The following is a 144179-nucleotide window of genomic DNA, read 5'->3' on the forward strand; positions in this document are numbered from 1 at the left end:
ACAGATTGGGGGGGGAGAAAAAATGGATTACATTTAACTGATTACATTTATATTTATTTATTATTGTAATCAGATGACAGATTGGGGGGGGGAGAAAAAATGGATTACATTTAACTGATTACATTTATATTTATTTATTATTGTAATCAGATGACAGATTGGGGGGGGAGAAAAAATGGATTACATTTAACTGATTACATTTATATTTATTTATTATTGTAATCAGATGACAGATTGGGGGGGGAGAAAAAATGGATTACATTTAACTGATTACATTTATATTTATTTATTATTGTAATCAGATGACAGATTGGGGGGGGAGAAAAAATGGATTACATTTAACTGATTACATTTATATTTATTTATTATTGTAATCAGATGACAGATTGGGGGGGGAGAAAAAATGGATTACATTTAACTGATTACATTTATATTTATTTATTATTGTAATCAGATGACAGATTGGGGGGGGAGAAAAAATGGATTACATTTAACTGATTACATTTATATTTATTTATTATTGTAATCAGATGACAGATTGGGGGGGGAGAAAAAATGGATTACATTTAACTGATTACATTTATATTTATTTATTATTGTAATCAGATGACAGATTGGGGGGGGAGAAAAAATGGATTACATTTAACTGATTACATTTATATTTATTTATTATTGTAATCAGATGACAGATTGGGGGGGGAGAAAAAATGGATTACATTTAACTGATTACATTTATATTTATTTATTATTGTAATCAGATGACAGATTGGGGGGGGAGAAAAAATGGATTACATTTAACTGATTACATTTATATTTATTTATTATTGTAATCAGATGACAGAAAAAAGTGGATTATTACTTCTAGATGACATTTTTTAATTCAGATATTTGGATATTTGTAAAATACATTAAAACATTTGACACCCTGTTTTCTTAATGACATTCAAATCAGCATTGAAAAAATGATTTGAAAAACTTGTTCCGGCTAAGAGTGGGCCAAGTTAGAGACCACTATGATCAGTGGTGTAAAGTACTTAAGTAAAAATACTTTAAAGTACTACTTGTCGTATTTTGGGGGGTATCTGTACATCAACTTACTATTCATATTTTTGAATAGTAAGTGAACTTTTACTTCACTACATTCCTAAATAAATAATGTACTTTTTATGCCATACATTTTCCCTGACACCCAAAAGAACATGGTCCATGTCACGCATTTCTCAAGAGAACATCCCTGGTCATCCCTACTGCCTCTGATCTGGAGGACTCACTAAACAGAGAACATCCCTGGTCATCCCTACTGCCTCTGATCTGGAGGACTCACTAAACAGAGAACATCCCTGGTCATCCCTACTGCCTCTGATCTGGAGGACTCACTAAACAGAGAACATCCCTGGTCATCCCTACTGCCTCTGATCTGGAGGACTCACTAAACAGAGAACATCCCTGGTCATCCCTACTGCCTCTGATCTGGAGGACTCACTAAACAGAGAACATCCCTGGTCATCCCTACTGCCTCTGATCTGGAGGACTCACTAAACAGAGAACATCCCTGGTCATCCCTACTGCCTCTGATCTGGAGGACTCACTAAACAGAGAACATCCCTGGTCATCCCTACTGCCTCTGATCTGGAGGACTCACTAAACAGAGAACATCCCTGGTCATCCCTACTGCCTCTGATCTGGAGGACTCACTAAACAGAGAACATCCCTGGTCATCCCTACTGCCTCTGATCTGGAGGACTCACTAAACAGAGAACATCCCTGGTCATTCCTACTGCCTCTGATCTGGAGGACTCACTAAACAGAGAACATCCCTGGTCCTCCCTACTGCCTCTGATCTGGAGGACTCACTAAACAGAGAACATCCCTGGTCCTCCCTACTGCCTCTGATCTGGAGGACTCACTAAACAGAGAACATCCCTGGTCATCCCCTGCCTCTGATCTGGAGGACTCACTAAACAGAGAACCTCCCTGGTCATCCCTACTGCCTCTGATCTGGAGGACTCACTAAACAGAGAACATCCCTGGTCATCCCCTGCCTCTGATCTGGAGGACTCACTAAACAGAGAACATCCCTGGTCATCCCCTGCCTCTGATCTGGAGGACTCACTAAACAGAGAACATCCCTGGTCATCTCTACTGCCTCTGATCTGGAGGACTCACTAAACAGAGAACATCCCTGGTCATCACTACCGCCTCTGATCTGGAGGACACACTAAACAGAGAACATCCCTGGTCATCCCTACTGCCTCTGATCTGGAGGACTCACTAAACAGAGAACATCCCTGGTCATCCCTACCGCCTCTGATCTGGAGGACTCACTAAACAGAGAACATCCCTGGTCATCCCTACTGCCTCTGATCTGGAGGACTCACTAAACAGAGAACATCCCTGGTCATCCCTACTGCCTCTGATCTGGAGGACTCACTAAACACACATGCTTTGTTTGTAAATGATGTCTGAGTGTTGGAGTGTTCCCCTGGCTATCTGTAAATGATGTCTGAGTGATGGAGTGTGCCCCTGGCTATCTGTAAATGATGTCTGAGTGTTGGAGTGTTGGAGTGTGCCCCTGGCTATCTGTAATGATTTCTGAGTGTTGGCGTGTCTGAGTGTTGGAGTGTCTGAGTGTTGGAGTGTTCCCCTGGCTATCTGTAAATGATGTCTGAGTGTTGGAGTGTTCCCCTGGCTATCTGTAAATGATGTCTGAGTGTTGGAGTGTTCCCCTGGCTATCTGTAATGATGTCTGAGTGTTGGCGTGTCTGAGTGTTGGCGTGTCTGAGTGTTGGAGTGTCTGAGTGTTGGAGTGTTCCCCTGGCTATCTGTAAATGATGTCTGAGTGTTGGAGTGTTCCCCTGGCTATCTGTAAATGATGTCTGAGTGTTGGAGTGTTCCCCTGGCTATCTGTAATGATGTCTGAGTGTTGGCGTGTCTGAGTGTTGGAGTGTCTGAGTGTTGGAGTGTTCCCCTGGCTATCTGTAATGATGTCTGAGTGTTGGCGTGTCTGAGTGTTGGAGTGTCTGAGTGTTGGAGTGTTCCCCTGGCTATCTGTCAATTTAAAAAACAAGAACATGGTGCTGTCTGGTTTGGTTAATAAGGAATTTGAAATTATGTATACTTTTACAGTTGATTTTTAATTATAATTTAATCCAAATACTTTTACTCAAGTAGTATTTTACTGGGTGACTTTCACTTTCACTTGAGTCATTTTCTATGAAGATATCTTTACTTTTACTCCAGTAGGATGGTTGGGAACTTTTTACACCACTGACTATGATGACCCCCAGTCATCAAATGTGTTTGATGGATGGCGGGAAAATAGCAGGAATACGCTTTTGTAGGCTACAGTCCAAACTATGTCTTCCAATGGTGCGACTGCTGTCGGCATCCAAAGATTATCCAACTCGAATAAACACCTGGAGGCAAGGAGGACAGCAGTGGTGTAGTCAACAGGAGGACAGCAGTGGTGTAGTCAACAGGAGGACAGCAGTGGTGTAGTCTACAGGAGGACAGCAGTGGTGTAGTCTACAGGAGGACAGCAGTGGAGTAGTCAACAGGAGGACAGCAGTGGTGTAGTCAACAGGAGGACAGCAGTGGTGTAGTCTACAGGAGGACAGCAGTGGTGTAGTCTACAGGAGGACAGCAGTGGTGTAGTCTACAGGAGGACAGCAGTGGTGTCGTTTATGGAGAACATCAGTGGAGTAGTCTAAAGAGGACAGCAGTGGTCCAGGGCTCGAGCTAGGAGACGACCTGAATTACAACCCTGGTGGTCCAGGGTTCTGGCTAGGAGTCAACCTGAATTACAACCCTGGTGGTCCAGGGCTCTAGCTAGGAGACGACCTGAATTACTACCCTGGTGGTCCAGGACTCTAGCTAGGAGTCACCCTGAATTACTACCCTGGTGGTCCAGGACTCTAGCTAGGAGACGCCCTGAATTACTACCCTGGTGGTCCAGGGCTCTAGCCTCTCTGGGCTAGGCGGGACGAATTCGTCCCACCTACGTAACAGCCACTTGAAGCCTGTGGCGCGATTTTCAAAACCTTAAAAATCCTATTACTTCAATTTCTCAAACATATGACTATTTTACAGCTATTTAAAGACAAGACTCTCGTTAATCTAACCACACTGTCCGATTTCAAAAAGGCTTTACAACGAAAGCAAAACATTAGATTATGTCAGCAGAGTACCAAGCCAGAAATAATCAGACACCCATTTTTCAAGCCAGCATATAATGTCACCAAAACCCAGAAGACAGCTAAATGCAGCACTCACCTTTGATGATCTTCATCAGATGACAACCCTAGGGCATTATGTTATACAATACATGCATTTCTAGTTACTGGGTAGGAGTGGTAACCAGATTAAATCGGGTATGTTTTTTATCCAGCCGTGTCAATACTGCCCCCTAGCCCTAACAGGCTAGCTAGGAGTCGCCCTGAATTACTACCCTGGTGGTCCAGGGCTCTAGCTAGGAGTCGCCCTGAATTACTACCCTGGTGGTCCAGGACTCTAGCTAGGAGTCGACCTGAATTACAATCCTGGTGGTCCAGGACTCTAGCTAGGAGTCGACCTGAATTACTACCCTGGTGGTCCAGGACTCTAGCTAGGAGTCGACCTGAATTACTACCCTGGTGGTCCAGGACTCTAGCTAGGAGTCAACCTGAATTACAACCCTGGTGGTCCAGGGTTCTAGCTAGGAGACGAACTGAATTTTAATCTTGGTGGACTTCTTACATGAAGTCCATATCTCTCACCAGAGACAGTTATAGAGGAGGAAATATATCACGTTTTTTCAAACGCAGCGAATATTCAGGATGTTGTAGTAGAGCAGCTCACACCACACACACACACACACACACACACACACACACACACATAGTAAAGTGTATTCTCAGACAGACTACAGAACTGAACAGATGGCAGTGATTCCTCACAGCACCATGCTCATTCCACGCTCAAGGAGCCAGATGTCTCGGGGCTGACAGGCAGGTGGGACGAGGCTGCTGGGGCTCCTGCACCAACCCGAGCTGAGCTGGAGCTGGAGCTGGAGCTGAGCCGGAGCTGGCAGCACTTCAAACCTGGTGGGTATAACCTTTAATTCACATGCTTTTCCTGGCAAGAAGGCCAGGGGAGCCATCTGCCAGGCTGGGCTGTGTGAGGAGTGTGTGTGTGTGTGGGGGGGGGGGGGGGGGGGCAAACAGACAAGCATGCACGGAGGTACACACAAATACACACACAAACCAGGCCAAACTTGTCACTTGGTAGACAACGTCTCATCTTATTCAAGCTAATGAATTCTTTTCAATGGTCTGTTATTCCCATTAGTGACGTGTTGCTGGTTTTGTAACCCAGAAGCATCCTTGAGGCCTCAGCACTTTTGATTCTAAAATCTGCAGGGATTTCAGTGTGTGTAACATGGATTTAATAATAATTCTGCCTCAATATCCCACACTACTAAGTTTTCATAATAACATGTATTGAGTTCTGAGTACTCCATCATACGTTAGGGTTGTGTCCCAAACGGTCCCTATTCCCTCCAGTCAGCCTCAGAGAATAACATTGACCTATACGCTGACTCAGTGAGTGAATTTATAAGTAAGGGAAGACCCCCCTGAAATGGACAAAAATGAATGGGAACATATTGGCACTGTACGAAACATATACACGGTGTCCAATACCACTCAAATCGACGGCATTTCATTCAAAACATATTGCAAATGTCATATGGCAAATGCCAAGTGTCACACAGCAAAAATCCAATAGATGGTGAGCGCGCTCCACCGTAACTTTTTCTTATTGCAAGTCAAGACCGAAGAGTAAAATTGTGAAAATTAGATTTTTTTCCTAAAACCCCCTTAAAAAAGTGCTTTCTGGACCGTTTTTCGAAATTCTTTCGATTTGTTTGTCAATTACACATGGATAAAAACTGTATGAACATACTTTTGTCATATTTTATTGTCATAATGTTTTTTTACTTGTCCATAAGGCAAATGTTTTGTCCATTTGCAATATGATTTCATAGGAAGTCAAAAGTCGAAGTCAAAAATAAATTTTTTTCATTTTTTTTACCAACTGCCATAAGAAATGTCCACCCCCTAAAGGCACCTGTTCCAATCACCAGGCGCACGGCTGTCCATTTGCAATATGTTTCAATGGGCATTTACCATCACGAATTTGACATGCTCAAAAAAACTGCAGGAATGCGAAATTGACTGGCCCGATGAACTCGGGATGGCCGGGCAGTGATTCTGGTTTCTCAAGTAGAGTTGTATAGTGTTCAGTAGGAAAACAGTAGTGTTTCCTGTAGTAATCAGGTAGTGATGTATAGTGTTCAGTAGGAAAACAGTAGCATTTCCTGTAGTAATCAGGTAGAGATGTATAGTGTTCAGTAGGAAAACAGTAGTGTTTCCTGTAGTAATCAGGTAGAGTTGTATAGTGTTCAGTAGGAAAACAGTAGTGTTTCCTGTAGTAATCAGGTAGAGATGTTGACTACTTGATGTTGGTAGTAAATAAATAGTTACAACACTACAGCTTTACTGCACCAGATTTTCACAATCGCAGAAAAAAGAAAAACAAACCAGGAAGTAGTTGGTTGTTGTTAGCTAGCTACTGTTTTTGACAATCCCGAATGTAACCATCTTCCATCCTTTGTCATCCTGTCTTTCATAACCTTTCCACTGGCACCATCTAGAAGTTTAACTTTCCTTCGTGTTTTATGAATACTGTCATGTCGTTGTTTAGCTGTTTTTGTTTCCCGCTCAGCCCAGTCAAAACTGTTCGCTGCTCTGGCACCCCAATGGTGGAACAAGCTCCCTCACGACGCCAGGACAGCGGAGTCAATCACCACCTTCCGGAGACACCTGAAACCCCACCTCTTTAAGGAATACCTAGGATAGGATAAAGTAATCCTTCTAACCCCCCCCTTAAAAGATTTAGATGCACTATTGTAAAGTGGTTGTTCCACTGGATATCATAAGGTGAATGCACCATTTTGTAAGTCGCTCTGGATAAGAGCGTCTGCTAAATGACTTAAATGTAAATGTTTTATATAACTTTTTACCACATCCAAAAGATTGCTAGCCAAAACGGCGTTAGCCGTTAGCTGTTGTCATGGAGATGTATTGTGTTTAGACTAGCTGTTTGCTAGCCCCGTTGAAATGTAGCTATGTGGCCTCTGTTGTCGTGGTAATAAGTATGTGTGCTTGTTTGCAAATGTACAGTATGTTCATGTTGGTATACTTACCTCTTTTGAGGTGTTGCCAAGGAGGGCCTCAAACATGAAGTTAACACTGTTAATCAACTGTTTTCTGTGTTGTCTTACGTGACCTCTGTCAGCAGATAGATGGCAGTCTCTTGTGTTTGTCTTTATTTTCTAAAAGGTCACGTGGTGGAGAAGCAAAGACGAAGCTCTGCAGAGAGTTCAATCAAAGCTGAATGAGGACGAGGCCTCAAAGGGATTAAACAAAAAGTGTCAAGTGTTTGGTGTAAATGGTGTTAGTTGCAGTAATTCACTAGTTAAACCAGTAGGTTTGGTGTAAATCGTGTTAGTAACAGTAATTCACTAGTTAAACCAGTAGGTTTGGTGTAAATGGTGTTAGTTGCAGTAATTCACTAGTTAAACCAGTAGGTTTGGTGTAAATCGTGTTAGTAACAGTAATTCACTAGTTAAACCAGTAGGTTTGGTGTAAATCGTGTTAGTAACAGTAATTCACTAGTTAAACCAGTAGGTTTGGTGTAAATCGTGTTAGTAACAGTAATTCACTAGTTAAACCAGTAGGTTTGGTGTAAATCATGTTAGTAACAGTAATTCACTATTAAAACCAGTAGGTTTGGTGTAAATCGTGTTAGTCATGTTGAGTTGTAATTCAGGAAGACGTTTTTAAGCGAGAGGTGGAGGGGTAGCAGAGCGAAAGAGATCAGACAGGCCTTCTGCACCACAGAATCTCATCATTCAGATAATTATGATGTGAAATCTCCCTGCAGGCAGAGACAGGCTGCGTCCCAAATAGCATCCTATTCCTTACACAGTGCACACCTTCTGACCAGGGAATAGTGGATTCATTTGGGACGTGGCATTGCACCAGTGGAAATGGAAAGCCTTTGTTCTAACCACATGCTGAAGGAGCTGGTGGGGCACGGTGTAGATGAGATGACAGATGTGCACTTTTACACACACTCAAACACACACACTCAAACACACACACTCAAACACACATACACACACACACACACACATGACCATGCACACAACCACTCCACTTTCAATCATAATTAAACACACACATTTCTTTGACATGTTTTCCCTCCTGACCCTACTAAAGAGGGTTGGAATTCACCAACCTGACCCTACTAAAGAGGGTTGGAATTCACCAAACTGACCCTACGAAAGAGGGTTGGAATTCACCAACCTGACCCTACTAAAGAGGGTTGGAATTCACCAACCTGACCCTACTAAAGAGGGTTGGAATTCACCAACCTGACCCTACTAAAGAGGGTTGGAATTCACCAACCTGACCCTACTAAAGAGGGTTGGAATTCACCAACCTGACCCTACTAAAGAGGGTTGGAATTCACCAACCTGACCCTACTAAAGAGGGTTGGAATTCACCAACCTGACCCTACTAAAGTATCAGGTTTGAAGGTAAGACCCAGGTGCAGACAGTGTCGAAGTAACAACAGTTTATTAATTCGAACACGGGATGTCAAAGGTACAGGATGGCAGTTAGGCTCAGGGTTACGGAAGGCAGAAAGGTCAAAACCGGGAAAACTAGGAACTGTAGACAAGACAGGAGCAAGAGGGAAAATGCTGGTAGGTTTGATGAACAAATCAAACTGGCAACAGACGAACTGGCTACAGACAAACTACAGACAAACTGGCTACAGAGAACACAGGTATAAATACACAGGGGATAATGGGGAAGATGGGCGACACCTGGTGGGGGGTGGAGACAAGCACAAGGACAGGTGAAACAGATCAGGGTGTGAAACTAAAGAGGGATTAGAATTCACCAACTACCCCTAACAAAGAGTGGTTGGAATTCACCAACTAACCCTAATAAAGAGTGGTTGGAATTCACCAACTAACCCTAATAAAGAGGGTTGGAATTCGCCAACTAACCCTAATAAAGAGGGTTGGAATTCACCAACTAACCCTAATAAAGAGGGTTGGAATTCACCAACTAACCCTAATAAAGAGGGTTGGAATTCACCAACTAACCCTAATAAAGAGTGGTTGGAATTCACCAACTAACCCTACTAAAGAGGGTTGGAATTCACCAACTAACCCTAATAAAGAGGGTTGGAATTCACCAACTAACCCTAATAAAGAGGGTTGGAATTCACCAACTACCCCTAATAAAGAGGGTTGGAATTCACCAACTACCCCTAATAAAGAGTGGTTGGAATTCACCAACTAACCCTAATAAAGAGTGGTTGGAATTCACCAACTAACCCTAATAAAGAGTGGTTGGAATTCACCAACTAACCCTAATAAAGAGGGTTGGAATTCACCAACTAACCCTAATAAAGAGGGTTGGAATTCACCAACTAACCCTACTAAAGAGGGTTGGAATTCACCAACTAACCCTAATAAAGAGGGTTGGAATTCACCAACTACCCCTAATAAAGAGTGGTTGGAATTCACCAACTACCCCTAATAAAGAGTGGTTGGAATTCACCAACTAACCCTAATAAAGAGGGTTGGAATTCACCAACTAACCCTAATAAAGAGGGTTGGAATTCACCAACTACCCCTAATAAAGAGGGTTGGAATTCACCAACTACCCCTAATAAAGAGTGGTTGGAATTCACCAACTACCCCTAATAAAGAGTGGTTGGAATTCACCAACTACCCCTAATAAAGAGTGGTTGGAATTCACCAACTACCCCTAATAAAGAGTGGTTGGAATTCACCAACTACCCCTAATAAAGAGTGGTTGGAATTCACCAACTAACCCTAATAAAGAGGGTTGGAATTCACCAACTAACACTAATAAAGAGGGTTGGAATTCACCAACTAACCCTAATAAAGAGTGGTTGGAATTCACCAACTAACCCTAATAAAGAGTGGTTGGAATTCACCAACTAACCCTAATAAAGAGTGGTTGGAATTCACCAACTAACCCTACTAAAGAGGGTTGGAATTCACCAACTAACCCTAATAAAGAGGGTTGGAATTCACCAACTAACCCTAATAAAGAGGGTTGGAATTCACCAACTAACCCTAATAAAGAGGGTTGGAATTCACCAACTACCCCTAATAAAGAGTGGTTGGAATTCACCAACTACCCCTAATAAAGAGTGGTTGGAATTCACCAACTAACCCTAATAAAGAGTGGTTGGAATTCACCAACTAACCCTACTAAAGAGGGTTGGAATTCACCAACTAACCCTAATAAAGAGGGTTGGAATTCACCAACTAACCCTAATAAAGAGGGTTGGAATTCACCAACTAACCCTAATAAAGAGGGTTGGAATTCACCAACTAACCCTAATAAAGAGGGTTGGAATTCACCAACTAACCCTAATAAAGAGTGGTTGGAATTCACCAACTAACCCTAATAAAGAGTGGTTGGAATTCACCAACTAACCCTACTAAAGAGGGTTGGAATTCACCAACTAACCCTAATAAAGAGGGTTGGAATTCACCAACTAACCCTAATAAAGAGGGTTGGAATTCACCAACTACCCCTAATAAAGAGTGGTTGGAATTCACCAACTACCCCTAATAAAGAGTGGTTGGAATTCACCAACTACCCCTAATAAAGAGGGTTGGAATTCACCAACTAACCCTAATAAAGAGGGTTGGAATTCACCAACTAACCCTAATAAAGAGTGGTTGGAATTCACCAACTAACCCTAATAAAGAGTGGTTGGAATTCACCAACTAACCCTAATAAAAAGTGGTTGGAATTCACCAACTAACCCTAATAAAGTGCGGTTGGAATTCACCAACTAACCCTAATAAAGAGTGGTTGGAATTCACCAACTACCCCTAATAAAGAGTGGTTGGAATTCACCAACTACCCCTAATAAAGAGTGGTTGGAATTCACCAACTAACCCTAATAAAGAGGGTTGGAATTCACCAACTAACCCTAATAAAGAGGGTTGGAATTCACCAACTAACCCTAATAAAGAGGGTTGGAATTCACCAACTAACCCTAATAAAGAGTGGTTGGAATTCACCAACTAACCCTAATAAAGAGTGGTTGGAATTCACCAACTAACCCTAATAAAGAGTGGTTGGAATTCACCAACTAACCCTAATAAAGAGGGTTGGAATTCACCAACTAACCCTAATAAAAAGTGGTTGGAATTCACCAACTAAACATAATAAAGAGTGGTTGGAAAAAAACATTAAATATTACACTCACAAAAGTTTCAAAGGAATATAAACATTTAAAATGTCATATTATGTCTATATACAGTGTTGTAATGATGTGCAAAGAGTTAAAGTACAAAAAGGAGAAAAAAATGTAACATAAATATGGGTTGTATTTACAGTTTGTTCTTCACTGGTTGGCCTTTTCTTGTGGCGACAGGTCACAAATCTTGCTGCTGTGATGTAACACTGTGGTATTTCACCCAGTAGATATGGGAGTTTATCAAAATGTGATTTGTTTTCTAATATGTGTTTCTAATATGGTCATACACTCTACAGAGCCTGCTGTCTCAAACTCTCTCTCTCTCTCTCTCTCTCTCTCTCTCTCTCTCTTCTCTCTCTCTCATAGTTTCAAATTCTTTGTATTGAATTATAATTTTGGGGAAAGAAATATTCTCTTAGGTCTGAGTTTTTGTCACAGTGTAATAGGAAATGCAGCTCTGTCTTTACCTCTCCCCTGGAGCAGAGTGAGCACAGCCTGTCCTCTCTGGGCAGCCAGACTGTCCTCTCTGGACAGCCAGACTGTCCTCTCTGGGCAGCCAGACTGTCCTCTCTGGGCAGCCAGGTTTGTCTGTGATGGCCAGTCTCTATAGCCAGACTGTGCTCAATGAGTCTGTACCTAGTCAGTGTTTTCCTCAGTTTTCTATCAGTCACAGTGGTCAGATAGTCTGCCACCAAGTACTGTCTGTTTAGAGACAAATAGCATTGAAGTTTACTTTGATTTTTGTGGTGTCTTTCCAATAGGTAATATATTTTTATTTTTGTTTTGTGATGATTTGGTTGGGCCAGATGTTCTGAGTGCTGTCCTGAGGCTCTATGGGATTGGTTTGGGTTAGTGAACTGAGCCTCAGAACCAGCTGGCTGAGTGCTGTCCTGAGGCTCTATGGGGTTGGTTTGGGTTAGTGAACTGAGCCTCAGAACCAGCTGGCTGAGTGCTGTCCTGAGGCTCTATGGGGTTGGTTTGGGTTAGTGAACTGAGCCTCAGAACCAGCTGGCTGACTGCTGTCCTGAGGCTCTATGGGATAGGGTTTGGGTTAGTGAACTGAGCCTCAGAACCAGCTGGCTGACTGCTGTCCTGAGGCTCTATGGGGTTGGTTTGGGTTAGTGAACTGAGCCTCAGAACCAGCTGGCTGAGGGGACTCTTCTCTGGTTTCATCTCTTGACGTTGTAGAGCTGTGATGGAATGTTTTGGGGTCACTTGTTTTTAGACGGTTGTAAAATTTGATGGCTCTTTTTTCTATTCGAATGAGGAGGGGTTATTGGCCCAATTCTGCTCTACATAAGTTATTTGGAGTTTTTCTTTGCACTTGCAATACAGTCTTGCAAAACTCTGCACGCAGTATTTCGATTGGATGTTTGTCCCATTTGGTGAATTCATTGTTAGAGAGTGGACCCAATACTTCACTGCCATATAGAGCAATTGGTTCTATAACTGATTGGAACATTTTGAGCCAGATTCTAATTGGAATTTCAATTTTAATGTTCCTTTAAATGGCATAGAATGCTCTTCTTGCTTTGTCTCTCAGCTCGTTCACAGCCATGTGAAAGCTTCCTGTGTTGCTGATATTTAGTCCCAGATACGTGTAGTTTTTGGTGTGTTCTAAAAGAACTGTGTCCAAATAGAATTTATATTTGTCATCCTTATTTCCGGACCTATTTTGGAATATCATTATACATTTTTTTTTTTTAGGTTAACGGTCAGAGCCCAGGTCTAACAGAACCTGTGGTTAACGGTCAGAGCCCAGACAGAACCTGTGGTTAACGGTCAGAGCCCAGGTCTAACAGAACCTGTGGTTAACGGTCAGAGCCCAGGTCTAACAGAACCTGTGGTTAACGGTCAGAGACCAGGTCTAACAGAACCTGTGGTTAACGGTCAGAGCCCAGACAGAACCTGTGGTTAACGGTCAGAGCCCAGACAGAACCTGTGGTTAACGGTCGGAGCCCAGACAGAACCTGTGGTTAACGGTCAGAGCCCAGGTCTGACAGAACCTGTGGTTAACAGTCAGAGCCCAGGTCTGACAGAACCTGTGGTTAACGGTCAGAGCCCAGGTCTAACAGAACCTGTGGTTAACGGTCAGAGTCCAGGTCTAACAGAACCTGTGGTTAACGGTCAGAGTCCAGGTCTAACAGAACCTGTGATTAACGGTCAGAGCCCAGGTCTGACAGAACCTGTGGTTAACGGTCAGAGCCCAGGTCTGACAGAACCTGTGGTTAACGGTCAGAGCCCAGACAGAACCTGTGGTTAACGGTCAGAGCCCAGGTCTGACAGAACCTGTGGTTAACGGTCAGAGCCCAGGTCTGACAGAACCTGTGGTTAACGGTCAGAGCCCAGACAGAACCTGTGGTTAACGGTCAGAGCCCAGGTCTGACAGAACCTGTGGTTAACGGTCAGAGCCCAGACAGAACCTGTGGTTAACGGTCAGAGCCCAGGTCTGACAGAACCTGTGGTAAACGGTCAGAGCCCAGGTCTAACAGAACCTGTGGTTAACGGTCAGAGTCCAGGTCTGACAGAACCTGTGGTTAACGGTCAGAGTCCAGGTCTGACAGAACCTGTGGTTAACGGTCAGAGCCCAGACAGAACCTGTGGTTAACGGTCAGAGTCCAGGTCTAACAGAACCTGTGGTTAACGGTCAGAGCCCAGACAGAACCTGTGGTTAACGGTCAGAGCCCAGGTCTGACAGAACCTGTGAAGACGATCTAGGTGCTGCTGTAACCCCTCCTTAGTGGGAGACAGCAGCACCAGGTCATCTGTCTACAGCAGACCCTCCTTAGTGGGAGACAGCAGCACCAGGTCATCTGTCTACAGCAGACCCTCCTTAGTGGGAGACAACAGCACCAGGTCATCTGTCTACAGCAGACCCTCCTTAGTGGGAGACAGCAGCACCAGGTCATCTGTCTACAGCAGACCCTCCTTAGTGGGAGACAGCAGCACCAGGTCATCTGTCTACAGCAGACCCTCCTTAGTGGGAGACAGCAGCACCAGGTCATCTGTCTACAGCAGACCCTCTTTAGTGGGAGACAGCAGCACCAGGTCATCTGTCTACAGCAGACCCTCCTTAGTGGGAGACAGCAGCACCAGGTCATCTGTCTACAGCAGACCCTCCTTAGTGGGAGACAGCAGCACCAGGTCATCTGTCTACAGCAGACCCTCCTTAGTGGGAGACAGCAGCACCAAGTCATCTGTCTACAGCAGACCCTCCTTAGTGGGAGACAGCAGCACCAGGTCATCTGTCTACAGCAGACCCTCTTTAGTGGGAGACAGCAGCACCAGGTCATCTGTCTACAGCAGACCCTCCTTAGTGGGAGACAGCAGCACCAGGTCATCTGTCTACAGCAGACCCTCCTTAGTGGGAGACAGCAGCACCAGGTCATCTGTCTACAGCAGACCCTCCTTAGTGGGAGACAGCAGCACCAGGTCATCTGTCTACAGCAGACCCTCCTTAGTGGGAGACAGCAGCACCAGGTCATCTGTCTACAGCAGACCCTCCTTAGTGGGAGACAGCAGCACCAGGTCATCTGTCTACAGCAGACCCTCCTTAGTGGGAGACAGCAGCACCAGGTCATCTGTCTACAGCAGACCCTCCTTAGTGGGAGACAGCAGCACCAGGTCATCTGTCTACAGCAGACCCTCCTTAGTGGGAGACAGCAGCACCAGGTCATCTGTCTACAGCAGACCCTCCTTAGTGGGAGACAGCAGCACCAGGTCATCTGTCTACAGCAGACCCTTCTTAGTGGGAGACAGCAGCACCAGGTCATCTGTCTACAGCAGACCCTCCTTAGTGGGAGACAGCAGCACCAGGTCATCCTCTGTAATTATTTGGGTCAAATTTGTCTCAATGTTTATAGATTGGTGTGATCAATCCCTGGTTCCAAATATCGGGGAAAATACCTGCAGTGAGGATAATGTTGAAGAGTTTGAGTATAGCCAATTTGAATTGGTGGTGTGTATATTTGATCATTTCATTTAAAATACCATCGGCACCACAGGCCTTGTTGGGTTGGAGTGTGCGTCGTTTTTACAATAATTCTTCTTCTGTAATTGGGGTATCCACAGGATTCTGATAGTCTTTGACTGCTGATTCAAGGATTTGTAATTTTTCTTGTATATCTTTTTGTTCTGGGCTCTTTGTTATATTGCTGTAGAGGATTGCCAAGTCATTTCTCCACATATCCCCATTTTGGAGAGCCAATTCCTCCTGATGAGGTTTGTTTAATTTATTCCAATTCTCCCAGAAGTGGTTTGATTCTATGGATTCCTCAATTCCATCCAGCTGATTTCTAATGTGCTGTTCCTTTATTGTTCTTCGGGTGTGTTTGTATTGCTTCAGTGTTTCCCCATATTGAAGGCCTATATTTTTGTTGTCTGGTTCTCTGTGTTTTTGATTAGATATTTTTCTCAATGACTTTCTTAGATTTTTGCAATCATTATCAAACCATTTTTCATTATCTGTTATTTCTGGTTTGCTCTTATGCTTCTTTAGATTAGCCAAGGAAGCTAATTTGTCAAATATAAAGTTTATGTTCCAAAAGGCAAAATGTACACCTTCATTGCTGTAGGAGAATGTTAAGGCTAAAAGTTGTCCAGGAGAGATTGTATTTTTTTGGCTACTAATTGCTTTTTGGTAGATATTGTGGTGGCTAATTTCTGCATTACCAAATGAGGAGAGTTAAACTTCACACACCAGTCAGAGTTATACTTATAACTACATCTTTAATAATTAAGATCTTTTGCAAAAGCACTTTGACTTTCAATGATGCGCTATCTCTAATGAACCATTGAAAAGTGATTACACAAAAGTACAAAGATCTTTTATAGCCAAGATACACCCCTATCAACCTACATGACGAACAACAGATACATAGAATGGGTCACAAGGTTAAGTTTTGTATAAAAGATATCTATAAAACATAGCAGACAGCAACTGCTGTATCAACAGTTTTCATTGTATAGACCAGTGTCTGGTCCTCCTACTCCAAACTGGACCCGTCTCTCCCTGGTACGGTATAGAACAGACCAGTCTCTGGTCCTCCTACTCCAAACTGGATCCGTCTCTCCCTGGTACGGTATAGAACAGACCAGTGTCTGGTCCTCCTACTCCAAACTGGACCCGTCTCTCCCTGGTACGGTATAGAACAGACCAGTGTCTGGTCCTCGTACTCCAAACTGGAACCGTCTCTCCCTGGTACGGTATAGAACAGACCAGTGTCTGGTCCTCCTACTCCAAACTGGACCCGTCTCTCCCTGGTACGGTATAGAACAGAACCATTAGCTCATCCAATGGCATAAATCAATTGACAACTCTAGATACTCCCATCTCAAGTAAACCCCCTCTTGACTCCACTCCTGGAGAAGCTCACTGAGGGGAGTGACTCTCTAGGTCATACACTATCCCAGGATAAGTGCAACATCAGAGAGGACATACAATGGTCCAGACACTGCCATATACCTTCCCCCAATGCCAAAGGAGGGAGTGACTTGCGCACAGACATTGTGGAGACAAGTAATTGGTTCCCCATTAATCACTCCATCCCTTCACATGGTTTAACAGATACATTCACATATGACAAGTATCTCACATAAGAATATTATGCTAATAAAACATCTGAATTATCCATGTTACCCAACTAATTCTGATTCATCCACCACAATGTCTGTACTGTTTGCACTCCATCTATAGGCCTGTTTAGTACCATGTCATTTACTGGGCCGCGATGCTTCATGGTTTGGGTTCCGCTCTTCTCAGATACGCTGTGATTTTACTGTGGTCTGAGAGAGATGTTAGTGGGCTGACTGTGAAGGCTCTGAGAGACTCTGGGTTTAGGTCAGTGGGCTGACTGTGAAGGCTCTGAGAGACTCTGGGTTTAGGTCAGTGGGCTGACTGTGAAGGCTCTGAGAGACTCTGGGTTTAGGTCAGTGGGCTGACTGTGAAGGCTCTGAGAGACTCTGGGTTTAGGTCAGTGGGCTGACTGTGAAGGCTCTGACAGACTCTGGGTTTAGGTCAGTGGGCTGACTGTGAAGGCTCTGAGAGACTCTGGGTTTAGGTCAGTGGGCTGACTGTGAAGGCTCTGAGAGACTCTGGGTTTAGGTCAGTGGGCTGACTGTGAAGGCTCTGAGAGACTCTGGGTTTAGGTCAGTGGGCTGACTGTGAAGGCTCTGAGAGACTCTGGGTTTAGGTCAGTGGGCTGACTGTGAAGGCTCTGAGAGACTCTGGGTTTAGGTCAGTGGGCTGACTGTGAAGGCTCTGAGAGACTCTGGGTTTAGGTCGGTGAGGAAGTAGTCTACAGTACTGCTGCCAAGGGATGAGCTGTAGGTGTACCTACCAAAAGAGTCCCCTCTCAGCCTACCATTGGACTATGTACAGACCCAGTGTTCCACAGAGCTTCGGGAGCTGTACTCCATTGTTGTTTCTGTGGGGGGGGGGGGGGGGTGTATGTGGGGAGGGAAAGGTTGCTGCTTCCTGGTAGTTGTTTATCCCCATGACTGTTAATAGTGTCTGGTTCTTCTGCTGTTCTACCATTCAGGTCTCCACAGACCAGGACGTTGCCTTGGGCCTGAAAGTGACTAATTTCCCCCCTCTAGAATGGAGAAACTCTCTTCATTGAAGCAGGGTGACTCTGAGGGGGGAGAAACTCTAGAAGGGAGAAACTCTCTTCATTGAAGCAGGGTGACTCTGAGGGGGGAGAAACTCTAGAAGGGAGAAACTCTCTTCATTGAAGCAGGGTGACTCTGAGGGGGGAGAAACTCTAGATGGGAGAAACTCTCTTCATTGAAGCAGGGTGACTCTGAGGGGGGAGAAACTCTAGAAGGGAGAAACTCTCTTCATTGAAGCAGGGTGACTCTGAGGGGGGAGAAACTCTAGAAGGGAGAAACTCTCTTCATTGAAGCAGGGTGACTCTGAGGGGGGAGAAACTCTAGAAGGGAGAAACTCTCTTCATTGAAGCAGGGTGACTCTGAGGGGGGAATGCATGTGGCACAGAGGAAGACGTTTTTAATCTGTCCAGACAGCCTCCTGTTTGATTTTTAACCAGATAAAGAAATCTCCTGTTTTGATCAATTCGATTGAATGAATTAGTTCAGATTTATACCATATTAGCATTCCCCCTGAGTCTCTGCCCTGTCCTGAGTCTCTGCCCTGTGTGATTCCTTTTAATGTAGTGGATGGTAGGATGATCTCCCTATAACGTAGTGGACAGCCAGTGGAAACATCACCCCCCCCCTCTCTCTCTCTCTCTCCCTACTGAGCCTGCTGTTTCCAACCCCCTCTCTCTCTCTCTCTCTCTCTCTCTCTCTCTATTCAGTCTCTATGTATTATATTAGAAGACTCTTAGCTGCATATGGAACATTCACAGAATGGGTTTTTGTTGTTGGATTGTATTTATGTGTTATTATCATGGCTTAATGTTAAACCTGAGCAGTTTGGAAGCTCTTTGCTAAAATGTGGGAGAAGAAGAGGGGGGAGAACATTTAGAGAAAATTATCGACCGAATTGAAACTGCACAAAACCAATTTAGATTGGCCGTCGCCCAGACATTTCTGTGTAGCAATTGATGTCCCATTCATCCTTGGTGGTAATGTTGGTTATTGTGAACTGCAACTCCCAAAGGAAGACGAATACAGAGCGATTCACACGAGGTGAACAGACACAAAAACACACGAGGCCATCGGATCTGACTGACTGACAGGACTTGTTGTGTGTGTGTACTGACATGTACAGTATGATAGATACACACACACACACTACATGTTCATGTTTTTAAATGTGTGTAAATTGTAAAGTATTTTGTCTGTAATGTCTTTTTGGTTATGTGTCAGACTAGCTGTCCCCAGTTAGACTAGCTGTCCCCAGTTAGACTAGATGTCCCCAGTCAGACTAGCTGTCCCCAGTCAGTCTAGCTGTCCCCAGTCAGTCTAGCTGTCCCCAGTCAGACTAGCTGTCCCCAGTTAGACTAGCTGTCCCCAGTCAGGCTAGCTGTCCCCAGTCAGGCTAGCTGTCCCCAGTCAGGCTAGCTGTCCCCAGTCAGACTAGCTGTCCGCAGTCAGACTAGCTGTTTCCAGTTAGACTAGCTGTCCCCAGTCAGACTAGCTGTCCCCAGTCAGACTAGCTGTCCCCAGTCAGACTAGCTGTCTCCAGAGGAGAGGAGAGGAGAGGAGAGTAGGGCTTTACAGACACACAGGTCCTTTACAGACACACACACAACCAGGACTCCTGGTTAACGAGGGTAACGGAGAACACGCCCCTGGGGCCTCCTCCTTCCGTTGTGTCCTCCTGTATTTCTGTGAGTGTGTTGTCCCTTACTGCTTTCGTCTATCAGTCCTACCACCACTTCCTACCAAAATAGAAGCCTTGGGGTTTTAACCTACCATCACTTCCTACCAAAATAGAAGCCTGGGGGTTTTAACCTACCATCACTTCCTACCAAAATAGAAGCCTGGGGGTTTTAACCTCTCAGAGGGCACTTTAAAACCCCCTGTCTGTCTGTTTTCAGGTACCCAGTCAGGTGCAGACACCCAAGGAGACAGGCTGTCTGTGGGCGAGACAGACAGATCACAGGCCTGGTCTCTTCACCAGCTGGTACCGTACCAGGGAGCATCATGGGAGCATCCCCTGCATACTCAGACAGCTGGAGAGATCATCCATCTCCCCCTCTCCTTTTCTCTCTCTCTCTCTGCCTTCTCTCCCCTGTCTCTCTCATTCTCTCTCTTTTTATTTCCCCCCCTCTCCTCCCCCCTCTCTCTCTCCTGCCCCCCTCTGTCTATGCCTTCTCTCCCCTATTTCTCTGCATTCTCTCTCTTTTTTCTCCCCCCTCTCTCCCTTTCTCCTGCCCACCTCTGTCTGTCTTCTCTCTCTTTCTCCCTCCCCCATCTGTCTCTCCCCCCATCTCTCTCTCTCCATGTATTTCCGTAGCAGATGTTAAAACCGCAATGTGCGGCTTGGTTGGGTTACGTTTCGGGAGGACGCACGGCTCTCGACCTTCGCCTCTCCCGAGTCCGTACGGGAGTTGCAGCGATGAGACAAGACTGTAACTACCAATTGGACACCACGAAATTGGGGAGAAAAAGGGGTATTAAAAAAAATTACAATTTTTTATTTATTTTTTAAATACTATATTTTTGGTTATGGAAAATATATGCAGAGGTTTAGATGGTACAATGATTCTCTACACAAAACGACTGCTTGTTTCGTCACATAAACTGAAATTAGGCAAACTATTCAAATGTTAGTAACCAGGAAATGGCAGAGCGATTTCTGCCTAGCGCACCTTTAATGAAATGTATAGCTGCAAATAGATCAGAACAAATGGATGTTCGTATATATTCATCAGCCAATGAACTTGTTTTTTGTGAAATAACCAGTATCAGAAGTGAAACAGTCAGAAGTGTCTGGAAAGATAGTACGGATAGGGATAGGGATAGGGTTAGGGATAGGGTTAGGGTTAGGGATAGGGTTGGGGTTAGGGATAGGGATAGGGTTGGGGTTTGGGGTTAGGGGTTGGGGTTAGGGTTAGGAGCTAGGGTTAGGAGCTAGGGTTAGGAGCTAGGGTTAGGAGCTAGGGTTAGGGGTTGGGGTTAGGGGTTAGGGGTTAGGGTTAGGAGCTAGGGTTAGGGGTTGGGGTTGGGGTTAGGGGTTAGGGTTAGGAGCTAGGGTTAGGAGCTAGGGTTAGGGTTAGGGGTTGGGGTTGGGGTTTAGGGTTAGGAGCTAGGGTTAGGAGCTAGGGTTAGGGTTAGGGTTAGGGTTAGGGTTAGGGTTGGGGTTAGGGGTTAGGGTTAGGGGGTTAAGGGTAGGGGTAGGGTTAGGGTTAGGAGCTAGGGTTAGGGTTAGGAGCTAGGGTTAGGGTTAGGAGCTAGGGTTAGGAGCTAGGGTTGGGGTTAGGGTTGGGTTAGGGGTTAAGGGTTAGGGTTAGGGGTAGGGTTAGGGTTAGGGATAGGGATTAGGGTTAGGGGATAGGGGTTGGGGGTTGGGGTTGGGGTTAGTACGAAAGTTGTTTCATTTGCCTCGACTACATTTGAGTAGCCTTCCTACATTTTCAAATACCTGCTCAGTGAACCTTCTAGCATTTTCTGTAAGGCATCTGGGTAAAGGTGAGGGGTTTACATCGGGGTAAAAGTGAAGGGTTTAAATCTGGGTAGAGGTTTACATCTGGGTAGAGGTGAGGGGTTTACATCTGGGTAGAGGTGAGGGGTTTACATCTGGCTAGAGGTGAGGGGTTAACATCTGGGTAAAGGTGAGGGGTTTACATCTGGGTAGAGGTGAGGGGTTTACATCAGGGTAGAGGTGAGGGGTTTACATCTGGGTAGAGGTGAGGGGTTTACATCTGGGTAGAGGTGAGGGGTTAACATCTGGGTAGAGGTGAGGGGTTAACATCTGGGTAGAGGTGAGGGGTTAACATCTGGGTAGAGGTGAGGGGTTAACATCTGGGTAGAGGTGAGGGGTTAACATCTGGGTAGAGGTGAGGGGTTAACATCTGGGTAGAGGTGAGGGGTTAACATCTGGGTAGAGGTGAGGGGTTTACATCTGGGTAGAGGTGAGGGGTTTACATCTGGGTAGAGGTGAGGGGTTTACATCTGGGTAGAGGTGAGGGGTTAACATCTGGGTAGAGGTGAGGGGTTTACATCTGGGTAGAGGTGAGGGGTTTACATCTGGGTAGAGGTTTACATCTGGGTAGAGGTTTACATCAGGGTAGAGGTGAGTGGTCACTATCTTCCCTAAGGGCCTGAACTGATATATATGAGAGCGAGAGCGAGAGGTTGGCTTCCGGGTTAAGTGTGTGGTTGTTAAGAGCGGTGAGGCGGGTCATGTTTCGGAGGACGCATGACTCAACCTTCGCCTCTCCCGAGCCTGTTGGGGAGTTGCAGAGATGAGACAAGATCTTAATTGGGGAGAAAAAGGAGGTAAAATAGCATAATAGAATAAAAAAGTAAAATAAATAAAAATACTATAAAATACTATAAAATACCATAAAATAAACAGCCACACGATTTCTCTCGTTTCTACATCACCAAATGTTGCACAAGGCAAATAAGTAGGCTTCAGTGCGCTTCCTCGTTGGCTTCAGCAGACTGCAGCGGTGTAGTGCTGCTTGCCAGAGCACAGCTCATGATGGTGCTTGTTTAGTAAAGTCAAATCAAAGCTGATTAATTAGTATTCTACATAACAAAACCAAATATAACATGACATTAATCAACACATAATTTCTTATTCGATGTTAGGATGGTTAACTTAATAGTCTCCCAAAAATGATCATGCGGCCTAATGTCACGACCATAGAAAGCTGTTATTTTCTATGGTAGAGTAGGTCAGGGTGTGACAGGGGGGTTTTCTAGTTTAGTTTTTCTATGTTATGTTCTAGTTTTGTATTTCTATGTTGGGGTTTTGTTTGGGATGATCTCCAATTAGAGGCAGCTGGTCCTCGTTGTCTCTAATTGGAGATCATACTTAAGTAGGTGTTTTTCCCCACCTGGGTTTGTGGGACATTGATTTGGAGTACGTGTATGTTAACTCTTCGTCACGGTTTGTTGTTTTGTTCGTTCAGTTTATTGTGTATGTATTGCGTAGTTTCACAGTGAAAATAAAATGTGGAACGACACACACGCTGCACTTTGGTCCGCTCCTTCCTACGACAACCGTGATACCTAAACTCAACACTAGATATATACTTTGATTGAAACAAAATACAAGAAAGGCTAATAACACCATCTGCTCTAATTCACTCACCAAACAGTAAGTCAATAAGATCTAAATTCCCATGAAACTGATTGAGATCAAATGATTGGTATGCAGATGTAGTTTTTGGACATTTCACCGGTAAAACGTGGAAGAATTATCATTCTTGATTGACAGTGATGATGCCATGGCCTATTTTGAAATGAGGTATGCCTAACTTGGTGCTTAACAAAGGTATCTAAAATAAAACATATTTTTTAGACAATATCTGTGGGCATAGGCAGACGTTTCAATTGGAGGATGCATTTTATGCATATCCTATAATGATATTCAATAGGCTATCGGTACAAACTTTGAGAAATTATGACGTAATTTACATTTTTATTGCTCTCTGGCACTTAAAAAATGTGCAATACACCATGGGAAGGGGACGTGTGTGTGGGAGGGGGGATGTTTTTATTCATGTGGGCTACACTGTCCCGCAAAATAATTATGTTGTCCCACATTTGGGTATTTTAAATTGTAGTCACCTTAGTCACGTTTGTTCTTAAGTTATCAGCGGTCACCGAAAGACGTACTATTTTATTTTATTTGACAGATAAAACATCTTGATGTTGTGTTTTGCGGAGATCTTCTGTGTATAAAGTGACGAGGAAGGGCAAAAAAAGCTTCTAACAACATACTTAGCTGTTCTACGAGTGGTCTTTTCAAGAGCATCTTTAGTAACAACGGTTCACGATTCTCCCACGAAGGTTCACGATTCTCCCACGAAGGTTCACGATTCTCCCACGAAGGTTCACGATTCTCCCACGAAGGTTCACGATTCTCCCACGAAGGTTCACGATTCTCCCACGAAGGTTCACGATTCTCCCACGAAGGTTCACGATTCTCCCACGAAGGTTCACGATTCTCCCACGAAGGTTCACGATTCTCCCACGAAGGTTCACGATTCTCCCACGAAGGTTTAAACAATGAACGTAGCCTTAAGATGCTTTTGGGGAACCGGGCCCAGCTAGCTAGATAACTAGCAAGTTGTCTGTGACCTAACGTTAGCTAGCTAGATAACTAGCAAGTTGTCTGTGACCTAACGTTAGCTAGCTAGATAACTAGCAAGTTGTCTGTGACCTAACGTTAGCTAGCTAGATAACTAGCAAGTTGTCTGTGACCTAACGTTAGCTAGCTAGATAACTAGCAAGTTGTCTGTGACCTAATGTTAGCTAGCTAGATAACTAGCAAGTTGTCTGTGACCTAACGTTAGCTAGCTAGATAACTAGCAAGTTGTCTGTGACCTAACGTTAGCTAGCTAGATAACTAGCAAGTTGTCTGTGACCTAATGTTAGCTAGCTAGGTAGCTAATTTGCTAGCTAACGTGTCCGCTAATATCACTGCCCAGCAACAAACAAAGCAACAACTTTTTACCTTAAATAATTATTACCTTAAGATAATAGCTAGTTAACTTTTTCAGTTTGGACATTCAACATGGGTACAATAATCCAATATCTGACCACGATGTACTAAAGTTACTTCTTCTTTTACGGTATTACGGCAGTCAGGCTAAAACGTTAGAGGTGCATGCTGCCACCTACTGGATGGTGTGAGAACTAATCAACTTTAATGCAGAAATAATAGGGGGAAGGTGAATGAAAACAAAACCTTTACTCCTTCAATCAGATTCAAATGTCTTCTCAGATCCCTACAGGATACTGAGAGGAGAGAATGAGAGAAGAGAACCTCTTCATTCTGTACAGATCCCTACAGGATACTGAGAGGAGGGAACCTCTTCATTCTGTACAGATCCCTACAGGATACTGAGAGGAGGGAACCTCTTCATTCTGTACAGATCCCTACAGGATACTGAGAGGAGGGAACCTCTTCATTCTGTACAGATCCCTACAGGATACTGAGAGGAGGGAACCTCTTCATTCTGTACAGATCCCTACAGGATACTGAGAGGAGGGAACCTCTTCATTCTGTACAGATCCCTACAGGATACTGAGAGGAGGGAACCTCTTCATTCTGTACAGATCCCTACAGGATACTGAGAGGAGGGAACCTCTTCATTCTGTACAGATCCCTACAGGATACTGAGAGGAGGGAACCTCTTCATTCTGTACAGATCCCTACAGGATACTGAGAGGAGGGAACCTCTTCATTCTGTACAGATCCCAACAGGATACTGAGAGGAGGGAACCTCTTCATTCTGTACAGATCCCTACAGGATTGAAAAATGTCATCAAACTCGATTGCCTTTTCTTATCCACTGTTTATGTGGCTTTCCAACCACTCAAATTCAGTAAGGAGATGACTAACCTCTATGTACATATACGAGAACAAGTCTGGAATCAGTGTGGCAGGATAGGATGATTACATAAAAGGATCCCCACGCTTTTACATGATGGTCTTTCTGGGGGGGGGGGGGGAATAACTAACGAGGAGGCAACTTAAAATAATTAATAAATCATGCCGCGAGAGGTAACAGATACGGGCAAATGTATCCCAGAAGAAACACATTCAAATCTGAGAGGGAATAGGATCCACCTCGAATTAAGCCCTGGTCTCACCTCATATCTCAAGTGACCCAGGTTTTTACACGAGTCAGGAGAACCACGTCATCAAACCACAGTAAAACTGATAGGCTTTCCTTCTTCTTTCTGTCAATCATTCGGTTTAATCGACGGGTGTCTACCACTCCAGGTATTAATGGTGCTTCTTGTTTTTCTCTCGTATAACGGCGCTCACACACATTTAATGTGCGTTCCTCCGTCTACTGTAAGGGTAGTGAGCTGTAGATAAAATATCATGTCCATTGCGGAAGGTAAACCCTGGCGTTGCAAGCACCATGCTCAACCAACTGAGCCACCAAGACCCCTAAGGCTCTCACAGAATATCTCATCTATTCCATCTTTACAAACATCAGCAAAACCTTCTTTCCATTCACTATACGTTCAGGCGCCTCCACTCCTGGAATCTTCTTCTTAAAAGACATACCCTCAATGTCCAGCGATACTCCTGATATCACACCTTAAATTGGTGCCCTGCTTCGAAAAAATCAAAGCTTTCCACTTCAGATGTCGCCAACTTATGGAGCCACAAAGCTTTCTCCTTCTGCTCTTCTGAGACACATGAAATCAGAATAAAACGGGAAATTCTGACTGATTCTACCTTTCGTAAATGCATCCTTTTTCATCGTAAACCTCAAATGGATCTCCCAAAGTATACATTATTATTAACCTGTTATGGCTAGGGGGCAGTATTTTCACGGCTGGATAAAAAACGTACCCGATTTAATCTGGTTACTACTCCTGCCCAGTAACTAGAATATGCATATAATTATTGGCTTTGGATAGAAAACACTCCAAAGTTTCTAAAACTGTTTGAATGGTGTCTGTGAGTATAACAGAACTCAAATGGCAGGTCAAAACCTGAGAGATTCCTTTACAGGAAGTGGCCTGTCTGACCATTTCTTGAACTTCTTTGCCATCTCTATCTTTTACAAAGGATCTCTGCTCTAACGTGACACTTCCTACGTCTTCCATGGGCGCTCAGAGCCCGGGAAAAACCTGAATGTCGTCGTCCCAGCCCCAGGCTGAAAACACATTATCGCCTTTCTCAAGTGGCTGATCAAGGGACTGTGGGCTTAGGCGCGTGCCCTGGCCGCCCCCGTCTTTGTGATTTTTCCTCTGTTTGCCGAAAAGGAGATTCCCGGTCGGAATATTATCGCTTTTTTACGAGATAAATTGCATAAAAATTGATTTTAAACAGCGGTTGACATGCTTCGAAGTACGGTAATGGAATATTTAGAATTTTTTTGTCACGAATTGCGCCATGCGCGCGACCCTGATTTACCATTTCGGATAGTGTCTGGGACGCACGAACAAAACGCCGCTATTCGGATATAACGATGGATTATTTTGGACCAAACCAACATTTGTTATTGAAGTAGCAGTCCTGGGAGTGCATTCTGACGAAGACAACAAAAGGTAATCAAACTTTTATAATAGTAAATCTGATATTGGTGAGTGCTAAACTTGCCGGGTGTCTAAATAGCTAGCCCGTGATGGCTGGGCTATGTACTTAGAATATTGCAAAATGTGCTTTCACCAAAAAGCTATTTTAAAAACGGACATATCGAGTGCATAGAAGAGTTCTGTATCTATAATACTTAAAATAATTGTTATGCTTTTTGTGAACGTTTATCGTGAGTAATTTAGTAAATTGTTAGCAAATTTCCCGGAAGTTTGCGGGGGGTATGCTAGTTCTGAACGTCACATGCTAATGTAAAAAGCTGTTTTTTGATATAAATATGAACTTGATTGAACAAAACATGCATGTATTGTATAACATAATGTCCTAGGTGTGTCATCTGATGAAGATCATCAAAGGTTAGTGCTGCATTTAGCTGTCTTCTGGGTTTTTGTGACATTATATGCTAGCTTGAAAAATGGGTGTCTGATTATTTCTGGCTTGGTACTCTGCTGACATAATCTAATGTTTTGCTTTCGCTGTAAAGCCTTTTTGAAATCGGACAGTGTGGTTAGATAAAGGACAGTCTTGTCTTTAAAATGCTGTGAAATAGTCATATGTTTGAAAAACTGAAGTTTTTGTATTTTTGAGGAATTTGTAATTCGCGCCACGCCTATCATTGGATATTGGAGCAGGTGTTCCGCTAGCGGAACGTCTAGATGTAAGAGGTTAACACATCATTATAAACACATCTCTCTCCGACAAGAAACCAATGATCATTTACAATTTTTGCTCTACTTTTCTATTGCCACAGTCTTGCCAAGAGTGACTACCTCATGAAGCTGGTTGAGAGAATGCCAAGAGTGACTACCTCATGAAGCTGGTTGAGAGAATGCCAGGAGTGACTACCTCATGAAGCTGGCAAAGGAATCAAGGCAAAGGGTGGCTACTTTGAAGAATCTCAAAAATAAAATATATTTTGATTTAACACTTTTTTGGTTACTACATGATTCCATATTTTTAATATATATATTTTTATTTAACCTTTATTTAACATATGTGTTATTTCATAGTTTTGACGTCTTCACTATTATTCTACAATGTAGAAAATAGTAAAAATAAAGAAAAACCCTGGAATGAGTAGGTGTGTAGACGAAAATACCCTCAAGCTGAAGCTGACAGTCTGCAGTGTTAACCTCATAGTCATTGTATAATTTAAAATCCAAAGTGCTGGTGTACAGAGCCAAAATGTTTCACCGTCCCAATACTGTTGGAGTTCACTGTAGTTAGGATTCATGGGTCAATAATGGATGTTTCCAGTATTACTGTAGGAGAATGTTTCTCTGGCAGTGTAATATTGTATATCTGTGTGGTTTCACAGCACGAGGCAAGGAGTTTGTGTGTGTCTGCCTATGAGGCGAGGGGTGTGTGTGTGTCTGCCTATGAGGCGAGGGGTGTGTGTGTGTGTGTGTGTGTGTGTGTGTGTGTGTGTGTGTGTGTGTGTGTCTGCCTATGAGGCGAGGGGTGTGTGTGTGTCTGCCTATGAGGCGAGGGGTGTGTGTGTGTGTGTGTGTGTGTGTGTGTGTGTGTGTGTGTGTGTGTGTGTGTGTGTGTGTCTGCCTATGAGGCGAGGGGTTTGTGTGTGTGTGTGTGTGTGTGTGTCTGCCTATGAGGCGAGGGGTGTGTGTGTGTGTGTGTCTGCCTATGAGGCGAGGGGTGTGTGTGTGTGTGTGTGTGTGTGTGTGTGTGTGTGTGTGTGTGTGTGTGTGTGTGTGTGTGTGTGTGTGTGTGTGTGTGTGTGCCTATGAGGCGAGGGGTGTGTGTGTGTGTGTGTGTGTGTGTCTGCCTATGAGGCGAGGGGTGTGTGTGTGTGTGTGTGTGTGTGTGTGTGTGTGTGTGTGTGTGTGTGTGTGTGTGCCTATGAGGCGAGCGGTGGACCCGTGTAATTACTCTTAGTGACATAGTGACTAACGAGACTAGCTCAGTCCACCACAGACAGTTCCTTTGGCACATAAACAGGCAGTGAGGTTACTATGGCTGTTGGCTACTTCAGCTTTAATGAATCCAAAAGAAACAGGAGTTAAGGTCGCTATAAACGCTAGGAAGCTGCGATACATTTCTATGCAGATGTATGGTGGGAACACACACACACTCACAGGCACTCACACACAGGCACACTCACAGGCACACACAGGTTCATTCACAGATACATGATTCATTTCTATGCAGATGTATGGTGGGAACACACACACACACACAGGCACACACACAGGCACTCACAGAAACACACAGGCACACACAGGCACACACAGAAACACACAGGCACACACAGAAACACACAGGCACACACACAGAAACACACAGGCACTCACAGAAACACACAGGCACACACAGGCACTCACAGAAACACACAGGCACACACAGGCACACACAGGCACACACAGGCACACACAGAAACACACAGGCACACACAGAAACACACAGGCACACACAGAAACACACACTCAACCTTCAAGACACAAAATACAGACATGACGAGCACCAACCCAATACACACATTATAACAGGTCGTTAGTATTACCACTGGACAGAGGAATGGAGTGTACCTGTTCATTATTCTGATTAGAGACTATCACAGATCAATACAGGCACCAGCCTGTTAGAGACTATCACAGATCAATACAGGCACCAACCTGCTAGAGACTATCACAGATCAATACAGGCACCAACCTGCTAGAGACTATCACAGATCAATACAGGCACCAACCTGTTAGAGACTATCACAGATCAATACAGGCACCAACCTGTTAGAGACTATCACAGATCAATACAGGCACCAACCTGTTAGAGACTATCACAGATCAATACAGGCACCAGCCTGTTAGAGACTATCACAGATCAATACAGGCACCAGCCTGTTAGAGACTATCACAGATCAATACAGGCACCAACCTGTTAGAGACTATCACAGATCAATACAGGCACCAACCTGTTAGAGACTATCACAGATCAATACAGGCACCAACCTGCTAGAGACTATCACAGATCAATACAGGCACCAAGCTGTTAGAGACTATCACAGATCAATACAGGCACCAGCCTGTTAGAGACTATCACAGATCAATATACTCAAGCAGTCGTCAGATTCTTCTTATTATATAGGATCAGATTAGCTGTAAAGCCCCAGGAGAAGGTACTGTAGTGTTAGGGTCAGGGGTTAGGGGTCAGGGGTCAGGGGTTAGGGTCAGGGGTTAGGGGTCAGGGGTTAGGGTCAGGGGTTAGGGTCAGGGGTTAGGGTCAGGGGTTAGGGGTCAGGGGTTAGGGTCAGGGGTTAGGGGTCAGGGGTTAGGGGTCTGGGGTTAGGGTCAGGGGTTAGGGTCAGGGGTTAGGGTCAGGGGTTAGGGTCAGGGGTTAGGGTCAGGGGTTAGGGTCAGGGGTTAGGGTCAGGGGTTAGGGTTAGGGGTTAGGGTCAGGGGTTAGGGTCTGGGGTTAGGGTCAGGGGTTAGGGTCAGGGGTTAGGGTCAGGGGTTAGGGTTTAGGGTCAGGGTTTAGGGGGGACAGACTAGCAAACAGATACATGTGGACGAGGAAGTTATTACAGCAAATAATCCCTGCCACCAGTTGAGGTTAGCATAGGGCTAACGTGTGCCAGGTTATCTGATGGGACCAGCTACAATGTAGCGTTCACGTGTCCCGTGACACACAGTCAACGATTTTAATTGGCTGATGCTTAAGCTGAACCCTGAACTTAAACTTTTCCTAATATTCGCAAGTATGTCCCCACCGTGTCTGCAGTCCTCAAGATTCACCATCACAAAAACAGAAGTGTTCACCATCCTAACTAACCTAGCAAGCTGTAAAAACATAAGCCATTTTACCTTCATAATCAATTCTTCTGTAAATGTGAGTCATTTGTAATACTCCTATGCTTTTATACAAATTAGCACCATAAAGTTACCCTCCTGTACTTTGTTTAAATACAGGCTTCATTGTTTACCTGCAGAACTCCGCGGCGATAATTTATAAAGCGTGAACCTTAGTGACTTGCGTGGTACGGACACCCTTAATATAATACATTTAGTCTCTCTCCCAAATGGAACCATTTCCCCTTTTTAGTGCACTACAATTTACCTGGCGTCCATAGGGCTCTGACCAAAATGTGTGCACTATATAAGGTACAGGGTGCCATTTGGGACTCACTTCCTTAGAAAAATAACATAAATGTACAGGGAGAGTGCGACTAGGAAGGTAATTACTCACCTCCTACTGTTAACAGACTATTGGCCAGCTGTGGCTGATAATGAGCGGGGTGACGTGAGCTGTTGTCACCTGGAAGGTAGGAATCCTAGAGACAGGAAGTGGCTGGTGTGTTATACAGGATTATATGTGCGGTACCTGGAAATGAAAGACTCCAACACCATCCATTGTAGTTATGTTCCAGACATTAATTCTACGTTCTTATCATCTAGATTTTAGAAACTGCCTAATGGGTTACAGTAGTGTGTGTGTTACAGTTGTGTGTGTGTGTGTGTGTGTGTTATATAGTAATGTGTGTGTGATATATATATACACAGTTGAAGTCCGAAGGTTTACTTACATTAGAGTGTCTGGTTTGAGAAACAGACGGCTCACAAGTCCTCAACTGGCAGCTTCATTAAATAGTACCCCGCAAAACACCAGTCTCAACATCAACAGTGAAGAGGCGACTCCGGGATGCCGGCCTTCTAGGCAGAGTTCCTCTGTCCAGTGTCTGTGTTCTTTAACTTTTATTGGCCAGTCTGAGATACGGCTTTTTCTTTGCAACTCTGGCCAGCATCCCGGAGTCCCCTCTTCACTGTTGACGTTGAGACTGGTGTTTTGTGGGTACTATTTAATGAAGCTGTCAGTCCAAGTCCATAATAATATATATATATATATATATTTTTTAAACTTTATTTAACTAGGCAAGTTAGTTAAGAACAAATTCTTATTTACAATGACAGCCTACACAGGCCAAACCCAAATGACGCTGGGCCAATTGTGCACCGCCCTACGGGACTCCCAATCACAGCTGGTTGTGATACACCCTGGATTTGAACCAGGGTGTTTGTAGTGACGCCTCTAGCACGGAGCTGCAGTGCTTTAGACCGTTGCGCCACTCGAGAGCTCCATAGGGCGAGAACAGCTCAAATAAGCAAAGAGAAACGACAGTGCATAATTTTTTTAAGACATGAAGGTCAGTCAATCTGGAAAATTACAAGAATTTTACATTTGAGTAATTAAGCAGACGCTCTTATCCGGAGCGACTTACAGTAGTGAATACATTTCTTTTCTTTCTTTTTTTTCCCCCCGTGGGAATCGAACCCACAACCCTGGCGTTGCAAACACCATGCTCTACCAACTGAGCTACACGAGACCAATAACTTTTCTCTTGGAAATAACGTTTTTTACCTCCTCAGGTAATAAATGATTACTACTAAAAAAAATACTATCTTCAGTCTTTAGAGGAAAATATAAGGATATGATAAGACCTCGGTCACTACGTGGATCCTGTAGTCATAAGACCTAGGTCACTACGTGGCTCCTGTAGTCATAAGACCTAGGTCACTACCTGGATCCTGTAGTCATAAGACCTAGGTCACTACCTGGATCCTGTAGTCATAAGACCTAGGTCACTACCTGGATCCTGTAGTCATAAGACCTAGGTCACTACCTGGATCCTGTAGTCATAAGACCTAGGTCATTACCTGGATCCTGTAGTCATAAGACCTCGGTCACTACCTGGATCCTGTAGTCATAAGACCTCGGTCACTACGTGGATCCTGTAGTCATAAGACCTCGGTCACTACGTGGATCCTGTAGTCATAAGACCTAGGTCACTACGTGGATCCTGTAGTCATAAGACCTAGGTCACTACGTGGATCCTGTAGCCATAAGACCTCGGTCACTACGTGGATCCTGTAGTCATAAGACCTAGGTCACTACGTGGATCCTGTAGTCATAAGACCTAGGTCACTACGTGGATCCTGTAGTCATAAGACCTCGGTCACTACGTGGATCCTGTAGTCATAAGACCTAGGTCACTACGTGGATCCTGTAGTCATAAGACCTAGGTCACTACCTGGATCCTGTAGTCATAAGACCTAGGTCACTACGTGGATCCTGTAGTCATAAGACCTAGGTCACTACGTGGCTCCTGTAGTCATAAGACCTAGGTCACTACCTGGATCCTGTAGTCATAAGACCTAGGTCACTACCTGGATCCTGTAGTCATAAGACCTAGGTCACTACCTGGATCCTGTAGTCATAAGACCTAGGTCACTACGTGGCTCCTGTAGTCATAAGACCTAGGTCACTACCTGGATCCTGTAGTCATAAGACCTAGGTCACTACCTGGATCCTGTAGTCATAAGACCTAGGTCACTACCTGGATCCTGTAGTCATAAGACCTAGGTCATTACCTGGATCCTGTAGTCATAAGACCTCGGTCACTACCTGGATCCTGTAGTCATAAGACCTAGGTCACTACGTGGATCCTGTAGTCATAAGACCTCGGTCACTACGTGGATCCTGTAGTCATAAGACCTAGGTCACTACCTGGATCCTGTAGTCATAAGACCTAGGTCACTACCTGGATCCTGTAGTCATAAGACCTCGGTCTCTACATCTTTCATGCATTGACTTTCATTACCAAATTAGAACCAAATGAGTATTTGCATAATTGGAATGCTAATAGTGTCTGCAATGAAAGCCGGTGAGGATGAGATGTGGGCTGCGTCTCAAATGGCACCCTATTCCATTTATAGTATGCTACGTTTGACCAGAGTCCAACGGGAAGTGGTGCACTACGTTTAGAGCCCAACGGGAAGTGGTGCACTACGTTTCCAGAGTCCACTACCCTCGGGAAGTGGTGCACTACGTTTAGAGCCCTACGGGAAGTGGTGCACTACGTTTAGAGCCCTACGGGAAGTGGTGCACTACGTTTAGAGCCCTACGGGAAGTGGTGCACTACGTTTAGAGCCCTACGGGAAGTGGTGCACTACGTTTAGAGCCCTACGGGAAGTGGTGCACTACGTTTAGAGCCCTACGGGAAGTGGTGCACTACGTTTAGAGCCCTACGGGAAGTGGTGCACTACGTTTAGAGCCCTACGGGAAGTGGTGCACTACGTTTAGAGCCCTACGGGAAGTGGTGCACTACGTTTAGAGCCCTACGGGAAGTGGTGCACTACGTTTAGAGCCCTACGGGAAGTGGTGCACTACGTTTAGAGCCCTACGGGAAGTGGTGCACTACGTTTAGAGCCCTACGGGAAGTGGTGCACTACGTTTAGAGCCCTACGGGAAGTGGTGCACTACGTTTAGAGCCCTACGGGAAGTGGTGCACTACGTTTAGAGCCCTACGGGAAGTGGTGCACTACGTTTAGAGCCCTACGGGAAGTGGTGCACTACGTTTAGAGCCCTACGGGAAGTGGTGCACTACGTTTAGAGCCCTACGGGAAGTGGTGCACTACGTTTAGAGCCCTACGGGAAGTGGTGCACTACGTTTAGAGCCCTACGGGAAGTGGTGCACTACGTTTAGAGCCCTACGGGAAGTGGTGCACTACGTTTAGAGCCCTACGGGAAGTGGTGCACTACGTTTAGAGCCCTACGGGAAGTGGTGCACTACGTTTAGAGCCCTACGGGAAGTGGTGCACTACGTTTAGAGCCCTACGGGAAGTGGTGCACTACGTTTAGAGCCCTACGGGAAGTGGTGCACTACGTTTAGAGCCCTACGGGAAGTGGTGCACTACGTTTAGAGCCCTACGGGAAGTGGTGCACTACGTTTAGAGCCCTACGGGAAGTGGTGCACTACGTTTAGAGCCCTACGGGAAGTGGTGCACTACGTTTAGAGCCCTACGGGAAGTGGTGCACTACGTTTAGAGCCCTACGGGAAGTGGTGCACTACGTTTAGAGCCCTACGGGAAGTGGTGCACTACGTTTAGAGCCCTACGGGAAGTGGTGCACTACGTTTAGAGCCCTACGGGAAGTGGTGCACTACGTTTCGAGCCCTACGGGAAGTGGTGCACTACGTTTCGAGCCCTACGGGAAGTGGTGCACTACGTTTCGAGCCCTACGGGAAGTGGTGCACTACGTTTCGAGTCCTATGGGAAGTGGTGCACTACGTTTCGAGTCCTATGGGAAGTGGTGCACTACGTTTAGAGCCCTATGGGAAGTGGTGCACTACGTTTAGAGCCCTATGGGAAGTGGTGCACTACGTTTGACCAGAGCCCTATGGGAAGTGGTGCACTACGTTTGACCAGAGCCCTATGGGAAGTGGTGCACTATATAGGAAATAGGGTGCCTTTTTGGAAAGCCCTGGTGTGTGTTTTGGTAGTCAGCACAAACATTCAGTCAATCAGCGGAAGGCTTTCTATCTAATCCCATACGCTAATCTCGGGGATCTATAAAGTAGAGGTAGGTGTGTGTGTGTGTGTGTGTGTCTGTAAGCAGACGTTTGTGCTCAGGAATCTGAGTTGAGAAAACGTAGCAGCATGACTACACAGTTTTAAGGACATAGCAAATCCTAACGACGTCCTTGGGCCGTGAGGAGAGGTGATTGGAATATGATTAGTGTCATGACTTTCCACGAGAATCCAAATAGGTCAGATCAGGTTTTACAATGAATAAACTTCAATCAGGCCCCCTTTCACCCTAGAGGAAGATGGAAATAACTAAATCAAAGGACAAGATTCAGGTCTGTCAAGATTCAGGTCTGTCAAGATTCAGGTCTGTCAAGATTCAGGTCTGTCAAGATTCAAAGTAATCTTCTTTGTTTAAACAGACTTTTCCCACTGAAACTAACTTGTTCAAAAGCGAATACTGGAACAATATTTCTAACATAGAAATGTGGGAAATGGTCGGAGGCGATCTATTGAACAATGCGGTTTGGTTGTTATTTTGTGATGTAATTCAAAATGTTATCAAGAAAATACCGGAAAGTATACTCACTACAGGTATGAAGTGTCCATACTATGCGTTGTGCTGGTAATATGAACAATTATGAAAAGTGTTTTTGTTAATTAAAGAGAGGGATGTGATTTGAGAAGCTATAAGATAAATTGTTTTTATAACTGTGCACAATAAGTAGTTACCGCCCCCGAGTGAGGCGTGTCAACCTGCCGGAACCACACCCATCCTGCAAACAGTATAAATTATGGGTTAAGAAATTAAATAAATGAATGAAATTAACATACCAGACTAGAAAGATGTAGAGCTTTAGCTGCATATTTAAAGTGGTTTGAACTCTGAATCTCAACACGAGGTGGAGACGATAAAAAACTCACCTCTCTGACAATATTATCGTATTATATCGTATTACGCTACTCTCATCACCCCACTGGGAAAACCATCGACAAGGCTGGCTATCTTCAAGAGCAAATGGAAGGAAAGTAAATTGTGTAGTTCTGTTCAGGTCTACACAACTCACAGGATACCGGACAAATACAGAGAAGAACAGTAAAAATACTTGTCGGAACCATTTCGGACAATCAGAGCCTTACATGCAGTGCAGTGAAAAGGCCCAACTCCCTTTCCAAGGCTGCCCTGTTCACCGAGAGAGATCCCAGGCGTTTCACATAAATATATTCATGATTTCTTACTCAAAGCCGGCGGCGGTTCGTGTGCAAAGTATATGATTACTGCAGGTGAGAGTAGTTTCTGAATGTACCAATGTTAAGTGTCTCCAGCTCTTCTTTAACAAGCAGCCATATTGTTGTCATTCCGCTAGGTACCCGTTTTCAGAATATTAACCTCTATGGGCTAGGTGGGACGCAAGCGTCCCACCCGTGGTGCACTCCATCAACAGCAGGTGCATTTCAAGAGAGGCAAATTTGAATCCAAATAAATGTCAAAATTCACATTTTTCAAACATACAACTATTTTACACCCTTTGAAAGATAAACATCTCCTTAATCTAACCACGTTTTACGATTTCAAAAAGGTTTTACGGCGAAAGCATAAATTTAGAGTATGTTAGGACAGTACATTTACAAGAGTTGTGTGTAATGTTGTGCCAATTCAAAGACAGGCGTCACCAAAACCATAAAATCAGCTAAAATTATGCACTAACCTTTTACAGTCTCCAACAGATGACACTCCTAGGACATTGTGTTAGACAATGCATGCATTTTTAGTTCTATCAAGTTCATATTTATATCCAAAAACAGCGTTTTACTGTGGCGTTGATGTTCAGGAAATCGTTTCCCTCCAATAACCGGCATTCAAGTCAGCACCACAAATTAAATAATTAAAATTAGAAAACATTGGTAAAATATTATATTGTCATTTAAAGAATTATAGATTTACATCTCTTGAACGCAATCAACTTGCCAGATTTAAAAATAACCTTACTGGGAAATCACACTTTGCAATAATCTGAGCACTGCGCCCAGAAAAATACGCGTTGCGATACAGACTAGCCGCCATGTTGGGGAGATCTAAAATCGAAAATACTATGTAAATAATCCATTACCTTTGATTCTCTTCATCAGATGTCACTTCCAGGTATCACAGGTCCATAACGAATGTAGTTTTGTTCAAAAAAGCTCATCATTTATGTCCAAAAATCTCCGTCTTGTTAGCACATGATCTAAGCCCGCCGGACTTCACTTCATGAACGAGGGGAAAAAATATATTTACGTTCGTTCAAACATGTCAAACGTTCTATAGCATAAATCATTAGGGCCTTTTTTAACCAGAACATGAATAATATTCAAGGTGGACGAATGCATTCTCTTTTATAACGTATTGGAACGAGGGTACCCAACATGAACTCGCGCGCCAGGTGTCTAATGGGCCATCATCGTTCCATGGCTCTTGTTCGGTCAGATCTCCCTCCAGAAGACTCAAAACACTTTGTAAAGGCTGGTGACATCTAGTGGAAGCAATAGGAAGTGCCAAAATATTCCTCAGCCCCTGTGTTTTTCAATGGCATAGGTTTAAAGGTAATACAACACATCAGGTATCCACTTCCTGTCAGAAAATGTCTCAGGGTTTTGCCTGCCAAATGAGTTCTGTTATACTCACAGACACCATTCAAACAGTTTTAGAAACTTTAGGGTGTTTTCTATCCATATATAATAAGTATATGCATATTCTAGTTACTGGGTAGGATTAGTAACCAGATTAAATCGGTTACATTTTTTTTATCCAGCCGTGCAAATACTGCCCCCTAGCCCTAACAGGTTAAGTCTCTAGTCAATAACCGATGCAAAGTGTGTATGTTTATCCTGTGTTTCCATCGAATTAGCTAGTAAATAAATAAACCAATTTGTGTGGTACTGAATCATAAGGCTTGTTTTTTTTTGCAGATGCAAGGAGATTACGACTGTTCAGAATGATGATATGATACGAGGTTTTAATAAGTTGAGTGTTGGTAAAGACCTTTTAAAGTTTAATTCAGGAGATGGTAACTCTTTTAAAGAACCGCTCTCGTGGTGCCCCATACATGATTAATTCAAAATCGGGTAACAATTAAACAGTTTAGGTAAATAGATAAGTCTTCAGATGAAATGTTAAAGTTAAGTCACGACGTTAGGTAGCAACATGACGCCGCAGTCTTAAGGACAGAGCAAATCCTGACGTCTTTGGGCAGAGAGGAGGAGAAGTGACGTGAATATGATTAGCTAGCAGTCAGTCCACATTCATCCATGATTCTTGATGCGTCCCAATGGCTCCCTATTCCCCATAGGGCTCTGGTCAAAAGTAGTGCACTATATAGGGAATAGGGTGCCATAGGGCTCTGGTCTAAAGTAGTGCACTATATAGGGAATAGGGTGCCATAGGGCTCTGGTCAAAAGTAGTGCACTATATAGGGAATAGGGTTCCATAGGGCTCTGGTCTAAAGTAGTGCACTATATAGGGAATAGGGTGCCATAGGGCTCTGGTCTAAAGTAGTGCACTATATAGGGAATAGGGTAGCATAGGGCTCTGGTCTAAAGTAGTGCACTATATGTTTAATTGCTAAATTGTAATTATTTTGCCACTAAGGCCAATTTATTGCCTACCTCCCTTATTTTACCTCATTTGCACACACTGTATATAGACTTTTTCCTATTGTATTATTGACTGTATGTTTGTTTATTCCATGTGTAACTCTGTGTTGTTTGTGTCGAACTGCTTTGCTTCATCTTGGCCAGGTCGCAGTTGTAAATGAGAACTTGTTCTCGACTGGCCTACCTGGTTAAATAAAGGACTAGTTCTCAACTAGCCTACCCTGGTTAAATAAAAGGTGAAATAAATAAAATAAATGAAAAATATAGGGAATAGGGTGCCATAGGGCTCTGGTCTAAAGTAGTGCACTATATATATAGGGAATAGGGTGCCATAGGGCTCTGGTCTAAAGTAGTGCACTATATAGGGAATAGGGTTCCATAGGGCTCTGGTCTAAAGTAGTGCACTATATAGGGAATAGGGTGCCATAGGACTCTGGTCTAAAGTAGTGCACTATATAGGGAATAGGGTTCCATAGGGCTCTGGTCTAAAGTAGTGCACTATATAGGGAATAGGGTGCCATAGGGTTCTGGTCTAAAGTAGTGCACTATATAGGGAATAGGGTGCCATAGGACTCTGGTCTAAAGTAGTGCAGTACATGTGCAACGCTCTTAGAGACACAGAAACTGTTTCAGGTGGTAGAATACGTATCTAATAAAACTATATTAGTGTTTATACTTAAATGTGTGTTTTATTAGGAATTGTTTTAAGGTCGTGCTTGGTTTGGAATTTTAGGACCCCTTTTACTGCTACAGCACATTGAAAAACAGTCAAAAAAAAAATATATTTTTTAAATCATCAGGAACAAGGTTTTAAAGCGTCTGTCCTATATCTAGGACATATGAAAGCTGGACAAATCAAACCCCTTATTTTTGTTGGCAAAAAACTACCTCCATACTTCCATTTGTTTGTATGGGTTTCATTTAGACCCGTGACACTTGTGTAGAGCAAAACATTGTGTTCGTGAGAGTCTCTCCTTTCCATAGTGGGGTCATAATACTTTATGACCCGGGCGGACGCCACAGACGTTTTCGCGAGAAGATCGATTTTTCGGGACGTCTCGTCTGACAAACACCGCTGTGCCTCGGCCACCTTCCACCGCAGATGCGGAAGGCAAACATCGGTGGATTCTGTGGATTGAGAGACGGCTCACGCAAAAAAAAAAATAAAAAAAATATCTGCTTAAAATGGACAGATTTTGATGGGGATTTTGTTGTCATTTCGATTGATGCACGGGTGTGTCAATAGACCCTTAAGGACACTTCGTAACACAACAAAATGCAGGAAAAGTGAAGGGGTGTTAATAGTTTCTGAAGGCAACTGGACAACGTTACTATTCAGATGGTATTACAGTCAAACAAAAAAAGGGAGCAATGAAACCAAGAAATCTGTATAAAAATATATGTATAATAATGGGAAAAGAGAAGAAGAGTGGCAGGGTATTCGAACAATCAAGCTAAGGTAACAATCTCCAAGGCGGTTTAAAACTTCAGTTGATCAATGCATAATAATAATAATAATAATAATAATAATCTCCTACAAAGGCAGACGGTCTTTAGCGTCACGTAGAAGACAATATCCGTGTTTCTCCTTCTGTTAGTGCCGGGTCGAGGTTGGAACGTCTCCTTCTGTTAGTGCCGGGTCGAGGTTAGAACGTCTCCTTCTGTTAGTGCCGGGTCGAGGTTAGAAAGTCTCCTTCTGTTAGTGCCGGGTCGAGGTTGGAAAGTCTCCTCTGTTAGTGCCGGGTCGAGGTTAGAAAGTCTCCTTCTGTTAGTGCCGGGTCGAGGTTAGAAAGTCTCCTTCTGTTAGTGCCGGGTCGAGGTTAGAACGTCTCCTTCTGTTAGTGCCGGGTCGAGGTTAGAAAGTCTCCTTCTGTTAGTGCCGGGTCGAGGTTAGAAAGTCTCCTTCTGTTAGTGCCGGGTCGAGGTTAGAACGTCTCCTTCTGTTAGTGCCGGGTCGAGGTTGGAAAGTCTCCTTCTGTTAGTGCCGGGTCGAGGTTAGAACGTCTCCTTCCGTTAGTGCCGGGTCGAGGTTAGAACGTCTCCTTCTGTTAGTGCCGGGTCGAGGTTAGAACGTCTCCTTCTGTTAGTGCCGGGTCGAGGTTAGAACGTCTCCTTCTGTTAGTGCCGGGTCGAGGTTAGAACGTCTCCTTCTGTTAGTGCCGGGTCGAGGTTAGAACGTCTCCTTCTGTTAGTGCCGGGTCGAGGTTAGAACGTCTCCTTCTGTCAGTGCCGGGTCGAGGTTGGAACGTCTCCTTCTGTTAGTGCCGGGTCGAGGTTAGAACGTCTCCTTCTGTTAGTGCCGGGTCGAGGTTAGAACGTCTCCTTCTGTTAGTGCCGGGTCGAGGTTAGAACGTCTCCTTCCGTTAGTGCCGGGTCGAGGTTAGAACGTCTCCTTCTGTTAGTGCCGGGTCGAGGTTGGAAAGTCTCCTCTGTAAATCAGGAAGACTCTTCAGATGGCGATCTAGAGGAGAAGAGGTTGTCCAGGACAGGATGTATATATATAAAATCTGTGTTGCGGAGAATCCAGATATATAAAAAATAAAAAAAACGGAATTCAACAATATTCCAACATTTATTGAACATTCATTAATATTCTCAACATTACTATATAAAAAGACATGAATAAAATGCATCAGTGATTCATATTTATGAAGAGGCAACAGGACGGCCCGTCTGTGTGTGTTCGCGCATTTGTCTACCACTTTATGTAGCTGTTAGCGATGATGCTAATGCAATGTCCACCGTCTTCTTGGTAGATGGTAAACCTCCCCCCCCCCCCCCCCCCTCCCCAAAAAACCCCCTTCTCAATTAAATGTTAACTACAAACAGTAGCCTATTCCGAATTGGCAGAATGATATGTTTATTTGCAACAATCCAGTGGCCAATTGTTTTGCAAACTCTTCCATCATATGAACGCTAGAGTATCATCGCTTATCAAACAGTCTATTGCTGGTGTGCACTTGCATCGAAAATTATATATTTGTTTATTTTTTCCCCCAGACCTCAAGTGGTCTTCTGACGTAGTTTAAGCATCGTTCCAGACTTAGAACCAAAACTAAAATTGGATGTTTTATTTTTTTTTTTAAAAGTGTGATTTTGAGAACAAACCCCCCCCCCCCAAAAAAAAACAGGGAAAAACAAAATGGAGTAAACAGAAATGGGGAAAAACCTACACGGAATCAGACAAAAACAAAAATCTTGGGTCAAATTTGCATCCAGATGAGTCAATGAGCCATATTGACAGAGCCTGAGAATAGACCAGCCCAGCAAGACCCCGAGGTTAAGTTGTCCTCTCCTGCTTTAGTCCACATCCAGGTCCATGTCCAGTTCAGTGCTCAGGTTGAGGTAGAAGAACGCGTACACACAGAGCATGAAAACCAGGACGGCTAAGATGACCAGGAAAGCATCCTGCAATCACAGAAAGGGGAGGGACATGTATATAGTTAAAAAAAAAAGAGGCAATCTGCAATTTTTAAATAATGTTATACAGTGAGTATACTTTCCATGACATAGAATGACCAGGTGAAAACTACGATCCCTTCCGTGTTAAATCCATTTCAAATCAGTGTAGATGAAGGGGAGGATGACAGGTTAAAGAAGGATTTTTTAAGCCTTGAGACAATTGAGACATGGATTGTGTTTGTGTGCCATTCAGAGGGTGAATGGGAAAGACAAAAAGATTAAAGTGTCTTTGAACGGGGTTTGGTAGTAGGTGCCCAGGGGGACCGGTTTGAGTGTCAAGAACTGCAACGCTGCCGGGTTTTTTCACATACACATGGGGAAACTGTTGAATCAAGAATGGTCCACCACCCAAAGGACATCCAGTCATCTCGACACAACTGTGGGGAAACATTGGAGTCAACATGGGGCCAGCATCCCTGTGGAACGAAATCGACACCGGGTCTGCCCTGACTAACTGAGGCTGTTGAGGGTAAAAGGGGGAGCGGGGGTTGCAAGTCAATATTAGGAAGGTGTTCCTAATGTATAGTATACTCAGTGTATATCCATTGATCCCTCATGAGTTAAACTGTCGTACCTAAAGTTAAGGTACAAAGACCACATGGATTTATAAAAAAGAGGGGTGACAAACATCTGGAAAGAACATTTTGAAAAACGACACCGAAATAAAAACAAAATCTAAATCCGATTTAAGGAAAAACTTCTAAAATATTAGAATCAATCAAAAACCTAAATTTTTTCCCAATTCCACATGAGGAATTAGCACTTAAGATCAAATCACTAAAAATATTGTGGTTTTAACGGCATCACAAAAATGAGATGGTGAACAACAGCAAAGTGCTGTGCTGAAGTTATTCAACCCCGTATTGATCTGAGGCTGTTAACCCCGAAACTAATATAGAGGTCAATATTAATACTGTATCACACAGTTATTCAACCCCGTATTGATCTGAGGCTGTTAACCCCGAATCACAACTAATATAGAGGTCAATATTAATACTGTATCACACAGTTATTCAACCCCGTATTGATCTGAGGCTGTTAACCCCGAAACTAATATAGAGGTCAATATTAATACTGTATCACACAGTTATTCAACCCCGTATTGATCTGAGGCTGTTAACCCCGAACTAATATAGAGGTCAATATTAATACTGTATCACACAGTTATTCAACCCCGTATTGATCTGAGGCTGTTAACCCCGCACAACTAATATAGAGGTCAATATTAATACTGTGTCCACAGTTATTCAACCCCGTATTGATCTGAGGCTGTTAACCCCGAATCACAACTAATATAGAGGTCAATATTAATACTGTGTCACACAGTTATTCAACCCCATATTGATCTGAGGCTGTTAACCCCGAATCACAACTAATATAGAGGTCAATATTAATACTGTGTCACACAGTTATTCAACCCCATATTAACCCCGAATCACAACTAATATAGAGGTCAATATTAATACTGTTTCACACAGTTATTCAACCCCGTATTGATCTGAGGCTGTTAACCCCGAATCACAACTAATATAGAGGTCAATATTAATACTGTTTCACACAGTTATTCAACCCCGTATTGATCTGAGGCTGTTAACCCCGAATCACAACTAATATAGTGGTCAATATTAATACTGTATCACACAGTTATTCAACCCCGTATTGATCTGAGGCTGTTAACCCCGAATCACAACTAATATAGAGGTCAATATTAATACTGTATCACACAGTTATTCAACCCCGTATTGATCTGAGGCTGTTAACCCCGAAACTAATATAGAGGTCAATATTAATACTGTATCACACAGTTATTCAACCCCATATTAACCCCGAATCACAACTAATATAGAGGTCAATATTAATACTGTTTCACACAGTTATTCAACCCCGTATTGATCTGAGGCTGTTAACCCCGAATCACAACTAATATAGAGGTCAATATTAATACTGTGTCACACAGTTATTCAACCCCATATTAACCCCGAATCACAACTAATATAGAGGTCAATATTAATACTGTTACACAGTTATTCAACCCCGTATTGATCTGAGGCTGTTAACCCCGAATCACAACTAATATAGAGGTCAATATTAATACTGCATCACACAGTTATTCAACCCCATATTAACCCTGAATCACAACTAATATAGAGGTCAATATTAATACTGTATCACACAGTTATTCAACCCCGTATTGATCTGAGGCTGTTAACCCCGAATCACAACTAATATAGAGGTCAATATTAATACTGTTTCACACAGTTATTCAACCCCGTATTGATCTGAGGCTGTTAACCCCGAAACTAATATAGAGGTCAATATTAATACTGTATCACACAGTTATTCAACCCCATATTGATCTGAGGCTGTTAACCCCGAAACTAATATAGTGGTCAATATTAATACTGTTTCACACAGTTATTCAACCCCGTATTGATCTGAGGCTGTTACCCCGAATCACAACTAATATAGAGGTCAATATTAATACTGTATCACACAGTTATTCAACCCCGTATTGATCTGAGGCTGTTAACCCCGAATCACAACTAATATAGAGGTCAATATTAATACTGTGTCACACAGTTATTCAACCCCATATTAACCCCGAATCACAACTAATATAGAGGTCAATATTAATACTGTTTCACACAGTTATTCAACCCCGTATTGATCTGAGGCTGTTAACCCCGAATCACAACTAATATAGAGGTCAATATTAATACTGCTTCACACAGTTATTCAACCCCATATTAACCCTGAATCACAACTAATATAGAGGTCAATATTAATACTGTGTCACACAGTTATTCAACCCCATATTAACCCTGAATCACAACTAATATAGTGGTCAATATTAATACTGTTTCACACAGTTATTCAACCCCATATTGATCTGAGGCTGTTAACCCCGAATCACAACTAATATAGTGGTCAATATTAATACTGTGTCACAGTTATTCAACCCCATATTAACCCCGAATCACAACTAATATAGAGGTCAATATTAATACTGTGTCACAGTTATTCAACCCCATATTAACCCTGAATCACAACTAATATAGAGGTCAATATTAATACTGTATCACACAGTTATTCAACCCCATATTAACCCCGAATCACAACTAATATAGAGGTCAATATTAATACTGTGTCACACAGTTATTCAACCCCATATTAACCCCGAATCACAACTAATATAGAGGTCAATATTAATACTGTTTCACACAGTTATTCAACCCCATATTAACCCCGAATCACAACTAATATAGAGGTCAATATTAATACTGTTTCACACAGTTATTCAACCCCATATTAACCCCGAATCACAACTAATATAGAGGTCAATATTAATACTGTATCACACAGTTATTCAACCCCATATTAACCCCGAATCACAACTAATATAGAGGTCAATATTAATACTGTATCACAGAGTTATTCAACCCCATATTAACCCCGAATCACAACTAATATAGAGGTCAATATTAATACTGTGTCACAGTTATTCAACCCCATATTAACCCTGAATCACAACTAATATAGAGGTCAATATTAATACTGTGTCACACAGTTATTCAACCCCATATTAACCCCGAATCACAACTAATATAGAGGTCAATATTAATACTGTGTCACACAGTTATTCAACCCCATATTAACCCCGAATCACAACTAATATAGAGGTCAATATTAATACTGTATCAAACATTTATTCAACCTCATATTGATCTGAGGCAGTTAACCCAGAATCACAACTAATATAGAGGTCAATATTAATACTGTATCACACAGTTATTCAACCCCATATTAACCCCGAATCACAACTAATATAGAGGTCAATATTAATACTGTATCACAGACAGGCCAAGGCTGATGGGTAGATCAGAGACAGGGAGGAATGACAGGCCAAGGCTGATGGGTAGGTCAGAGACAGGGTGGAATGACAGGCCAAGGCTGATGGGTAGGTCAGAGACAGGGTGGAATGACAGGCCAAGGCTGATGATGAGTAGGTCAGAGACAGGGAGGAATGACAGGCCAAGGCTGATGAGTAGGTCAGAGACAGGGAGGAATGACAGGCCAAGGCTGATGATGAGTAGGTCAGAGACAGGGAGGAATGACAGGCCAAGGCTGATGATGAGTAGGTCAGAGACAGGGAGGAATGACAGGCCAAGGCTGATGGGTAGGTCAGAGACAGGGTGGAATGACAGGCCAAGGCTGATGAGTAGGTCAGAGACAGGGAGGAATGACAGGCCAAGGATAATGGGTAGATCAGAGACAGGGTGGAATGACAGGCCAAGGCTGATGGGTAGATCAGAGACAGGGTGGAATGACAGGCCAAGGCTGATGGGTAGGTCAGAGACAGGGTGGAATGACAGGCCAAGGCTGATGGGTAGGTCAGAGACAGGGTGGAATGACAGGCCAAGGCTGATGGGTAGGTCAGAGACAGGGTGGAATGACAGGCCAAGGCTGATGGGTAGATCAGAGACAGGGAGGAATGACAGGCCAAGGCTGATGATGAGTAGGTCAGAGACAGGGAGGAATGACAGGCCAAGGCTGATGATGAGTAGGTCAGAGACAGGGAGGATTGACAGGCCAAGGCTGATGATGAGTAGGTTAGAGACAGGGAGGATTGACAGGCCAAGGCTGATGATGAGTAGGTTAGAGACAGGGAGGAATGACAGGCCAAGGCTGATGGGTAGATCAGAGACAGGGTGGAATGACAGGTCAAGGCTGATGATGAGTAGGTCAGAGACAGGGAGGAATGACAGGCCAAGGCTGATGGGTAGGTCAGAGACAGGGAGGAATGACAGGCCAAGGCTGATGATGAGTAGGTCAGAGACAGGGTGGAATTACAGGCCAAGGCTGATGAGTAGGTCAGAGAGGGAGGAATGACAGGCCAAGGCTGATGATGAGTAGGTCAGAGACAGGGAGGAATGACAGGCCAAGGCTGATGGGTAGGTCAGAGACAGGGTGAAATGACAGGCCAAGGCTGACGATGAATAGGTCAGAGACATGAGTTACCTCTGCTGCAGAGGATAAGTTCATTAGAGTAACCAGCCTCAGAAATTGCAGCCCAAATAAATGCTTCAGAGTTCAAGTAACAGACACATCTCAACATCAACTGTTCAGAGGAGACTGCGTGGTTCAGGCCTTCATGGTCAAATTGCTGCCAAGAAACCACTACTAAAGGACACCAATAAGAAGAAGAGACTTGCTTGGGCCAAGAAACACGAGCAATGGACATTAGACCGGTGGAAATCTGTCCAGAGATTTTTGGTTCCAACCGCCGTGTCTTTGTGAGACACAGAGAGGTGAACGGATGATCTCTGCATGTGTGGTTCCCACCGTGAAGCATGGAGGAAGAGGTGTGATGGTGTGGGGGTGCTTTGCTGGTAACACTGTCTGTGATTTATTTAGAATTCAAGGCACACTTAACCAGCATGGCTACCACAGCATTCTGCAGAGATACGCCATCCCATCTGGTTTGCGCTTAGTGGGACTATCATTTGTTTTTCAACAGGACTATGACCCAACACACCTCCAGGCTGTGTAAGGACTATTTGACCAAGAAGGAGAGTGATGTAGTGCTGCATCAGATGACCTGGCCTCCACAATCACCCGACCTCAACCCAATTGAGATGGTTTGGGATGAGTTGGACCACAAGATGAAGGAAATGCAGCAAACAAGTGCTCAGCATATGTGGGAACTCCTTCAAGACTGTTGGAAATGCATTCCTCATGAAGCTGGTTGAGAGAATGCCTAGAGTGTGCAAAGCTGTCATCAAGGCAAAGGGTGGCTACTTTGAAAAATCAAAAATATAAAAACACTTTTTGGTTACTAGATGATTCCATGTCTGTTATTTCATAGTTTTGACGTCTTCACTATTATTCTACAATGTAGAAATAAGTAGAAATAAAGAAAACCCCTTGAATGACTGTTGACTTGTATATCAAACATTAGAAGGAAACAGTGGATTCTATAGATCTACATCAGATCTGTGTGGAATAACTTGAACAACAAGCACTACCTACTCAAAACCACAATCTGATCAAAGAAAAACTTATATTAGAATCAACAATCAAAACCTACTTTATTTTCCAATTTCAGAACTAACCCCTCTTTTACGCTGCTGCTACTCTCTGTTTATCATATATGCATAGTCACTTTAACTATACATTCATGTACATACTACCTCCATTGGGCCGACCAACCAGTGCTCCCGCACATTGGCTAACCGGGCTATCTGCATTGTGTCCCGCCACCCACCACCCGCCAACCCCTCTTTTACGCTGCTGCTACTCTCTGTTCATCATATATGCATAGTCACTTTAACCATACCTACATGTACATGGTACCTCAATCAGCCTGACTAACTGGTGTCTGTATGTAGCCTCGCTACTGTATATAGCCTGTCATTTTACTGTTGTTTTATTTCTTTACCTACCTATTGTTCACCTAATACCTTTTTTGCACTGTTGGTTAGAGCCTGTAAGTAAGCATTTCACTGTGAGGTCTACAACCTGTTGTACTCAGCGCCCGTGACAAATAAACTTTGATTTGATAAAAAGGTGAAATCACTAAAAACAAAAACAAAATGTTTGTTTTTGACAGCATCAAAAATGAGAAGCTGAAAAAAAACAGCACTAAGCTGCAAGGTGCTCATGTTATTCAACTTTCGTATGTTGAATAAAGAAATCGAATGGCCTTTCTTCCAAAACACTATTGACTACATTTACACCCCACATCTTGGGTCAAATTTGCATCCAGATGAGTCAATGAGCCATATTGACAGAGAAACACACACACAATAATTGATAGATTATGTAACAAAATAAAAATGGGAAAATATTTGCTTGTTTTATTGATATAAAAAAAATAAAAAAATAATAACAATAATAATAAAGGACTATTTTATAGACTTATTCAAAAGAGGTATAAGGGGAAAGTTTGATTTAATAAAATCAAATGTATTCGGAAAACCAAGTGCGGAGTTCAAATTCTAGTTCTACACTCAGAGAGTATTTGATAGTATTATCTAGTTCATTGCGCTGTATGGATGTGAGGTATCATAGCTACACTAAAAATGGGACAAGCATCCAACAGAGATATTGTAGAAATATTTGAAAAAACACCAACAAATGCATGTAGGGCCGAATTAGGCCGGGCTACGTTGACAGACATCCACTCCAAAAAAAAAGAGCTCTAAATATCTTGATGCATCTGAAATATAGTCTTGAATCTAGTTCATAATATCATACCACAGTATTTTGTGTCACTGGCCTACACACACACACACACACACACACACACACACACACACACCACACACACACACACACACACACACACACACACACACACACACACACACACACACACAAACCCCATAGTGTCAAAGCGGGATTATGTTTTTATAAATGTTTATAATTATTTTTTATTTTTTTTAAGTATTCAACCCCTTGTTATGGCAAGCCTAAATAAATTCAGGAGTACTCATTTCAATGACTACCTCATCTCTGTACCCCACACATACGATTATCTATAAGGCAGTGAATTTCAAAACACACCCAAAGAACAGGGAGGTTTTCCATGAAAGAAGGGCACCTATTGGTAGATGGGTAAAAAAATAAATAGAGACATTGAATATCCCTTTTAGCACAGTGAAGTTATTAATTACACTTTGGATGGTGTATCAATACACCCAGTCACTACAAAGATACAGGCGTCCTTCCTAACTCAGTTGCCAGAGAGGAAGGAAACTGCTCAGGGATTTCACCATGAGGCCAATGGTGACTTTAAAACAGTTACAGAGTTGAATGGCTGTGATAGGAGAGAACTGAGGATGGATCAACAACATTGTAGTTACTCAACAATACTAACCTAAATGACAGAGCGAAAAGAAAGCCTGCACAGAATAAAAATATTCCAAAACATTAATCCTGTTTACAATAATGAACTAAAGTAATACTGCAAACAATCTGTCAAAGAAATGTACTTTATGTCCTGAATACAAAGTATTATTTTTGGGGCAATTCCAACATGGTGACCATTAGTTAAATATGTTTCATCATGTGATAGATAGATAAACAAACTAATGGTCACACTATTCTTTGGATGTACATCATTACGTTATTCTTTGACTTATTTTGAACACAAACACTTAATAACCTCCACATAATAATATGGTGGAGGGTTGGCGTGTGGAAGCGGAACTAAACACTATGGGGAAATAGCAGCCATCTTGTTCCATTTTGGTTTTTTTGGCGCTGATCTTAACTTTTCTTGTACGCAATGTTTCCTATGACCGAAAAAAGCTTCTGGACATCAGAACAGCGATCACTCACCTCCACTTGGATGAGGATTTCTACATAAATGAGTCGACGGCGAAGGACAAACTTACTCATCCTGGGCGGCCAGGCCCAAATCCCCGACCCTCATCCTGGACGGCCAGGCCCAAATCCCCGACCCTCATCCTGGACGGCCAGGCCCAAATCCCCGACCCTCATCCTGGGCGGCCAGGCCCAAATCCCCGACCCTCATCCTGGACGGCCAGGCCCAAATCCCCGACCCTCATCCTGGGCGGCCAGGCCCAAATCCCCGACCCTCATCCTGGGCGGCCAGGCCCAAATCCCCGACCCTCATCCTGGGCGGCCAGGCCCAAATCCCCGACCCTCATCCTGGGCGGCCAGGCCCAAATCCCCGACCCTCATCCTGGACGGCCAGGCCCAAATCCCCGACCCTCATCCTGGGCGGCCAGGCCCAAATCCCCGACCCTCATCCTGGGCGGCCAGGCCCAAATCCCCGACATTCGAAAAAGGAAAAAGGCAGCGTTACAGAGGCCGGCATACGGAACACCTGATGAGACCACGTTAGCAAGTTGATAAAGCACCCATGCCCTCCGTTCTATTGGCCAACGTGCAATCACTGGAGAATAAACTGGACGAGCTCTGTGGAGACCATCCTATCAACGGGATCTGAATAACTGTAATATCCTGTTTTTCTCAGAGTCGTGGCTGAACAAAGATGTTTTTTTTTTCTATATGTAGCATGGTTGCTCATGGTGATGAGGTATCTTCAGAACCAGTGGATACCCTGTTTCATATCCCACGTGTTACATTGGCGCCCAACATCGAGCAGTCTCTCGTGGGTGAAGAGGTAAAAAGGGGGGGGGGGGGGGGTGAATCCAGCAGACATGAGTCGGGCATGGTTACTCGTGGTCACATGATGTGGTAGCCCTTCCTGCGTACTTCAAAACCAGTGTCTGTATTTTCAGACAACAGGGAGTTTCCTCTTGGTTTAATGGTCTAAGACGTCGGCTGCTCCCATGCGAAGCCCGGGTTCGAATCCCGGGTTCGTATCCCGGGTTCGAATCCCGCGTTTCACATCGACAGGACGGCTGCGTCGGGTAAACTCAAGGGGGGCGCGGTCTCCAATAATACATTTTTTTTTTTGTCAATGTTACTTTTTTGGGCGACCCGACCATATTCAGATAGAAATGTGCATTATAGATCTATCATTCTCGTTGAAAGCCAGTCTAAGAATTGGTAGATCTACGCTGTGCGCTATTTCTGTTTTTGCATCTTTTACTTTAGATTTTGTACACCAGCTTCAAAACAGCTCAAAATACTATATTGTAGAAAATAGTAAAAATAAAGAAAAACCCTTGAATGAGTCGGTGTTGAAACGTTTGACCGGATCTGTACTTATTTATGAAACCGCATTGAACGGATGTGGGTGGATCGATGTCTACATATGGGTGCAAATTAAAAACACAAAAAAGCTCTGAGGCTGATATGTAAAACTTAAAAAAAAAAGAAAAAAAAAGAGCAGTGTTTCTTTTCTCTCAACTATACTGAACAAAAATATTACATTTCTTATAATGCAATAAAACTGACATCATTTCTACCAGCATGTCACCTATGCAACTAGAGGCCAAAAAAATACAAAAATAAACCTCTAGATCACCTTTACTCCACGAACAGCGACGAATACAAAGCCCTCACCTCTTCCCGAATTTGGCAAATCTCACCATAAAAATCTATCCTCCTGATTCCTGCCTACAAGTGGATATTAAGCTACAGGACTGTTTCAATAGCAGAATGAAATATGTTCCAAGATTCATTCAATGGCATTGAGGATTTTACCAGCTCAAGTCACCGGCTTCATCAATAAGTGAAATCAACAACGTCGTCCCAAAAGTGACCGTACGTACATATCCCAACCAGAAGCCATGGATTACAGGCAACATCCGCGCTGAGCTAAAAGCTAGAGCTACCACTTTCAAGGAGCGGGACACACTTATAAGAAATCCTGCTATGCCCTCCGCCGAACAATCAAAACAGGCAAAGCGTCAATACAGCACTAAGATTGAATCCTACTACACCGGCTCTGACACTGGTCGCATGGTGTAGTAAGGGAAACCCAGCCGTGAGCTGGCCAGTGATGCGAGCCTACCAGACGAGCTAAATGCCTTCTATGCTCACTTCAAGGCAATTAACACTGAACCATACGAGAGCATTTTCAACTTCTCCCTGACCCAGTCTGTAATACCTACATGTTTCAAGCAGACAACAATAGTCCCTGTGCATAAGAATACCAAGGTAACATGTCTAAATGACTTTCGCCCCATAGCACTCACACACAATACATTGCTCTGGCAACAGCCATTAATTCCAATAAAGCATTTACTGAATTGAATTGAGAGAAAGAGAGAGAGACCACAGAAGGTGGGTTCCCGCTCCTTGGCTCCCCGAACAACATCACACCACCTGGTCACTGCACAGCAGCTCTCGCAGTATGCCAAGATCCACCAGCTCTATGGAGCAGCTGGCCCAGGCCTACCTGCCTGCCTGCCTGCCTGCCTGCCACACACACACACACACACACACACACACACACACACACGCTCTGGGCTCCAGGACAGCCTGTCTGCCCGCCTGGCTGCACGGCCAGCTGGAGCCCTAGGAGACAGCAGCTGCAGTGGAGACCAGAACACACGGAGAGGAGTCCTCAAATCGTCTCACACAATAACAGGCCCAACAAAGCAGCAACTGTCAAGCGAGAGAGAGTGGTGTTCCCCAAAATCAGGCTAACAGTGTAATAAAAAACATTAAGCCCATAGCCTCAAAGACAAACAGGAAGATGACCCTTCTAAAAGAAATATAAAAACATGATTTCTGCAGTGTTAAAATACTATATTGAAGGGGAGGCCATATCCATTCCATTATCCACATTTCAATCCAATATTTCGGTATGGCTTTAAGTGGTTTCCATCTTCCTACCAGAGGAATATTTAATCCGATTCCCTTTGATATTCTCCCCATTCCAGTTGATCAGATGCATCATTTACTAAGAACATTGGTATTTCACGATATGGACTAATCTAGACTAATCTAATGGGATTAAGGGAATGCTTGATGAAGACCAGTATAAACAAACTTTAACATGACCCGCGGGTCAGGGTCGGCCGTTCCGGTGTGGTCGGATACCCATGACACATAGAACTAATAACATTTAATTGGATGTTACAGTTCAGGAAGTAGAAGGGTTCCCCTGCATTCCGTCCCGGTCGGGTGGTGGTTCCCCTGCATTCCGTCCCGGTCGGGTGGTGGTTCCCCTGCATTCCGTCCCGGTCGGGTGGTGGTTCCCCTGCATTCCGTCCCGGTCGGGTGGTGGTTCCCCTGCATTCCGTCCCGGTCGGGTGGTGGTTCCCCTGCATTCCGTCCCGGTCGGGTGGTGGTTCCCCTGCATTCCGTCCCGGTAGTGGTAGTGGTTAGTAGAGTTTTGTGTGAATCAGGCCTTCATGGTCAAATTGCTGCAGTCTCCTCTGAACAGTTGATGTTGAGATGTGTCTGTTACTTGAACTCTGTGAAGCATTTATTTGGGATGCAATTTCTGAGGCTGGTAACTCTAATGAACTGATCCTCTGCAGCAGAGGTGACTCTGGGTCTTCCTTTCCTGTGGCTGTCCTCACAAGAGCCAGTTTCATCATAGCACTTGATGGTTTTTGCGACTACACTTGAAGAAACTTTCAAAGTTCTTGTAATTTTCCATATTGAGTGACCTTCATGCCTTAAAGTAATGATGAACTGTCGTTTCTCTTTGCTTATTTGAGCTGTTCTTGCCATAATATGGACTTGGTCTTTTACCAAATAGGGCTATCTTCTGTATACCACCCCTACCTTGTCACAACACAACTAATTGGCTCAAACTCATTAAGGCACAAAAGTCCACAAATTAACCTGAACAAGGCACACCTGTTCATTGAAATGCATTCCAGGTGACTACGTCATGAAGCTGGTTGAGAGAACGCCAAGAGTATGCAAAGCTGTCCTAATACTTTTTTGGTCACAACATTTCATGTGTTGTTTCATAGTTTTTATATCTTCACTATTATAATACAATGTAGAAAATAGTAAAAATAAAGAAAAACCCTTGAATGGAAAGCATTTAAAAACCTAGATTTTTTTCCCCCACATTTTGTTACGTTACAGCCTTATTCTAAAATGGATGAAATAGTTTTTTCTACACACACACACACACACACACTACCCCATAATGACAAAGCAAAAGTCCGGGCAACTCGAGGAGACTTGTCCCGAGCCACTGCTGCATTGTTTTGACTGTGAGCTTAGGGTCGTTGTCCAGTTGGAAGGTTAACCTTTGTCCCAGTCTGAGCACGTTTTCATCAACGATCTCTGTGCCTTCCTGTCAATATATTGAAGAAAGGAAAATGATAAGCAAAAACAAATTGATGGAAGAGTCACCATACCACTACGCCAGTCGGGGAGTTTTAATGGAGACATGGAAGCTTTAGTTATTAGCAAATCCAACCACAAAAGGAACAAAAGACAAAACATCCTCAAAACTCCTGATCGCACAAGAGTGGTCCCGTGTGGCTCAAGTTGGTAGAGCATGGTGTTTGCAACGCCAGGGTTGTGGGTTTGATTCACACGGGGGACCAGTACGGAAAAAAAAAAGAAAAAAAAATGTATGAAATGCATTCACTACTGTAAGTCGCTCTGGATAAGAGCGTCTGCTAAATTACTAAAATGTAAGAGTAACATTTATATACACCCAGGAGAGGAGACCGAAAAAAGGAGAGTGCACAGACAACACCCACCCAGCAACTCAACCCCGCTCTCATCAATATGGAAGGTGACTGAATTCCGCCAAGGTTTCTCAGGGTTCTCAGGGTTCCACCGCCAAGGTTTCTCAGGGTTCTCAGGGTTCCACCGCCAAGGTTTCTCAGGGTTCTCAGGGTTCCACCGCCAAGGTTTCTCAGGGTTCCACCGCCAAGGTTTCTCAGGGTTCTCAGGGTTCCACCGCCAAGGTTTCTCAGGGTTCCACCGCCAAGGTTTCTCAGGGTTCCCCAAAGAATGTAAGAGGCGCGCTGTGCCACCTTGTGGACTGGTATAATAATAAAACATTTTTTTTTTAACTTTATTTGTTAATAACCAGGTTTCCATCCAACCATGTCATGTGGATGAATTACACGGGAAAGTAATTGCAGGGCTGATGGAAACATGAAATACGATTTTTATAAATGCAGACAGACAATTTGTTTCTGTAAAATTAATTATACGGGATCGGTGTCGGTGGAAACGCCTTTATGCACAAATATCGATATAATAACTAACTATCATATCAAAGTAAACTAGGCAAGACATTGATTAACTCATTGGTCCCATCACAGTTTACTTACTTACTTACTAATGGCGCTCGTTTTTTTTAAATCATATGAGCAAAAAAAAGATTTCATTTTATTTGGAATGCTAAACCAGACAGGATTAAACATGACCTATTTATATAATGAATGAGTTTGGGACGCTGAAATTATACAACATTAAAGCATTAAACAGCTCATTAAAAGCTTCACTCATACATGAATTGGTTTGCCAGTGGATTATTAGGAAAGGCTTAGCCTTTACACAGACTGCAACTTCTCATTTGCCAATTTATCGAAAATGAAACTTGGTTCAACGCATCACCCCATACAAAGCTGGTTACAATTAATTTCATCCTCCAGAAAAAGACTGAACAAATAGTACAACAAATAGGTAGCCTAGTGGTTAGAGGGGGTTAGAGGGGGTTAGAGGGGGTTAGGCAGGTAGCCTAGTGGTTAGAGGGGGTTAGAGGGGGGGCAGGTAGCCTAGTGGTTAGAGGGGGTTAGAGGGGGGGTAGGGTAGCCTAGGGGTTAGAGGGGGTTAGAGGGGGTTAGAGGGGGGGGCAGGTAGCCTAGTGGTTAGAGGGGGTTAGAGGGGGGGGGCAGATAGCCTAGTGGTTAGAGGGGGTTAGAGGGGGGGGGGGCAGGTAGCCTAGTGGTTAGAGGGGGTTAGAGGGGGGGGGGGCAGGTAGCCTAGTGGTTAGAGGGGGTTAGAGGGGGAGGCAGGTAGCCTAGCGGTTAGAGGGGGTTAGAGGGGGGTAGGCAGGTAGCCTAGTGGTTAGAGGGGGTTAGAGGGGGAGGCAGGTAGCCTAGTGGTTAGAGGGGGTTAGAGGGGGGGGCAGGTAGCCTAGTGGTTAGAGGGGGTTAGAGGGGGGGGGCAGGTAGCCTAGTGGTTAGAGGGGGTTAGAGGGGGGGGGCAGGTAGCCTAGTGGTTAGAGGGGGTTAGAGGGGGGGACAGGTAGCCTAGTGGTTAGAGGGGGTTAGAGGGGGGGGGCAGGTAGCCTAGTGGTTAGAGGGGGTTAGAGGGGGGGGGCAGGTAGCCTAGTGGTTAGAGGGGGTTAGAGGGGGGGGCAGGTAGCCTAGTGGTTAGAGGGGGTTAGAGGGGGGGCAGGTAGCCTAGTGGTTAGAGGGGGTTAGAGGGGGGGGGGAAGGTAGCCTAGTGGTTAGAGGGGGTTAGAGGGGGGGGCAGGTAGCCTAGTGGTTAGAGGGGGTTAGAGGGGGGGGCAGGTAGCCTAGTGGTTAGAGGGGGTTAGAGGGGGGGGGGGCAGGTAGCCTAGTGGTTAGAGGGGGTTAGAGGGGGGGAGCAGGTAGCCTAGTGGTTAGAGGGGGTTAGAGGGGGTTAGAGGGGGTTAGGCAGGTAGCCTAGTGGTTAGAGGGGGTTAGAGGGGGTTAGAGGGGGGGCAGGTAGCCTAGTGGTTAGAGGGGGTTAGAGGGGGTTAGAGGGGGGGCAGGTAGCCTAGTGGTTAGAGGGGGTTAGAGGGGGGGCCAGGTAGCCTAGTGGTTAGAGGGGGTTAGAGGGGGGGCCAGGTAGCCTAGTGGTTAGAGGGGGTTAGAGGGGGGGGGCAGGTAGCCTAGTGGTTAGAGGGGGTTAGAGGGGGGGGGGCAGGTAGCCTAGTGGTTAGAGGGGGTTAGAGGGGGAGGCAGGTAGCCTAGTGGTTAGAGGGGGTTAGAGGGGGAGGCAGGTAGCCTAGTGGTTAGAGGGGGTTAGAGGGGGAGGCAGGTAGCCTAGTGGTTAGAGGGGGTTAGAGGGGGGTAGGCAGGTAGCCTAGTGGTTAGAGGGGGTTAGAGGGCGAGGCAGGTAGCCTAGTGGTTAGAGGGGGTTAGAGGGGGGGGGGCAGGTAGCCTAGTGGTTAGAGGGGGTTAGAGGGGGGGGGGCAGGTAGCCTAGTGGTTAGAGGGGGTTAGAGGGGGGGGGCAGGTAGCCTAGTGGTTAGAGGGGGTTAGAGGGGGGGCAGGTAGCCTAGTGGTTAGAGGGGGTTAGAGGGGGGGGGCAGGTAGCCTAGTGGTTAGAGGGGGTTAGAGGGGGGGGCAGGTAGCCTAGTGGTTAGAGGGGGTTAGAGGGGGGGGGCAGGTAGCCTAGTGGTTAGAGGGGGTTAGAGGGGGGGGCAGGTAGCCTAGTGGTTAGAGGGGGTTAGAGGGGGGGGCAGGTAGCCTAGTGGTTAGAGGGGGTTAGAGGGGGGGCAGGTAGCCTAGTGGTTAGAGGGGGTTAGAGGGGGGGGGCAGGTAGCCTAGTGGTTAGAGGGGGTTAGAGGGGGGAGGCAGGTAGCCTAGTGGTTAGAGGGGGGGGACAGGTAGCCTAGTGGTTAGAGGGGGGGGGCAGGTAGCCTAGTGGTTAGAGGGGGGAGGCAGGTAGCCTAGTGGTTAGAGGGGGTTAGAGGGGGGAGGCAGGTAGCCTAGTGGTTAGAGGGGGGAGGCAGGTAGCCTAGTGGTTAAAGGGGGGAGGCAGGTAGCCTAGTGGTTAGAGGGGGGAGGCAGGTAGCCTAGTGGTTAGAGGGGGGAGGCAGGTAGCCTAGTGGTTAGAGGGGGGGAGGCAGGTAGCCTAGTGGTTAGAGGGGGGGGGGCAGGTAGCCTAGTGGTTAGAGGGGGGAGGCAGGTAGCCTAGTGGTTAGAGGGGGGAGGCAGGTAGCCTAGTGGTTAGAGGGGGGAGGCAGGTAGCCTAGTGGTTAGAGGGGGGAGGCAGGTAGCCTAGTGGTTAGAGGGGGGGGGGGGGGGCAGGTAGCCTAGTGGTTAGAGGGGGGGGACAGCTAGCCTAGTGGTTAGAGGGGGGGGAGGCAGGTAGCCTAGTGGTTAGAGGGGGTTAGAGGGGGGAGGCAGGTAGCCTAGTGGTTAAAGGGGGGAGGCAGGTAGCCTAGTGGTTAAAGGGGGGAGGCAGGTAGCCTAGTGGTTAGAGGGGGGAGGCAGGTAGCCTAGTGGTTAGAGGGGGGAGGCAGGTAGCCTAGTGGTTAGAGGGGGGGGGGGCAGGTAGCCTAGTGGTTAGAGGGGGGAGGCAGGTAGCCTAGTGGTTAGAGGGGGGAGGCAGGTAGCCTAGTGGTTAGAGGGGGGAGGCAGGTAGCCTAGTGGTTAGAGGGGGGAGGCAGGTAGCCTAGTGGTTAGAGGGGGGAGGCAGGTAGCCTAGTGGTTAGAGGGGGGAGGCAGGTAGTCTAGTGGTTAGAGGGGGGGGCAGGTAGTCTAGTGGTTAGAGGGGGGAGGCAGGTAGCCTAGTGGTTAGAGGGGGGGGGGGGGGGGCAGGTAGCCTAGTGGTTAGAGGGGGGGGGGGGGGCGAGGTAGCCTAGTGGTTAGAGGGGGGGGCGGGGGGGAGGTAGCCTAGTGGTTAGAGGGGGGAGGCAGGTAGCCTAGTGGTTAGAGGGGGGGAGGCAGGTAGCCTAGTGGTTAGAGGGGGGGAGGCAGGTAGCCTAGTGGTTAGAGGGGGGGAGGCAGGTAGCCTAGTGGTTAGAAGGGGGAGGCAGGTAGCCTAGTGGTTAGAGGGGGAGGCAGGTAGCCTAGTGGTTAGAGGGGGAGGCAGGTAGTCTAGTGGTTAGAGGGGGTTAGAGGGGGGGGGGCAGGTAGCCTAGTGGTTAGAGGGGGGGGGGGGGCAGGTAGCCTAGTGGTTAGAGGGGGGGGGGGGGGGGGGGGGCAGGTAGCCTAGTGGTTAGAGGGGGGGGGGGGGCAGGTAGCCTAGTGGTTAGAGGGGGGGGGGGGCAGGTAGCCTAGTGGTTAGAGGGGGGGGGGGCAGGTAGCCTAGTGGTTAGAAGGGAGGCAGGTAGCCTAGTGGTTCGAGGGGAGGCAGGTAGCCTAGTGGTTAGAGGGGGAGGCAGGTAGCCTAGTGGTTAGAGGGGGGAGGCAGGTAGTCTAGTGGTTAGAGGGGGTTAGAGGGGGGGGGCAGGTAGCCTAGTGGTTAGAGGGGGTTAGAGGGGGGGGGGCAAGTAGCCTAGTGGTTAGAGGGGGGGGGGAGGCAGGTAGCCTAGTGGTTAGAGGGGGGGGGGGGCAGGTAGCCTAGTGGTTAGAGGGGGGGGGGGGGGGCAGGTAGCCTAGTGGTTAGAGGGGGTTAGAGGGGGGGGGCAGGTAGCCTAGTGGTTAGAGGGGGTTAGAGGGGGGGGCAGGTAGCCTAGTGGTTAGAGGGGGTTAGAGGGGGGGGGGGCAGGTAGCCTAGTGGTTAGAGGGGGTTAGAGGGGGGGAGCAGGTAGCCTAGTGGTTAGAGGGGGTTAGAGGGGGTTAGGCAGGTAGCCTAGTGGTTAGAGGGGGTTAGAGGGGGTTAGAGGGGGGGCAGGTAGCCTAGTGGTTAGAGGGGGTTAGAGGGGGTTAGAGGGGGGGGCAGGTAGCCTAGTGGTTAGAGGGGGTTAGAGGGGGGGCCAGGTAGCCTAGTGGTTAGAGGGGGTTAGAGGGGGGGGCAGGTAGCCTAGTGGTTAGAGGGGGTTAGAGGGGGGGGGGCAGGTAGCCTAGTGGTTAGAGGGGGTTAGAGGGGGGGGGGCAGGTAGCCTAGTGGTTAGAGGGGGTTAGAGGGGGAGGCAGGTAGCCTAGTGGTTAGAGGGGGTTAGAGGGGGAGGCAGGTAGCCTAGTGGTTAGAGGGGGTTAGAGGGGGAGGCAGGTAGCCTAGTGGTTAGAGGGGGTTAGAGGGGGGTAGGCAGGTAGCCTAGTGGTTAGAGGGGGTTAGAGGGCGAGGCAGGTAGCCTAGTGGTTAGAGGGGGTTAGAGGGGGGGGGCAGGTAGCCTAGTGGTTAGAGGGGGTTAGAGGGGGGGGGGCAGGTAGCCTAGTGGTTAGAGGGGGTTAGAGGGGGGGGGCAGGTAGCCTAGTGGTTAGAGGGGGTTAGAGGGGGGGCAGGTAGCCTAGTGGTTAGAGGGGGTTAGAGGGGGGGGGCAGGTAGCCTAGTGGTTAGAGGGGGTTAGAGGGGGGGGCAGGTAGCCTAGTGGTTAGAGGGGGTTAGAGGGGGGGGGCAGGTAGCCTAGTGGTTAGAGGGGGTTAGAGGGGGGGGCAGGTAGCCTAGTGGTTAGAGGGGGTTAGAGGGGGGGCAGGTAGCCTAGTGGTTAGAGGGGGTTAGAGGGGGGGGCAGGTAGCCTAGTGGTTAGAGGGGGTTAGAGGGGGGAGGCAGGTAGCCCTAGTGGTTAGAGGGGGTTAGAGGGGGGAGGCAGGTAGCCTAGTGGTTAGAGGGGGGAGGCAGGTAGCCTAGTGGTTAAAGGGGGGAGGCAGGTAGCCTAGTGGTTAGAGGGGGGAGGCAGGTAGCCTAGTGGTTAGAGGGGGGAGGCAGGTAGCCTAGTGGTTAGAGGGGGGGGGGGCAGGTAGCCTAGTGGTTAGAGGGGGGAGGCAGGTAGCCTAGTGGTTAGAGGGGGGAGGCAGGTAGCCTAGTGGTTAGAGGGGGGAGGCAGGTAGCCTAGTGGTTAGAGGGGGGAGGCAGGTAGCCTAGTGGTTAGAGGGGGGGGGGGGGGCAGGTAGCCTAGTGGTTAGAGGGGGGGGACAGCTAGCCTAGTGGTTAGAGGGGGGGGAGGCAGGTAGCCTAGTGGTTAGAGGGGGTTAGAGGGGGGAGGCAGGTAGCCTAGTGGTTAGAGGGGGGAGGCAGGTAGCCTAGTGGTTAAAGGGGGGAGGCAGGTAGCCTAGTGGTTAGAGGGGGGAGGCAGGTAGCCTAGTGGTTAGAGGGGGGAGGCAGGTAGCCTAGTGGTTAGAGGGGGGGGGGGGCAGGTAGCCTAGTGGTTAGAGGGGGGAGGCAGGTAGCCTAGTGGTTAGAGGGGGGAGGCAGGTAGCCTAGTGGTTAGAGGGGGGAGGCAGGTAGCCTAGTGGTTAGAGGGGGGAGGCAGGTAGCCTAGTGGTTAGAGGGGGGAGGCAGGTAGCCTAGTGGTTAGAGGGGGGAGGCAGGTAGTCTAGTGGTTAGAGGGGGGGGCAGGTAGCCTAGTGGTTAGAGGGGGGAGGCAGGTAGCCTAGTGGTTAGAGGGGGGGGGGGGGGCAGGTAGCCTAGTGGTTAGAGGGGGGGGGGGGCAGGTAGCCTAGTGGTTAGAGGGGGGGGGGGGGGGGAGGTAGCCTAGTGGTTAGAGGGGGAGGCAGGTAGCCTAGTGGTTAGAGGGGGGGAGGCAGGTAGCCTAGTGGTTAGAGGGGGGGAGGCAGGTAGCCTAGTGGTTAGAGGGGGGGAGGCAGGTAGCCTAGTGGTTAGAAGGGGGAGGCAGGTAGCCTAGTGGTTAGAGGGGGTTAGAGGGGGGAGGCAGGTAGCCTAGTGGTTAGAGGGGGTTAGAGGGGGGGGGGCAGGTAGCCTAGTGGTTAGAGGGGGTTAGAGGGGGGGGGCAGGTAGCCTAGTGGTTAGAGGGGGTTAGAGGGGGGGGGGCAGGTAGCCTAGTGGTTAGAGGGGGTTAGAGGGGGGGGGCAGGTAGCCTAGTGGTTAGAGGGGGTTAGAGGGGGGGCAGGTAGCCTAGTGGTTAGAGGGGGTTAGAGGGGGGTGAAGGTAGCCTAGTGGTTAGAGGGGGTTAGAGGGGGGGGCAGGTAGCCTAGTGGTTAGAGGGGGTTAGAGGGGGGGGCAGGTAGCCTAGTGGTTAGAGGGGGTTAGAGGGGGGGGCAGGTAGCCTAGTGGTTAGAGGGGGGGGGGGGGCAGGTAGCCTAGTGGTTAGAGGGGGGGGGGGGGCAGGTAGCCTAGTTGTTAGAGGGGGGGGGGGGCAGGTAGCCTAGTGGTTAGAGGGGGGGGGGGCAGGTAGCCTAGTGGTTAGAGGGGAGGCAGGTAGCCTAGTGGTTAGAGGGGGAGGCAGGTAGCCTAGTGGTTAGAGGGGGAGGCAGGTAGCCTAGTGGTTAGAGGGGGAGGCAGGTAGTCTAGTGGTTAGAGGGGGTTAGAGGGGGGGGGGCAGGTAGCCTAGTGGTTAGAGGGGGGGGGGGGGGCAGGTAGCCTAGTGGTTAGAGGGGGGGGGGGGGGGGGGGGCAGGTAGCCTAGTGGTTAGAGGGGGGGGGGGGGGCAGGTAGCCTAGTGGTTAGAGGGGGGGGGGGGGCAGGTAGCCTAGTGGTTAGAGGGGGGGGGGGGCAGGTAGCCTAGTGGTTAGAAGGGAGGCAGGTAGCCTAGTGGTTCGAGGGGAGGCAGGTAGCCTAGTGGTTAGAGGGGGAGGCAGGTAGCCTAGTGGTTAGAGGGGGAGGCAGGTAGTCTAGTGGTTAGAGGGGGTTAGAGGGGGGGGGCAGGTAGCCTAGTGGTTAGAGGGGGTTAGAGGGGGGGGGGCAAGTAGCCTAGTGGTTAGAGGGGGGGGGGAGGCAGGTAGCCTAGTGGTTAGAGGGGGGGGGGGGGCAGGTAGCCTAGTGGTTAGAGGGGGGGGGGGGGGGCAGGTAGCCTAGTGGTTAGAGGGGGGGGGCAGGTAGCCTAGTGGTTAGAGGGGGGGGGGGGGGCAGGTAGCCTAGTGGTTAGAGGGGGGAGGCAGGTAGCCTAGTGGTTAGAGGGGGTTAGAGGGGGGAGGCAGGTAGCCTAGTGGTTAGAGGGGGGAGGCAGGTAGCCTAGTGGTTAGAGGGGGGAGGCAGGTAGCCTAGTGGTTAGAGGGGGGAGGCAGGTAGCCTAGTGGTTAGAGGGGGGAGGCAGGTAGCCTAGTGGTTAGAGGGGGGAGGCAGGTAGCCTAGTGGTTAGAGGGGGGGGGGGGCAGGTAGCCTAGTGGTTAGAGGGGGGGGGGCAGGTAGCCTAGTGGTTAGAGGGGGGAGGCAGGTAGCCTAGTGGTTAGAGGGGGGAGGCAGGTAGCCTAGTGGTTAGAGGGGGGAGGCAGGTAGCCTAGTGGTTAGAGGGGGGAGGCAGGTAGTCTAGTAGTTAGATGGGGGGGGGGGGGGCAGGTAGCCTAGTGGTTAGAGGGGGGGGGGGGGAGGTAGCCTAGTGGTTAGAGGGGGGGGAGGCAGGTAGCCTAGTGATTAGAGGGGGGGAGGCAGGTAGCCTAGTGGTTAGAGGGGGGAGAGGCAGGTAGCCTAGTGGTTAGAGGGGGGGGAGGCAGGTAGCCTAGTGGTTAGAGGGGGGGGAGGCAGGTAGCCTAGTGGTTAGAGGGGGGGAGGCAGGTAGCCTAGTGGTTAGAGGGGGGGAGGCAGGTAGCCTAGTGGTTAGAGGGGGGAGGCAGGTAGCCTAGTGGTTAGAGGGGGGAGGCAGGTAGCCTAGTGGTTAGAGGGGGGAGGCAGGTAGCCTAGTGATTAGAGGGGGGAGGCAGGTAGCCTAGTGGTTAGAGGGGGGAGGCAGGTAGCCTAGTGGTTAGAGGGGGGAGGCAGGTAGCCTAGTGGTTAGAGGGGGGAGGGGGCAGGTAGCCTAGTGGTTAGAGGGGGGAGGGGGCAGGTAGCCTAGTGGTTAGAGGGGGGAGGGGGCAGGTAGCCTAGTGGTTAGAGGGGGGGGGGGGAGGTAGCCTAGTGGTTAGAGGGGGAGGCAGGTAGCCTAGTGGTTAGAGGGGGAGGCAGGTAGCCTAGTGGTTAGAGGGGGAGGCAGGTAGCCTAGTGGTTAGAGGGGGGGAGGCAGGTAGCCTAGTGGTTAGAGGGGAAGGCAGGTAGCCTAGTGGTTAGAGGGGGGGGCAGGTAGTCTAGTGGTTAGAGGGGGGAGGCAGGTAGCCTAGTGGTTAGAGGGGGGAGGCAGGTAGCCTAGTGGTTAGAGGGGGGGGGGGGGCAGGTAGCCTAGTGGTTAGAGGGGGGGGGGGAGGTAGCCTAGTGGTTAGAGGGGGGGGGGGGGGGGGAGGTAGCCTAGTGGTTAGAGGGGGAGGCAGGTAGCCTAGTGGTTAGAGGGGGAGGCAGGTAGCCTAGTGGTTAGAGGGGGAGGCAGGTAGCCTAGTGGTTAGAGGGGGGAGGCAGGTAGCCTAGTGGTTAGAGGGGGGAGGCAGGTAGCCTAGTGGTTAGAGGGGGGAGGCAGGTAGCCTAGTGGTTAGAGGGGGGAGGCAGGTAGCCTAGTGATTAGAGGGGGGAGGCAGGTAGCCTAGTGGTTAGAGGGGGGAGGCAGGTAGCCTAGTGGTTAGAGGGGGGAGGCAGGTAGCCTAGTGGTTAGAGGGGGGGGCAGGTAGCCTAGTGGTTAGAGGGGGCAGGTAGCCTAGTGGTTAGAGGGGGGAGGGGGCAGGTAGCCTAGTGGTTAGAGGGGGGGGGGGGAGGTAGCCTAGTGGTTAGAGGGGGAGGCAGGTAGCCTAGTGGTTAGAAGGGGAGGCAGGTAGCCTAGTGGTTAGAGGGGGAGGCAGGTAGCCTAGTGGTTAGAGGGGGGGAGGCAGGTAGCCTAGTGGTTAGAGGGGGGGAAGGCAGGTAGCCTAGTGGTTAGAGGGGGGGAAGGCAGGTAGCCTAGTGGTTAGAGGGGGGGAGGCAGGTAGCCTAGTGGTTAGAGGGGGGGGGCAGGTAGCCTAGTGGTTAGAGGGGGGGGGGGGGGGCAGGTAGCCTAGTGGTTAGAGGGGGGGGGGGGGGCAGGTAGCCTAGTGGTTAGAGGGGGGGGGGGGGGGCAGGTAGCCTAGTGGTTAGAGGGGGGGGGAGGCAGGTAGCCTAGTGGTTAGAGGGGGGCGGCAGGGTAGCCTAGTGGTTAGAGGGGGGGAGGCAGGTAGCCTAGTGGTTAGAGGGGGGAGGCAGGTAGCCTAGTGGTTAGAGGGGGGGGGCAGGTATCCTAGTGGTTAGAGGGGGCGGCAGGGTAGCCTAGTGGTTAGAGGGGGGGAGGCAGGTAGCCTAGTGGTTAGAGGGGGAGGCAGGTAGCCTAGTGGTTAGAGGGGGGAGGCAGGGTAGCCTAGTGGTTAGAGGGGGGAGGCAGGTAGTCTAGTGGTTAGAGGGGGGAGGCAGGTAGCCTAGTGGTTAGAGGGGGGGGGGGGGCAGGTAGCCTAGTGGTTAGAGGGGGGGGGGGGGGGGAGGTAGCCTAGTGGTTAGAGGGGGGGGGGGGGGGGGGGGGGGGTAGCCTAGTGGTTAGAGGGGGAGGCAGGTAGCCTAGTGGTTAGAGGGGGAGGCAGGTAGCCTAGTGGTTAGAGGGGGGGGAGGCAGGTAGCCTAGAGGTTAGAGGGGGAGGCAGGTAGCCTAGTGGTTAGAGGGGGGGACGCAGGTAGCCTAGTGGTTAGAGGGGGAGGCAGGTAGCCTAGTGGTTAGAGGGGGAGGCAGGTAGCCTAGTGGTTAGAGGGGGGAGGCAGGTAGCCTAGTGGTTAGAGGGGGGAGGCAGGTAGCCTAGTGGTTAGAGGGGGGGAGGCAGGTAGCCTAGTGGTTAGAGGGGGGGAGGCAGGTAGCCTAGTGGTTAGAGGGGGGGGGCAGGTAGCCTAGTGGTTAGAGGGGGGGGGGGGGGGGGGCAGGTAGCCTAGTGGTTAGAGGGGGGGGAGGCAGGTAGCCTAGTGGTTAGAGGGGGGGAGGCAGGTAGCCTAGTGGTTAGAGGGGGGGAGGCAGGTAGCCTAGTGGTTAGAGGGGGGAGGCAGGGTAGCCTAGTGGTTAGAGGGGGGAGGCAGGTAGCCTAGTGGTTAGAGAGGGGAGGCAGGTAGCCTAGTGGTTAGAGGGGGGGGGGGGGGGCAGGTAGCCTAGTGGTTAGAGGGGGGGGGGCAGGTAGCCTAGTGGTTAGAGGGGGGTGGGAGGCAGGTAGCCTGGTGGTTAGAGGGGGGGGGGGAGGTAGCCTAGTGGTTAGAGGGGGGAGGCAGGTAGCCTAGTGGTTAGAGGGGGGGGGGGGCCGGTAGCCTAGTGGTTAGCGGGGGGGGGGAGGCAGGTAGCCTAGTGGTTAGAGGGGGGGGGGGAGGCATGTAGCCTAGTGGTTAGAGGGGGGGGGGGCAGGTATCCTAGTGGTTAGAGGGCGGAGGCAGTTAGCCTAGTGGTTAGAGGGGGGAGGCAGGTATCCTAGTGGTTAGAGGGGGGGAGGCAGGTATCCTAGTGGTTAGAGGGGGGAGGCAGGTATCCTAGTGGTTAGAGGGGGGAGGCAGGTATCCTAGTGGTTAGAGGGGGGAGGCAGGTATCCTAGTGGTTAGAGGGGGGGGGCAGGTAGCCTAGTGGTTAGAGGGGGGAGGCAGGTAGCCTAGTGGTTAGAGGGGGAGGCAGGTAGCCTAGTGGTTAGAGAAGGAGGCAGGTAGCCTAGTGGTTAGAGGGGGGGAGGCAGGTAGCCTAGTGGTTAGAGGGGGGGGCAGGTAGCCTAGTGGTTAGAGGGGGAGGCAGGTAGCCTAGTGGTTAGAGGGGGGGAGGCCGGTATCCTAGTGGTTAGAGGGGGGAGGCAGGTAGCCTAGTGGTTAGAGGGGGGAGGCAGGTAGCCTAGTGGTTAGAGGGGGGGGGGGGGCAGGTAGCCTAGTGGTTAGAGGGGGGGGGGGGGGGGGGGAGGTAGCCTAGTGGTTAGAGGGGGAGGCAGGTAGCCTAGTGGTTAGAGGGGGGGGGGGGGGGGGGCAGGTAGCCTAGTGGTTAGAGGGGGGGGAGGCAGGTAGCCTAGTGGTTAGAGGGGGGGAGGCAGGTAGCCTAGTGGTTAGAGGGGGGGAGGCAGGTAGCCTAGTGGTTAGAGGGGGGAGGCAGGGTAGCCTAGTGGTTAGAGGGGGGAGGCAGGGTAGCCTAGTGGTTAGAGGGGGGAGGCAGGTAGCCTAGTGGTTAGAGAGGGGAGGCAGGTAGCCTAGTGGTTAGAGGGGGGGGGGGGGGGCAGGTAGCCTAGTGGTTAGAGGGGGGGGGGGCAGGTAGCCTAGTGGTTAGAGGGGGGTGGGAGGCAGGTAGCCTGGTGGTTAGAGGGGGGGGGGAGGTAGCCTAGTGGTTAGAGGGGGGAGGCAGGTAGCCTAGTGGTTAGAGGGGGGGGGGGGGCCGGTAGCCTAGTGGTTAGCGGGGGGGGGGAGGCAGGTAGCCTAGTGGTTAGAGGGGGGGGGGGAGGCATGTAGCCTAGTGGTTAGAGGGGGGGGGGGCAGGTATCCTAGTGGTTAGAGGGCGGAGGCAGTTAGCCTAGTGGTTAGAGGGGGGAGGCAGGTATCCTAGTGGTTAGAGGGGGGGAGGCAGGTATCCTAGTGGTTAGAGGGGGGAGGCAGGTATCCTAGTGGTTAGAGGGGGGAGGCAGGTATCCTAGTGGTTAGAGGGGGGAGGCAGGTATCCTAGTGGTTAGAGGGGGGGGGCAGGTAGCCTAGTGGTTAGAGGGGGGAGGCAGGTAGCCTAGTGGTTAGAGGGGGAGGCAGGTAGCCTAGTGGTTAGAGAAGGAGGCAGGTAGCCTAGTGGTTAGAGGGGGGGAGGCAGGTAGCCTAGTGGTTAGAGGGGGGGGCAGGTAGCCTAGTGGTTAGAGGGGGAGGCAGGTAGCCTAGTGGTTAGAGGGGGGGAGGCCGGTATCCTAGTGGTTAGAGGGGGGAGGCAGGTAGCCTAGTGGTTAGAGGGGGGGAGGCAGGTAGCCTAGTGGTTAGAGGGGGGGGCAGGTAGCCTAGTGGTTAGAGGGGGGGGGGGCAGGTAGCCTAGTGGTTAGAGGGGGGGGGGGGCAGGTAGCCTAGTGGTTAGAGGGGGGGGGGGGCAGGTAGCCTAGTGGTTAGAGGGGGGGGGGGGGCAGGGTAGCCTAGTGGTTAGAGGGGGGGGGGGGGGGCAGGTAGCCTAGTGGTTAAAGGGCGAGGCAGGTAGCCTAGTGGTTAGAGGGGGAGGCAGGTAGCCTAGTGGTTAGAGGGGGAGGCAGGTAGCCTAGTGGTTAGAGGGGGAGGCAGGTAGCCTAGTGGTTAGAGGGGGAGGCAGGTAGCCTAGTGGTTAGAGGGGGAGGCAGGTAGCCTAGTGGTTAGAGGGGGAGGAGGCAGGTAGCCTAGTGGTTAGAGGGGGGGGCAGGTAGCCTGGTGGTTAGAGGGGGGGGAGGCAGGTAGCCTGGTGGTTAGAGGGGGGGGGGGCAGGTATCCTAGGGGTTAGAGGGGGGAAGGCAGGTAGCCTAGTGGTTAGAGGGGGAGGCAGGTATCCTAGTGGTTAGAGGGGGGGCCAGGTAGCCTAGTGGTTAGAGGGGGGGCAGGTAGCCTAGTGGTTAGAGGGGGGGGGGAGGCAGGTAGCCTGGTGGTTAGAGGGGGGGGGGAGGCAGGTAGCCTGGTGGTTAGAGGGGGGGGGGGGGGGTAGCCTAGTGGTTAGAGGGGGAGGCAGGTAGCCTAGTGGTTAGAGGGGGAGGCAGGTAGCCTAGTGGTTAGAGGGGGGGGGGCAGGTAGCCTAGTGGTTAGAGGGGGGGGGGGCAGGTAGCCTAGTGGTTAGAGGGGTGGGGGGGCAGGTAGCCTAGTGGTTAGAGGGGGGGGGGGGGGCAGGTATCCTAGTGGTTAGAGGGGGGGAGGCAGGTATCCTAGTGGTTAGAGGGGGGGGGGGGCAGGTAGCCTAGTGGTTAGAGGGGGGGGGGGGGCAGGTATCCTAGTGGTTAGAGGGGGGGAGGCAGGTATCCTAGTGGTTAGAGGGCGGAGGCAGGTAGCCTAGTGGTTAGAGGGGGGAGGCAGGTAGCCTAGTGGTTAGAGGGGGGAGGCAGGTATCCTAGTGGTTAGAGGGGGGAGGCAGGTATCCTAGTGGTTAGAGGAGGGGAGGCAGGTAGCCTAGTGGTTAGAGGGGGGAGGCAGGTATCCTAGTGGTTAGAGGGGGGAGGCAGGTATCCTAGTGGTTAGAGGGGGGAGGCAGGTATCCTAGTGGTTAGAGGGGGGAGGCAGGTAGCCTAGTGGTTAGAGGGGGGAGGCAGGTAGCCTAGTGGTTAGAGGGGGGGAGGCAGGTAGCCTAGTGGTTAGAGGGGGGGAGGCAGGTAGCCTAGTGGTTAGAGGGGGGTGCAGGTAGCCTAGTGGTTAGAGGGGGGGAGGCAGGTAGCCTAGTGGTTAGAGGGGGGGGGGGGCAGGTAGCCTAGTGGTTAGAGGGGGGGGGGCAGGTAGCCTAGTGGTTAGAGGGGTGGGGGGGCAGGTATCCTAGTGGTTAGAGGGGTGGGGGGGCAGGTATCCTAGTGGTTAGAGGGGGGGAGGCAGGTATCCTAGTGGTTAGAGGGGGGGGGGGGGCAGGTAGCCTAGTGGTTAGAGGGGGGGAGGCAGGTATCCTAGTGGTTAGAGGGGGGGGGGGCAGGTAGCCTAGTGGTTAGAGGGGGGGGGGGCAGGTAGCCTAGTGGTTAGAAGGGGGGGGGGGCAGGTATCCTAGTGGTTAGAGGGGGGGGGGGGGCAGGTAGCCTAGTGGTTAGAGGGGGGGGGGGCAGGTAGCCTAGTGGTTAGAAGGGGGGGGGGGGGCAGGGTAGCCTAGTGGTTAGAGGGGGGGGGGGGGCAGGGTAGCCTAGTGGTTAGAGGGGAGGGGAGGCAGGGTAGCCTAGTGGTTAGAGGGGGGGCCAGGTAGCCTAGTGGTTAGAGGGGGGGGTCAGGTAGCCTAGTGGTTAGAGGGGGGAGGCAGGTAGCCTAGTGGTTAGAGGGGGGGGGCAGGTAGCCTAGTGGTTAGAGGGGGGGGCAGGTAGCCTGGTGGTTAGAGGGGGGGGGCAGGTAGCCTGGTGGTTAGAGGGGGGAGGCAGGTAGCCTGGTGGTTAGAGGGGGAGGCAGGTAGCCTAGTGGTTAGAGGGGCGGGGCAGGTATCCTAGTGGTTAGAGGGGGGGGGAGGTAGCCTAGTGGTTAGAGGGGGGGGGCAGGTATCCTAGTGGTTAGAGGGGGGGGCAGGTATCCTAGTGGTTAGAGGGGGAGCAGCAGGTATCCTAGTGGTTAGAGGGGGGCAGGCAGGTATCCTAGTGGTTAGAGGGGGGGAGGCAGGTAGCCTAGTGGTTAGAGGGGGGAGGCAGGTAGCCTAGTGGTTAGAGGGGGGGGCAGGTATCCTGGTGGTTAGAGGGGGGGGGCAGGTAGCCTAGTGGTTAGAGGGGGGGGGAGGTAGCCTAGTGGTTAGAGGGGGGGGGGGAGGTATCCTAGTGGTTAGAGGGGGGGCAGGTAGCCTAGTGGTTAGAGGGGGGAGGCAGGTAGCCTAGTGGTTAGAGGGGGGGGAGGCAGGTAGCCTAGTGGTTAGAGGGGGGGGGGCAGGTATCCTAGTGGTTAGAGGGGGGGAGGCAGGTATCCTAGTGGTTAGAGGGGGGGGGGGGCAGGTAGCCTAGTGGTTAGAAGGGGGGGAGGCAGGTATCCTAGTGGTTAGAGGGGGGGGGGCAGGTATCCTAGTGGTTAGAGGGGGGGGGGGCAGGTAGCCTAGCGGTTAGAGGGGGGGGGGGGCAGGTAGCCTAGTGGTTAGAAGGGGGGGGGGGGGGGCAGGGTAGCCTAGTGGTTAGAGGGGGGGGGGGCAGGTAGCCTAGTGGTTAGAGGGGGGGGGCAGGGTAGCCTAGTGGTTAGATGGGGGGGGCAGGTAGCCTAGTGGTTAGAGGGGGAGGCAGGTAGCCTAGTGGTTAGAGGGGGGGCAGGTAGCCTAGTGGTTAGAGGGGGAGGCAGGTATCCTAGTGGTTAGAGGGGGGGCAGGTAGCCTAGTGGTTAGAGGGGGAGGCAGGTATCCTAGTGGTTAGAGGGGGGGTGCAGGTAGCCTGGTGGTTAGAGGGGGGGGGGCAGGTATCCTAGTGGTTAGAGGGGGGGGGGGCAGGTAGCCTAGTGGTTAGAGGGGGGGGGGGCAGGTAGCCTAGTGGTTAGAGGGGGGAGGCAGGTAGCCTAGTGGTTAGAGGGGAGGCAGGTAGCCTAGTGGTTAGAGGGGGGAGGCAGGTATCCTAGTGGTTAGAGGGGGGAGGCAGGTAGCCTAGTGGTTAGAGGGGGGGGGGGCAGGTATCCTAGTGGTTAGGGGGGGGGGGGGGGGGCAGGTAGCCTAGTGGTTAGAGGGGGGGGGGGGCAGGTAGCCTAGTGGTTAGAGGGGGGGGGGGCAGGTATCCTAGTGGTTAGAGGGGGGGGGCAGGTAGCCTGGTGGTTAGAGGGGGGGGGCAGGTATCCTAGTGGTTAGAGGGGGGGGGGCAGGTATCCTAGTGGTTAGAGGGGGGGGGGGGGCAGGTAGCCTGGTGGTTAGAGGGGGGGCAGGTATCCTAGTGGTTAGAGGGGGGGGCAGGTATCCTAGTGGTTAGAGGGGGGGGCAGGTATCCTAGTGGTTAGAGGGGGGGCAGGTATCCTAGTGGTTAGAGGGGGGGAGGCAGGTAGCCTAGTGGTTAGAGGGGGGGAGGCAGGTAGCCTAGTGGTTAGAGGGGGGCAGGTAGCCTAGTGGTTAGAGGGGGGCAGGTAGCCTAGTGGTTAGAGGGGGGGGGCAGGTATCCTAGTGGTTAGAGGGGGGGGCAGGTAGCCTAGTGGTTAGAGGGGGGGGCCGGTAGCCTAGTGGTTAGAGGGGGGGGGCAGGTAGCCTAGTGGTTAGAGGGGGGGGGGGGGGCAGGTAGCCTAGTGGTTAGAGGGGGGGCAGGTAGCCTAGTGGTTAGAGGGGGGGGAGGCAGGTAGCCTAGTGGTTAGAGGGGGGGGGCAGGTAGCCTAGTGGTTAGGGGGGGGGGGGGGGGGCAGGTATCCTGGTGGTTAGAGGGGGGGGAGGTATCCTAGTGGTTAGAGGGGGGAGGGGTAGCCTAGTGGTTAGAGGGGGGGGCAGGTAGCCTAGTGGTTAGAGGGGGGGGGGCAGGTAGCCTAGTGGTTAGAGGGGGGGGGGGGGGCAGGTAGCCTAGTGGTTAGAGGGGGCGAGGCAGGTAGCCTAGTGGTTAGAGGGGGCGAGGCAGGTAGCCTAGTGGTTAGAGGGGGGGGGCAGGTAGCCTGGTGGTTAGAGGGGGGGGGCAGGTAGCCTAGTGGTTAGAGGGGGCGAGGCAGGTAGCCTAGTGGTTAGAGGGGGGGGGCAGGTAGCCTGGTGGTTAGAGGGGGGTGCAGGTAGCCTAGTGGTTAGGTTAGAGGGGGGAGGCAGGTAGCCTGGTGGTTAGAGGGGGGAGGCAGGTAGCCTGGTGGTTAGAGGGGGAGGCAGGTAGCCTAGTGGTTAGAGGGGCGGGGCAGGGTAGCCTAGTGGTTAGAGGGGGAGGCAGGTAGCCTAGTGGTTAGAGGGGGGAGGCAGGTAGCCTAGTGGTTAGAGGGGGGAGGCAGGTATCCTAGTGGTTAGAGGGGGGGGAGGTATCCTTGTGGTTAGAGGGGGAGCAGCAGGTATCCTAGTGGTTAGAGGGGGGAGGCAGGTAGCCTAGTGGTTAGAGGGGGAGGCAGGTAGCCTAGTGGTTAGAGGGGGGGGCAGGTATCCTGGTGGTTAGAGGGGGGGGCAGGTAGCCTAGTGGTTAGAGGGGGGGGGAGGTAGCCTAGTGGTTAGAGGGGGGGGGGGAGGTAGCCTAGTGGTTAGAGGGGGGGCAGGTAGCCTAGTGGTTAGAGGGGGGAGGCAGGTAGCCTAGTGGTTAGAGGGGGGGGAGGCAGGTAGCCTAGTGGTTAGAGGGGGGGGGGGCAGGTATCCTAGTGGTTAGAGGGGGGGAGGCAGGTATCCTAGTGGTTAGAGGGGGGGGGGGCAGGTAGCCTAGTGGTTAGAAGGGGGGGAGGCAGGTATCCTAGTGGTTAGAGGGGGGGGGGGCAGGTAGCCTAGCGGTTAGAGGGGGGGGGGGGCAGGTAGCCTAGTGGTTAGAAGGGGGGGGGGGGGGCAGGGTAGCCTAGTGGTTAGAGGGGGGGGGGCAGGTAGCCTAGTGGTTAGAGGGGGGGGGCAGGGTAGCCTAGTGGTTAGATGGGGGGGGCAGGTAGCCTAGTGGTTAGAGGGGGAGGGGGCAGGTATCCTAGTGGTTAGAGGGGGGGCAGGTAGCCTAGTGGTTAGAGGGGGAGGCAGGTATCCTAGTGGTTAGAGGGGGGGTGCAGGTAGCCTGGTGGTTAGAGGGGGGGGGCAGGTATCCTAGTGGTTAGAGGGGGGGGGGGCAGGTAGCCTAGTGGTTAGAGGGGGGGGGGGGCAGGTAGCCTAGTGGTTAGAGGGGGGAGGCAGGTAGCCTAGTGGTTAGAGGGGAGGCAGGTAGCCTAGTGGTTAGAGGGGGGAGGCAGGTATCCTAGTGGTTAGAGGGGGGAGGCAGGTAGCCTAGTGGTTAGAGGGGGGGGGGGCAGGTATCCTAGTGGTTAGGGGGGGGGGGGGGGGGGCAGGTAGCCTAGTGGTTAGAGGGGGGGGGGGGCAGGTAGCCTAGTGGTTAGAGGGGGGGGGGCAGGTATCCTAGTGGTTAGAGGGGGGGGGCAGGTAGCCTGGTGGTTAGAGGGGGGGGGCAGGTATCCTAGTGGTTAGAGGGGGGGGGGCAGGTATCCTAGTGGTTAGAGGGGGGGGGGGGCAGGTAGCCTGGTGGTTAGAGGGGGGGCAGGTATCCTAGTGGTTAGAGGGGGGGGCAGGTATCCTAGTGGTTAGAGGGGGGGGCAGGTAGCCTAGTGGTTAGAGGGGGGGGCAGGTAGCCTAGTGGTTAGAGGGGGGGGGCAGGTAGCCTAGTGGTTAGAGGGGGGGGGGGGCAGGTAGCCTAGTGGTTAGAGGGGGGAGGCAGGTAGCCTAGTGGTTAGAGGGGAGGCAGGTAGCCTAGTGGTTAGAGGGGGGAGGCAGGTATCCTAGTGGTTAGAGGGGGGAGGCAGGTAGCCTAGTGGTTAGAGGGGGGGGGCAGGTATCCTAGTGGTTAGGGGGGGGGGGGGGGGCAGGTAGCCTAGTGGTTAGAGGGGGGGGGGGGCAGGTAGCCTAGTGGTTAGAGGGGGGGGGGGCAGGTATCCTAGTGGTTAGAGGGGGGGGGCAGGTAGCCTGGTGGTTAGAGGGGGGGGGGCAGGTATCCTAGTGGTTAGAGGGGGGGGGGCAGGTATCCTAGTGGTTAGAGGGGGGGGGGGGGCAGGTAGCCTGGTGGTTAGAGGGGGGGCAGGTATCCTAGTGGTTAGAGGGGGGGGCAGGTATCCTAGTGGTTAGAGGGGGGGGCAGGTATCCTAGTGGTTAGAGGGGGGGCAGGTATCCTAGTGGTTAGAGGGGGGGAGGCAGGTAGCCTAGTGGTTAGAGGGGGGGAGGCAGGTAGCCTAGTGGTTAGAGGGGGGCAGGTAGCCTAGTGGTTAGAGGGGGGCAGGTAGCCTAGTGGTTAGAGGGGGGGGGCAGGTATCCTAGTGGTTAGAGGGGGGGGCAGGTAGCCTAGTGGTTAGAGGGGGGGGGCAGGTAGCCTAGTGGTTAGAGGGGGGGGGGGGGCAGGTAGCCTAGTGGTTAGAGGGGGGGCAGGTAGCCTAGTGGTTAGAGGGGGGGAGGCAGGTAGCCTAGTGGTTAGAGGGGGGGGGCAGGTAGCCTAGTGGTTAGGGGGGGGGGGGGGGGGCAGGTATCCTGGTGGTTAGAGGGGGGGGAGGTATCCTAGTGGTTAGAGGGGGGAGGGGTAGCCTAGTGGTTAGAGGGGGGAGGGGTAGCCTAGTGGTTAGAGGGGGGGGCAGGTAGCCTAGTGGTTAGAGGGGGGGGGGCAGGTAGCCTAGTGGTTAGAGGGGGGGGGGGGGGGCAGGTAGCCTAGTGGTTAGAGGGGGCGAGGCAGGTAGCCTAGTGGTTAGAGGGGGCGAGGCAGGTAGCCTAGTGGTTAGAGGGGGGGGGCAGGTAGCCTGGTGGTTAGAGGGGGGGGGCAGGTAGCCTAGTGGTTAGAGGGGGCGAGGCAGGTAGCCTAGTGGTTAGAGGGGGGGGGCAGGTAGCCTGGTGGTTAGAGGGGGGTGCAGGTAGCCTAGTGGTTAGGTTAGAGGGGGGAGGCAGGTAGCCTGGTGGTTAGAGGGGGGAGGCAGGTAGCCTGGTGGTTAGAGGGGGAGGCAGGTAGCCTAGTGGTTAGAGGGGCGGGGCAGGGTAGCCTAGTGGTTAGAGGGGGAGGCAGGTAGCCTAGTGGTTAGAGGGGGGAGGCAGGTAGCCTAGTGGTTAGAGGGGGGAGGCAGGTATCCTAGTGGTTAGAGGGGGGGGAGGTATCCTTGTGGTTAGAGGGGGAGCAGCAGGTATCCTAGTGGTTAGAGGGGGGAGGCAGGTAGCCTAGTGGTTAGAGGGGGAGGCAGGTAGCCTAGTGGTTAGAGGGGGGGGCAGGTATCCTGGTGGTTAGAGGGGGGGGGCAGGTAGCCTAGTGGTTAGAGGGGGGGGGAGGTAGCCTAGTGGTTAGAGGGGGGGGGGGGAGGTAGCCTAGTGGTTAGAGGGGGGGCAGGTAGCCTAGTGGTTAGAGGGGGGAGGCAGGTAGCCTAGTGGTTAGAGGGGGGGGAGGCAGGTAGCCTAGTGGTTAGAGGGGGGGGGGCAGGTATCCTAGTGGTTAGAGGGGGGGAGGCAGGTATCCTAGTGGTTAGAGGGGGGGGGGGCAGGTAGCCTAGTGGTTAGAAGGGGGGGAGGCAGGTATCCTAGTGGTTAGAGGGGGGGGGGGCAGGTAGCCTAGCGGTTAGAGGGGGGGGGGGGCAGGTAGCCTAGTGGTTAGAAGGGGGGGGGGGGGGCAGGGTAGCCTAGTGGTTAGAGGGGGGGGGGGCAGGTAGCCTAGTGGTTAGAGGGGGGGGGCAGGGTAGCCTAGTGGTTAGATGGGGGGGGCAGGTAGCCTAGTGGTTAGAGGGGGAGGGGGCAGGTATCCTAGTGGTTAGAGGGGGGGCAGGTAGCCTAGTGGTTAGAGGGGGAGGCAGGTATCCTAGTGGTTAGAGGGGGGGTGCAGGTAGCCTGGTGGTTAGAGGGGGGGGGCAGGTATCCTAGTGGTTAGAGGGGGGGGGGGCAGGTAGCCTAGTGGTTAGAGGGGGGGGGGGGCAGGTAGCCTAGTGGTTAGAGGGGGGAGGCAGGTAGCCTAGTGGTTAGAGGGGAGGCAGGTAGCCTAGTGGTTAGAGGGGGGAGGCAGGTATCCTAGTGGTTAGAGGGGGGAGGCAGGTAGCCTAGTGGTTAGAGGGGGGGGGGGCAGGTATCCTAGTGGTTAGGGGGGGGGGGGGGGGCAGGTAGCCTAGTGGTTAGAGGGGGGGGGGGGCAGGTAGCCTAGTGGTTAGAGGGGGGGGGGCAGGTATCCTAGTGGTTAGAGGGGGGGGGCAGGTAGCCTGGTGGTTAGAGGGGGGGGGCAGGTATCCTAGTGGTTAGAGGGGGGGGGGCAGGTATCCTAGTGGTTAGAGGGGGGGGGGGGCAGGTAGCCTGGTGGTTAGAGGGGGGGCAGGTATCCTAGTGGTTAGAGGGGGGGGCAGGTATCCTAGTGGTTAGAGGGGGGGGCAGGTAGCCTAGTGGTTAGAGGGGGGGGGCAGGTAGCCTAGTGGTTAGAGGGGGGGGGCAGGTAGCCTAGTGGTTAGAGGGGGGGGGGACAGGTAGCCTAGTGGTTAGAGGGGGGGCAGGTAGCCTAGTGGTTAGAGGGGGGGGAGGCAGGTAGCCTAGTGGTTAGAGGGGGGGGGCAGGTAGCCTAGTGGTTAGGGGGGGGGGGGGGGCAGGTATCCTGGTGGTTAGAGGGGGGGGGAGGTATCCTAGTGGTTAGAGGGGGGGAGGGGTAGCCTAGTGGTTAGAGGGGGGGGGCAGGTAGCCTAGTGGTTAGAGGGGGGGGGGCAGGTAGCCTAGTGGTTAGAGGGGGGGGGGGGGCAGGTAGCCTAGTGGTTAGAGGGGGCGAGGCAGGTAGCCTAGTGGTTAGAGGGGGCGAGGCAGGTAGCCTAGTGGTTAGAGGGGGGGGGCAGGTAGCCTGGTGGTTAGAGGGGGGGGGCAGGTAGCCTGGTGGTTAGAGGGGGGAGGCAGGTAGCCTGGTGGTTAGAGGGGGAGGCAGGTAGCCTGGTGGTTAGAGGGGCGGGGCAGGGTAGCCTAGTGGTTAGAGGGGGAGGCAGGTAGCCTAGTGGTTAGAGGGGGGAGGCAGGTAGCCTAGTGGTTAGAGGGGGGGGCAGGTATCCTAGTGGTTAGAGGGGGGGAGGCAGGTATCCTAGTGGTTAGAGGGGGGGGGAGGTAGCCTAGTGGTTAGAGGGGGGAGGCAGGTAGCCTAGTGGTTAGAGGGGGGGGCAGGTATCCTAGTGGTTAGAGGGGGGGAGGCAGGTATCCTAGTGGTTAGAGGGGGGGGGAGGTAGCCTAGTGGTTAGAGGGGGAGGCAGGTAGCCTAGTGGTTAGAGGGGGGGGCAGGTATCCTGGTGGTTAGAGGGGGGGGGCAGGTAGCCTAGTGGTTAGAGGGGGGGCAGGTAGCCTAGTGGTTAGAGGGGGGGGGGGGAGGTAGCCTAGTGGTTAGAGGGGGGGGGGGAGGTAGCCTAGTGGTTAGAGGGGGGGGCAGGTAGCCTAGTGGTTAGAGGGGGGAGGCAGGTAGCCTAGTGGTTAGAGGGGGGGAGGCAGGTAGCCTAGTGGTTAGAGGGGGGGGGGGGCAGGTAGCCTAGTGGTTAGAGGGGGGGCAGGTAGCCTAGTGGTTAGAGGGGGGGGAGGCAGGTAGCCTAGTGGTTAGAGGGGGGGGGCAGGTAGCCTAGTGGTTAGAGGGGGGGGGGCAGGTAGCCTAGTGGTTAGAGGGGGGGGGCAGGTAGCCTAGTGGTTAGAGGGGGGGGGGACAGGGTAGCCTAGTGGTTAGATGGGGGGGGCAGGTAGCCTAGTGGTTAGAGGGGGGGGGGCAGGTAGCCTAGTGGTTAGAGGGGGGGGGCAGGTAGCCTAGTGGTTAGAGGGGGGAGACAGGGGGGTGCAGGTAGCCTGGTGGTTAGAGGGGGGGGGAGGTATCCTAGTGGTTAGAGGGGGGGGGGGCAGGTAGCCTAGTGGTTAGAGGGGGGGGGGGGCAGGTAGCCTAGTGGTTAGAGGGGGGAGGCAGGTAGCCTAGTGGTTAGAGGGGGGGGGGGGGGGCAGGTAGCCTAGTGGTTAGAGGGGGGAGGCAGGTAGCCTAGTGGTTAGAGGGGGGGGGGCAGGTATCCTAGTGGTTAGGGGGGGGGGGGGCAGGTAGCCTAGTGGTTAGAGGGGGGGGGGGCAGGTAGCCTAGTGGTTAGAGGGGGGGGGCAGGTATCCTAGTGGTTAGAGGGGGGGGGCAGGTAGCCTGGTGGTTAGAGGGGGGGGGCAGGTATCCTAGTGGTTAGAGGGGGGGGGGCAGGTATCCTAGTGGTTAGAGGGGGGGGGGGCAGGTAGCCTGGTGGTTAGAGGGGGGGCAGGTATCCTAGTGGTTAGAGGGGGGGGGCAGGTATCCTAGTGGTTAGAGGGGGGGGCAGGTAGCCTAGTGGTTAGAGGGGGGAGGCAGGTAGCCTAGTGGTTAGAGGGGGGGGGCAGGTAGCCTAGTGGTTAGAGGGGGGGGGGACAGGTAGCCTAGTGGTTAGAGGGGGGGGCAGGTAGCCTAGTGGTTAGAGGGGGGGGAGGCAGGTAGCCTAGTGGTTAGAGGGGGGGGGCAGGTAGCCTAGTGGTTAGGGGGGGGGGGGGGGGCAGGTAGCCTGGTGGTTAGAGGGGGGGGGAGGTATCCTAGTGGTTAGAGGGGGGGGGAGGTAGCCTAGTGGTTAGAGGGGGGGGGGCAGGTAGCCTAGTGGTTAGAGGGGGGGGGGCAGGTAGCCTAGTGGTTAGAGGGGGGGGGGGGCAGGTAGCCTAGTGGTTAGAGGGGGCGAGGCAGGTAGCCTAGTGGTTAGAGGGGGCGAGGCAGGTAGCCTAGTGGTTAGAGGGGGGGGCAGGTAGCCTGGTGGTTAGAGGGGGGGGGCAGGTAGCCTGGTGGTTAGAGGGGGGAGGCAGGTAGCCTGGTGGTTAGAGGGGGGAGGCAGGTAGCCTGGTGGTTAGAGGGGCGGGGCAGGGTAGCCTAGTGGTTAGAGGGGGAGGCAGGTAGCCTAGTGGTTAGAGGGGGGGGGCAGGTAGCCTAGTGGTTAGAGGGGGGGGCAGGTATCCTAGTGGTTAGAGGGGGGGAGGCAGGTATCCTAGTGGTTAGAGGGGGGGGGAGGTAGCCTAGTGGTTAGAGGGGGGAGGCAGGTAGCCTAGTGGTTAGAGGGGGGGGGCAGGTATCCTAGTGGTTAGAGGGGGGGAGGCAGGTATCCTAGTGGTTAGAGGGGGGGGGAGGTAGCCTAGTGGTTAGAGGGGGAGGCAGGTAGCCTAGTGGTTAGAGGGGGGGGCAGGTATCCTGGTGGTTAGAGGGGGGGGGCAGGTAGCCTAGTGGTTAGAGGGGGGGGCAGGTAGCCTAGTGGTTAGAGGGGGGGGGGGAGGTAGCCTAGTGGTTAGAGGGGGGGGGGGAGGTAGCCTAGTGGTTAGAGGGGGGGGCAGGTAGCCTAGTGGTTAGAGGGGGGAGGCAGGTAGCCTAGTGGTTAGAGGGGGGGGGGGCAGGTCAGGTAGCCTAGTGGTTAGAGGGGGGGGCAGGTAGCCTAGTGGTTAGAGGGGGGGGAGGCAGGTAGCCTAGTGGTTAGAGGGGGGGGGCAGGTAGCCTAGTGGTTAGAGGGGGGGGGGCAGGTAGCCTAGTGGTTAGAGGGGGGGGGCAGGTATCCTAGTGGTTAGACGGGGGGGAGGCAGGTAGCCTAGTGGTTAGAGGGGGGGGGCAGGTAGCCTAGTGGTTAGAGGGGGGAGACAGGTATCCTAGTGGTTAGAGGGGGGGGGGGGGGGCAGGTAGCCTAGTGGTTAGAGGGGGGGGGGGGGGGGCAGGTAGCCTAGTGGTTAGAGGGGGGGGGCAGGTATCCTAGTGGTTAGAGGGGGGGGGGAGGTATCCTAGTGGTTAGAGGGGGGGGGGAGGTATCCTAGTGGTTAGAGGGGGGGGGGAGGTATCCTAGTGGTTAGAGGGGGGGGGGAGGTATCCTAGTGGTTAGAGGGGGGGGGAGGTATCCTAGTGGTTAGAGGGGGGAGGCAGGTATCCTAGTGGTTAGAGGGGGGGGGGAGGTATCCTAGTGGTTAGAGGGGGGGGGAGGTATCCTAGTGGTTAGAGGGGGGGGGGAGGTATCCTAGTGGTTAGAGGGGGGAGGCAGGTATCCTAGTGGTTAGAGGGGGGGGGGGAGGTATCCTAGTGGTTAGAGGGGGGGGGAGGTATCCTAGTGGTTAGAGGGGGGGGGGGAGGTATCCTAGTGGTTAGAGGGGGGGGGGGGGTATCCTAGTGGTTAGAGGGGGGGGGAGGTATCCTAGTGGTTAGAGGGGGGAGGCAGGTATCCTAGTGGTTAGAGGGGGGGGGGGAGGTATCCTAGTGGTTAGAGGGGGGGGGAGGTATCCTAGTGGTTAGAGGGGGGAGGCAGGTATCCTAGTGGTTAGAGGGGGGGGGGAGGTATCCTAGTGGTTAGAGGGGGGGGGAGGTATCCTAGTGGTTAGAGGGGGGGGGAGGTATCCTAGTGGTTAGAGGGGGGAGGCAGGTATCCTAGTGGTTAGAGGGGGGGGGGCAGGTAGCCTAGTGGTTAGAGGGGGGGGGGCAGGTAGCCTAGTGGTTAGAGGGGGGGAGGTAGGTAGCCTAGTGGTTAGAGGGGGGGGGCAGGTAGCCTAGTGGTTAGAGGGGGGGGGGCAGGTAGCCTAGTGGTTAGAGGGGGGGGGCAGGTAGCCTAGTGGTTAGAGGGGGGGGGGCAGGTAGCCTAGTGGTTAGAGGGGGGAGGCAGGTAGCCTAGTGGTTAGAGGGGGGAGGCAGGTAGCCTAGTGGTTAGAGGGGGGAGACAGGTAGCCTAGTGGTTAGAGGGGGGAGGCAGGTAGCCTAGTGGTTAGAGGGGGGAGGGAGGTATCCTAGTGGTTGGACCGTTGGACTAGTAACCAGAAGGTTGCCAGATTGAGTCCCTGAGCTGACAAGGTACAAATCTGTCGTTCTTCCCCTGAACAAGGCAGTTTAACCCACTGTTCCTAGGCTGTCATTATAAAATAAGATTTTGTTCTTAACTGACTTGCCTGGTTAAATAAAGGTAAAATAAATAAATAAAAAATTCTGAGACCCGCCCCTTTTCTATTCAAGTAAAAAAAAAAAAATGTGAGGCAATTCACACCAGAGGTGTAAGCTAAGGTTGCAAAATAGTTGAATTTCTAAGACCAGAAGATATGAGGCGGTAGCTACATGTTGAAATGGTTGGCACTACAACTCTACCAAAAAAGGACAAGACCAGAGAACGTTGGAGATCATTCCCACGTTGAAATGGAAAATAAAACTAAAAATAACAATTATTCAGACCGCAGCTGTTCAAATACTTTAGTCTGGTAAAAGCATCCGCTCTAAGAACAATTCCGAATGGTACTCTGAAGTATCCATAATAACAACTACGATAGACTGACCCCTGGGGGAACGTAACCTGAGACTCTCTCCAGCAGATGGACCGCGACCACAGAGAGAGACAAGACATACACTCGTAAATATGTAAATTGCAATTTATTTTTTCGAATGAGCGGTCGTTCATGTAAGGTATGAGCAATTTCTATGAGTGTAGTTATCAGCTATGAGTTTCCCCGCTCGAGGTGTCCATACACCCTTCCCTTTGTCTACCAAGCCGTCATATCCGTTTCATCCACTAGGGACTTTCTTTCTTTGTATTATGTAATACTAATTGTGGGTGTGTTTCATGTATTTCCCGTGATTTGATTAGTAAGTTAGTAAATTTATAATTAAGCCAATTTGTATTTTGCTGATTCATAATTTCGTGCAGATATCCAAGGGTTTGCGACGTTCAGTAATGAGAACTGATTATGTAATAATAATAATAATAATAATAATAATAATTCATTAATAGAAGACTGTACTCGAGAAAAAAATTGTCGATTCGGGAAAACAGACTAAACATTTTCCCGTGGTGCCGACTTCCTAGTTAAAGTTGACATGATTAGTTTAATCACGTAATAATAATTATTACACAGAGAATTAATTTCATAAAATAACAGTCTTCACATTTAATGATAGTCAGACACAACGCAGCCATATAAAATAAATAAACTCTTTCATTTACCTTTGGGGGGCCAAAAGCCGGTAATTGCCAGGTAACAGAAACCCTGAACAGATTAAACTATAAACTACAGCTTACTGTAAATAATATTAGTCATGTTTACATAATATTTGCTATTTATTACATTTTGTGTATTGTTCCCAGGGCAAATGAGACCTAGGTCTCAAGCTGTTTCCAACGGTTAAATAGAAGTTAATAAATAATGCTTCTAGAAAGAAATGGACTAAATGCATAAGGGAAATACAACACGCTCTTAATATAAAATGGCAGATTAGACTGTGTGCGTGTGCGCGCGTGTGCGCGTTCGCGACCAGTGGGCATAAAACCACTACATCACAGAGAGGAGAGGTTGGTAATGAAGGAGGGTGAGACATACAGACCCTTATTCCAGGAGCACTCTTCTTCGCCTCAGCCTTCAACCTCGTCATCTTCAGAGCTGACTTGGTCTTCTTGTAGTCTTGTTTACCTGAATTGAAAGAAATATATGACGAAAAAAAATACAATGAATGAGAATGAGGACTTTTATTTCATTAACAGCACACACACACACACACACACACAAAGTGATATATTTGTGTGTATGGTTGAGTTTGGCTTCTAAACAGCTGTTCTTTGAGGTGAAGCCAGCGGACAAACTGGCCACCAGGTAGGGTGGAAAGGAACGGTGTAGAGGAGAGAGAAGTGTCCTTGGTGACTACAGCAGAATGCCCAGGGTGAGGTCTGGCTGAGTGCCGTCAACACACAGGGCCAGTTTATAGACACACTCCTAGACAATCACTCTGGAACAAATAGGCCTTGGCCTCCCACAAAGAGATGGATAGGGCAGAGTCTCTCTCTTGCTATCTATATCTATCTATATCTATATATCTATATCTATCTATATATCTCTATCTATCTATCTATCTATATATATATATCTCTATCTATCTATATATATATATCTCTATCTATCTATCTATCTATCTATCTATCTATCTATATATATATATCTATATCTCTATCTCTATCTCTATCTATCTCTATCTATCTCTATCTATATCTATCTATATATCTATCTATATATATATATCTCTATCTATCTATCTATCTATCTATCTATATATATATCTCTATCTATCTATCTATCTATCTATATATATATCTCTATCTATCTATCTATCTATCTATCTATCTATATATATCTATCTCTATCTCTATCTCTATATCTCTATATCTCTATCTATCTATCTATATATATATATATATATATATAGTAAATCAAGGTGGAACAGACTAGGGGGGGAAACTCATTAGCAAACAGAAAGTCTGGTTGTAGACCTCTGCGATTCACAACTATTTCATTCAGAATTGAAGAAAATGGTACATGATACTCAAGAGCACAAAACAGTTCCACTTAATAACCAATGTAATACTAGCTTGAGTGGCTTCTAAATTTCACCTGTTATAGTGTAAACACCATACGACTGGGCCGAGGATAGCTAGCTTTATTAGCTTGTTAAAGCATTACCGACCTGCACCTGGAAAGCTTTGGTCATTTAGATAAAATGATCCTCATTACTCTTCCTGGGGTCCAGCAACATTAATACAGTTACATTCATTACATTTCATAACACATTCACTGTGTTCCCTCAGGCTCCTACTCCACCACTACCACATATCTACAATACACTGTGTTCCCTCAGGCCCCTACTCCACCACTACCACATATCTACAATACACTGTGTTCCCTCAGGCCCCTACTCCACCACTACCACATATCTACAATACACTGTGTTCCCTCAGGCCCCTACTCCACCACTACCACATATCTACAATACACTGTGTTCCCTCAGGCCCCTACTCCACCACTACCACATATCTACAATACACTGTGTTCCCTCAGGCCCCTACTCCACCACTACCACATATCTACAATACACTGTGTTCCCTCAGGCCCCTACTCCACCACTACCACATATCTACAATACACTGTGTTCCCTCAGGCCCCTACTCCACCACTACCACATATCTACAATACACTGTGTTCCCTCAGGCCCCTACTCCACCACTACAATACAACATCCATGTGTACGTGTGTAGAGTGTGTGTCTTATCGTGTGTGTGTGTGTGTCTTATCGTGTGTGTGTGTCTTATCGTGTGTGTGTGTGTGTGTGTGTGTGTGTGTGTGTGTGTGTGTGTGTGTGTGTGTGTGTGTGTGTGTCTTATCGTGTGTGTGTGTGTCTTATCGTGTGTGTGTGTGTGTCTTATCGTGTGTGTGTGTGTGTCTTATCGTGTGTGTGTGTGTGTGTGTGTGTGTGTGTGTGTGTGTGTGTGTGTGTGTGTGTGTGTGTGTGTGTGTGTGTGTTATCGTGTGTGTGTGTGTGTGTGTGTGTGTGTGTGTCTTATCGTGTGTGTGTGTGTGTCTTATCGTGTGTGTGTGTGTGTGTCTTATCGTGTGTGTGTGTGTGTGTGTCTTATCGTGTGTGTGTGTGTGTGTGTGTGTGTGTCTGTGCGCGTCTCTTCACCCAGTCCACGTTGTTCCATAAGGTGTATTTTGATCTATTTTTAAATCTGATTCTCCTGCTGCATCAGTTACCTGATGTGGAATAGAGTTCCATGTAGTCATGGCTCTATGTAGTACTGTGCTCCTCCCATAGTCTGTTCTGGACTTGGGGACTGTGAAGAGACCTCTGGTGGCATGTCTTGTGGGGTATGGATGGGTGTCTGAGCTGTGTTCTAGTAGTTTAAACAGACCTCTGGTGGCATGTCTTGTGGGGTATGGATGGGTGTCTGAGCTGTGTTCTAGTAGTTTAAACAGACCTCTGGTGGCATGTCTTGTGGGGTATGGATGGGTGTCTGAGCTGTGTGCCAGTAGTTTAAACAGACCTCTGGTGGCATGTCTTGTGGGGTATGGATGGGTGTCCGAGCTGTGTGCCAGTAGTTCAAACAGACCTCTGGTGGCATGTCTTGTGGGGTATGGATGGGTGTCTGAGCTGTGTGCCAGTCAGTTTAAACAGACCTCTGGTGGCATGTCTTGTGGTGTATGGATGGGTGTCTGAGCTGTGTGCCAGTAGTTTAAACAGACCTCTGGTGGCATGTCTTGTGGGGTATGGATGGGTGTCTGAGCTGTGTGCCAGTCAGTTTAAACAGACCTCTGGTGGCATGTCTTGTGGGGTATGGATGGGTGTCTGAGCTGTGTGCCAGTAGTTTAAACAGACCTCTGGTGGCATGTCTTGTGGGGTATGGATGGGTGTCTGAGCTGTGTGCCAGTAGTTTAAACAGACCTCTGGTGGCATGTCTTGTGGGGTATGGATGGGTGTCTGAGCTGTGTGCCAGTAGTTTAAACAGACCTCTGGTGGCATGTCTTGTGGGTTAGCCATGGGTGTAGAGACGAAATAACTACAGCAATTGTGTTCCGACTATGCCGCAGGGAGAGATTCGTCAGTAAACTACCTGTCATCGCGGTGTTACATATAGTCTACCTTATATGAAGAGCCAAAATAAAATAATTACCCAAAGTATGAGTAATAAATTATTTATGGCTTTGCTTGTATAGGCAGGTTTTTGGACAACAATGGCATTTAATCACACACACACACACACACACACACACAAAATATCACAGGACTCAGGGTTAGGGAGGAGCTGTGGGTGGTGAAGACCAACATGTGGTCGATGGATGCAGAACCATACACGGGTTTCCTTACGGCTCCGACCAACGAAACCACCAAATTAGGGAGAGAGATAACCAAGTGTGTTCAAACACCGAAAGAACCGTTTGTTGAATTTGTAGAACGGTTTAGATCAGAGGTGGTTAGACACGGCGGGTTACCTGGGAAATGAAGACACACTCAATTCCTCCCCGCAAAAATAAAATAAAAAAATGGGGCAATCACTCATCAGCTGATGCAATCCATACATGACGATTTGCGAAAAACGTTTTGTTTTCCACAACTAATCACTGGGAGAGACAAAACTACGGCGACATCGTCGACAGGTCGTCGCGACTGGACAGAGACGCCAATCAACATAATAAACCGGCTGTTATCAGAGTTCTGAGTGAAACCAAATAACTTTTTTCCTTCGGCAGAAGAGAAACCTGGTGTATGTACCGTAATTGTCGAACTTCCATTGGAAAAGAGCTGAGAACAGAACTCAGATATACTGCAGCAGGTATCTTCCATTGTAAAAGAGCTGAGAACAGAACTCAGATATACTGCAGCAGGTATCTTCCATTGGAAAAGAGCTGAGAACAGAACTCAGATATACTGCAGCAGGTATCTTCCATTGGAAAAGAGCTGAGAACAGAACTCAGATATACTGCAGCAGGTATCTTCCATTGGAAAAGAGCTGAGAACAGAACTCAGATATACTGCAGCAGGTATCTTCCATTGGAAAAGAGCTGAGAACAGAACTCAGATATACTGCAGCAGGTATCTTCCATTGGAAAAGAGCTGAGAACAGAACTCAGATATACTGCAGCAGGTATCTTCCATTGGAAAAGAGCTGAGAACAGAACTCAGATATACTGCAGCAGGTATCTTCCATTGGAAAAGAGCTGAGAACAGAACTCAGATATACTGCAGCAGGTATCTTCCATTGGAAAAGAGCTGAGAACAGAACTCAGATATACTGCAGCAGGTATCTTCCATTGGAAAAGAGCTGAGAACAGAACTCAGATATACTGCAGCAGGTATCTTCCATTGGAAAAGAGCTGAGAACAGAACTCAGATATACTGCAGCAGGTATCTTCCATTGGAAAAGAGCTGAGAACAGAACTCAGATATACTGCAGCAGGTATCTTCCATTGGAAAAGAGCTGAGAACAGAACTCAGATATACTGCAGCAGGTATCTTCCATTGGAAAAGAGCTGAGAACAGAACTCAGATATACTGCAGCAGGTATCTTCCATTGGAAAAGAGCTGAGAACAGAACTCAGATATACTGCAGCAGGTATCTTCCATTGGAAAAGAGCTGAGAACAGAACTCAGATATACTGCAGCAGGTATCTTCCATTGTAAACTACATCGAACCATATATCCACTGTGCGCAGGCATGTTCACTAAACTATGGAGATTTGGGATCAGAAAAGTTAGTGGTCATACGTAGATCTTTTTAAAAACATCGGTGTTTGCTGGGATAATACAGAAAACTAGTACAGAACAATAAGAGAGAGACGAGATCAGAGCAAGACCATGTCCTATATCACACCGAGGCTTGGTGGTCATCCAGGGGGAGTAGGGGAAAGATGTTTCACATTGAGAGAGGAACTGTTGTCATTCACAATGGATGTAAAATAAAAAAAACTTGCTTGACTCTCTGTAATGAAAATGGTGTCTCCTTGCCTACGGGAAACAGATTTATTTGGGAAACTGAACGAAGGCAAGCACGCAGGGGAAATACAAAAACAAAATCTACAGATGCATGACAAAAATCAGTGGATTCAAAAAGGAAAGTTGTTATTGAAGAGTCTTTCAAAAGCGAACCATGCTCCACTTCCCTCGGGTGTACATGTTTCTAACAGAAAACATCAATAAGTGTCCCACACGAGTGGTGACCGCTCACCTCCAACGCTTGGTAGAGCACCATGGGACCTACTTCCCATTCCCCTTTTGACTGTGATCCTGGCTCAGTTGACATGCCGGTTTGTGAAATCTAACAGCTGATTGAGCTGTCATACAACTCACGGTAAATTATTATTATTTTTTTTTAAAGTCAAACACGGGCTGTTTAATTACTTTTCTTTCCCCTCCCTCCATGGTTGGTGGTCGTGGGAATTTTCAGATATCAAAATGGGGGTCGTGGGCCAAAAACGTTGGGGAACCCCTGGTCTACACAGTGCATTCAGCCCACTGGACTTTTTCCACATTTTGTTACATTACAGCCTTATTCAAAAAAATTAAAAATAAGTTTCTCATCGATCCACAAAGCCAAACGGGTTTAGAAATCTTTGCAAATGTTTTACAAATAAAAAACTGAAATACTTTATACTTTTAATACTTTACATAAGTATTCAGACGCTTTGCTATGAGACTCCATATTGAGCTCAGGTGCCTCCTGTTTCCATTGATTATCCTTGAGATGTTTCTACAACTTGGAGTCCACCTGTGCTAAATTTTATTGATTGGACATGACAGAAGACAGGATTGTGTCGAGGCACAGATCTGGGGAAGGGTACCAAAAAAATGTCTGCAGCATTGAAGGTCCCCAAGAACACAGTGGCCTCCATCATTCTTAAAAATGGAAGAAGTTTGGAACCACCAAGACTCTTCCTAGAGCTGGCCGCCCGGCCAAACTGAGCAAATCGGGGAGAAGGAATTTGGTCAGGGAGGTGACCAAGAACCGGATGGCCATTCTGACAGAGCTCCAGAGTTTCGCTGTGGAGAATCTTCCAGAAGGACAACCATCTCCGCAGCACTCAACCAATCAGGACTTTATGGTAGATTGGCCAGACGGAAGCCACTCCTCAGTAAAAAAGGCACGACAGCGCGTTTGGAGTTTGCCAAAAGGCACCTAAAGGACTCTCAGACCATGAGAAACAAGATTCTCTGGTCTGATGAAACCAAGATTGAACTCTTTGGCCTGAACGCCAAGCGTCACGTTTGGAGGAAAATTGCCACCGTCCCTACAGTGAAGCATGGTGGTGGCAGCATCATGCCGTGGGGATGTTTTTCAGTGGCAGGGACTGGGAGACTAGTCAGGATCAAGGCAAAGCTGAACAGAGCAAAATAGTGTGTAGATGTATGAGAAGAAGAAAAAAACAACAATTGAATCCATTTTAGAATAAAGCTGTAACGTAACAAAATGTGGAAGAAGTCAAGGGGTCTGAATACTTACCGAATGCTCTGTAGGTTGATGGGGTGCAGCCAGTCCATGTTGGGTCTCCATGCTCTGACCCCTGGGGTGCTAAAACTCTGACAGGCTGTCTGACAGAGGGCGTTGTGCGTTTTCCTAGACACAGCTGGTGTTGCATCATTCTACTGGAATCATAACTCAACTGACCACAACACCCATCCCCTCCTCCTCCTCCTCCTCCTCCCCCCATCCCCTCCTCTTCCCTCCCCTCCTCTTCCCTCCCCTCCTCTCCTCCCGTCCCGTCCTCCTCTCCCCTCCCGTCCCGTCCTCTTCCCTCCCGTCCCCTTCCCTCCCGTCCCGTCCTCCCATCCCCTCCTCTTCCCTCCCATCCTCTTCTCCCATCCCCTCCCATCCTCCTCTTCTGTCCTCTCCTACCATCCCCTCTTCTGTCCTCTCCTACCATCCCCTCTTCTGTCCTCTCCTCCTCCCATCCCCTCCTCTTCCCTCCCGTCCTCTTCCCTCCCGTCCTCTTCCCTCCCGTCCTCTTCCCTCCCGTCCTCTTCCCTCCCGTCCTCCTCTCCCGTCCTCCTCTCCCGTCCTCCTCTCCCGTCCTCCTCTCCCGTCCTCTTCCCTCCCGTCCTCTTCCCTCCCGTCCTCTTCCCTCCCGTCCTCTTCCCTCCCGTCCCCTCCTCTTCCCTTCCATCCTCTTCTCCCATCCCCTCCTCTTCCCTCCTGTCCTCTCCTACCATCCCCTCTTCCCTCCCGTCCTCTTTTCCCCATCCCCTCCTGTCCTCTCATCTCCTCTCCCATCCTCTTCTCCCCTCCTGTCCCGTCCTCTTCTCCCATCCCCTCCTCTCTCTTGTCCCGTCCTCCTCATCTCCCATCTCCTACCGTCCTCCTCTCCTCCTCTCCTCTCCTGTCCAATCCTCTTCTCATCTCCCATACTCTCTGCCAGGCAGGCGGGTGGATGACAGCTGACTAGTCAATTACCAACCCATAATAACAGTATTTAAACCCAGAGTCAGCAGTGGCTGACATCACAGAAGCCTCGCTCTTCATAAAAGCGCCAGATTAGTGGCAGCCTATGAATTACCTTAGCGTCATTACCAAAGACCATGTGGCGTTCCCTTTCAGGTCTCTCAAAATAAACTAAAATTGCCTCATACTATTCTGAAAAAGAATCTTTTTTTTTTTTTTTTAATACTATTTTTATTGTTAACCAGCAGTTCTCTAAAACTACTTGATAGCTGTTCTTTTCACAGGGGAAAAAAAAAGAGGATTTATCTGTCTGTGACCTGCGGTTACATCTTTGAATTGATGAGTAGGAGAACTGCGAGCAAATGTCGCCGAAGACAACCCTACGTCCCAAACGGCACCCTGCTCCCTTTAAAAAAAGTGTACAATTTTTTTTTTTTTTACACCGGAGCTCTATGGACCACTGTATAGGGAACAGGGAATGGTTTGGGCTTCAGCTCCATTGAAAAAGGGATACAGCGGGAGGGTAGTTTGTTATGCACTGTCCTGTGTGTTCATACAGCACTATCATAACGTAGACATTACAGCAGTTATGTCTCGTGTTATGAAAGACTGTGGCGGTCATCAAATGGTGTCAGCTGGTTATTGTCATGCAAAAACCCTGCCGGTCCAAACAGTTATTTACCCTCAATTAACAGAAACACGTTTAGCATCTCCAGGCCTGCAAGCAGACGAGCCACTGATGTTTGCCTGTAACATCTACATTAAAATTAAATAAAAAAAAACAGTGATAAATCATTTTAATATTCAGCATCCCAATAAATCCATTAATTTATTTTAGTCAGGTCCAAAGAAACATTATATGAAGAAAATGTATTTCAGAACAACAGAATATGAGTTGTCCTGCTGTATGTTATCTGGTTATTCTCTATGATATAGACTGTAGACTTGTTCATTTATCAGACTAGATACTGTATGTTATCTGGTTATTCTCTATGATATAGACTGTAGACTTGTTCATTTATCAGACTAGATATGCTGATAACTCCAGTGCCATTAATTGATAGTAAAAATAAAATAATTGAACTTAGCTAAATAAAATAGAAAGGATTTGACCCGCCCCCCCCCCCCCCCCCCCCCCCCCATGTGTGATAATTTGAAGTGGCGGAGCGTAAATAAAAGTGATAATTTCAAACAGATCCTATATGCTAGATTTAGAGATATTTAGTAACGTTAGTTGTGAACGATCTAAGAGGAAGGACCGAAGACCTCCTGCCATCCAAGCCATAGACTGTTCACTGATGCCATCCAAGCCATAGACTGTTCACTGATGCCATCAGACCAACAGGCACCGAGGCAGCTAAACCACCAAGCCATAAGACTACTAAATAATCAATTAAAATGATATCCACTCTATCTGCACTGACTGTCAGTGAGTGAGTGTGTATATATGGTTTGTAGATATAGTCAGAGTGTGTTTAGGGACAGCAAAGTCTACACCAGTTGTATTGAGCGCATGTACCAAAAAACATTTTATCTGGAATGTTAATTTTTTTTTTTGGGGGGGGGGGGGGGGGTGTAGTAGGCAAGACCAGAGATATTCAACTCTTAGACTATGAGGTCTGTAGCCGGCTGGTTTCCTGCTCTACCTAATAATCAACTGCACCATCTGGTGACCCAGGTCTAAAATCAGTCCCTGATTGGAGGGGAACAATGACGCACACGATACAGTGGAACTGGCTTGGAGGTCCAGAGTTGAGTTTGAAGAGGATAGACCAAATATGTACCAATAAACTGGGTTACACAAGATGGAAGGCCAGTACATGGACAACCTTGGTTTATGTGTACTACACAACAGCGCAATTTTCCAACGCTGTCATTTCCTCAGAAACAAAGGGAATAAAACCACTCTCTCATTGGTGCTCCAGGTAACACAACCCTCTCTCATTGGTGCTCCAGGTAACAAAACCTTCTCTCATTGGTGCTCCAGGTAACAAAACCCTCTCTCATTGGTGCTCGAGGGATCAAAACCACTCTCTCATTGGTGCTCCAGGGATCAAAACCACTCTCTCATTGGTGCTCCAGGGAATAAAACCCTCTCTCATTGGTGCTCCAGGGAATAAAACCCTCTCTCATTGGTGCTCCAGGGAATAAAACCCTCTCTCATTGGTGCTCCAGGGAACAAAACCCTCTCTCATTGGTGCTCCAGGGAACAAAACCCTCTCTCATTGGTGCTCCAGGGAACAAAACCACTCTCTCATTGGTGCTCCAGGGAACAAAACCCTCTCTCATTGGTGCTCCAGGGAACAAAACCCTCTCTCATTGGTGCTCCAGCTAGGGAAGACAGCTGGCATGCTGAAGGCCTGAACTCATGATTGATACGCAGCATGTTGTCTTGGTTACGACATTGACATGTTGGGGGAAGAAATAATAAAATACCAACCTTTAATAGTATTAAAGTTTGACGAAAACAACTTCTGACAAGATGGCTAGTCCCAAATGAAACCAGATTCCCTATTTAGTGCACTATTTTAGACCAGAGCCCTATGGAACCCTATTCCCTATATAGTGCACTACTTTAGACCAGAGCCCTATGGAACCCTATTCCCTATGTAGTGCACTACTTTAGACCAGAGCCCTATGGAACCCTATTCCCTATGTAGTGCACTACTTTAGACCAGAGCCCTATGGAACCCTATTCCCTATATAGTGCACTACTTTAGACCAGAGCCCTATGGCACCCTATTCCCTATATAGTGCACTACCTTTGACCAGAGTCCTTTGGGCCCTGTCATTTGGGATGGAGGTTGATATCAAAGACTGAGATAGAAGTCGTTGAAATTGGACCAGCTCTAGTCAGAAGACGATACGCAACTGATGGAAACAGAACATTTGTAGGTGAACTTTCTAAAATGTCGACAAAACACGCTAGACAAGGTGGGATCGATTTCTGTCAGTAAAATTCATTATGTGAGAAACGGCGGTGGAAAGGCAACATGTACCAATACCAGAGAGGGAACACTCCCTATATACCACAACATGTACCAGAGGGGGAACACTCCCTATATACCACAACATGTACCAGAGAGGGAACACTCCCTATATACCACAACATGTACCAGAGGGGGAACACTCCCTATATACCACAACATGTACCAGAGGGAACACTCCCTATATACCACAACATGTACCAGAGGGGGAACACTCCCTATATACCACAACATGTACCAGAGGGGGAACACTCCCTATATACCACAACATGTACCAGAGAGGGAACACTCCCTATATACCACAACATGTACCAGAGAGGGAACACTCCCTATATACCACAACATGTACCAGAGGGGGAACACTCCCTATATACCACAACATGTACCAGAGGGGGAACACTCCCTATATACCACAACATGTACCAGAGGGGGAACACTCCCTATATACCACAACATGTACCAGAGAGGGAACACTCCCTATATACCACAACATGTACCAGAGAGGGAACACTCCCTATATACCACAACATGTACCAGAGAGGGAACACTCCCTATATACCACAACATGTACCAGTGGGGGAACACTCCCTATATACCACAAGATGTACCAGAGGGGGAACACTCCCTATATACCCCAACATGTACCAGAGGGGGAACACTCCCTATATACCCCAACATGTACCAGAGGGGGAACACTCCCTATATACCCCAACATGTACCAGAGGGGGAACACTCCCTATATACCACAACATGTACCAGAGGGGGAACACTCCCTATATACCACAACATGTACCAGAGGGGGAACACTCCCTATATACCACAACATGTACCAGAGGGGGAACACTCCCTATATACCACAACATGTACCAGAGGGGGAACACTCCCTATATACCACAACATGTACCAGAGGGGGAACACTCCCTATATACCCCAACATGTACCAGAGGGGGAACACTCCCTATATACCCCGACATGTACCAGAGGGGGAACACTCCCTATATACCACGACATGTACCAGAGAGGGAACACTCCCTATATACCACGACATGTACCAGAGGGGGAACACTCCCTATATACCCCAACATGTACCAGAGGGGGAACACTCCCTATATACCCCAACATGTACCAGAGGGGGAACACTCCCTATATACCACAACATGTACCAGAGGGGGAACACTCCCTATATACCACAACATGTACCAGAGGGGGAACACTCCCTATATACCACAACATGTACCAGAGGGGGAACACTCCCTATATACCACAACATGTACCAGAGGGGGAACACTCCCTATATACCACAACATGTACCAGAGAGGGAACCACTCCCTATATACCACAACATGTACCAGAGAGGGAACACTCCCTATATACCACAACATGTACCAGAGAGGGAACACTCCCTATATACCACAACATGTACCAGAGAGGGAACACTCCCTATATACCACAACATGTACCAGAGAGGGAACACTCCCTATATACCACAACATGTACCAGAGGGGGAACACTCCCTATATACCCCAACATGTACCAGAGGGGGAACACTCCCTCTTGAGATAAATGAAAATGCCAGGGAGGAGCCATTGTGACAAGGTAGAAACCAAAGTGTTGATAAGTGTTTCCTACATAATCTGTGGCTACATGTAATGTCGTCTTAGCTACTTCAAGTAGCCAACATTCGTGTATTCCTCCGATTTAGAAGATACTGTTGCACACAACAACAAAAAAACATGCAAACGTAGGTGTACACCATCACTGGTATTATCAGGCTGTATAGCTAGTTACATTTGCTCTGACTCAATACATGTACTAGTAAGCGATTAGCATTAGCAGCTAACAAGATTCAGGCCCAACTTGCTAATAAAAGACAAACTAGCTGTTTGCAGATGTAAGAAACAAACTAATAGTGTAATTAAAGAACACTAGTGGATTTATATTAAGAAGCAAAGTGAAAACAGCATCGTTGTCATCAACAATTGTTCCATGTGCTGCATTGACCAGAGACCAGGAAGTTGGTCGAGGAACAACAAACGCGCTCCTTGAGTGACAGGGGGCGTGGCTAGGTCTGTGTGGAAAGCGGCAAGAGAGATCGGAGATGACTCAAGTAGCGAAGTAAACTATATAAAAAAAAAATAACGTTACACACAGCGTATCACATTTAACAAACCAAACAAAAAGTCAAATACCGTATAATAAAAATAAAAATAAATAATTAAGTAAAAACACAAACCGGTCCACGCATCAATACATGTATATAGTAAAACACAGTGTACTGCTCAGAGAAGTGTAGTGTCATTTGGGACGCAGGGCTCCTGGAAGGTGTTGGTTGTGTATTGGAGGTGCAGGGGGGGAAGGAAACTCACCGATCTGTTTACGGTACTGATCGACCGGGGCCATTGCAACGCACGCATCCTTCCTCCCCATCCTCACCTGGGAGGAAGAAAAGAAGAGTTAACATTCTGAGGACAGAAAATAGGCCTACGGCTAAATATTACATGCTTCTTAAATACAAAATATTTAATAAGTCAACTGTGGTATTGTATCAAAGCTCTTAGGCCTATACCAAATACTGTTTTAGGGATATATAGTGTGACGATAGATGTTTTTCTATCGTTTCGTATAATGCTCTACGGTTTATTTCATTGTGTTGCAAATCACACTCTTAAGGGCAATATGTTTTCCGTCAATTGGACGTCGCTTTGCGTTCTTCCACACGTGTCGTGTGGAACGAAATTTGCAACAAACAAACAAACAAACAAACATGGACAGTGAACTTGACACAGAGACCTAAAAGAGGGGCTACTGCGGTCGCATGGACGTGGTTTGGGTATGAAAAGACTGACATGGACCAGAAAACCGTCCTCTGCAAAATATGCCGCAGGCCGGTCCCGACAACAGGCTCAAAACACCACTAACCTCCTTTACCACCCATGCAAGAATCATGTGAAACAGTACGAGGAGAGTCTACGGATGAGACACAAAAAAGTACAGTCGAGTGCTCAAAACAAACCCCCAGACTCAGACGTTGCGAGAGGCTTTTGCCAGCGGCGACACCATATGGCAAAGAATCACGAAGATGGAAGGAGATAACAGCTGCCATTACAACTTACAACTGCAAAGACAATTGGCCCCGATTTACACGGTCGAGAAACAGGGGGTTTCGTGACTTGGTGCTGACACTCGACCCAAGATACCAAACGAAAAGAAAAAAATTTGTGGAGTATAATTGAATATTAAATAAGAAATAGGCCTTTGTGGTCATTTTAAATAAAGTATTAATTGAATTGACAGAAAATGTGTATATTGTGATATGTATCGTTATATGAAATTATCTATAAATCAGGACATGAGATTTTGGCCATGTCGCCCAGCCCTACTCCGTTTAAGATTTGGGGGGGGGGGGGGAGAGACAGTGCGAGTCAAAGGGCAGGAGTGTTTCTGATGGCATCTAAAACCCCTCTGACCTATTCTCTCTGAAAACAATCCAACTATTGGACCTTTAAAATCCTCCACCGCTTTGACAAACATTCAGTATTTGGTAGCGTTGCCTTTAAATTGTTTAACTTGGGTCAAATGTTTTGGGTAGCCTTCCACAAGCTTCCCACAATAAGTTGGGTGAATTTTGGCCCATTCCTCCTGACAGAGCTGGTGTAACTGAGTCAGGTTTGTAGGCCTCCTTGCTCGCACACGCTTTTTCAGTTTTGCCCACAAATTTTCTATAGGATTGAGTTCAAGGGTTTGCGATGGCCACTCCAATACCTTGACTTTGTTGTCCTTAAGCCATTTTGCCACAACTTTGCTTGCAAGTATGCTTGGGGTCATTGTCCATTTGGAAGACCCATTTGCAACCAAGCTTTAACTTCCTGACTGATGTCTTGAGATATTGAAGCAACATATCCACAATTTTCCGACTTCATGAAGCAAATCCCTCCTGCAGCAAAGCAACCCCACAAAATGATGCCGCCACCCCCGTGCTTCACGGTTGGTATGGTGTTCTTCGGCTTGCAAGCCTCCCCCTTTTTCCTCCAAACATAACGATGGTCATTATGGCCAAACAGTTCTATTTTTGTTTCAGACCAGAGGAAATTTCTCCAAAAAGTACGATCTTCGTCCCCATGTGCAGTTGCAAACCGTAGTCTGGCTTTTCTATGGCGGTTTTGGAGCAGTGGCTTCTTCCTTGCTGAGCGGCCTTTCAGGTTATGTCGATATAGGACTCGTTTTACTGTGGATATAGATACTTTTGTACCTGTTTCCTCCAGCATCTTCACAAGGTCCTTTGCTGTTGTTCTGGGATTGATTTGCACTTTTCACCCCAAAGTACGTTCATCTCTAGGAGACAGAATGCATCTCCTTCCTGAGCGGTATGACGGCTGCGTGGTCCCATGGTGTTTATACTTGCGTACTATTGTTTGTACAGATGAAACGTGGTACCTTCAGGCATTTGGAAATTGCTCCCAAGGATGAACCAGACTTGTGGTCTACAATTTTTTTTCTGAGGTCTTGCCTGATTTCTTTAGATTTTCCCATGATGCCAAGCAAACTTTGAAGGTAGGCCTTGAAATACATCCACAGGTACACCCCCAATTGACTCAAATTATGTCAATTAGCCTATCAGAAGCTTCTAAAGTCATGACATAATTTTCTGGAATTTTCCAAGCTGTTTAAAGGCACAGTCAACTTAGTGTATGTAAACTTCTGCCCCATTGGAATTGTGATACAGTGAATTATAAGTCAAATAATCTGTCTGTAAACAATTGCTGGAAAAATTACTTGTGTAATGCACAAAGTAGATGTCTTAACCGACTTGCCAAAACAATAGTTTGTTAACAAGAAATGTGTGGAGTGGTTGAAAAAAACGAGTTAATGACTCCAACCTAAGTGTATGTAAACTTCAACTGTAATATATATATATATATACACACACACACACACACACACACACACACATATACGTTCTGAAATGCCCCAGAGTCTGCAACACCACTAAGCAAGGGGCACCATGAAGACCAAGTAGCTCTCCAAACAGGTCAGGGACAAAGTTGTGGAGAAGAACAGATCAGGGTTGGGTTATAAAAAAAATATCCAAAACATTGAACATAAATCCATTATTAAAAAAAGGAAAGAATATGGCACCACAACAAACCTGCCAAGAGAGGGCCGCCCACCAAAACTCACCGACCAGGCAAGGAGGGCATTAATCAGAGAGGCAACAAAGAGACCAAAGATAATGCTGAAGGAGCTGCAAAGCTCCACAGCGGAGATTGGAGTATCTGTCCACAGGACCACATTAAGCTGTACACTCCACAGAGCTGGGCTTTACGGAAGAGTGGCCAGAAAAAAAGCCACTGCTTAAAGAAAAAAAATAAGCAAACACATTGTGTGTCCAAAAGGCATGTGTGAGACTGCCCAAACATATGGAAGAAGGTACTCTGGTCAGATGAGACTAAAATTTAGCTTTTTGGCCATCAAGGAAAGCGCTATGTCTGGGCCAAACCCAACACCTCCCATCACCCTGAGAACCATATCCCCAAAGTGAAGCATGGTGGTGGCAGCATCATGCTGTGGGGATGTTTTTCCATTGGCAGGGACTGGGAAACTGGTCAGAATCAGAATCGAAGGAATGATGGATGGCGCTAAATACAGGGAAGTTCTTGAGGGAAACCCGTTTCAGTCTTCCAGAGATTTGAGACTGGGACGGAGATTCACCTTCCAGCAGGACAATGACCCTAACATACCCCAAGAGACTTGTAGCTGTAATTACTCTACAAAGGATTGACTTTGGGGGGGTGAATAGTTATGCACGTTCAAGTTCTGTTTTTTTTTTTGGTCATATTTCTTGTTTGTTTCACAATAATAATAAAAAAGAAATTGTATCTTCAAAGTGGTAGTCATGTTGTGTAAATCAAATGATACAAACCCCCCACAAAAAATCAGAAAATTCCAAGGGGGTGAATACTTTCGCAAGCCACTGTATAGACAGGTGTGTGCCTTTCCAAATCATGTCCAATCAATTGAATTTACCACAGGTGGACTCCAATCAAGTTGTAGAAACATCTCAAAGGATGATCAATGGAAGCAGGATGCACATGAGCTCAATTTCTAGTCTCATACTAGAGGGTCTGAATACTTATGTAAAAGGTGTTTTTATTTTCAATACATTTGCAAAAATATCCTTTAAAAAAAAATACCTGTTTTCGCTTTGTCATTATAGGGTATTGTGTGTAGATTGCTGAGGAAAATGTGATTTAATCCATTAACGAATAAGGCTGTAACGTGACAAAATGTGGAAAAAGTCAAGGGGTCTGAATACTTTCCAAAGGATCTGTACATTTAAATACTTCTTAAAATTTTACTGGGCTGATGTTGCTTGCATCTGAGGGTCAGTCTCAGCGGAGGGAGAGAGCAGCAGACTGAGGGTCAGTCTCCGCGGAGGGAGAGAGCAGCAGACTGAGGGTCCGTCTCCGCGGAGGGAGAGAGAGCAGCAGACTGAGGGTCCGTCTCCGCGGAGGGAGAGAGAGCAGCAGACTGAGGGTCCGTCTCCGCGGAGGGAGAGAGCAGCAGACTGAGGGTCCGTCTCCGCAGAGGGAGAGAGAGCAGCAGACTGAGGGTCCGTCTCCGCGGAGGGAGAGAGAGCAGCAGACTGAGGGTCCGTCTCCGCGGAGGGAGAGAGAGCAGCAGACTGAGGGTCCGTCTCCGCGGAGGGAGAGAGAGCAGCAGACTGAGGGTCCGTCTCCGCGGAGGGAGAGAGCAGCAGACTGAGGGTCCGTCTCCGCAGAGGGAGAGAGAGCAGCAGACTGAGGGTCCGTCTCCGCGGAGGGAGAGAGCAGCAGACTGAGGGTCCGTCTCCGCGGAGGGAGAGAGAGCAGCAGACTGAGGGTCCGTCTCCGCGGAGGGAGAGAGCAGCAGACTGAGGGTCCGTCTCCGCGGAGGGAGAGAGAGCAGCAGACTGAGGGTCAGTCTCCGCGGAGGGAGCGAGAGCAGCAGACTGAGGGTCCGTCTCCGCAGAGGGAGAGAGAGCAGCAGACTGAGGGTCCGTCTCCGCGGAGGGAGCGAGAGCAGCAGACTGAGGGTCCGTCTCCGCGGAGGGAGCGAGAGCAGCAGACTGAGGGTCCGTCTCCGCGGAGGGAGAGAGAGCAGCAGACTGAGGGTCCGTCTCCGCGGAGGGAGAGAGCAGCAGACTGAGGGTCCGTCTCCGCGGAGGGAGAGAGCAGCAGACTGAGGGTCCGTCTCCGCGGAGGGAGAGAGCAGCAGACTGAGGGTCCGTCTCCGCGGAGGGAGAGAGCAGCAGACTGAGGGTCCGTCTCCGCGGAGGGAGAGAGCAGCAGACTGAGGGTCCGTCTCCGCGGAGGGAGAGAGAGCAGCAGACTGAGGGTCAGTCTCTCAATATTCCTCCGCTCTCCCTTTCCTCCACTGACACTGACCATAGACAGTCTTCCAGCTGACGGCGAAACTCAAGTCGCACCACATTATTTCTGCCTCATGCACAAATTCATGCTGTTATTCCTATGAACAGGGAAAGTGAAATATTCCTCGATATTAAAAAAAAAGACCCAAGCCTCTAATATTACCAGCGCAAGCCTATAGAAAGTCATTCATAACTGCTGCAGTGCTTGTTGTAGCACTGAGTGGAAATAGGAAGAACGTGCATTTTATGGCTTATAAAAGTGTTGAATACAAAGTGTTGACGGTGCTGAGAAGGAACTTAAACATGAACCGACTCAAAAACAACATCTCTTTGCTGTATTCGTTGCCAGTCTCTCTCTAGTCATGGTTTTAGACGTTTTAAAATCTCACAGTATCAACTTCTCTGTAGCTTTCTTTAATGCCTGCAACGTTACTGCAGACATGGTCATCTGAGACATCCGATTGGCCAGCGGTAGGTCTATAGTGTACCTGATTTGCTCTCTGGGCCCGCCGGGAAAGCAGAGTTTGTACCTTCAAACATGTGAGTGTTCAAAATGGCAACGGTTCGCCGACTCGGCGCACAGGGAATCGGGTACACCTACCGCCAACAACACGAAAATAATAATAATTTTAATTTTTTTTAGCAACATTACGCTTTATCGTTGTTGTTTTTTTTACAGAAATGTTTGGCGATCGACGAGGAATGCCTTGGAGATGGACCAGTTGCTGGTTACTGCTCTAGAAAGCTGAGTGAAGTTCATTCTCCTCCTCCTCCTCCTCCTCTCTGCAGTCTCGGAGATACTGAGGGCGAACACAGTTTAAGAGGGAACACTGCTGACTGATGTGGTGAACTCCTCGATGCCATTGGATGAATCCCCGGAACATATTCCATTCTGTGCTACTGAAACAGTCCTGTAGTTTAGCATCTGCTTCATCTGACCACCTCCGTACTGAGCACGTTACTGGTACTTTCTGTTTGAGTTGGTGATCTATTGGTTTCTGTTGTTGAGTAAAGATGATCTATCCGTTGTCTCCTCTAGCTGCACAGGTGACATGCTGGCAATAAAATAAAATGATTTAAAACTGTTTTATTTAATTATTCTGTTTTGGGAGGAGTGGAGGTAGATTATAGATGTGTTCAGGGAATAAGAGGCTCCCTTTGTGTCCCAAATGGCTCCTTAGATAGTACACTACTTCTATCCAGATCCCCATGATGCACTAGGGAATAGGGTGACATATGGGCCTCAGGCTGAATTAGCGTGTTCAAGAAGAGCTGCTGCTGCGCTCGCTGAGAAAAAAGGAGTCTAAAGGAGCATCCAAAATGGCACCCTGTTCCCTACTTATGGCACTCTACCCCCTCTGTAGTGCACTTTGGGACGCACACTAAAACTCATTACCTACTATATAGGGACTACTGTTTAAAACCCATCTCAAAGCAGAGACATAGCTATGGGACTACTGTTTAAACCCATCTCAAAGCAGAGACGACATAGCTATGGGACTACTGTTTAAACCCATCTCAAAGCAGAGACGACATAGCTATGGGACTACTGTTTAAACCCATCTCAAAGCAGAGACGACATAGCTATGGGACTACTGTTTAAACCCATCTCAAAGCAGAGACGACATAGCTATGGGACTACTGTTTAAACCCATCTCAAAGCAGAGACATAGCGATGGGACTACTGTTTAAACCGATCTCAAAGCAGAGACATAGCTATGGGACTACTGTTTAAACCCATCTCAAAGCAGAGACGACGTAGCTATGGGACTACTGTTTAAACCCATCTCAAAGCAGAGACGACGTAGCTATGGGACTACTGTTTAAAACCCATCTCAAAGCAGAGACATAGCTATGGGACTACTGTTTAAACCCATCTCAAAGCAGAGACATAGCTATGGGACTACTGTTTAAACCCATCTCAAAGCAGAGACATAGCTTTGGGACTACTGTTTAAACCCATCTCAAAGCAGAGACGACATAGCTATGGGACTACTGTTTAAACCCATCTCAAAGCAGAGACATAGCTATGGGACTACTGTTTAAACCCATCTCAAAGCAGAGACATAGCTTTGGGACTACTGTTTAAACCCATCTCAAAGCAGAGACGACATAGCTATGGGACTACTGTTTAAACCCATCTCAAAGTAGAGACGACATAGCTATGGGACTACTGTTTAAACCCATCTCAAAGCAGAGACATAGCTATGGGACTACTGTTTAAACCCATCTCAAAGTAGAGACGACATAGATATGGGACTACTGTTTAAACCTATCTCAAAGCAGAGACATAGCTATGGGACTACTGTTTAAACCCATCTCAAAGCAGAGACATAGCTATGGGACTACTGTTTAAAACCCATCTCAAAGCAGAGACATAGCTATGGGACTACTGTTTAAACCCATCTCAAAGCAGAGACATAGCTATGGGACTACTGTTTAAACCCATCTCAAAGCAGAGACATAGCTATGGGACTACTGTTTAAACCCATCTCAAAGCAGAGACATATGCTATGGGACTACTGTTTAAACCCATCTCAAAGCAGAGACGACATAGCTATGGGACTACTGTTTAAACCCATCTCAAAGCAGAGACGACATAGCTATGGGACTACTGTTTAAACCCATCTCAAAGTAGAGACATAGCTATGGGACTACTGTTTAAACCCATCTCAAAGTAGAGACATAGCTATGGGACTACTGTTTAAACCCATCTCAAAGCAGAGACGACATAGCTATGGGACTACTGTTTAAACCCATCTCAAAGCAGAGACATAGCTATGGGACTACTGTTTAAACCCATCTCAAAGCAGAGACATAGCTATGGTACTACTGTTTAAAACCATCTCAAAGCAGAGACATAGCTATGGGACTACTGTTTAAACCCATCTCAAAGCAGAGACATAGCTATGGTACTACAGTTTAAACCCACCTCAAAGCAGAGACATAGCTATGGTACTACAGTTTAAACCCACCTCAAAGCAAAGGCCTTTGCAGCAGGGACCCTATTTTTTCTGGGGTCACCTTTTTTGCCAGAATTTCTGCCGACCCCACCCCAATTCTAATGACACAAAGCTACAATTGGTCAATTTAGATTTTTATATCAACAAGATCTCAATTACCTCCTCGGGTCCTCTCTCCTCATTCTCAAAACCCATTGGGGGAAAAAGGTCAGAGGGGCAGGACCTCTGACTTTCTCATCCAATGGGATTTGAGAAGGAGATTAGAAAAGAGGATGCGAGGAGTGTGCAATTGAGATTTTCCCCAGAGAGATCTTGAGTTTCCTCTGGCCAGAATGATAGCAAGGACTCCCACAGCAAGGGATTCAAACGGTTTTGTCTAGATGGGATACAGCTTGTCAGAAATGACTAGAATAGACTTTTCGTAGCAGGTTAGAATAACTTAGACAGCAGGAGAATGAATGTTACAGGTTAGGAGAATTAGGTTTAGGAAAAGCATTAGGCTTAGCTAAAATGCACAACAACAAAAAAAAAACAGACATAAGCCGTTTCCCATCTAGCAATGACCGGTGCCAACGGGCAACCTGCTTCCCTCCTTCAGCCTCAGTGACACCATGGAAATAACAGAACACCTAAGGTTAAAAGGGATGTGTTCTTTAATCATGTATGACTGTTTTTTTTACTATTTTTATGATATTAATAGCATGCCTAATCAGCCAGAAATGGTCAGTTATTGTTTGTGATAAGATTTATTAAACTTATAAAAGTAATTTGTCGCAGGAGTTGGCACTTCAGTCTAAATGTTGGTAGTAACGCTATATAGCCTCCAACACTCTACTCAACAAACTGGATGCAGTCTATCACAGTGCCATCCGTTTTGTCACCAAAGCCCCATATACTACCCACCACTGCGACCTGTATGCTCTCGTTGGCTGGCCCTCGCTTCATACTCGTCGCCAAACCCTCTGGCTCCAGGTTATCTACAAGACCCTGCTAGGTAAAGCCCCGCCTTATCTCAGCTCACTGGTCACCATAGCAGCACCCACCTGTAGCACGCGCTCCAGCAGGTATATCTCTCTGGTCACCCCTAAAGCCAACTCCTCCTTTGGTCGTCTCTCCTTCCAGTTCTCTGCTGCCAATGACTGGAACGAACTACAAAAATATCTGAAACTGGAAACACTTATCTCCCTCACTAGCTTTAAGCACCAGCTGTCAGAGCAGCTCACAGATCACTGCACCTGTACATAGCCCATCTGTAAACGGCCCATCCAACTACCTCATCCCCATACTGTATTTATTTATTCATTCATTCATCTTGCTCCTTTGCACCCCAGTATCTCTACTTGCACATTCGTCTTCTGCACATCCATCACTCCAGTGTTTAATTGCTATGTTGTAATTACTTCACCACTATGGCCTATTTATTGCCTTACCTCATCTCATTTGCACACACTGTATATAGACCTTTTCTACTATACTATTGATTGTATGTTTGTTTTACTCCATGTGTAACTCTGTTGTTGTTTGTGTCGCACTGCTTTGCTTTATCTTGACCAGGTCACAGTTGTAAATGACAACTTGTTCTCAACTAGCCTACCTGGTTAAATAAAGGTGAAATAAATGAAAGATATATGGTCCTAGTCTGAAGAAGCCTGTAGGTGTGTAGACTAACCCATTGCTTTGAAGACTGAGTAAACCAAAAGGTTTGAGCGTCACAGAGAAAACACTTAGCACCTCCAGCTATACTAAGAAATAGGAGGAAATTATATATTTTTTTTAAACAAACCATATGTCCAGTACGGTGGGTTGATTAGGAAACAGCACTATGTTCTTGTTTTAATCCACTATAAAATGAAAAACCTGGACAAGGAGGGACGCAAAATCCACAGCAGCCATTTATGACAGAATGTTGGTAGTAATAGTTGTATATTTTCCCTATGCAGTGACTGTGTCGACTACATATTGGACAAGTCTTCAACATGCATCTCCACTGCAACAGACAGGCTGAACTCAAATCATTTAGCTGCACTTTCTGTGCACAATATCGAATGACTACACCCAACTACATATGCTACATTTTGTGCACTTACCTACTCAGTAAGTCGAAATAGTGTTACTTATTCAAGATATTTCTGCATTCTCAGGTTGCCTGTCTGCAGTCCACACACACACACGTAAGAGATAATTGACAGATTTACTGTATGTTGCACCTAATTCTCCCTAAAATGCCAACACACCACTTCCCCAATTATCATTTCCTGGTATTCCACGTCACCACTAATGATAGACAATTTAGCCCTCTAATCAGAGACGAGTATTTGCGGAATTAACCAATAGTAGATTGGAAGGCGGGGCTCACAGAAATAAAAAAACAACAATCGACATGCGCTTCCACTCATCACTAAATGATCTGGGAACGGCTCGGTAAGAAGCTATAGACTCAGAAATAGTGAGCAGGACATTACTAACCACAGAATCACTCGTTTTAGGCTATCTGTAGTGCATGTTTCTGTATAAATGTATTGATATGAGCCTCTCCTCTCCACACTTACCAGACTCTTCTGCTGCAGTCGCACGATCAGTCTCCTGACAATAGACCATCCAACAACCCCTTCTCCTTCTCCTCCTCCCTCTCCTTCTCCTTCTCCTCCTCCTCCTCCTCCTTCTCCTTCTCCTCCTCCCTCTCCTCCTCCTCCTCCTCCTTCTCCTCCTCCCTCTCCTTCTCCTCCTCCTCCTCCTCCTCCTCCTCCTCCTCCTCCCTCTCCTCCTCCTCCTCCTCCTCCTTCTCCTCCTCCTCCTCCTTCTCCTCCTCCTCTTCCTCCTCCTCCTCCTCCCTCTCCTCCTCCTCCTCCTCCTTCTCCTCCTCCTCCTCCTCCTCCTCCTTCTCCTCCTCCTTCTTCTCCTTCTCCTCCTCCTTCTTCTCCTTCTCCTCCTCCCTCTCCTTCTCCTCGTCCTTCCCCTCCTCCTTCTCCAGAGACCGATTTCATCTGTGGTTTAATTAGGAAAACATAACATCTGATTCTGTGCAATTTAACTATGTTTTTAAAGATAAAATGAACTGTTAAATAGATTAAAATATGGTAATAGTGTTTTAAAATAGGGTTCAGATATTTGAATATTACATGTTTTTTGGGGGGGGGGATTAACCTACTTAGTCATTACAATATTACAACTATCTTCTCAATAACTAACTACTGAATTAAATAAAAAATATCCAGGTATGATTGTAATTCATATAGAGCTAGTGAGCTATATCAGGAGGCCTACGTGCTCATCAGATAATACAAATCCCCTCTCTATATTTCCGTTCTTCTTTGTTTCATGATTTCACAGCAATTTTTACATGTCTCTTTGTTTACCGTGTTGAATGTTGTAAACCCTCAAATTGCATCTGATCCTTATTGCTGCCTGGGGGCTGCATGGTAGATTACAGAGACTGAGTTTGCCACTGCTTGGAACTTATTGAAGTCTAAACTGTGTTCCAATGGCACCCTATTCTATAAAATACAATATAGGCCCCGGTCATAAGTAGTGCACTATATATAGAGAGAGAATAGGATGCCATTTGGGGTGGAGAATCAAATGATTTCCTGCTCTTCAGTGGGTGGTCCATTACCCATGCTGCACAGCGGTAACTAATGGATCTCCGTATAATGTGTCTGGGTAATGCTTTACTTACTGTGGTGCCTGACATCAATAAGGAGCACTTTGACATCGCTTCAGATGGGAGTACTATAGGTTACTTACAACCAAGTGACATTTGTCAATGCTGCGAGGCCAATTTGTTCTTGTTCCTGTATGTGAAAGAAGGTCTGGAGGCCAGATAAAAAAAAATATGGTCTGTAATTTGAATGGGTTTTAAAAGGGTTTAAAATGGTTTTTCAAGTGATGTGTCTGTGACATCAAAATTACATAAATGTACCTGCTATTAAATAGTGGCATGCTGTATTTTTTTTTTAATGTACACTGAGTGTACAAAACATTAGGAACACGTGCTCTTTCCATGACATCCTTATTGATGTCCACTTGTTAAATCCTCTTGAATCAGTGTAGATGAAAGGGAGGATGACGGGTTAAAGAAGGATTTTTAAGCCTTGAGACAATTGAGACATGGATTGTGTATGTATGCCATTCAGAGTGTGAATGGACAAAGATAAAATATTATATTTCCTTTGAAGGGGGGTTTACGGTAGTAGGTGCCAGGCACACCGGTTTGTGTCAATGTAACAGTGTAGGTTCTATCCCTCTCATCGCCCCAACCTGGGCTCGAACCAGGGACCCTCTGCACACATCAACAACTGACACCCCACGAAGCATCGTTACCCATCGCGCCACAAAAGCCGCGGCCCTTGCAACGCAAGGGGAAACCCTACTTCAAGTCTCAGAGCGAGTGACGTCGCCGATTGAAACGCTATTAGCGCGCACCACCGCTAACTAACTAGCCATTTCACATCGGTTACATCAAGAACTGCAACGCTGCTGGGTTTTTCCACGCTCAACAGTTTCCTGTGTTTATAAAGAACGGTCCATCACCCAAAGGACATCCAGCCAACTTGACAGGACTGTGGGAAGCATTGGAGTCAACATGGGGCCAGCATCCCTGTGGAAACGCTTTAGACACCTTGTAGAGTCCATGACCTGACTAACTGAGGCTGTTCTGAGGGCAGAAAAGCTTCCTCAATATTATGAAGATGTAGCTAATGTTTTGTAACATTAAGGACACCTTCCTGAAATTGAGTTGAACTCATCCCTTTTTTGGAGTTGGAAGTGGACTAAGTGGATTTGCTTGATGAGCAGTTATACGGTACAAGGCCCCACCGTTTACTGAAATACACAGAGAGTCATTTAAAATAGGTATATATTTCCCACGGGTCTGTATTTGTAAATGTGAAAATACATGACTTTCCAAATGGCACCCTATTCCCTATATAGTGCACTACTTTAGACCAGAGCCCTATGGAACCCTATTCCCTATATAGTGCACTAGTTTTGACCAGAGCTTAGTGCACTATATAGGGAATGCCATTTGGGACACACCCTTAATGAAGACATAAATGTTCTCTCTGAGATCTCATATTGACATTATATGTAAACCAGTTACTTCACTGTTACAGGGGATCAAAGCACAAGTCTTGTTCGATGCAACATTAATACAGTCATGTACCAATATAGTCATGTACCAATGCAGTCATGTACCAATGCAGTAATGTACCAATGCAGTAATGTACTGTACCTAGATGTGACAGAAACAAAACAACAGTGTTGATGTGTTCAAATTGAAGTTCATCAGTGGAGGTAAATAGCTGGCTGGCTGGCTGGCAGACAGGGAGGCAGGCAGGCAGGCAGGCAGACAGGGAGGCAGGCAGGCAGGCAGGGAGGCAGGCAGGCAGACAGACAGGGAGGCAGGCAGGCAGACAGACAGGGAGGCAGGCAGGCAGACAGACAGGGAGGCAGGCAGGCAGGCAGGCAGGCAGGCAGACAGACAGGGAGGCAGGCAGGCAGACAGGGAGGCAGGCAGACAGGCAGACAGACAGACAGACAGACAGGGAGGCAGGCAGGCAGGCAGGCAGACAGGGAGGCAGGCAGGCAGGCAGGCAGACAGGGAGGCAGGCAGACAGGGAGGCAGGCAGGCAGGTAGGCAGGCAGGCAGACAGGGAGGCAGGGAGGCAGGCAGGCAGGGAGGCAGGCAGGCAGGGAGGCAGACAGGCAGACAGGGAGGCAGGCAGACAGGGAGGCAGGCAGACAGGGAGGCAGACAGGCAGGCAGACAGGGAGGCAGGCAGGCAGGCAGGGAGGCAGGCAGGCAGGGAGGCAGGCAGACAGGGAGGCAGGCAGGGAGGCAGGCAGACAGGGAGGCAGGCAGACAGGGAGGCAGGCAGACAGGGAGGCAGGCAGGCAGGCAGGCAGGCAGGCAGGGAGGCAGGCAGGCAGGGAGGCAGGCAGACAGGGAGGCAGGCAGGCAGGGAGGCAGGCAGACAGGGAGGCAGACAGGCAGACAGGGAGGCAGGCAGACAGGGAGGCAGGCAGACAGGCAGACAGGGAGGCAGGGAGGCAGGCAGGCAGGGAGGCAGGCAGGCAGGGAGGCAGGCAGGCAGGCAGGGAGGCAGGCAGACAGGGAGGCAGGCAGACAGGGAGGCAGGCAGGCAGACAGGGAGGCAGGCAGGCAGACAGGGAGGCAGGCAGGCAGACAGGGAGGCAGGCAGACAGGGAGGCAGGCAGGCAGACAGGGAGGCAGACAGGCAGACAGGGAGGCAGGCAGACAGGGAGGCAGGCAGACAGGGAGGCAGACAGGCAGACAGGGAGGCAGACAGGCAGACAGACAGGGAGGCAGGCAGACAGGCAGGCAGACAGACAGGGAGGCAGGCAGGCAGACAGACAGGGAGGCAGGCAGACAGGGAGGCAGACAGGCAGACAGACAGGGAGGCAGGCAGGCAATTTAGCTTTAACATTCATCATCAGTACCCCTCCACGGCTTCTTCTCTCGCTCTCCCTCCATCCTTCTCTCTCTCTCTCTCTCTCCTTCTCCCTCTTTGTCATACACACTCATACACTCTCTCTCTCCCCCTTCCCCCTACACTCTCCCTCTTGGCCATTAATTGTGTCATTAAGCAGTCTGCATGAGGAGCAGAATGCTCCAGGGTACTGGGGTCTAAATGACACCGTCGTCTCAGACGAGACCCAGCGAGGAAGACATGTCAACATGATCTGGGGTAATTGGAGCAGGCGTCGCGTGGGACTGATTCCTTCTGCAACCGAGAGAGTCAGAGGCTCTTTAGTAGGCAGACAACATCTCTCCTTCTTCCTGGGTATTAGATTATAATAAACCTTGGTAAAAAACAGTATTAGATTATAAAGTCTATAGAGTATTAGATTATAAAGTCTATAGAGTATTAGATTATAATAAACCTTGGTAAAAACAGTATTAGATTATAAGGTCTATAGAGTATTAGATTATAAAGTCTATAGAGTATTAGATTATAATAAACCTTGGTAAAAACAGTATTAGATTATAAAGTCTATAGAGTATTAGATTATAATTAACCTTGGTAAAAACAGTATTAGATTATAAAGTCTATAGAGTATTAGATTATAATAAACCTTGGTAAAAAACAGTATTAGATTATAAGGTCTATAGAGTATTAGATTATAAAGTCTATAGAGTATTAGATTATAAAGTCTATAGAGTATTAGATTATAATAAACCTTGGTAAAAACAGTATTAGATTATAAGGTCTATAGAGTATTAGATTATAAAGTCTATAGAGTATTAGATTATAATAAACCTTGGTAAAAACAGTATTAGATTATAAAGTCTATAGAGTATTAGATTATAAAGTCTATAGAGTATTAGATTATAATAAACCTTGATAAAAACAATATTATATTGTTTCATAAATAACAGTCATAGAGTAACAGTGAAGTACTTCACAACAATGTAGAGAGAGAAAATAGAGAAATAATAGAAAATTAAAACACGTAACAATGCAAGTAATAATAAATGCACAATTGAGTAACAATACCTGGGGTACCAGGTAATACCTGGTCTATATACAGGGAGTACCAGTACTGAGTCAATGTGCAGGGGTACGAGGTAATAACATGGCTATATACAGGGAATACCAGGTAATATCATGGTTATATACAGGGAGTACCGGGTAATAACATGGCTATATACAGGGAGTACCAGGTAATAACATGGTTATATACAGGGAGTACCGGGTAATAACATGGCTATATACAGGGAGTACCAGGTAATAACATGGCTATATACAGGGGGTACCAGTACAGAATCAATGTGCAGGGGTACGAGGTAATAACATGGCTATATACAGGGAGTACCAGTACAGAATCAATGTGCAGGGGTACGAGGTAATAACATGGCTATATACAGGGGGCACCAGTACAGAGTCAATGTGCAGGGGTACGAGGTAATAACATGGCTATATATACAAGGAGTACCAGTACTGAGTCAATGTGCAGGGAGTACCAGGTAATAACATGGCTATATATATACAAGGGGTACCAGTACAGAATCAATGTGCAGGGAGTACCAGGTAATAACATGGCTATATACAAGGAGTACCAGGTAATAACATGGCTATATACAGGGAGTACCAGGTAATAACATGGCTATATACAGGGAGTACCAGGTAATAACATGGCTATATACAGGGAGCACCAGGTAATAACATGGCTATATACAGGGAGTACCAGGTAATAACATGGCTATATACAGGGAGTACCAGGTAATAACATGGCTATATACAGGAAGTACCAGGTAATAACATGGCTATATACAGGGAGTACCAGGTAATAACATGGCTATATACAGGGAGTACCAGGTAATAACATGGCTATATACAGGGAGTACCAGGTAATAACATGGCTATATACAGGGAGTACCATGTAATAACATGTCTATATACAGGGAGTACCAGGTAATAACATGGCTATATACAGGGAGTACCAGGTAATAACATGGCTATATACAGGGAGTACCAGGTAATAACATGGCTATATACAGGAAGTACCAGGTAATATCATGGCTATATACAGGGAGTACCAGGTAATAACATGGCTATATACAGGAAGTACCAGGTAATACCATGGCTATAAACAAGGAGTACCAGGTAATAACATGGTTATATATACAAGGAGTACCAGTACTGAGTTGATTTGCAGGGGTACGAGGTAATTGAGGTATATGCACTACATGACTAAATGTATGTGGACACCTGCTCATCCAACATCTCATTCCAAAATCATGGTCATTAATATGGAGTTGGTCCCCCCTTTACTGCTATAACAGCCTCCACTCTTCTGGGAAGGCATTAAGATCTGGAAATCAGCATTTGTCCTGCCACTTTTAAAAGGGGGAGATCCAACTCTTTTAAATAATTATAGGCCAATCTCAAAGCTGTCACCCCTGGTGAAAATACTTGAAACCCTTGTGAGTGACCAGCTAAAAGAGTTTTTATATACTAACTCTATTTTATCAATGTACCAATCGGGTTTCAGGAAGAAGCATAGCACAATTACAGCAGCCATGAAGGTTTTAAATGATATCACTGAAGCTCTTGACAAAAAACAGCATTGTGTCTCACTTTTTATTGATCTCTCTAAGGCTTTTGATACAGTTGATCATGCTATACTAAGGCAGAGATTGTCGAGTGTAGGTCTTTCAGAGCATGCAGTTGCATGGTTTGTTAACTATCTGTCTGATAGAACTCAGTGCACTCAATTTGATGGGCTTAGGTCTGTTAAATTGTCTGTCTTAAATGGTGTGCCCCAAGGCTCTGTACTTGGTCCTCTCTTATTCACTATTTATATAAATAATTTAGACAAAAATGTCCAAAATGCACAACTTCATTTTTATGCTGATGATACTGTTATTTACTGTTGTGCCTCATCTCTTACAAAAGCTTTCCAGAACTTGCAAACTGCTTTTAATACTGTTCAACATACCTTGTCTCAATTGAAGCTTATCCTCAATACTGACAAAACTAAACTTCTGGTGTTTTCTAAAGCAAGAAATAGACCCCTGAACCTTTCACCTATTACTACCTTTCAGGGCAAGGAGATTGAGGTTGTAACCTCATATAAATATCTTGGAATTTTGATTGATGATGGCCTCTCTTTTAAAATGCATATTCAACAACTTACAAAAAAATTGAAGCTGAAATTAGGATTTTATTTTAGGAATAAGGCTTGTTTTTCTTTTAAAGCCAGAAGGAGGCTAGTATCAGCTACATTTATGCCTTTACTAGACTATGGGGATATTTTATATATAAATGCTTCCGCTCAGTGTTTGAGATCAATTGACACCCTTTACCATGGCACTTTGAGATTTATTTTAAATTGCAAAACCCTTACGCACCACTGCACTTTGTATACCAGGGTTGGCTGGCCTTCTCTAGTCACTCGTAGGCTCAGTCACTGGTATACTTTTATTTACAAAGCCATTTTGGGTTTACTACCTTTTTATTTGGGCATTTTTATTGTTCAGAAATGTGGTGGGTACTCTCTTCGTTCGAGGGACTTTATCTTGCTAACTGTTCCAAATGTCCGAACTGAATTTGGTAAAAGGGCTTTTATGTACTCTGCGCCATCGTCTTGGAATGCCTTACAAAATACTTTTAAACTGGAAGAACTTGTCCCGATTGGTATTTTTAAATCACTGATGAATGATCTTGAGACTGATTCCCTGACCTGTCAATGTTTTTAATTTGCTGTTTTTGATTTTGTTATATTCTTTGTTAATTTTATGGTTTTTACTAGATTACTTGTAGTTTTTCATGTTGTTTGTCTAATTTTTGTAATGACTTGGCGCTGCCTATCTTGGCCAGGACGCTCTTGAAAAAGAGATTTTAAATCTCAATGAGCCTTTCCTGGTTAAATAAAGGTTATTAATATGGAGTTGGTCCCCCCTTTACTGCTATAACAGCCTCCACTCTTCTGGGAAGTCATTAATATGGAGTTGGTCCCCCCTTTGCTGCTATAACAGCCTCCACTCTTCTGGGAAGGCATTAATATGAAGTTGGTCCCCCCTTTGCTGCTATAACAGCCTCCACTCTTCTGGGAAGGCTTTCCACTAGATGGTGGGACATTGCTGCAGACTTGCTTCCATTCAGCCACAAGACCATTAGTGAGGTTGGGCGCTGACGTTGGGCGATTAGGCCTGGTTTGCAATTGGCCTTGCTATTCATCCCTAAAGGTATTCGATGGGGTTGAGGTCAGGGCTCCGTGTAGACCAGTCCCGTGTGGCTCAGTTGGCAGAGCATGGCTCTTGCAATGCCAGTGTTGTGGGTGAAGTGTGTTTCATCAATCCAGAGAATGTGTTTCCACTGCTGCAGAGTCTATTAGTGGTGAGCTTTACACAACTCCAGCTATGTTTATACAGGTATCAGCCTCTTTCTCTGGTTAACAGGCTGGACATCTCTGTGTTAATGTTCTCTGGTTAACAGGCTGGACATCTCCTCTGTGTTAATGTTCTCTGGTTAACAAGCTGGACATCTCCTCTGTGTTAATGTTCTCTGGTTAACAAGCTGGACATCTCCTCTGTGTTAATGTTCTCTGGTTAACAAGCTGGACATCTCCTCTGTGTTAATGTTCTCTGGTTAACAAGCTGGACAGACACGTGCCCTAACCCTAACCCACATGCCCTAACCCACATGCCCTAACCCACATGCCCTAACCCACATGCCCTAACCCTAACCCACATGCCCTAACCCACATGCCCTAACCCACATGCCCTAACCCTAACCCACATGCCCTAACCCACATGCCCTAACCCACATGCCCTAACCCACATGCCCTAACCCACATGCCCTAACCCTAACCCACATGCCCTAACCCACATGCCCTAACCCACATGCCCTAACCCACATGCCCTAACCCACATGCCCTAACCCACATGCCGTATCAGGCTCCTCCACACAGGCCCTCTAGTATAGTTCAGCCAGGCAGCCAGTTAGCTGCTACACTGTCTGACCCTCATTAGCTGTCAGGAGACCTGGACTGAGCAGCTCTCTGACACACACACACACACACACACACACACACACACACACACACACAGCTGTCATGAGACCATGAATGTTACGCTGACATATTCATTTAACTTCTGAAGAGACCTGTGAGTTAATTACCCTTCAGCTTCATAACCTGTGGTAGCCTAGTGGTTAGAGTGTAGAGGTGTCAGGTAGCCTAGTGGTTAGAGTGTAGAGGAGGTAGGTAGCCTAGTGGTTAGAGTGTAGAGGAGGTAGGTAGCCTAGTGGTTAGAGTGTAGAGGAGGCAGGTAGCCTAGTGGTTAGAGGGGGAGGCAGGTAGCCTAGTGGTTAGAGTGTAGAGGCGGCAGGTAGCCTAGTGGTTAGAGTGTAGAGGAGGCAGGTAGCCTAGTGGTTAGAGTGTAGAGGAGGCAGGTAGCCTAGTGGTTAGAGTGTAGAGGAGGCAGGTAGCCTAGTGGTTAGAGTGTAGAGGAGGCAGGTAGCCTAGTGGTTAGAGTGTAGAGGAGGTAGGTAGCCTAGTGGTTAGAGTGTAGAGGAGGCAGGTAGCCTAGTGGTTAGAGTGTAGAGGTGGCAGGTAGCCTAGTGGTTAGAGTGTAGAGGAGGCAGGTAGCCTAGTGGTTAGAGTGTAGAGGAGGTAGGTAGCCTAGTGGTTAGAGTGTAGAGGAGGCAGGTAGCCTAGTGGTTAGAGTGTAGAGGAGGCAGGTAGCCTAGTGGTTAGAGTGTAGAGGAGGCAGGTAGCCTAGTGGTTAGAGTGTAGAGGAGGTAGGTAGCCTAGTGGTTAGAGTGTAGAGGAGGCAGGTAGTCTAGTGGTTAGAGTGTAGAGGTGGCAGGTAGCCTAGTGGTTAGAGTGTAGAGGAGGCAGGTAGCCTAGTGGTTAGAGTGTAGAGGAGGCAGGTAGCCTAGTGGTTAGAGTGTAGAGGAGGCAGGTAGCCTAGTGGTTAGAGTGTAGAGGAGGCATGTAGCCTAGTGGTTAGAGTGTAGGGGAGGCAGGTAGCCTAGTGGTTAGAGTGTAGAGGAGGCAGGTAGCCTAGTGGTTAGAGTGTAGGGGCGGCAGGTAGCCTAGTGGTTAGAGTGTAGAGGAGGTAGGTAGCCTAGTGGTTAGAGTGTAGAGGAGGCAGGTAGCCTAGTGGTTAGAGTGTAGAGGAGGCAGGTAGCCTAGTGGTTAGAGTGTAGAGGAGGCAGGTAGCCTAGTGGTTAGAGTGTAGAGGAGGTAGGTAGCCTAGTGGTTAGAGTGTAGAGGAGGCAGGTAGTCTAGTGGTTAGAGTGTAGAGGTGGCAGGTAGCCTAGTGGTTAGAGTGTAGAGGAGGCAGGTAGCCTAGTGGTTAGAGTGTAGAGGAGGCAGGTAGCCTAGTGGTTAGAGTGTAGAGGAGGCAGGTAGCCTAGTGGTTAGAGTGTAGAGGAGGCAGGTAGCCTAGTGGTTAGAGCGTAGAGGAGGCAGGTAGCCTAGTGGTTAGAGTGTAGAGGAGGCAGGTAGCCTAGTGGTTAGAGTGTAGAGGAGGCAGGTAGCCTAGTGGTTAGAGTGTAGAGGTGGCAGGTAGCCTAGTGGTTAGAGTGTAGAGGAGGCAGGTAGCCTAGTGGTTAGAGTGTAGTGGTGGCAGGTAGACTAGTGGTTAGAGTGTAGGGGCGGCAGGTAGCCTAGTGGTTAGAGTGTAGAGGAGGCAGGTAGCCTAGTGGTTAGAGTGTAGAGGAGGCAGGTAGCCTAGTGGTTAGAGTGTAGAGGAGGCAGGTAGCCTGGTGGTTAGAGTGTAGAGGAGGCAGGTAGCCTAGTGGTTAGAGTGTAGAGGTGGCAGGTAGTCTAGTGGTTAGAGTGGAGAGGAGGCAGGTAGACTAGTGGTTAGAGTGTAGAGGAGGTAGGTAGCCTAGTGGTTAGAGTGTAGAGGAGGCAGGTAGACTAGTGGTTAGAGTGTAGAGGAGGTAGGTAGCCTAGTGGTTAGAGTGTAGAGGAGGCAGGTAGCCTAGTGGTTAGAGTGTAGAGGAGGCAGGTAGCCTAGTGGTTAGAGTGTAGAGGAGGCAGGTAGCCTAGTGGTTAGAGTTTAGAGGAGGCAGGTAGCCTAGTGGTTAGAGTGTAGAGGAGGCAGGTAGCCTAGTGGTTAGAGTGTAGAGGAGGCAGGTAGTCTAGTGGTTAGAGTGTAGAGGAGGCAGGTGGCCTAGTGGTTAGAGGGTAGAGGAGGCAGGTAGCCTAGTGGTTAGAGTGTAGAGGAGGCAGGTAGCCTAGTGGTTAGAGTGTAGAGGAGGCAGGTAGACTAGTGGTTAGAGTGTAGAGGAGGCAGGTAGCCTAGTGGTTAGAGTGTAGAGGTGGCAGGTAGCCTAGTGGTTAGAGTGTAGGGGCGGCAGGTAGCCTAGTGGTTAGAGTGTAGAGGAGGCAGGTAGCCTAGTGGTTAGAGCGTAGAGGAGGCAGGTAGCCTAGTGCTTAGAGCGTTGGGCCAGTAACCGAAAGGTTGCTGGATCGAATCCCCGAGCTGACGAGGTAAAAATCTGTACTATACTGTAGCATAGTATACCCTGGCTGGACTAAAACATAATGAACTTTGGGTATTATTTTATATTTTATTAAACTGTAATATTCTGTAGCATAGCATACCCTAGCTGGACTAAAACATAATGAACTTTGAGTACTGTACTATACTGTACTATGCTGTACTATACTGTACTATACTGTACTATACTGTACTATGCTGTACTATGCTGTACAATACTGTACTATACTGTACTGTACTATACTGTACTATGCTGTACTATACTGTACTATACTGTACTGTACTATACTGTACTGTACTGTACTATACTGTACTATGCTGTACAATACTGTACTATGCTGTACTATACTGTACTATACTGTACTATACTGTACTATGCTGTACTATACTGTACTATACTGTACTATGCTGTACAATATTGTGCAGTACACAACCTTTGTGTTGTATTCCTCTTTCTACATGTCGAGCCGCCTGCCTCAAACTCCAGCATTCAAATCAAATTTTATTTGTCATATGCCAGAATACAACAGATGAAGACTTTGCAGTGAAATGCTTACGAGCCCTTTCCCAACAATGAGATAAAAACCTTTCCCAACAGTTAAAAACCTTTCCCAACAATGAGTTAAAAACCTTTCCCAACAATGAGTTAAAAACCTTTCCCAACAATGAGATAAAAACCTTTCCCAACAATGAGATAAAAACCTTTCCCAACAATGAGTTAAAAACCTTTCCCAACAGATAAAAACCTTTCCCAACAATGAGATAAAAACCTTTCCCAACAATGAGATAAAAACCTTTCCCAACAATGAGATAAAAACCTTTCCCAACAGATAAAAACCTTTCCCAACAATGAGTTAAAAACCTTTCCCAACAATGAGATAAAAACATTTCCCAACAGTTAAAAACCTTTCCCAACAATGAGATAAAAACCTTTCCCAACAATGAGATAAAAACCTTTCCCAACAATGAGATAAAAACCTTTCCCAACAATGAGATAAAAACCTTTCCCAACAATGAGATAAAAACCTTTCCCAACAATGAGTTAAAAACCTTTCCCAACAGTTAAAAACCTTTCCCAACAATGAGATAAAAACCTTTCCCAACAATGAGTTAAAAACCTTTCCCAACAGTTAAAAACCTTTCCCAACAATGAGTTAAAAACCTTTCCCAACAATGAGATAAAAACATTTCCCAACAGTTAAAAACCTTTCCCAACAATGAGATAAAAACCTTTCCCAACAATGAGATAAAAACCTTTCCCAACAATGAGTTAAAAACCTTTCCCAACAATGAGATAAAAACCTTTCCCAACAATGAGTTAAAAACCTTTCCCAACAATGAGATAAAAACCTTTCCCAACAATGAGATAAAAACCTTTCCCAACAATGAGTTAAAAACCTTTCCCAACAGTTAAAAACCTTTCCCAACAATGAGATAAAAACCTTTCCCAACAATGAGTTAAAAACCTTTCCCAACAGTTAAAAACCTTTCCCAACAATGAGTTAAAAACCTTTCCCAACAATGAGATAAAAACATTTCCCAACAGTTAAAAACCTTTCCCAACAATGAGATAAAAACCTTTCCCAACAATGAGATAAAAACCTTTCCCAACAATGAGTTAAAAACCTTTCCCAACAATGAGTTAAAAACCTTTCCCAACAATGAGTTAAAAACCTTTCCCAACAATGAGATAAAAACCTTTCCCAACAGTTAAAAACCTTTCCCAACAATGAGATAAAAACCTTTCCCAACAATGAGTTAAAAACCTTTCCCAACAATGAGATAAAAACCTTTCCCAACAATGAGATAAAAACCTTTCCCAACAATGAGTTAAAAACCTTTCCCAACAGTTAAAAACCTTTCCCAACAATGAGTTAAAAACCTTTCCCAACAATGAGATAAAAACCTTTCCCAACAATGAGATAAAAACCTTTCCCAACAATGAGTTAAAAACCTTTCCCAACAATGAGTTAAAAACCTTTCCCAACAATGAGATAAAAACCTTTCCCAACAATGAGTTAAAAACCTTTCCCAACAATGAGATAAAAACCTTTCTCAACAATGAGATAAAAACCTTTCCCAACAATGAGTTAAAAACCTTTCCCAACAGTTAAAAACCTTTCCCAACAGTTAAAAACCTTTCCCAACAATGAGATAAAAACCTTTCACAACAATGAGATAAAAACCTTTCCCAACAGATAAAAACCTTTCCCAACAATGAGATAAAAACCTTTCCCAACAATGAGTTAAAAACCTTTCCCAACAATGAGTTAAAAACCTTTCCCAACAGATAAAAACCTTTCCCAACAATGAGATAAAAACCTTTCCCAACAATGAGTTAAAAACCTTTCCCAACAGTTAAAAACCTTTCCCAACAATGAGATAAAAACCTTTCACAACAATGAGTTAAAAACCTTTCCCAACAGTTAAAAAGTACGAACATTTGCAAATATAAATATTAAATAATAACACACAATAAAATATCAATTAGCGAGGCTACAGTGCTTTCAGAAAGTATTCACACTTCTTGACTTTTTCCACATTTTGTTGTTTTGCAGCCTCAATTTAAAACAGATTATATTGAGATTGTTTGTCACTGGTTTACACACAATAGCCCATAATGTCAAAGTGGAATTAGGTTTTTGAAAAGCTTAAATGTCTTGAGTCAATAAGTATTCAACCCCTTTGTTATGGCGAGCATAAATAAGTTCAGAAGTATAAATGTGCTTAACAAGTCACATAGGAAATTGCAATAAGGTCCCTTAGTCAGGCAGTGAATTTCAAACACAGATTCACAGATTCAACCACATCCAGAGATTCTTACCAGGGAGGTTTTCCAATGCCTCACAAAGAAGAGCACCAATAGAGACCCACAGTGGAGGTGTCATAATACCCATAAAACCTAGCGGTCAAATAAGGAAATGGTTCCAATCGTTTTTACAGCATACATTTTTCCCATAGGGGATTTTTAGAAACACTTAAAATAAGGGCTGTGTTTCGTGCAGGCTCGCTCTGGCATGACATTTTGACAACCATTTAATTTTCTCTCGGAAAAGGGGACTTTTATCAATATATTAATCTCTATTTACTCTCAGATTTAAAAAAATAAATAAAACCTAATTGGCATCAAAGTAAACATCATGCAAGACTACAAATCCCTGCATGTCATCTCTACTTGACAACTTTACTAACAGGTATTATGTCCATTTAAAACTTGCACAAGACAGTTCACAGAATTGACAATTTAAAGAAAATGTTGCCAATTTATTCATTACTACATTTAGCTAACATTATGTTCAGAGATTCTTACCTTTGCCTCGTTTGAAAAAACATGTTTTCACTTTGTCGTGATGGGGGTATTGTGTGTAGGTTGGTGTTTTGGTATATATTTAAAACCGCCTGGTATAGAGGTCCAGGATAGCAGGAGCCTTCCTCTGACACTGCCTGGTATAGAGGTCCAGGGTGGCAGGAGCCTTCCTCTGACACCGCCTGGTATAGAGGTCCTGAATGGCAGGAGCCTTCCTCTGACACCGCCTGGTATAGAGGTCCAGGGTGGCAGGAGCCTTCTTCTGACACCGCCTGGTATAGAGGTCCAGGATGGCAGGAGCCTTCCTCTGACACCGCCTGGTATAGAGGTCCAGGATGGCAGGAGCCTTCCTCTGACACCGCCTGGTGTAGAGGTCCTGAATGGCAGGAGCCTTTCTCTGACACCGCCTGGTATAGAGGTCCTGAATGGCAGGAGCCCTCCTCTGACACCGCCTGGTATAGAGGTCCAGGATAGCAGGAGCCTTCCTCTGACACTGCCTGGTATAGAGGTCCTGGATGGCAGGAGCCTTCCTCTGACACCGCCTGGTATAGAGGTCCTGGATGGCAGGAGCCTTCCTCTGACACCGCCTGGTATAGAGGTCCTGGATGGCAGGAGCCTTCCTCTGACACCGCCTGGTATATAGGTCCTGGATGGCAGGAGCCTTCCTCTGACACCGCCTGGTATAGAGGTCCTTGGTGGCCCAATGAGGTCAGTGAGGTCTTGATTTGTGTGTGTTGTGTGTGTGTGAGCTCTCACAGTGTTCCTTCCCTTCCTGCCAACTGAACGGCTTCCAAGTGGAGTAGAAGTGAACTCTGCAACTCCGGCTCGGTTTCTACGCTGAACAGCTTTCTCACATATACTCTGGGTCTAAATAAACAGGGCCTCCCCTCTGTGGGAGGGGGGGGGGTGTTTGAGACTGAGGCTGTGTCCCAAATGGCAGCCTATTCCCTACTAATTTGGACTAGAGCCCCTAAGGAATAGGGTGCCATTTGGGACGCAGTCTTACACTGGATTGACAGGTCTGATTCCCCGGCTGCCACCGCTGGGGAAAATAAATCATCGTCAACAGAGAGATGATATCCTGCTGTGGTACGACTGCTGGGGTTTAGTGGTGGGGGATGGAGAGGAAGACCTGTGGTACGACTGCTGGGGGTTAGTGGTGGGGGATGGTGAGGAAGACCTGTGGTACGACTGCTGGGGTTTAGTGGTGGGGGATGGTGAGGAAGATCTGTGGTACGACTGCTGGGGGTTAGTGGTGGGGGATGGTGAGGAAGATCTGTGGTACGACTGCTGGGGTTTAGTGGTGGGGGATGGTGAGGAAGACCTGTGGTACGACTGCTGGGGGTTAGTGGTGGGGGATGGAGAGAACGATCTGTGGTACGACTGCTGGGGGTTAGCGGTGGGGGATGGAGAGGAAGATCTGTGGTACGACTGCTGGGGTTTAGTGGTGGGGGATGGTGAGGAAGATCTGTGGTACGACTGCTGGGGGTTAGTGGTGGGGGATGGAGAGAACGATCTGTGGTACGACTGCTGGGGGTTAGCGGTGGGGGATGGAGAGGAAGGGAGAGAAAGATCATTCACATCACACTGAAACTCACATCAGGACTAAACATAGAAGCAGACACACAAACTGTCTGATTTGAGGACTAAAGCTGTGTGAGCTTTGTCTGTTCTTTTCATTCTGAAGTTTTACACAAACTGTCTGCCAGGAGAGTATTACTACTACATAGATCATTAGTAGAGGTTATAGCTGTGTTACTACTACTACATAGATCATAAGTACAGGTTATAGCTGTGTTACTACTACATAGATCATAAGTACAGGTTATAGCTGTGTTACTACTACATAGATCATTAGTAGAGGTTATAGCTGTGTTACTACTACATAGATCATTAGTAGAGGTTATAGCTGTGTTACTACTACATAGATCATTAGTAGAGGTTATAGCTGTGTTACTACTACTACATAGATCATTAGTAGAGGTTATAGCTGTGTTACTACTACTACATAGATCATTAGTAGAGGTTATAGCTGTGTTACTACTACATAGATCATTAGTAGATGTTATAGCTGTGTTACTACTACATAGATCATTAGTGGAGGTTATAGCTGTCTTACTACTACATAGATCATTAGTGGAGGTTATAGCTGTGTTACTACTACTACATAGATCATTAGTAGAGGTTATAGCTGTGTTACTACTACATAGATCATTAGTGGAGGTTATAGCTGTGTTACTACTACTACATAGATCATTAGTAGAGGTTATAGCTGTGTTACTACTACATAGATCATTAGTAGAGGTTATAGCTGTGTTACTACTACTACATAGATCATTAGTAGAGGTTATAGCTGTGTTACTACTACTACATAGATCATTAGTAGAGGTTATAGCTGTGTTACTACTACTACATAGATCATTAGTAGAGGTTATAGCTGTGTTACTACTACATAGATCATTAGTAGATGTTATAGCTGTGTTACTACTACATAGATCATTAGTGGAGGTTATAGCTGTGTTACTACTACATAGATCATTAGTGGAGGTTATAGCTGTGTTACTACTACTACATAGATCATTAGTTGAGGTTATAGCTGTGTTACTACTACATAGATCATTAGTGGAGGTTATAGCTGTGTTACTACTACTACATAGATCATTAGTAGAGGTTATAGCTGTGTTACTACTACTACATAGATCATTAGTAGAGGTTATAGCTGTGTTACTACTACTACATAGATCATTAGTAGAGGTTATAGCTGTGTTACTACTACTACATAGATCATTAGTAGAGGTTATAGCTGTGTTACTACTACATAGATCATTCGTAGAGGTTATAGCTGTGTTACTACTACATAGATCATTAGTAGAGGTTATAGCTGTGTTACTACTACATAGATCATTAGTGGAGGTTATAGCTGTGTTACTACTACTACATAGATCATTAGTAGAGGTTATAGCTGTGTTACTACTACATAGATCATTAGTAGAGGTTATAGTTTTTAGACATTTTTGCAAATTTAACTCTAAAATACAGAAATACCTTAAATAAGTATTCAGACCCTTTGCTATGAGACTCCAAATTGGGCTCAGGTGCATCCTGTTTCCATTGATCATCCTTGGGATGTTTATACAATTCAATTGGAATCCACGCAACAAGAGGGAAAAAAATCTAAATCACCTTTACTCCACACACAGAGACGCGTACAAAGCTCTCCCTCGCCCTCCATTTGGCAAATCTGACCACAACTCTATCCTCCTGATTCCTGCTTACAAGCTGAAATTAAAGCAGGAAGCACCAGTGACTCGGTCTATAAAAAAGTGGTCAGATGAAGCAGATGCTAAACTACAGGACTGTTTTGCTATGACAGACTGGAACATTTTCCGGGATTCTTCCGATTGCATTGAGGAGTACACCACATCAGTCACTGGCTTTATCAATAGGTGCGATGACGAGGACGTCGTCGCCACAGTGACTGTACGTACATACCCCAACCAGAAGCCATGGATTACAGGCAACATTCGCACTGAGCTAAAGGGTAGAGCTGCCGATTTCAAGGTGCCCGGAATCTAACCCGGAAGCTTATAAGAAATCCTGCTATGCCCTCCAGCGAACCATCAAACAGGCAAAGCTCCAATACAGGGCTAAGACTAAATCGTACTACACCGGCTCCGACGCTCGTCTTATGTGGCAGGGCTTGAAAACTATAACAGACTACAAAGGGAAGCACAGCCGCGAGCTGCCCAGTGACATGAGCCTACCAGACGAGCTAAATCACTTCTATGCTCGCTTCGAGGCAAATAACACTGAGGCATGTATGATAGCATCAGCTGTTCTGGACGACTGTGTGATCCCGATCTCCATAGCCAAAGTGAGTAAGACCTTTAAACAGGTCAACATTCCCATGGCCGCGGGGCCAGACAGATTACCAGGACATGTGCTCCGGGCATGCACTGACCAACTGGCAGGTGTCTTCACTGACATTTTCAACCTGTCCCTGACTGGAGTCTGTAATACCAATATGTTTCAAGCAGACCACCATAGTCCCTGTGCCCAAGAACACTAAGGTAACCTGCCTAAATGACTACAGACCCGTAGCACTCACGTCTGTAGCCATGAAGTGCTTTGAAAGGCTGGTCATGGCTCACATCAACACCATTATCCCAGAAACTCTAGACCCACTCCAATTTGCATACCGCCCCAACAGATCCACAGATGATGCAATTTCTGTTGCACTCCACACTTCCCTTTTCCACCTGGACAAAAGGAACACCTATGTGAGAATGCTGTTCATTGACTACAGCTCAGCGTTCAACACCATAGTACCCTCAAAGCTCATCACTAAGCTAAGGATCCTGGGACTAAACACCTCCCTCTGCAACTGGATCCTGGACTTCGTGACGGGCTGCCCCCAGGAGGTGAGGGTAGGTAGCAACACATCTGCCATGCTGATCCTCAACACTGGAGCCCCTCAGGGGTGCATGCTCAGTCCCCTCCTGTACTCCCTGTTCTACCATGACTGCGTGGCCAAGCACGACTCCAACACCATCATTAAGTTTGCAGACGACACAACGGTGGTAGGCCTGATCACCGACAACGACCAGACAGGCTATCTGGAGGAGGTCAGAGACCTGGCCGTGCGGTGCCAGAATAACAACCTATCCCTCAACGTAACCAAGACTAAGGAGATAATTGTGGATTACAGGAAAAAGAGGACCGAGCACGACCCCATTCTCATCAACGGGGCTGTAGTGGAGCAGATTGAGAGTTTCAAGTTCCTCGGTGTCCACATCACCAACAAACTAGAATGGTCCAAATACACCAAGACAGTCATAAAGAGGGCACGACAAAGCCTATTCCCCCTCAGGAAACGAAAAAGATTTGGCATGGGTCCTGAGATCCTCAAAAGGTTCTACAGTTGCAACATCGAGAGCGTCCTGACTGATTGCATCACTGCCTGGTACGGCAATTGCTCGGCCTCTGACCGCAAGGCCCTACAGAGGGTAGTGTATACGGCCCAGTACATCACTGGGGCTAAGCTGCCTGCCATCCAGGACCTCTACACCAGGCGGTGTCAGAGGAAGGCCCTAAAAATTGTCAAAGACCCCAGCCACCACAGTCATAGACTGCTCTCTCTACTACCGCATGGCAAGCGGTACCAGAGTGCCAAGTCTAGGACAATAAGGCTTCTCAACAGTTTTTACCCCCAAGCCATAAGACTCCTGAACAGGTAATCAAATGGCTACCCGGACTATTTGCATTGTGTGCCCCCCCCCCCAACCCCTCTTTTATGCTGCTGCTGCTAGTCTCTGTTTATCATATATGCATAGTCACTTTAACTATACATTCATGTACATACTACCTCAATTGGGCTGACCAACCAGTGCTCCCGCACATTGGCTAACCGGACTATCTGTATTGTGTCCCGCCACCCACCACCCGCCAATCCCTCTTTTACGCTACTGCTACTCTCTGTTCATCATATATGCATAGTCACTTTAACCATATCTACATGTACATGCTACCTCAATCAGCCTGACTAACCGGTGTCTGTATGTAACCTCGCTACTTTTATTGCCTCTCTACTGTATATAGCCTGTCTTTTTACTGTTGTTTTATTTCTTTATTTACCTATTGTTCACCTAATACAATTTTTGCACTATTGGTTAGAGCCTGTAAGTAAGCATTCACTGTAAGGTCTACACCTGTTGCATTCGGCGCACGTGACAAATAAACTTTGATTTGATTTGATTTGAAAGCTCCATAGCGGTCAGGAAAATAGTTTAAATGTGTAGTGTATTTGTATCGGACCGGTAGCATTAATGCACTTCATTTTGACCAACGTCACTCAGCTACTTGACTACTAACGTTATTCGCCTACTTTACTTCAGACTACTAACGTTAACCGCTAGCCTAGCTAACCTTACTTTACTTCAGAGATTACTAACGTTATTTGCCTAGCCTTAATTTACTTCAGAGATTACTAACCGCTAGCCCAGCTAGCCTTACTTCAGCGATTACTAACTGCTAGCCTAGCTAGCCTTACTTCAGCGATTACTAACCACTAGCCTAGCTAGCCTTACTTCAGAGATTACTAACCACTAGCCTAGCTAGCTACCATCTTTGTTAACTTCCTTTCCTTCTGATTTCCTTTCTTGAAGACCAATAGTAAGACGCTCCTTCTTCCCGCCTCCTATAATTATCAATTTTAGAACCATGAAGAAGAGTTTTTACCAGATTACAGATTTAAATGGAAGACTTTTGCTCACGAATTAGGTATTTGCTTTTTTATATTTTTACATTAAAACATCACATTTACTTGGTAATACAATGCTTTGTTGATAAAATCATTTTTATGGATTTTAGGTAATTTCTGAAATTCTGCATTTTGATATAAAAATACAGAAATCTAGTACTCAAACAATGGACCTAAAAACTGTGGTACTGAAACATTCAGGCAAGTGTTAGAAAAGGCTCAGAAGTGTTTTTGAGTGAACTTCACCTTTAAGCGCAAAATTTGGTTTGATTAATATTCTCGTCCTCTTTATCCCAATCAGATATTTCTAAACTGTTTTTATGCAATGTCCCTCTAGCAAAGATTATCGGAATCATTAATTAATGAAGTGTTTTAATCAGAATAATGAATTAATAAAGTGTTTTAATCAGAATAAATAATGAATAAAGTATTTTAATCAGAATAAATCATGAATAAAGTGTTTTAAATCAGAGTGATACAGCTCCTTAATCAGGGTTGATATTTAGATATGACTGATTGGTTCATTTATTAAATCAGGTCTATTGTCCCTTCGTTAACCAGTGAGACGGCAGGAGATCTCTGTCATCATCACTCATGGTGTCAGAATACTCCTTTGTAAAACAGTCTGTCTCTTTGTGACATTAGTTTTACTACTGTGTTGTTTCTCCCTGCCTTGGTAGGCTAACAGATCATACAGAGAACACTTGGTTCATATACAGGGGTGTCACATCCTGACCAATATTTAGGTATTATTTGTATTATATTTGGTCAGGACGTGGCAGAGGTATATTTGTTTTGTATTGTGGGGTTTTGTGTGTGGTGTAGTGGGGTGTGTTAGTTTTGGTATAGGTTCTAGGTTTGTTTTTCTATGTGTAGGTTGGGTGCTGGACTCTCAATTGGAGGCAGGTGTTTCTAGTTGCCTCTGATTGGGAGTCCTATAAGTAGGTATGTGTTTGTTTGGTTTTCGTGGGTAGTTGTATTTGCACTGCTTGTAGTTATAGCATGCAAATTTGTTAGCTGTTGTTCTTTGTTTATTGTTTTTTTCCGTGTTCGTTATAATAAATATAATTATGAGCACGCAACCCGCTGCGCCTTGGTCTCTACATTACGACACCTGTGACAAGGGGGGATATACTGATTTTACATGTTTACATTTTAGTCATTTAGCAGACGCTCTTATCCAGAGTGACTTACAGTAGTGAATGCATCCATTTCATTTCATTTCATGCATTTTTATTTTTGTACTGGCCCCCCGTGGGAATCGAACCCACAACCCTGGCGTTGCACACACCATGCTGGCGTTGCAAACACCATGCTCTACCAACTGAGCCTCAACAAATTGGATGCAGTCTATCACAGTGCCATCCGTTTTGTCACCAAAGCAGCCATATACTACCCACCACTGCGACTACTGTCCTCGCTTCACTTTTGTCGCCAAACCCACTGGCTCCAGGTCATCTACAAGTCTCTGCTAGGTAAAGCCCCGCCTTATATACAGCTCACTGGTCACCATAGCAGTGCCCACTCATAGCACGCGCTCCAGCAGGTATATCTCACTGGTCACCCCCCAAAGCCATCTTTCCTTCCAGTTCTCTGCTGCCAATGACTGGAACGAACTGCAACTAACTTTAAGCACCAGCTGTCAGAGCAGCTCACAGATCACTGCACCTGTACATAGCCCATCTGTAAATAGCCCATCCAACTACCTCATCCCCATACTGTTATTTATTTATTTATCTTGCTCCTTTGCACCCCAGTATCTCTACTTGCACATTCGTCTTCTGCACATCTACCATTCCAGTGTTTAATTGCTATATTGTAATTACTTCGCCACCATGGCCTATTTATTGCCTTAACTCCCTTATCTTACCTCATTTGCACTCACTGTATATAGACTTTTTGTTTTCTTTTGTTCTACTGTATTATTGACTGTATGTTTGTGTTTACTCCATGTGTAACTCTGTGTTGTTGTTTGTGTCGAACTGCTTTGCTTTATCTTGGCCAGGTCGCAGTTGCAAATGAGAACTTGTTCTCAACTAGCCTACCTGGTTAAATAAAGGTGAAATAAATAAATTTAAATTTAAATAAATATACAATGATCTAGTGTTGTGATCATGTTTCCTCCTGTTGTATCCAATTCAGGGCCAGACACACACAGACATACAGTAGTTACTCTAATAAGACACGGTCTAGGGGAACTGTACATCCCAACACTGGGCCTAGAAACAGATAGAACTGTTCAGACCAACACTGGGCCTAGAAACAGCTAGAACTGTTCAGACCAACACTGGGCCTAGAAACAGATAGAACTGTTCAGACCAACACTGGGCCTAGAAACAGCTAGAACTGTTCAGACCAACACTGGGCCTAGAAACAGCTAGAACTGTTCAGACCAACACTGGGCCTAGAAACAGCTAGAACTGTTCAGACCAACACTGGGCCTAGAAACAGATAGAACTGTTCAGACCAACACTGGGCCTAGAAACAGCTAGAACTGTTCAGACCAACACTGGGCCTAGAAACAGCTAGAACTGTTCAGACCAACACTGGGCCTAGAAACAGCTAGAACTGTTCAGACCAACACTGGGCCTAGAAACAGATAGAACTGTTCAGACCAACACTGGGCCTAGAAACAGATAGAACTGTTCAGACCAACACTGGGCCTAGAAACAGCTAGAACTGTTCAGACCAACACTGGGCCTAGAAACAGCTAGAACTGTTCAGACCAACACTGGGCCTAGAAACAGATAGAACTGTTCAGACCAACACTGGGCCTAGAAACAGCTAGAACTGTTCAGACCAACACTGGGCCTAGAAACAGCTAGAACTGTTCAGACCAACACTGGGCCTAGAAACAGATAGAACTGTTCAGACCAACACTGGGCCTAGAAACAGCTAGAACTGTTCAGACCAACACTGGGCCTAGAAACAGATAGAACTGTTCAGACCAACACTGGGCCTAGAAACAGCTAGAACTGTTCAGACCAACACTGGGCCTAGAAACAGCTAGAACTGTTCAGACCAACACTGGGCCTAGAAACAGATAGAACTGTTCAGACCAACACTGGGCCTAGAAACAGCTAGAACTGTTCAGACCAACACTGGGCCTAGAAACAGCTAGAACTGTTCAGACCAACACTGGGCCTAGAAACAGATAGAACTGTTCAGACCAACACTGGGCCTAGAAACAGCTAGAACTGTTCAGACCAACACTGGGCCTAGAAACAGATAGAACTGTTCAGACCAACACTGGGCCTAGAAACAGATAGAACTGTTCAGACCAACACTGGGCCTAGAAACAGATAGAACTGTTCAGACCAACACTGGGCCTAGAAACAGCTAGAACTGTTCAGACCAACACTGGGCCTAGAAACAGATAGAACTGTTCAGACCAACACTGGGCCTAGAAACAGCTAGAACTGTTCAGACCAACACTGGGCCTAGAAACAGATAGAACTGTTCAGACCAACACTGGGCCTAGAAACAGCTAGAACTGTTCAGACCAACACTAGGCCTAGAAACAGCTAGAACTGTACATCCCAACACTGGGCCTAGAAACAGCTTCTCCAATAGTTCATCTGACTCTGGAGAAAAATAAATAAATTGATAGATAAAGGGCCTGATAAAGTATCCCTTTAAGGGAATGGTCTCTTGGAAACAATCCTTGCACATACAGCAGAAAACATTCCTATGAAAATGTTAGTTGATGACCTACTGTGACTCTTATTGGAACGTTCTCTAAAGTTGTGGGAACGGTTTTGTTGTTAGCTGGGATGCCTTGGTTCTTTCAATCAATCTCCAAGCATATAATTACTAATTAGATTGGGATTAAAGTCGACTTGCTCAGAGAGAGAGAGGAAGAGTGTGGCTAATTCAAATCACCATATGAAATGTGATTCATTTACTGGGGTAAAAACATTTATATGAATGTTTTCAAATGATTCCCTCGATCTCCCAGCTGTGGTAGAATTCATCACAGGGAATAGTGGGGGTAACCGACAGTATTAGCTTCTCCTAACTAACTAGCTAACTATATTTTAACCCTTTATTTAGCCGGAGAAGTCACATGGAGATTGACCCCTCTCTTTTTCCAAGTGAGCCCTGGTCAAGATAGCAGCATGCATAGTAAACAACATAAAAACACAACCATCATTGGAAGTTAAAACTGAGTTAATAAGAGATTTTAAAAACATTAAATCAGAATCAAATTATCTACTTTCACTTATTTTGCAAAAAAAATTTTCCAAGATGACTGACAGACATAAGAGAAATAATCTACAACCCATATGGATCTTTCTAGAAGTGTAACGCTTGGACGTGGTGGGTGTGGAGTCAGGCGCAGGAGGCAGAAAACGTTTGGTACAATGCTTCTTTAATAAGTACCACAAAAGAGAATATGCCCAAAAACAACAGGGCGTAACAAAACCCAAAGTCCAAAACACGATCCACTACTCAAACACAGTGAAACTGAACGTAACAATCCCGCACACAGAACAGGTGGGGAGACAGGTTTAAATAACACCACTAATCACCTAATTAACACAGGTGCAACTAATAAAGGCGTAACCAAAAGGAAAAAGGGATCGGTGGCAGCTAGTAGGTCGGTGACGACGACCGCCGAGCGCCGCCCGAACAGGGAGAGGAACCGCCCTCGGTAGGAGTCGTGACAAGAAGCTACTGTAGGGTACCAGTGAGGATTTCCTACGCTGGACAACTTGTTAAAGCTGTTGATAAATCATCGATAACAATCTGCACCAAAATATGAATGTCATTACATTAAGATATAGGGGTTGGGTGGGGGACAGACTTAGCTATATTCAATAAAAATTACGATTTGCTTTAAAAACCTGTGTTGGTGTCTTGACGGATTTGTCCAAAATCATGTGACATAAAACAATACTTTTCTGTATTTATGGCAGTGTCAGTTGTCATTATACCATCACTACACTCTGTATTATATACAAAAAATATGAAGCAATAATCAGTCAAATTAGACATTGAACTGGAACCCTGAAAGAGTCTTAGATCAAACTGTTGTTTTGTATAGAGGTTCTCTCTGTGTGTTAGGTAGACTATATACTGTAGTTATCCAGTTATACTGAGTTATACCAGGCTATATACTGTAGTTATACTGAGTTATACCAGGCTATATACTGTAGTTATACTGAGTTATACCAGGCTATATACTGTAGTTATCTAGTTATACTGAGTTATACCAGGCTATATACTGTAGTTATACTGAGTTATACCAGGCTATATACTGTAGTTATACTGAGTTATACCAGGCTATATACTGTAGTTATACTGAGTTATACCAGGCTATATACTGTAGTTATACTGAGTTATACCAGGCTATATACTGTAGTTATACTGAGTTATACCAGGCTATATACTGTAGTTATACTGAGTTATACCAGGCTATATACTGTAGTTATCCAGTTATACTGAGTTATACCAGGCTATATACTGTAGTTATACTGAGTTATACCAGGCTATATACTGTAGTTATACTGAGTTATACCAGGCTATATACTGTAGTTATACTGAGTTATACCAGGCTATATACTGTAGTTATCCAGTTATACTGAGTTATACCAGGCTATATACTGTAGTTATTCTGAGTTATACCAGGCTATATACTATATAGCTCTATAGTTGTATAGTCTATAGTTCTATAGTTCTATAGTTATATAGTTGTATAGTCTATAGTTCTATAGTTGTATAGTTCTACAGTTGTATAGTTCTATAGTTGTATAGTCTATATTTCTATAGTTCTATAGTTGTATAGTCTATAGTTCTATAGTTGTATAGTTCTATAGTTCTATAGTTCTATAGTTCTATAGTTTATAGTTCTATAGTTCTATAGTTCTATAGTTCTATAGTTTATAGTTCTATAGTTTTATAGTTCTATAGTTCTATAGTTGTATAGTCTATAGTTCTATAGTTCTATAGTTCTATAGTTGTATAGTTGTATAGTTGTATAGTTCTATAGTTCTATAGTTCTATAGTTGTATAGTTGTATAGTTGTATAGTTTTATAGTTCTATAGTTCTATAGTTGTATAGCTCTATGCAGCGCCTTGCAGAAGTATTCTTGGTGTTTTTCCTATTTTGTTGTATTGCAACGTGTAATTTATTTGGATTTCATGTAATGGACATAATCAAAATAGTCCAAATTGGTGAAGTGAAATGCAACTGGTTTAAAATTAAAATTTAAAAAATAAAAACGGAAAAGTGGTGCGTGCATATGTATCACCCCCTTTGCTATGAAGCCCCTAAATAAGATCTGGTGCAAACAATTACCTTCAGAAGTCACATAATTAGTTAAATAAAGTCCACCTGTGTGTAATCTAAGTGTCACATGATCTGTCACATGATCTCAGTATATATACACCTGTTCTGAAATGCCCCAGAGTCTGCAACACCACTAAGCAAGAGGCACCATGAAGACCAAGGAGCTCTCCAAACAGGTCAGGGACAAAGTTATGGAGAAGTACAGATCAGGGTTGGGTTATAAAAAATATCAGAAACTTTGAACATCCCACAGAGCCAGGGGCAGAAATCCCGGGGGGGATGGGGGGACACGACCACCTCATCCTGGGAAAAATATGATTTGTCCCCCCCAATATATCACTGAAACATAACAATGTAATTTAAATAATATTAATAATACGCAATGAAAGCAATTGTGCTGATTATTGACACTTAATAGCGCATTTTTAAGTTTCAAAAGATTGCGACCCCCCCACCCTTTTCCTCACAATGGTTTGATCCACTGGCAAGGTAACAGAGGGGTCGTGTCTACTGTCTGAAAGGCACTCAATGAACGTAACTGACGTGAGGTTAATCCAGTCAATCGCGCACACACACTAGCTGAATATGCAGAGCTAGCGAGCAAATATTAACTATTAAGCTAGCTAGTACCTATTCCATTTATGTGGCCTCGTCAAAGATGGAATCTTTGCTATCGTCAATTTATTCCGAGATCAGCATGCAGATGATGTAAATTAGTGCTTCAAAGTCCCTGTGATAAGGTTAGCGATAAACTGAAGTCCAAACTGAACAGAACTACACTGTTCTTCTACCATTGTCTTAAATATATTTAATGGTCTCGTTGCAAAAGCTAAATTGTCGCAAGGGAACTTTTATTTATTTATTTTATTTAACCTGTTATGGCTAGGGGGCAGTATTTTCACGGCTGGATAAAAAAACGTACCCGATTTAATCTGGTTACTACTCCTGCCCAGTAACTAGAATATGCATATAATTATTGGCTTTGGATAGAAAACACTCCAAAGTTTCAAAAACTGTTTGAATGGTGTCTGTGAGTATAACAGAACTCAAATGGCAGGTCAAAACCTGAGAGATTCCTATACAGGAAGTGGCCTGTCTGACCATTTCTTGAACTTCTTTGCCATCTCTCTTTTACAAAGGATCTCTGCTCTAACGTGACACTTCCTACGTCTTCCATAGGCGCTCAGAGCCCGGGAAAAACCTGAATGTCGTCATCCCAGCCCCAGGCTGAAACACATTATCGCCTTTCTCAAGTGGCCGATCAAGGGACTGTGGGCTTAGGCGCGTGCCCTGGCCGCCCCCGTCTTTGTGATTTTTCCTCTGTTTGCCGAAAAGGAGATTCCCGGTCGGAATATTATCGCTTTTTTACGAGATAAATGGCATAAAAATTGATTTTAAACAGCGGTTGACATGCTTCGAAGTACGGTAATGGAATATTTAGACATTTTTTGTCACGAATTGCGCCATGCGCGCGACCCTGATTTACCATTTCGGATAGTGTCTGGGACGCACGAACAAAACGCCGCTATTCGGATATAACGATGGATTATTTTGGACCAAACCAACATTTGTTATTGAAGTAGCAGTCCTGGGAGTGCATTCTGACGAAGACAACAAAAGGTATTCAAACTTTTATAATAGTAAATCTGATTTTGGTGAGTGCTAAACTTGCCGGGTGTCTAAATAGCTAGCCCGTGATGGCTGGGCTATGTACTTAGAATATTGCAAAATGTGCTTTCACCAAAAAGCTATTTTAAAATCGGACATATCGAGTGCATAGAGGAGTTCTGTATCTATAATTCTTAAAATAATTGTTATGCTTTTTGTGAACGTTTATCGTGAGTAATTTAGTAAATTGTTAGTAAATTCCCCGGAAGTTTGCGGGGGGTATGCTAGTTCTGAACGTCACATGCTAATGTAAAAAGCTGTTTTTTGATATAAATATGAACTTGATTGAACAAAACATGCATGTATTGTATAACATAATGTCCTAGGTGTGTCATCTGATGAAGATCATCAAAGGTTAGTGCTGCATTTAGCTGTCTTCTGGGTTTTTGTGACATTATATGCTAGCTTGAAAAATGGGTGTCTGATTATTTCTGGCTTGGTACTCTGCTGACATAATCTAATGTTTTGCTTTCGCTGTAAAGCCTTTTTGAAATCGGACAGTGTGGTTAGATAAAGGAGAGTCTTGTCTTTAAAATGCTGTGAAATAGTCATATGTTTGAAAAATTGAAGTTTTTGTATTTTTGAGGAATTTGTAATTCGCGCCACGCCTATCATTGGATATTGGAGCAGGTGTTCCGCTAGCGGAACGTCTAGATGTAAGAGGTTAACCCGGGTAGCAAAGATTATAGCAAACACCACTGAAACGGAATTGGTGCTCGCTTGCTTTGCAAATTCAGCTATTGTTGGAAGCCAGCCAAAATTACAAAAGGTTGCAGCATATGTTGTGTAAATGGTGAACTCATACAGCTGTCAACTCTTGTCATTTTAATCCGTTTCACATTTGCTAGCTACCTTTTAGATCGAAGCCCAAATAGAATGATAAAAGATAAGATGATAGAAGCCCATCTCCTACAGTAAATAACCTACACACTGTGTGTGTGTGTGTAGCCAGCCAGGTAGAAAAATGGCAGAAAAATAAAAGACGGACATCAGAGTATTTTTCAGTACACCAAAACGCAAAGTAAGAACCCTAGTAGCCTAATATCTCAAAGACTAGTTGATAAAATGTTCATAAGAAAGAAATGAAATTCTAATGGAAATGTTTCACAATGATGCCATTGGGCAGAGCAGGCAACAGATGGCACACAGACAGCAGAGTTGGGGACAGATATGCAGGGACAGACTGGCAGAGACGGAGTCTCAGGTAAGTTTGTTGAGTCTTTGTTTGGCAACATTATGAAAGGTTCTCAATTTTTTTGACTTGTAAAATAGGAACATAATTGGAAAATGCCATGGATACCCCCACTCTCAACTTAAACTGGTGACTGAACTAAGATTTGTTAAAGGCAATGGTATTGCTGTTGTGAGTAGTTGTGTAGTTTTGGGTACCGGTAGTTAGGAGTACGGCAAACACCTTATTTCTTTGGTTCCTCAATATACATTTACCATATTACAATGTAGGCTATGTGTTACAGCACTACTTTTGGTGTCCCCCTCAGGAATTGCTCTTGAGAAAATGTCATGTAATTGTCCCCCCCAAAGTTGATATCAGATTTTTGCCCCTGCACAGAGCACCAATAAATTCATTATTAAAAATGGAATGAATATGGCACCACAACAAACCTGCCTGTCACGGTTTTTCGTCGGTTATGGAAACGTAGCATGTATGTGTAAGCTCATCTTGACGTTTATTAACTTCCAAAATGAACGTACAAAAAATAACAAAACAAGAGAACGACCGATTAATAGACAGTCTGGCAAGGCACACGGCTAAACACAGAACAATCCCCCACAAATACACAGACAAACACACCCAACTAATATAGGACTTCCAATCAAAGGCAACACCACACAGCTGCCTTCAATTGGAAGTCCACCCCAATTAACTCAACATAGAAACAGACTACCTAGACTAAACATAGAATTACATAAACATAGACCATAACTCAAAACCCGGAAATAATAAATCAAACGCCTTTTACCAAAACACCACCCTGAACCACATAAAACAAATACCCTCTGCCACGTCCTGACCAAACTACAATAACAATTAACCCTTATACTGGCCAGGACATGACACTGCCAAGAGAGGGCCGCCCACCAAAACTCACAGACCAGGCAAGGTTGGCATTAATCAGAGAGGCAACAAAGAGACCAAAGATTATCCTGAAGGAGCTGCAAAGCTCCACAGCGGAGATTGGAGTATCTGTCCATAGGACCACTTTAAGCCGTACACTCCACAGAGCTGGGCTTTATGGAAGAGTGGCCAAAAAAAGCCATAGCTTAACCTCTTATGGCTAGGGGGCAGTATTTTCACGGCTGGATAAAAAACGTACCCGATTTAATCTGGTTACTAATCCTACCCAGTAACTAGAATATGCATATACTTATTATATATGGATAGAAAACACCCTAAAGTTTCTAAAACTGTTTGAATGGTGTCTGTGAGTATAACAGAACTCAAATGGCAGGTCAAAACCTGAGAGATTCCTTTACAGGAAGTGGCCTGTCTGACCATTTCTGGAACTTCTTTGCCATCTCTATCTTTTACTAAGGATCTCTGCTCTAACGTGACACTTCCTACGTCGTCCATAGGCGCTCAGAGCCCGGGAAAAACCTGAATGTCGTCATCCCAGCCCCAGGCTGAAACACATTATCGCCTTTCTCAAGTGGCCGATCAAGGTACTCTGGGCTTAGGCGCATGACCTGGTCGCCCCCGTCTTTGTGATTTTTTCCTCTGTTTGCCGAAAAGGAGATTCCCGGTCGGAATATTATCGCTTTTCTACGAGAAAAATGGCATAAAAATTGATTTTAAACAGCGGTTGACATGCTTCGAAGTACGGTAATGGAATATTTAGATTTTTTTTTGTCACGAATTGCGCCATGCGCACAACCCTTCTTTACCATTTCGGATAGTGTCTGGAACGCACGAACAAAACGCCGCTATTCGGATATAACGATGGATTATTTTGGACCAAACCAACATTTGTTATTGAAGTAGCAGTCCTGGGAGTGCATTCTGATTGAACTTGATTGAACAAAACATGCATGCATTTTATAACATAATGTCCTAGGGTTGTCATCTGATGAAGATCATCAAAGGTTAGTGCTGCATTTAGCTGTGGTTTTGTTTTTTGTGACATTATATGCTACCTTGAAAAATGGGTGTCTGATTATTTCTGGCTTGGTACTCTGCTGACATAATCTAATGTTTTGCTTTCGCTGTAAAGCCTTTTTGAAATCGGACAGTGTGGTTAGATAAAGGAGAGTCTTGTCTTTAAAATGCTGTGAAATAGTCATATGTTTGAAAAATGGAAGTTTTCGGATTTTAGAGGAGTTTGTATTTCGCGCCACGCCCATCATTGGATATTGGAGCAGGTGTTCCGCTAGCGGAACGTCTAGATGTAAGAGGTTAAAGAAAAAAATAAGGAAACACGTTTGGTGTTCGCCAAAAGGCATGAGGGAGACTCCCCAAAAATATGGAAGAAGGTACTCTGGTCAGATGAGACTAAAATTGAGATTTTTGGCCATCAAGGAAAACGCTATGTCTGGCGCAATCCCAACACCTCTCATTACCCCGAGAACACCATCCCCACATTGAAGCATGGTGGTGGCAGCATCATGCTGTGGGGATGTTTTTCATTGGCAGGGACTGGGAAACTGGTCAGAATTGAAGGAATGATGGATGGCACTAAATACAGGGAAGTTCTTGAGGGAAACCTGTTTCAGTCATCCAGAGGTTTGAGACTGGGACAGAGGTTCACCTTCCCGCAGGACAATGACCCTAAGCATACTGCTAAAGCAACACTTGAGTGGTTTAAGACGAAACATTTAAATGTCTTGGAATGGCCTAGTGAAAGCCCAGACCTCAATCCAATTGAGAATCAGTGGTATGACTTAAAGATTGCTGTACACCAGCGCAACCCATCCAACTTCAAGGAAATGGAGCAGTTTTGCCTTGAAGAATGGACATAAATCTCAGTGGCTAGATGTGGGTTTTTTTGTGCCTCAGCTAGTTAACGTTTGTTCCCGGTTTGTGTAGGCATACTTTTTCAGGTGGTGACATGCTAGCTAGCGTTAGCCAATCAGGGAAATTATATTTAGCTATCGTTAGCTAGTTAACGTTAACTCACCGTTCATGTAGTCAGACTTGCTAGCTAACATTAGGCCGGCACCATGGCAAGGATAGTTGGTTAGCTAGCATGTCACCACTTAGAAAAGTCTCTGACTACACGAAAAGTGGGCTAATGTTAATTAGATAGCTAGCTAAATATTGCCTGGTGGGCTAGCTAGTTAGGCACCTTGGTTGGCTAGTTAGCTACATTAGCTAAAGTTGGCTAGCTAGCTCACAAAGGACTTGTGCGATCAATATTTTCCCCATACAATACACAAAAACGGTTTCGTTCCACAAGTGCATCTACACGACTAATCAATTGACAGTTAGAAATGTCAGCAAGGATGGAAATTAAGCCTGAGGCTAATACTTTTCAGACTGGGCTAGTACACAAAGTGCCAAACTAGCCTGACACAGCGATGACATTTTGCCTTTACAAACATCACGTGTCACAGATTTAGGACCTGAATGTTAAACTGTTGTTGGTGGAGAGAATCTTGCCGTTTTAAAGCTAATTTTCTCGCAATTCTATACATTTTGCCATGTCTAATGTGTATTCATGCGATATTTGAGTGATAGCTCTCTGAGGTATGCAATGACTATCGTGACAAGAAGAGCTGATGATGCACTACCCAATTTCCAAATGTCACCTTTGTGCATTCTACTACTACAACTTTCAAGAGTAAGTTTAAAGCTGGACTGAGTTCCTTAAAAAAAATGTGGGGAGGGGTGACCCCGGCACTGCCCTGGACTGTTCTGATCATCTAGTTGAGCATTCCAGATAATTCCTCCATCCCACCAGAAATGTCCCATCCACATAGTAGGATTGTAGATGTGCTGATATACCTAAATCCAGTCTATTTTAGCGTTATGTCGTGACATGACTGTCATTAATGTGATGACTGCTATTTATTGAATAATTAACTACTACATTGAATTACTACTCGATTAAATGAATCATGTAAACAATTCACTCATTTGGAATTTGGGGCACCACGGGAACAGTTGTTTACCAAGTTACTATCTCCTGACTTCAACTCTAAAGTTTATCTAAACAGCTCTTACATCAATAACAGTCAATTATTAATTATTACTTCATCAGTCTCATTCTGAACGTCGCATAATCCTTGGATATCTGCACGAACCCTAACCTAAGTGATGATGCAGCGATACACAAATTGACTTAATTACCTATTTACTAACTAATTAAATCGTCACACAGAATACGCAAACACACAAAGCATAGGTTATTGTTTACATACATAATACAATGAAAACAGGTCCCTAGTGGACTAACAAAAGCGTGACCATTTGTTTATGCAATGGAAAGGGATGGTCTACTAGGAGAGAGAGAAAGAGACAACTTATCGTACATATATTTGGAAACTACGCTCCCTGCCGTGGTATCCTGCCTGTTTGGCCCTGTCCGGGGGTATCATCGGATGGGGCCACAGTGTCTTCTGATCCCTCCTGTCTCAGCCTCCAGTATTTATGCTGCAGTAGTTTATGTGTCGGGGGGCTAGGGTCAGTCTGTTACATCTGGAGTATTTCTCTTGTCTTATCCGGTGTCCTGTGTGAATTTAAATATGCTCTCTCTAATTCTCTCTTTCTCTCTTTCTGTCTTTCTCTCGGAGGACCTGAGCCCTAGGACCATGCCTCAGGACTACCTGGCATGATGACTCCTTGCTGTCCCCAGTCCACCTGGCCGTGCTGCTGCTCCAGTTTCAACTGTTCTGCCTGCGGCTATGGAACCCTGACCTGTTCACCGGACGTGCTTGTTGCACCCTCGACAACTACTATGATTATTATTATTTGACCATGCTGGTCATTTATGAACATTTGAACATCTTGACCATGTTCTGTTATAATATCCACCCTGCACAGCCAGAAGAGGACTGGCCACCCCTCATAGCCTGGTTCCTCTCTAGGTTTCTTCCTAGGTTTTTGGCCTTTCTAGGGAGTTTTTCCTAGGGAGTTTATCCTAGCCACCGTGCTTCTTTCACATGCATTGCTTGCTGTTTGGGGTTTTAGGCTGGGTTTCTGTACAGCACTTTGAGATATCAGCTGATGTACGAAGGGCTATATAAATACATTTGATTTGATTTGATTTAACAAGAATACTTACCACCCTAACAACCACTCATTCGGATTAGAAATGCAATATATATTTACACGAACATGTCTTTCTCTGTCATCTCTGTTGAAGCCACTCGATCCGTCTATGGGGAGTGGTTTGATGTAAGTCCCTGGTAGTCCACCAGAGGTCTCAACATCCTTCTTAGTTGTAGACTTCTTCTGTCTGGGAGTGTTCGTTAGAATAGATACTTCAGATGTACCACACGGTTTTCAGCGGGATCTTCTCTTCCCACCTCTCTTTGCTCAAATGTCCTAGACTACTTTACATGCACAGCTGCAGACGGTGCATGTTTTGGTCTGGTTTACAAAGTTTCTCACCATTTCAACGTGTGGACCACGGCGTCACGTTCTCTGTTCTCAATGGTTGATTGTTCAGGGTACAGCACTACTTTACACGCCTGCAGCAACCCGGTGTGTTTTGGTCTCCTGTAAATTTTGTTAGCAAGTCCTTTTATGCACTCTGGTTTTAGGGGCGTCCTAATACGACGACACAATGTCTGTGCTCATGTGGGCGTGGTGGCTACTGACTGGTCGCAGTGTCTGTGCTCATATGGGCGTGGTGGCTACAGACTGGTCCCAGTGTCTGTGCTCACGTGGGAGTGGTGGCTACTGACTGGTCCCAGTGTCTGTGCTCACGTGGGAGTGGTGGCTACTGACTGGTCCCAGTGTCTGTGCTCATGTGGGCGTGGTAGCTACTGACTGGTCCCAGTGTCTGTGCTCATATGTGTGTGGTGGCTACAGACTGGTCCCAGTGTCTGTGCTCACGTGGGAGTGGTGGCTACTGACTGGTCCCAGTGTCTGTGCTCATGTGAGCGTGGTGGCTACTGACTGGCCCCAGGTTTATATGAAAAGCCATTATCTCATTTAGAAGGCTAAAATCACATTTCTTTCTTTTCAAAAATATTTTCATATTTAATCATATCATTTTTACAATATTAAGATGTAAATCTGATATATACAGTGTGAAAGCTCTTAAAGTGACAATTTTTCTGTTATAACGTCTTTCTGATCATTTTAATGAGTTCAAAAAGAATCCCATGTTCCATCTCTCATCCTTCCAAACATTCTTTACTTAGAAATATTGTTTCAATGTCCAATCTTTTGACGTTAGAGTTTTTAAGTGGGCCACACTCTCTGTAGAGAAAGCATTCCTATGGTGGATACTGAAAAGTCAGAGAGGGAATGTTCCCTCCTGCTTAAAGTTACGACCCAGCGTTAAGATGTCAAGACCGGCACAGACCCCTGTCAAGTGTCTAGGTGATGCAGGTAATGCGGAGTCAGGCGCAGGACACAGAGATGAGTAATAACTGTAACTTTACTCAAAAACAATATTGCACGAAGGAGACAAATAATCCAGTTCACATAAACGAGACAACTTGACATGAACAACCACGCACACAACCAAGGGGGAGACAACTTGACATGAACAACCACGCACACAAAACCAAGGGGGAGACAACTTGACATGAACAACCACGCACAAAACCAAGGGGGAGACAACTTGACACGAACAACCACGCACACAAAACCAAGGGGGAGACAACTTGACATGAACAACCACGCACCAAACCAAAGGGGGAGACAACTTGACATGAACAACCACGCACAAAACCAAGGGGGAGACAACTTGACATGAACAACCACGCACAAAACCAAGGGGGAGACAACTTGACATGAACAACCACGCACCAAACCAAAGGGGAGACAACTTAACATGAACAACCACGCACAAAACCAAGGGGGAGACAACTTGACATGAACAACCACGCACCAAACCAAGGGGGAGACAACTTGACATGAACAACCACGCACAAAACCAAGGGGGAGACAACTTGACACGAACAAACACGCACAAAACCAAGGGGGAGACAATTTAACACGAACAACCACGCACAAAACCAAGGGGGAGACAACTTGACATGAACAACCACGCACAAAACCAAGGGGGAGACAACTTGACACGAACAACCACGCACACAAAACCAAGGGGGAGACAACTTGACACGAACAACCACGCACACAACCAAGGGGGAAACCACAGGGTTAAATAGGGAACAATAATTATGGAATGGAAACCAGTTGTGTACAATGAAGACAAAACCTCTGCGGGCCACAGGTGGTGCAGGGAATGAAATGACAGCCCCGGAAGTCGTGACACCCCCATTCCCTCTTCTGTGGGAGAGAGAGGGGTCTGGCTATTTTCAAACATGTGCCAAAGCTGATCTGGCATGTTTGATCTTCACCAAGGAGAGAGAGTCATGACAGTTACTGTGGTCAAGTCTATGGGTTATGGTATAGAAATATATATTATTAATCAACGTAGCTAGCTAGTAAAAGGAACTTGCAGCTGCAATTATCTATTGGGAAAGAGAAATGGCCCTGTATTTACCAGAAAAGGTAGCTCATCCACCGTGACAGAAGAGGAGGATTCAGACTCATCCACCGTGACAGAAGAGGAAGATCCAGACTCATCCACCGTGACAGAAGAGGAGGATCTCAGACTCATCCACCGTGACAGAAGAGGAAGATCCAGACTCATCCACCGTGACAGAAGAGGAGGATCCAGACTCATCCACCATGACAGAAGAGGAGATCTAGAGTCATCCACCGTGACAGAAGAGGAGGATCTAGACTCATCCACCGTGACAGAAGAGGAGGATCTAGACTCACCACCGTGACAGAAGGGAAGATCTAGACTCATCCAACGTGACAGAAGAGGAGGATCTAGACTCATCCACCGTGACAGAAGAGGAGGATCCAGACTCATCCAC

At 47.0% G+C, this 144179-nt stretch overlaps 1 protein-coding gene across 1 annotated transcript; it reads right to left on the reverse strand.

Moving 5' to 3' along the window:
• Positions 1 to 41568: 41568 nt before the first annotated feature.
• Positions 41569 to 106317, reverse strand: triqk (triple QxxK/R motif containing). Its single transcript, XM_014143274.3, has 4 exons — positions 106202 to 106317; positions 95648 to 95714; positions 82923 to 83008; positions 41569 to 42423 (listed from the first exon to the last, which is right to left on the reverse strand). The coding sequence occupies exons 2-4, from the start codon at positions 95706 to 95708 to the stop codon at positions 42316 to 42318; spliced, it is 255 nt and encodes an 84-aa protein (XP_013998749.3). The 5' UTR covers positions 95709 to 95714; positions 106202 to 106317; the 3' UTR covers positions 41569 to 42315.
• Positions 106318 to 144179: the final 37862 nt, after the last annotated feature.

The sequence above is a fragment of the Salmo salar genome, chromosome 14 (genome assembly GCF_965601325.2).
Source record: "Salmo salar chromosome 14, fSalSal1, whole genome shotgun sequence".
Classification (NCBI taxonomy): Eukaryota; Metazoa; Chordata; class Actinopteri; order Salmoniformes; family Salmonidae; genus Salmo; species Salmo salar.

Excerpts from the sequence above, each read along its gene's own strand:
- triqk (XM_014143274.3), bottom strand. The coding sequence starts at position 95,708 with ATGGGGAGGAAGGATGCGTGCGTTGCAATGGCCCCGGTCGATCAGTAC. Across the intron at positions 83,009-95,647 it reads TCAGTACCGTAAACAGATCG|GTAAACAAGACTACAAGAAG; the intron begins GTGAGTTTCCTT and ends CTTTCAATTCAG. Across the intron at positions 42,424-82,922 it reads AGAGTGCTCCTGGAATAAGG|GATGCTTTCCTGGTCATCTT; the intron begins GTCTGTATGTCT and ends CTGTGATTGCAG.